The sequence below is a fragment of the Notamacropus eugenii genome, chromosome 1, assembly GCF_028372415.1.
Source record: "Notamacropus eugenii isolate mMacEug1 chromosome 1, mMacEug1.pri_v2, whole genome shotgun sequence".
Taxonomy (NCBI): Eukaryota; Metazoa; Chordata; class Mammalia; order Diprotodontia; family Macropodidae; genus Notamacropus; species Notamacropus eugenii.
The window spans coordinates 455,283,320-455,427,498 of NC_092872.1; the positions used below are offsets into that span (position 1 = coordinate 455,283,320).

General features: G+C 37.4%; 1 protein-coding gene across 3 annotated transcripts; it reads right to left on the reverse strand.

Annotated features, from left to right (window-relative positions):
• Nucleotides 1-12,993: 12,993 nt before the first annotated feature.
• DPY19L3 (dpy-19 like C-mannosyltransferase 3) lies at nt 12,994-110,510 on the reverse strand. Of its 3 annotated transcripts, none has more exons than XM_072632080.1 (19): nt 110,171-110,510; nt 100,767-100,907; nt 98,842-98,975; nt 80,702-80,792; nt 68,481-68,602; nt 67,694-67,839; nt 64,096-64,219; nt 63,399-63,533; nt 55,381-55,512; nt 51,983-52,084; nt 51,128-51,201; nt 50,793-50,951; nt 47,361-47,483; nt 46,910-47,021; nt 46,434-46,490; nt 43,225-43,307; nt 17,746-17,878; nt 15,039-15,197; nt 12,994-13,936 (listed from the first exon to the last, which is right to left on the reverse strand). In XM_072632080.1, exons 2-19 carry the CDS (start codon nt 100,867-100,869, stop codon nt 13,775-13,777), a joined length of 2,151 nt encoding a protein of 716 aa, XP_072488181.1. In that variant the 5' UTR covers nt 100,870-100,907; nt 110,171-110,510; the 3' UTR covers nt 12,994-13,774. The 3 variants fall into 3 exon arrangements, with proteins under 3 accessions (XP_072488181.1, XP_072488180.1, XP_072488182.1); XM_072632079.1 differs by having other exon boundaries at nt 98,842-98,978; XM_072632081.1 differs by lacking the exons at nt 12,994-13,936; nt 15,039-15,197 and adding an exon at nt 45,081-45,159 and having other exon boundaries at nt 17,744-17,878; nt 98,842-98,978.
• Between the last annotated feature and the right edge of the window lie 33,669 nt (nt 110,511-144,179).

The following is a 144,179-nucleotide window of genomic DNA, read 5'->3' on the forward strand; positions in this document are numbered from 1 at the left end:
TGACAGCAAATTGATTGCAATCTTTCACTTTGCCAGAAAGAGGCAACATTTTAAAAATGTTTTATTGGTGCCTTTTGGTTTTACCACTAATAATTCCCCAAGGTATCTGGTCCCTCCTCCTAACCTTCCTTTATAACAAAGAGAAAGTTAAGGAAAAATGACCAATAAAATGACCAACTGGACTGACAATGCTGCCTATATAGTGTTTTCCTACTTGTCTACCAACAAAAAGGAAATGGTTCATGATCTGTTTTCTGGAATCAGGCTTGGTCATTGCAATTGATCTGAATTCACCAGTCTGGGGGTGGCTGGCTGAGTGGACCAAGGGTTGGACTTGGAGTCAGGAAAACCTGAGTACAAATCCTGCCTCTTTCACTTCCTAGCTGTGTGATCCTGGGCAAGTCACTTAATCTCTCTTAGCCTTAGTTTCCTCAGCCATAAAATGGGTCAAATAATAGCACCCACTTCCTAGGGTTACTGTGAGGATCAATGAGATAGTACAAGTAGAGAGTTTTTTTCTACGCCTGATATACATTCTAGTTACTACAATTACTATTATTTTATTGCTGCTTTCTTTAATATTATGGTGTCACTGTTTTTGTCTTCATTTCTTCGTTTCTTCCCTTCTTTCTCAGAGGCAGTGTGACATAATGGCTAGAAGGCTAGCTTGGGAATCCTATCTCTGGTACAAAGATGCAAAGATGGGCGAAGTCCCTTATGCTTCATTCAAAGATTATCGATTCCTGGGAGTGGGTTTGGAGGCGTGAGTGGGGAGAGGAAGTCTGACGAAATCACAGATGCAGACCAAGACAGAAATCATGACACCTCCACTAACATCTTCTCTTCCAATGTGGCATGAAGGCAACATGAGGTTGGAAAGGTAGCCTTGTGTAGGCAGAGGCATCAAACTTGGCCTGAGGGTTGTATTCAATAGGCAAAACTCTTGAGAATGGCTTGAACCAGGTTAAAATATAATTGTGAAATGTTTAACAAAATAAAAAAAATACAATATAACATGGATGATTATAATTTATGATTTTCTAAGTCAAGTTACAGTGGTAAGGATCCTTTCCTATTTGAGTTTGATGCCACTGGACTTTAATGAGTGGGTAGACTGTTCTTCCTGACTGGATTTAAACCCCACATCAGACACTTTCTGGTAATGTGACCCTGGGTAAGTCACTAAACTTTTCTGGGGCTCAGTTCTCTCACCTCTGGCATGAAGAAGTTGGACTCATTGGACCCAGAAAAGTTAAGTGACTTGCCCAGAGTCATGTGATTAATATCAGTTCTAAAGCCAGAATTTCAAGACCCTGGATTCTCAAAAACCATGGCAGCAGAACATAAGCCCCAATAGCTGTTATCAAGCTGAAAAGGCTTTCTGCACAGGTCACTGATAGACGTCAATGTGCCTAATTACATCTGAAGGGCAGCAGGATGAGTCATTTTCCAAAAGGGGAACTCTCAATGACCAGGTTGTCTCAAAGAAAACCAAATCTGCCAAATCACAAAGGAATTAAGATTGGTCTTGGTGTGAAGAGTATTTCAATACCAATGAAGTCAGAGATACTGGAAGTATTCATGCCTAAGAGAACAAACTTTATTACTTATATTCAAACCGAACAGCTCGTACCACAGTTCACAAGACAAAGTAGCGGCTTTCACTTTATTCCAAATAATCAGATTGACCTGGGAAACTGGCCTTCCTTCAAGGAAAACCAATAAAATCATAACAGTTCTAGCCCCAGTCCCATTGGGTATAAAATTTCCAGGAGGTAGGGAATAAATGACTGGCATCCAAATAACATGCAGGAAACAAAGGTCTGAAATAAAACCATAGGGGGTTATAAGTGCCCTGACTTGGGCACTGGAGTCATATTTAGACCTCTTCCTGGAGAGCCTGGAAAGACATTTTTAGTAGAGTCTGGGCTATTTCCTAATTATCTGCAGCCAGTACAGGTCAAAACAATCCATCATGGCAGGAGCAATGCAAGGAGGACCATATTCCATTGCTAGCATGTAGTCTTTTTAGACACCTGGACAGATTCTCATTCCTGTTTCAACCTGGTCTTGGCTTCCAAGGTCTCTCACATGCTAAGGTCCTAATTGAGGAGCGAGGTAGAACACTGATGTAGAGAAGCAGTTCTCAAATTTTTTGGTGTCAGGACCCCTTTACACTCTTAATTATTATTGAAGACCCCCAAAATGCTTTTTGTTTGTGTGAATTATATTTATTGATTTTTTACTATACTGCTCAAGAAGCATTTTTAAGTGCCTGCTATGGGCCAGGCACCGTGCTAAGTAATGGAGATACAAAAAGAGGCAAAAGACAGTCCCTGCCTTCAAAGAGCTTACAATCTGAAGGGGGAGATGACATACAAACAAATAAATACAAAGAAAGCTACGTACAGGATAAATAGTAAATCATTAACAGATGGAAGGTGCTAGAATTAATAGGAGTTGGGGAAGCCTTCCTGTAGAAGATGGAGTTAGAAATTAAAACAGATGAGAATGATGAAGAAGAAGATAAAAGTGTTGGCTTCATGGATCTGCTGAAAGAGGACCACCAGGGATTCCTTGACTACACTTTGAGAGCTGCTGATGTAGTGATTCCTTGATCAAGGCAAATTTGAGGGTATATCAACTCTTTACCTTTGTTGGTAAAATTATTGACCAAGGGTCATATATCTTCCAAAATGGATGTGATGACATGAATCACAGGGAAAACAGATGAATTACACAATCACTTCTATAGTTTATCCCAAGTACCAAGGAACACTTCCTGACACTAAAAAAAAATTTCAAGTTCATTGTCCACCCAAGTACATATGCTGCTAGAGCATAAAAGAATCCTTTCTACTAAATGAATAAAAGCTGTCCACAAAACAGTATAAAACCATAGGATATTAGGGCTTCTAATCACAATCTTCTCTATTTATATTATACTGTTTATCCTCAATGATCCCGGAATACTTTCCTATTCATAAATAGTGACTGTGATGTGAGGTCAGGTGTTGTGAAAAATCATTAAGAGCAACGAATGCTCACTGAACATAACTTCTGTAAATAATCTTACTAGCAATAATAAGGCAGAGATAATTGTCTGCAGGTGTCATTTCCCTTGAAAAAAACACATCCACCTTTTCTTCTGATAGAAAATGCTAATAATGCCATTTAATTGATGTGCCTTAATTAGCACACTGCCATTCTAATTACTGTGCTGGCCCAGAAATCACGATTCTTTACTCTTTCCCGTCTCAGGCAGACACGTACTCAGCTGACTCGCGTTTCTTCCTGAATATAGAGGTGCATCTCAGCAGGTTTCAGTCTTAGCCCAGGATGGTACAGTCTGGTACCATTTCCTGAAACCTGCAATCACATATGATATGCTTTCTCCCCCAGTACAAATCCATATTAGATGAGGCCAAGGGAAATGGCTCTCTTGTAATCTATGGTGCTTCTATTAATCCAGATTTACATAGTTGGTAAATGCAAGACATAATAATAGCTAATATTTACAAAGCACCTACTATGTGCCAGGCATCGTGCTAAGTGTTTTATAGTTATTGTCCCATTTGATCCTTTGGGGGGGTGCAGGGGAGGAGCAATGTTAGGTGCTATTATTATCCCCATTTTACAGATGAAGAAACTGAGGTGGAGAACAATTAAGTGACTCACCTCGGGGGAGGAAGACAGTGTCCAAGGTTGAATATGAACTCAAACCTGGGCACCAGGTCCGGTGCTGTGTCTACTATGCCACCTAGCTGCCAAAAATACATCTTACAAAACCATGTGTATGAAAATTCCTGAGCTTGGTAACTCATAGGACCTGAGAACTGGAAGGAGCCTTAGTCACGTCACATCAATGCATGAATCCCTTCTTCATGAATCTTCTCTGACTGGCGGCTAGGCAACCTCTGCTTAAACACTTCCTGTGATGGAAAGTTTACTAATTCCAAAGGCAACCCAGTCTATCCTTAGACAGCTCTACAAGTCGCTACCGACATGGTAGGGTCTAGCAGGCATTTTCCTCACGATTCCCATAAGGTGGATAACAATGGAAATAACTGGCATTTACATATTGCTTTAAGTTTCACACAATGCTTTAGACACAGGATCTCATTTGATCCTCACAAGAAGGTTGTAAAGGAGGTGTTGATATGATCTCCATTGTCTCGATTCAGAAATGAAGCTAAGACTCGGAGGTCCAGGGTTCTACTACTACTAAGTGTCTAAGGCAGGATTTGAACTCAGGTCTTCCTGAGTCTAAATCCAGTGCTCTGTCTCCTACACCACGCTGCCTAAGTTGCACAAGACTGTTTTACACACAAGAAAACAAAGGGTAAGGGATAGCCCATGCTCACAAAACTAACAAGTTGAAGAGCAAGAAAGGATTTGAACCTAGGTCTTCTGATTCCAAATTCAGTGTCCTTTTCACTAACTTCATGTTGAGTCAAAATCTGCCTTACTGTAAATCACCTTAAATAGTATTTGTCTAGGGCATTGGTTTTTTTTTTTTTTCTTAAGGTAAATTTCTGATTGCTCTTTATTATGAGAGAAAAGAAAGACCCAGGCTTTATATCTATGGTGTGATTCCCTTTCCCATCAAATACCAGTTCTACATTGAACACAAATAGAAGTAGCAAAGAAATCTATTTATCCAAATCAATAGTAAAACAGAAATTAGAGAAAGTATACATGGGAGACTATCTATCAGACAAGATAGAGTGGAGGGGCTCTTCACAGCACATACCTTGCAGGGTTGCTGTGCGGATCCAATGAGATAAGATTTGTATTACCACAGTGTCTGGCACATAGCAGAGTCCATATAAATGTGTATTTTTCCCTGTCCCCACTGGGAGTGAGGTAACTCAGCTCAACCAAGAGAGTCCCAGATCTCACCCAAGAGAAAGTTCCCTCCAGTCTTTAGTATAGCAAGTTGGGGATATAGGGACATGATGGAGAACACCAGCTCCATTCCCATAGGCTTCTTTCTAGAGTCTTATTTTTCCCATTAGCAACCTGAAGTATGTTTCGGTATCACCCATCTTCTCTCTCGGAGCAGGAAACCAGAAGAACCTGAAGCAACTGCAGAATCCAAAGGGACGTGAAGGAAGTCTGCAGGGCCAAGGAGTTCTCCTCCCCACTCTGACCAACTCCACCCTGCCCCTCATGCAGTGTAGGGAACTGAGCCTCACCGCTGAGGGGAGAGCCTCATATCATTGCAGTCCTTGCAAAGATCAGCTGGGGCAAGTCCAAAATCTGCAACTATATAGTATAAAAATGAGTATCAACACCATGAGATAGCAAGGGCAACTTCCCTAGCATCCCTGGTAATCCACCTTCAGTCTTCTTGGAAGTGAAATAAAACAAATACATAGGACATGCAAATTAACAGTACATGCAATAGAAATGGTACTCTACAGAACAGAGTACCTCATCATCTGGGAGGATACTACAGGGTCACATGCCTACCTATATTCAAGATACAACACACGGACAACCCCTCCAACTCCAGATGGAGGACCCTGTGACCTAGGAGGAGATCTGCTTGTCCCATGACGAAAGTGAGGCTCCCAGGGTTAAGTGACTCATCCAAAAGAACACATGTATCCATAGTATACAGTATTCAATCAAAAGCAATAAGTATGGCTAACTCGCTACAACAATAACATTATCATCAGGTCTATTTAAAAAGTACATATTCAACAAGAAAGTATATGTAGATCCTATATAGAATTGTAAGCCGTCTTGGGGAAGGAGGGCGGTGATGGGCGGTAGGTGTGGGGGGGTAAAAATCTAAGTTTTACGGTAGTGATTGTAGAACATTAAAAAAAATAATAATAAAATAAATAAAAAAAATACAACTTACCTCTAAGCAGCAGTGTAAACACAAAACAGTTAACATGACTACAGTATGAATTTAACACAAAAGAGTCAAATAACAGCAAAATCAAAAACAAATAATTCAGACATGCACAGCAACAGATATAGGCAATTACATGCAAATCCTTTTCACATGGGCAATATCTAATATTGTCACTTAGATACATGTGTAACTGTTTCTTCAGATTTACCTATAATATCATACTTTAATCTAGGGACTCGTCTAAGAGTCCTGGTTCTCGTGTCCCTCCCTGGCTGATCTCTCAGGAACTAGGCCAAAGTGAGCAGCTGATATCAGGATCACGGCAGACTAACATATCTACACCTGGGCTGGCGGCCATGCCAAGGCTATCAGCACGTTCTTGGTCTGTGCATTGAATCTGTACCCTAGGGGTCTTGGTAGCAGTTTTAGGTAGGAAAGCAATTGCTTCCTGGCTTAGTTCCCCTGCCCTGTAATAAGACCCAGTTTCCTTCACTGGATATCTCACTTTCAATGCCCACATTTGAGTCTCAAAGTCTGCATAACTGCTGGACAATCTCTTTTACTCAGCCTTTGGTGTCCAACAGTTCTCTCCAACCACGCATTACAAAGTCCAGCAAGCTCTCCTACAGGCAATAGGTGACTGCAGTGAATAGTCCTGCAGGGCCTGCTTCATTCTTTGGGGCTATTTTGTAAACAGACAAGTTGTTTAATTTCTCAATAACTTTGTATGGATTAGCTTTCCAACAGTTGGCTAATTTGTGAGTCCCTTGAATGCCAAGGTTTCACCATACAACTTAATCTGCATGCTGCTCTCTGCCGTCATAACTAGTACGTAGTTTACCTTCACGTATTTTATATAAGTGCGTGCCTTTCCTGCCATTCATCCTAGTGATGCGTTTACACATAGTGTAAATGGAAAATAATCTCAGAGGAAAGGTGCTAACAGTGCAGGGCACAGTGGAGGGGAGCAGATTTGAGCTGAGACTTGAAACCAGGGAAGCTAGAAAAGAGGTAGAGGGGAGGAGGGAGAACCTTCCAGGCAGAGGGCCTGAGACAACCAGAGCCAGGAAGCCTGAGCTCAAATACAGCCTCACCCTGGGCCTCAGTTTCTTCAACTGTAAATAAGGAGAACAGCACCTATTTTGTAGGATTGCTGTGAGAATCCAAGGTGACATCTGGTTTAGCGCAGTGTCTGGCATGTAGTAGGAGCTATATAAACATTTACTTTTCTCCCCCAACCCAACTATATGAGGAACAGCCAAGAGACCAGTGGAGATCCCGTGTCCATGTTGGGTCATGTAAAAGAGAACTGGAAAGATGGCATGGAGTCAGGGTGTGAAAGGCTCGAAATGCCAAACAGCATTCCATATTTGATCCTAGAGGAAATAGGGAGCCATTAGAGTTTATTGAATAGTGAGGTCAGACCTACATTTTGTGAAAACCATTTTGAAGGCTGAGTGAAAAATGAAATGGGGGTCACATATGAGGCAGGAGACCAATTGGAAGCTTATTACAATAGTCTGGGAGAGAGGTGGATGAGGGCATCACTAGGATGAACAGCAGGAAAGGCATGTACATAAGAGATGTGACGGTAAAAACAAGGCTTGACAACAGATTGACTATGTGGGATTTGTGTGAATAAGGAACAGAACATGACAATCAATGTTGTAAGTCTGTGACTGTAAAGGATGGTGGTCCCCTCAACAGCGATAAGAAAGTTTGGAGGAGGGGAGGGTTTTGGGTGAAAGATGAGTTCTGTTTTGAACATATTGAGCTTATAGGACAGTCAATTTAAGATGGTGATATGGTACTAGAAAAGACAATGATAATAGTACTAGAATTTAGCAGGGATTAGGGCTGCCTATTGTAGCACTTGGAATCATTGGCACTAAGATGATAATTGAACCCATGGGAGTTAAGCAAGCTAGGACAGAATCTTGAAAGGTTTAGGTTTGCTGAATATTACCTGGATGAAAAGCTAATAGACACTGAGAAGGTACAGTTCTCAGGGTGACAAGAAAGAGAAAGAGGACAGTGTCAAAAACCTAGAGAGGAGAGTATCAAGAAGAGCGTGAGTGACTGTCAGTGGATGCAAAGGTTAAGAAAGAAAAGGACATCAGATTTGGTAATTCAGAGGTCGGTGCTAACTTTGCAGACAACAAATTCAGTGAAATGATGAGACTGGAAGCCAGATTGAAGGTTGGGGGAGAGAGGGAAAAAGGGATGGAGGGAGGGAAAGGGAGGAAGGGAGGGAGGGAGGGAGAGAGAGAGAGAGAGAGAGAGAGAGAGAGAGAGAGAGAGAGAGAGAGAGAGAGAGAGAGAAGGAGGGAGGGAGAGGGAGAGAAGGAGGGAGGGAGAGGGAGACAGGGAGAGAAGGGAAGGGAGGAAGAAGGCAGGGAGGAAGAGAGGAACCATTGTAAACTGCTTTAATAAGGAGTTTTGCCATGAAGGGGAGGAGTGATAGAAGATATAACCAGTAAGGATGATCAGATAAAATTTTTTTTAAAAGGATGGGGAAAACATGAGTGTATTTGTAGGTGGAATAAAGAAATTAGTAGATAGGGAGAGATTAGTAGAACAGCAGGAGGGATGACAGAGGTAAAATCTGCTAGAAAAGACAGGTTAGGATGGGATGAAGGATGCACAGAGAGGTCTGCCTTGGCAAACCTTCCCATGTGAGACAAGAGTGAAGGAGGAGGTAGTGTGGGAAGATGTCTGAGTGATGTGAGATGAGGAAGTGAGAAGGGGAGCTCTGCCTCTCTTTATTTGTGTGTGTGTGTGTATGTGTATGAGATGAGGCCAAGTTCTCAGCTGAAGGGGAAGTGACAGAGAAGGCTTGAGGAACCTCAAACTGCTTAGAATAGTTGTTATAGTGAGACACTGAATCAATTTAGGAAGGTGAAAAGATTGCCTTACAGAAGTGAGGTCTTGGTTGAGAATATGCAAAATACATTTGTAGTGGATCCAAACAGCACGGTTTTGTGATTTTCTCTAGTTCCATTCAGAAGCACATGAATAGAACAGAAGGAGGTAGATTGTAGGAATAATCTAAGGTTGGGATTTGGCATGGTATGGTCAGCAATAAGAAAAAAAAAGGTTTCTGATCTGATAAAGAATTTTAGAGTTCATGAACATAGAAGTAGAACCCTTGTAAGAGACAGGAAGATCAAAAGTTTGATCATCTTTTTGTGTAGCTGTTATAGAGTGGAGGAGTGGGTCATGAGAATTAAATCCACTGAGGAACTGAAAATTTAGGATATTTGAGACAGTAACAGTTTGTACATTTTAAGTCCTCAAGTATGAGAGAAGGAGTTGGGCATGAGGGTTAAAAAGCCAGTGAGCCAGGTACTGAACTCATTGGAGAAGGAAGAATGTCCTGGGGGCAGATAGATAACGTACACTAGCTTCTGGATTGGTGATCTATCTATATGGAGGGAACTTCATAGCAGAGGAGGCTGCTGAATGAGATTGGGTTTGGAAGTGGTAAAGGGGAGCAGAGTATTCAGACTCTCTCACCATACAGTCAGGGACGGAGTGGAATAATCTATGTTAAAATGTAACCCCTACTGGAAAGGGTGGCCAAGGATGCAGTATTGGCAGACATGAGCAAGCTCTCAATGAATTCCAGAAGATGGAAGGAGTAAGAAAAGAAAAAATTTAAGAAAGCAAGTTTGTTAATTATTGAGTAGATTTTCCAGAGAGCACAGGGGGAAGGATCAGTAGGTCAGCAGTAGAACATTATTGGGCTAGGAATCATAGCAAATGAGTGGGTAGTTGGAAATGGGGATTGTACATTGGTAGCTGAAATTTCAGAACCACTGGGAAGGGAGAGAGTATGAAGAAGTAGGAAGATACTAATCAATGAAGAATAAGCCAGGCAAGGTATCAGTGACTGGATTTGTCCTTTGAAGGACACAGGTGATTTAGGCCAATGGAATCAAACTCACATAGAAATGGGGACCAATAAACTGAAAATAAGATTCCCTGTGAGCCACATATTGCCTTAGCAAATCACATTAATATTATTCTATTTTACTTTTGTTAATTATTTCCCAGTTACATTTTCATCGGATTGAGCTGTACTCTACAGTGCTCCCACCACAACACAGCCAGAGGGCTGTGTGTTTACGCCTCTTATTAGACTCTTCAGGGTCCTCCCTGAGGTCCAACCTCATGGAAAGCTGTGCTTTGGGTTGATAAAGAACAGGTGCGTGGGAAGTGGAACCATGGGGACAGATGGATGAGATCCAGGGGCTGGTGCCAGTTTTAAATCCTGTGACCTCTTTTCTATCACATAGTTCTGAGTCCTGTAACTAGCTTGCTTGCCCACTTTGGATGTGTTAGTTAACGTCCTACCTGAACTGAGGCACTCAAAACTGAACAGAATACTCCTCATGTAGCCTGACAAGGGCAGAGGGACCTAGTTCTGGACAACACAGTTCAATTAATACAGTCTTAAGGTAACATGGGCTTGTTAGTTGTTGGCACAGAATTGATTATGCTACTTTTAAATTGCAAAAACTGAATTCCCTCTGGTAGAATTGAACTCCTTGAAGGCAGATACTGTCATTTTTGTCTGGATGTCACTAAACCACATAGCTACAAACTGAAGATTCAACCCAAGCTAATAGGCAGTTGTATGGCCAAGGATGGCTAGAATAAAGATGAAAATAAAAGTTAAAAAAACTGATAAATGAAATAAAGACTCTCCCTTTTCCATCCTTAGTGATCACCTCTCTCTAGCACAGGGACATAGGTAGATTCCTCAGGCCTTGGCCTTGAGGGAAATAAAAACCACTTCTTTTGCATGATTTAAAAGACCTTTATTTAATATACAATCTTCACATGGTTCAGTATAACAAATTATAAAACGGTTTTCTATAAGATCTCACCCATAGGATGTTAAATCAGAAAGCCAATTATCACAGGAAAGTTGCTCCCCTCTGACCAAAAAGCCTCTCTTTACGACCTGATAAGTACTAACCACCTAGGCCTAAAGGCTGTACTGAAAAATGCTATGGGACACATTTGTCAGAACTGATGACTTGGGTGTATCAAAATTTCACTCTCTTAATTATAAGTTTGTGACTAACCCCAAAATGGAACCTTTGTAAAATTGAGGTAAATTTTTTACCATAAATTAACTGGTTTTTGTGTCTGACACTAAGTCCCTAAGAGACTTGTTACAATTTTGCTTGCTTTAGACAAAAGGAAAATAAAAATAAAGCCTAGATTTGATGGGAATATAATTATTTTGTGTCTTTTGAATTGTTTAGAACAATATTATGATTAGCATATAATCCTGTTCATATCTAGTTTTATATGACTAGCATTCTACTCCTGGTAAAAAGACCTTACATATACTCCAATCCTTTAAAGGAAAGGATGATGAAAAATTATGGTGAACATTAATCTAAGTAAGCCCTTTTGGCCACTAACTTTGGAGTGAGAACAGTCTTTGGGTGCACTAAGACCCATTCATTTGAAGTTAATACTAGGTTTTGAGGCTCTCTCCAAGTACTAATTGCTTGTCTATTTAAGGTAAAGATTAGGAAGGCCAGAGACTCAAGACTCTGCACCAGCTCACTCCAGGGTGGTGGCCAAGCTAGGGATACAAACCTCAAGTTATGAGTTTCCTCATTCTTCCCACTAGCCTGAGCTCCCTTCCTGTACATGCCACAGTGAGATTATAAAAAGGGCTCTGACTTAAGCTCTGAAAATGTCCAGGTGAGAGTTGGGAGATCTGCCTTTTAGGAAATTAAAAAAATTCTACTGTACACGGTCACAGTGTCTTGGAAAGAATAAGAATGTGTGGGCTCTGTTTGGCACACTTTTTTTTTCTTCTGGCACTTTATATTTTCCATGAAAATATTTGATCAACATGGAATGATTTGGCAACACTGTTACTGTTACATAAACTTAATAAAAAAGCATCTTGTGCCATCTATATGACAATGAATAGCAGCGAAATATCCAGACAATTTCCCAGGGTGATAAATCTACAACCAAATTCTCAAAAGGAACAGATGAATACTTGTAGGATGCATAAGGTTTTGTTCAAATATATGAAAAGAGGGCTGATGATTTAAAAATTGAACCCCATAGTCTAACACAGTACCTTACATGTGCTTGATTTTCAATTATTGTAAGGCACTCAATGAAGAACTTACTGACCCATGCTGTCAGCTACAACAGGCATGCATCATTACTGGCTTAATTAAAGTTTTAATAATGATTAAAATGTTTTATTATTGTATTATGTTAAACTGCAGTGGACTCCAACCTCATTAAGGGATACAGGAAAGAAATGATTCAGGAGCTTTGGATGCACAATTTAATAGCCCAGCTACTGTCAAGTTTTGATTTAAATAAGTTTTGATAAAAGCTCACTATCCTTTTGTGTTCAACATGAAAGTGCAGAAAGATTCTGAATGCTGCTTAATGAGTATTTACTGAATATAAAATTATTTGAACATGTGACATATCCATCTCAATCCCTCTGGTAATGTACCTTAGAACAACTACAAGGGGAAGGCATTTAAATCATTTGGCATTGGTGCATACAGCAGTGGTGAAAGTTAATCTCATTAGCCATCTTGATTTAATTAAATATACAATATGTTTTTAGCAGCATCTTTTTTTTATATTTTCATTAGAAATTAATTGTAGCAGTAATCCATCAGAAATTTCTTGAGCAGGTATACATATTACCAGGGCTGCTTACAAGTATTTCAGTATTGGGATAGACTTAGAGGCACTTAATTACCTTTCAGAAAGGAAAAAAAAATAAAGATAGAAGGTACCTCGTTAAGGTTGGAGCTGACATACGTCACACTTGGTATGAGAATGCAGTTTGCCTAAAAATACCATAATAGTGACATAGTTAAGACAACATTTAAAAAAGTAGATAGATACTAAGCTGTAAAAATACAAAAGCTAAAACCAGAACACAGGTTACCAAAGTTAGTAAACCTGGCAATTCTAAAACAAGTACAAAATGAAACAAAAGAATAGTAATGGAAGGAAAAAGGTTAAAATAGTATAAATGTGCTTTAAAACAAAAACACCAAATAGTAATAAAACAATTTCTAATTGAATATCCTATTATGAAACAAAACAATCTTCCTACACATACTTTTCTGCCATTCTAAGAATCTAAGATACTTAATTGTTACACTCTTCTGTGCCTATCACTTTAAAATTTTGTTTTAATGAAAGATGTGTTTTACTGAAGTGCTTGCTCAAACACACATCAATGAAAAATTATCAAATAAATTCACAGAGCCATCGCAATTTTTGAATGCTAGGAGTGTGAAATTTGAAATGTCTGTAAAGTTTACAGAAAAAACAGAATAACAGTAAACTTTGTTTTTAACTGCTACACCATCATTAGTGTATATAATACTTCAACAGCATGTAATAATTAAATTGAAAGGATATTATTCACTAATTCTGTTACAAAGTCACTTGATTCAGTTCAATAAAATCCAAAATAAGCTTAAAAATATTTCCAATCCTAAGCAGACTCAGTATTTCCATCAGATTGAAAGTAGCTCAAACAACAAAGTTCCAGGTCACTGTTAGAAACATGGTTACACTCAACACAATGAACACCAGTGGAAATAGTTAGACAAAAAAAAAGACAGTTTATGTAGAATGCCTTCAAAAATATCAACACTCATGTAAACTTCTAGAGTACTGATTAACCTCACAGCATTAAACTACAAGCGAAATTCATTTACCATGAAGCCTTGTGTGTTGCTACAGAATGGGGCTACTCAAAATGGTGTGGAGAGCAGCATGAGTCTGGTGAAGGCTCAAAACTGACTCATGACACGGGAATTTCATCATGTTGGGCTTCACTAGAATGAAATTTCACCTGGATCAGAATGATCACAAGTTGTGTTACTTGTGCCTAGACAGCTTGTAAACATGGAATGTTTTGTTCTGGAACACTCTGGTGAAGTGCGCAGAGTATGAAGGCGAGTTTCTTTTGATTTCTTCACAGAAGCGAGGGTGCTTGGCAGGCTTTAAATCAGGATCATTCTCTCCTGGGCCATCCATTACCTAAAGACCAAGATGAAAACTTATGTAAACTTGGAAAATATGCATAGTTATAAATGAAAGTCAGGTGCTTTTAGGAATTATGTATGAGGCACAGCTAAATTGAAAATTTCTAATTTTAGAGCTGGAAGTCCGTTAAAGATCATCTACTTCTCCCTCACTTTACACGTGAGGAAATTGAGGCCTAGACCTAACAAAAGGACTTGCCAAAGTCACACCATCTGTGGTAGAAGCAGGAACATAACATGACCCAGATCACCTGACTCTTTGTCCAGTTCTTTCACTTGTACCACATTTTTTTTTCCAAGAAAATAAAGAAGATTCCTCCTATTCACCCCAATAAATATGTAAAGATGGTCATGAGACATGATGTGCTTATCAAAAAGAAAGCTTACCTTAAAAACAAAAGTAAAGATTGGTACAGTACTAGAATCCGTTAAGTCCAGGGCTCTTTGGGTCATGGCTCACTAAGAGCATTAATAAGGGTTATTCCAGGCCGTCTTACTTCTGAGTGAAAGTATGAGTCTTAAACCTATTTCTTCCTTCATGCCTCATTCAAGTCATCCAACAAATATTTATCTAGTGCTTCTTGTGCACAAGTCCTAAGACTCTATCTAACCTCCATGATCTACTCTCCCTCTCAGGTAATAAATAATATGAAAAAGAATGCAGGCTGAGCAATTTTTCTTGTCTCTTATGAAACTCAAATTCCCCACATGTAAAGATCCTTGTGTCTGTTCTTTCCAGGGCCTAGCAGAGCAGTAGTCTTTCTCTGGAGGTGGCCAGGGATAGTTATTTTGCTATACTACCGCTATAGACCAGAAAGTCTTTTTTTCAGATGTGTGGCACTGCTCACAAGAACTGCAAATACTTTAATAGGGCATTTCCATTTCCATTCTTAGGAAAAAAAGTCAGCATGCATATCCTAGTAACCAGTGGGTTCCTAGTGCCTTACTCATATGCATGGATAATATATGCTTTATTAATATGATGTTATAATATAAAAAATTAGTAACTAGCCATACCAGCTAAGGAACTTATTGATTAGTTATGACCCTTGCCCTCTCAGAGGATACTCTGTAAAAAGAGTGACTACTGTGCTTACATGTCCGTTAGCTATGTCAAGCAAGTCTCGGAGGCGGCAGCCTCTGTTGTGCCTTCTTTCATAGCAAATGCTGTCTTCCAAGATGACATAGTCTGTGCCAAAGGACCTCAGGAGGGAATAAACTTCCTCAGGAGATCTCTTTGCATATATCTGATAAACCTTTTGAAAAGGAAAGAAAATAGTATAAGAATATACACTCACCAAACCAGGAACAAAGTCGTGCTTATTTTAATAGGATCATGCTGAAGAAAAAGAGAAAGGGAATCCCTAGGGATATACCTGTTACAAACAACTACTTGAAAATATATGGTCAAAAGTTTCAACTAAATGCAATTCAACATTTATGAAGCACCTACTGTGTGCCAGGCACTGTGACAGATGAATGAGACACAAAAACAAATCAGTTCCTGCCTTCAAAGAGCTTACATTCTACTGTGAGAGAAACAACACATACAGAAGCAAATGCAAAACAAACAAAGTAATTTGAGGGACCAGGCACTGAGAATGGAGAGAATCAAGAAAGGCTTCTTAGAGGAGATGGCACAGAAGTGGAACCATTTTTGAAAGTAAACTAGAGATTCCAGAAGCAGAGATGAGGAGGGAAGATATTCCAAGAATGAAAGACACTGTGCAAAGCATGACATGGAAGCCGGAAGCTTGAGCCCGTAACAATGGCTTTGGAACTGACTAAACCCTCAAATCATCACTTTTAAAGGGAAATTTTAAAAGTGACCAAAATCATTCTAACTCCAATCCCTTGGTTTCACATGTCTTTTGAAGGCTTCATTTCGTTTACATAGTGCTTCAAGGTTTGCAAAGACTTGAACGCAGTGAAGACAGCCAGGCAGTCTGCACAGTAGTTTGAAAATGAGTTTAGAAGCTCACCCATCTTCTTTTCCTTTTCTCCTGTTCCTGAGGAAGAATTGACACCTCTCTCTGTGATAAGGCCAGCCCTTCTATCTGTACCATTGATTTAATACCTTCTCTCACCTACGCAGGTTAGTAAACCAATAATTCCTTCTCCTGTGCATCTCAAACTTTTTCTTATGTATTGTTTTTCCTCCTTAACTAAAACACATGCAAGTCTACTCCATCCTTATAAAATCTTCCCTTGACCCTAATATGCTGTCAAGCTATCATATCATCCTGCACTGTTACTGCAAATCTCCTAGTCTCGACATGCTCCCTCTATACATCATATATGAGCTCTTTCTATATACCATACAGCTAACTTCTCAATCTTGCAGCCTGGCTTTCAGCTCTACCACCTGGCTGAAACTGTTCCCTCTAAGGTTACCAACAGACTCATAATTCAATGGCCTTTTCTCAGCCCTTATTCTCCTTGAACACTATGCAGCCTGACACTACTGAACACCTCTGCCTCTTGGATACTCTTTCCTCCCTTGGTTTCAGTAACATTACTTTCTTTCAGTCCTTCCCTGCTTGTCTTGTATGATCACTCACTCATTCTCAGTCTCCTCTGATGGACCATTATTCATCTCCTGTACTCTCAGTTTGGTGTTCCCCAGGGCTCTGTCCTAGGTCCTTTCTTCTTTTTTTCTACATAGGATCTCTCAGAAATCTCATCAGTTCCTATATAGATCAAGTCTTAAGCTCTCTCCTGAATTCCAGTTCCATAGTCCCATCTGCATGCTAGATATTTCCTTTCAGATGTTTCATGGGCATCTCAAATAAAACATGTTCAAAACAGAGCTAATTATCTTCTCCCCTAAACTACCTTTCCTCCACACTTCCAGAGTGGAGACTCCTTCTTTCTCAAGATCCATTTACAATAAGTTATCAAGTCATTTCAGTTCTATCTCCCTCTCACATCTGTTTCTTTCTCTCTACTCACAGAACCACCACCCTAATTCAGACTCTCATCACCTCTCCTGGACTACTATAAAAGCATTCTAGCCAGCCTGCTTTCCTCTAGTCACTTCCTTTTCTAATCCAGTCTGTGCACAGCTGCCAAAATAATCTTAAAGCACAGATTTCACCATGTCACATATCCTGCTCTCAAACACGTCCAGTGGCTTCTACTTGACTATAATATAACAGATGAAATTTAAGCCTAGTATAGAAGGCCCTCCATAATCTGGCCTCCACCTATCTTTCTAGGCTTAGTTCATACTATTCCTAATCATCATTTCTTTGTTCCAGTCAAACTGGTCTAAATTGTTCCAGAACCTATACTCCATCTCTGGCCTGTGTACGTTGGCACAAGTCATTACTCAGGTCTTTAATTATCTTATCTCCTCATCTTCATGTCTTAGGATCCTAACCTTCCTTTGAAGATGCCACCTTCTCAGTGAAGTCTTCTTTGATTCCCTCCTTCCATTTCCTTCCTCTCCCCTTTTCAATATTCTTTGTTTCATTTTTATGCCACCTTTCTATGACTGTTGTATCCTTCCAATAGAATGTAAGCTCTTTGGAGGCAGACTATTTTGTTTATGTCTTTGTATCCCTAGTATAGTGCTTTGTATATAGATGGTGACTGACCAATGTTTGCTGAAATAAATTGAATACAAGAATTTTAAAGGGTGAATTCTCTGGATTACAGATTTTCTTCTAATTCTCAGTTCCTGTAAACTCCAAATCATAGACATCCTGCATGAAATTCAATTTAGCAGCAAACATAGGGGAAACTAGAACAAACTTGGTGGGCCATCCTAAAGACCAATTCAGGGCTTGAGAGGGCACTGACCTCTTTTGTCCTCTCTCTCAGTCCCTTATCTTCATAGTGTGGGTGATTGGTCAAGGTCCTCCCTGTGCACAGTTTGACTCCAGCTAACAACTGCATGCTTCCAGCAAAAACAGCCTTCCTGGGAGTGTTTGACCTGTTTGGAAACAGGGTTTCCAAATTTTGAGAAAAATCTTGTGTTATTAATTGAAAAACAAATTCTTTCACCATTCTTTTGAACTCATTCAATCATGTTAACACATCTGGAATTAGGAAGAACAAATAAGCCAAGATAAATTCACACTATAGTGATTTCTGATTTGAAGTTCAATGGTTCTCCAGAATAAACTACCAGGAAGGACCAATTATAACAAACTTATAGGAGCATGTTCTGAGCTGCAAGAGACCTTAGAGACTTTCTAGTCTCATCCTCTCAATTTACAGATGAAGAAACTGAGGCCACAGGCTAAGTGGCCTGATCACATAGATAAGAGCAGAGATGGGATCCAAATCTAGGCTTTCTGACTCCAAATTCAGAGATCATTCCAATGATAAGAAGTTATATAGCATAACAAATGGCTTTTATAACATGCAGCTCCTGGGTGTGGTATATCACCTTTAAAGCACTAACTTTTCTTTGCTATCAGGACTAATGAAACAGAATTCAGGAGAAATTCACTGATTCTTGGAATTGGGCTTAAGTGAAAGGCCATCTAGGCTAACACCGTCCAAATGGTGGAACAACAGCTGACCTCAAGAGCAGATTCCCAGGGTTTTCACTCTGTTCTAAGGACAGAATAGTCACAAACACTTTGCCTGAGTGAGTCATTTATGACAGAATCCATAAAAATCATGGAAAGAAACAACCAACCCAGCAGCAGAGATGGTGTTACCATTATCAACTCTTCAAAGAAAAGCATCCTCTCTTATTTTTCTTCCTTTCTCTCTCACTCAGTCCTAAGACACTGATTAAATGACCACTGTCCATGGGAAGTGTTTGTGATGCTCACATGTGCTTTTTAAAAAAGGTACAGTCCCTGCCCTCAAAGAGCTTACATTCTAAAAAGCAGGAAGAGGTAATGTCCCTATGTCTGATGCAAATGATTTTTACGAAAGAACCAATAAAATAGGTAAAGCATTAGTTAATTTGATTAAAAAACTACATCACTCATATTAAAAATGAAAAAGGTGAATATATCACTAACAAAGATGAAGTTAAAGCAATTATAAGAAGTAATTTTGCTCAATCATGTGCCAATAAAGTTAAAATTTAAGTGAAATGGAAAAATAGTTACAAAAATATAAATTGCTTAGATTAGCAGAAGAAGAAATAGAATATCTAAGTAGTTATATTTTTAGAAAAATAAATTGAACAGCTTCCTAAGAAAAAAGGCACCAGATGAATTTACAAGTGAATTCTATCAAACATCTAAAGATCAACTAATTCCAATATTAAATAAATTATCGAGAATAATAGACAAAGAATGGGTCCTACCAAACTCCTTTTATGAAACAATTGCCATACTGATACCTAAACCAGGAAGAGTAAAAACAGAGAAGGAAAAGGAAGACCAATTTCATAAATAAATATGGATGCAAAAATACTAAATAAAATACTAGCTAAAAGGTTAAAACAATATATTACAAAGATTATACATTATGACTGAATGGGATTTATACCACAAATGCAGGGATGGTTTAATGTAAGGAAAACTATTAACATATTTGATTATATCAATAATGAAAGATTAAAAATCATATGATTATATCAATAAATGTAGAAAAAACTTGATAAAGTACAACACACATTTCTATTAAAAAAAGCATTTGAAAGTATAGGTATAAATGGATTTTTTTCCCCTTAAACTGAGAAAAAGCATTTATCTAAAACCATCAGCAAGCATTATTTGTAATGGGGCTAAGCTAGAAGCCTTCCCAGTAAGATCAGGTATGAAACAAGGATGCCCACTGTCAGCAATATTATTAAATATTGTTTTGGAAATCCTAGCAGTAGCAATAAGACAAGAAAAAGAAACAGAAGGAATCAGAATAGGGAATGAGGTAATAACATTATCTCTTTTTGCAGACTATGATGATACTTGGAAAATCCCAAAGACAACTAAAAAGATAGCTGAAACAATAATTTTAGCAAAGTAGCAGAATAAAAAGTAAATCCACATAAATCAACAGTATTTCCATATATCAGAAATAATATCCTACAAGAAAAGATAGTAAGAGAGACTCTATTTAAAATAACTTGAGACAGCATAAAATACCTGGGTACATCTGTCAAAACAAACTCAGGAACTATATAAACAAAATTATAAAAAACTTTTCATATAAATAAAATCAGATTTAAATAATTGAAGAAATAATTGTTCATGTGCAGGTAGGGCCAATATAATAAAAATGACAATTTTACCTAACCTAATTTATGTGTTCCATGCCATCCCAATTAAATTGCTAAAAAAGTATTTTACTGAATTAGAAAAAATAATAAAATTCATTTGGAAGAACAAAAAGTCAAAAATATCAAAGGAACTAATGGAAAAAATGTAAAGGAAGGAAATTCAGCAGTACCAGATCTTAAACTATATTATAGGGCAGTAATTATCAAAACTATTTGATAATGGCTAAAAAAAAGGCAGATCAGTGGACATACATTTTATAGCACCAAATAGATTTAGTAACCTTGTATTTGGCAAGTGTAAAGACTCAAATTTTTGTGATGAGAATTCATTATTTGGTAAAAATTGGGAGGAAAACTGGAAAGCAGTCTGGCAGAAATTGGGCATAGCCTAGTATCTTCTACCCTTTACCAAGATAAGGTGAAAATGAATATGTGACCTAGATATGAAGAGAAAATACTACATGAAAATGTGAAGAACATGGAAAATGTTACCTATCAGATTTATGAATAGGCAAATAATTTATGAACAAACAAGACAAAGAGAGCAGAGTGAGGTGTAAAATGGATAATTTCAATTACATTAAGAAGTTTTGGTGCAAATAAAACAAATGTAGCCAAGATCAGAAGGAATGCAGAAAATTGGGGAAAACATTTTTATAGACAGTTTCTCAGATGAAGGTTTCATATCTTAAATATATAAAGAACTTTGTCAAAGCTTTAAGAATATGAGCCATTCCCTAATTGATGCAGTTTCCTGATGAAGAAAAAGGCTTCAAATCATTATTGATTAGTGAAATGCAAATTAAAACAATTTTGAAATATCATTTAATACCTATCAGATTAGCTAAAATGGTTGAAGGGGAAAGCAAAATGTTGGAGGGGATGGGGAAAAACTGGGACACTAATTCACTGTTAGAACTGTGACCTGATCCAAAGAGTCTGGAGAACAATCTGGAATCATGCCCAAAGAGTTATGAAACTGCCTGTCCCCTTTGGCCCACCAATACCATTGCTTGCTCTATTTATGATGACAATTAGTTTAAAAGGAAAAGAATGTATATTTTCTAAAATATTTACAGAAGCTCTTTTTGTGGTGGCAAAAAACTGGAAATTATGGGGATGCCCATCAATTGTGGAGTGGCTGAACAAGCTGTCACATATGATAGTGATGGAATACTATTATGCCATAAGAAATGATGAGCTCGTTGACTTTAGAACAATATGGGTAGACTTGCACAAAATAATGAATAGTGAAACAAGGAGAACCAAGAGAATGCGATGTGTAGTAACCAATATTATATTAAGAACAACTTTGAGGAACTAAGTCATCTTGACTATTATAAATAACTCACATTAACTGAAAAGGACCTATGAAAGAAGACACTATCTTCATCCAAAGAAAGAACTGATAAATAGGAGTACACACAGAATGATTTTATGCATACATACATATTTCTGTCAAACTGCAGTCATCTCTAGGGCAGGGTAGGGAGGGAAGGAAAAAAGGAGAAAAAAGAAAGTTACATAACTTTAAAAGGAATAGCAAATTGTAAATAATAAATCTAAAGTTTCATGTGTAATCAGAAATGCTATTTCATAAATTAAAAATAAAATTTAAAAAATGTCTATACACATGGTAAGGTGTGCTAGGGCAAAGGAGAGATCAAGACAAAGTACTTTAGGCAAATGTGAGTAGAGAACATTTTCATCTGGAAGAGAGGACTCTGTGAAAGTTTCATAGAGGAGACTGAGCCTCAATCAAGTGTTGCCAGAAAAGGACTCTCAATGGAAGATATGGAAAAGAAAAAAGGAGGAAAAAAAGGCCACAAACAAAAGCTACACTTTTCTTTTCATGAAGGACATTTCTTTACAATTATATCTGGGGGAAAACTTCTCCACACGCATCTTGGAAGATATAAGACCCATTGAAAAACGTTTTCCTTTCCTCTGTGATGCCAGAGCAGAAATAGTGTTAGAATCAAATCTACAATGAAGGCTTCTCCATCTCCATTTCTTCATCTGTAAAATGGGGATAACGATAGCAACAACTTCACAAGGTTGCTTTGAGGCAGTTAGGTGGTACAATGGATAAAGGCACCGAGCCTGGAACCAAGAAAACCTGAATTTAAATAAGGCCTCAGACACAAGCTAGGTGATTCTGGGAAAATCACTTAACCTCATTTTGTCTCATTTTCTTCATCTGTAAAATGGAAAATGCTAAAAAGATATGGCAGAGAAGAGGGGGTGATGCCAATCAACTATCCTCTATCCATAGATTCTTCTGCACCAGAAAATATATAATAAACATGGCCTTTCACCTAGGAAAAGACCTAACCTCTGCTTTTGGAAGTGGGCATCAGAAAGATTATGGCTTGTGAGTTACTGTAAAGATGCGCAGTTTTCTACATTCTTGCTGTTTCTCAAAGAAATCAGGAACAAGCAAACTTGAAATTCAATTTATGAACAAAGTGTTTTCTGATATCAGTTGCATTAGAATAAATCATAGTTTTCAAAACAAGAATTACACCAGGACTAAAAGTTCACAGAAGTTACTTAATAAATGTTTTACTGAGCTGAATTCATAAGCAGAAGCTCTGATCTTAAGATTTGGTAGATTTAGGGCCCAAATGCTCTCATTTTTAAGATAAGCTGTATCACAGCCATTTCTCACAAATACTTACTTACTAAAAAGGTAGGGAAATATATGCAGAAAAGACAGTGTGACTGATTTAGAGCTTCAAAAGACCTCAGAGGCCACTCCTTTATTTAATAGATGTGGAAACTGAGGCCCAGAAGTTAAATGACTTGCCCAAGTTCACGACAATGAATCTGGTACTCTTGCCATTAAACCACACTGCCTACATTTTCTGACTTCCTTGCTGATGAACAGGAAGCACACTGTCACACAGCACAGGAAGGAGAGAACTGCTTCCAAATAAGATTGTGTTGGTAAACTCCAAATGGTATGGGACCTCAAAGATCACATCATTTTTTTTTAATAGAACAGAATGGAAGCAGATATTCTTCACAACTGTGGCTAGGAGGACAATTCTAAACCAAAGGACAGAAGCAATCATGAAAGTCCAAAGGGACAGTTTCAAACATGAAAAATTCAGAGAAACACAGGACAATTTATGAACTAATACAGAGGTAAGTAAGCAGAAAAAGAATAATATACACAATGATAACAGCTTAAAAAACACACTAAAAAGTAGCCAGCATCCAAATAATTGTAATAACCTGCCTTGGTCCCACAGAACAGACAGTAAAACATACCTCCTCAGCAGTCAGTCAACAAGTATTTATCATGTGCCAGGTGTGGAGGAGGTAAACTATGAACTTGGAATAAACATCTCAGAAAAAAACTAACTTTAGAGGTCAAAGAAACAAAGCTACAGGGTTGGATATACAGACAGACACAGGTCCTCAGTATGTATTTTATTTGATAACAGTATGAGCCTTATTGATTTCTATCCTGAAGGAGGCCTCCACTATCTCAGAGATCTCCTGTCCCATAAGAATATTAGGATGAGATTAACTACAGATAAAACCATCTTTGGCAACTGAGACTCTAATCCCAATATTAACAATTTCTCCCCCAAATCACCTGGCACTCTGTCCCTATTACTCAACCTCCCAAATAAGAAAGGTAACTGAACAGTCTCACCTGATAGGCCCCTTTTGTCATGTGTAACATCAGCCCTAAGGATTTGTGAAGCTCTATGTGAGCTTCTAATTACCTAGTTGCTAATTACCTAGAAACTGCCCAATAGCTAATGAAGATTCAACTTTTTATCTTCTAACCTTGCCTCATTATTTATTGACAGCCAGGTGAAGGACTAACATTGGAGGAATTACTCTCTAGGAGGATCCTAAGACTTTTCATTTGTGACCAGGAAGAGCTAAGATGGTGGAGAAAAGGCAGTGACTCATCTGAACTCTCCCTCAGACCCCTCTGAACACCTTCAAATAATGCCATAAAACAATTCCTGAAGTAGCAGAACCCTCAAAAGGGGGTGGCAGTAAAATAATTTTCCAGCCAAACACAACTTAGAAGGTCGGCAGGAAAGGTCTTTCACACCTGGTGAGAGTGGAGTACAGTCCAGTGCAGGCTAAGCCAGCACAGGCTGGACCCCAGCAAACCAGGGAACAGGCCTTGGGAGCTACTAAAGAATTAGTAGCAGCAGCAGCCGTGGCGGCAGCAGCAACAGCTGATAATTCTGGAGCTCTCAGAAAGTCCGGAGGCAGAACTCTGTTGCTCTGCTCATACTCAGATCTGGGTGGCAGACCCAGGGTGAGGAGGAGCACTAATACAGCAGAGTTTGCAGCCAAAGTGGAGGGAGGACCCTCATGACAGCTCCAGGGCAGAGAAGAGTGCTCACAGAGGAGAGCACAGGTCAAGAGAGTAGTAAACATGCCTCTTCTTAGATCATACCACCTTGGAAGAACTGAAAACTTGTAAGTCCCTAGAAGTATCTCTGAAAACAACTGCACAAAACCCCTGAAGCTTGAGACAGTGTGCCCTCCACCCTGGAAGCAGAATCTTACTTCAACGAGTTAAAAGTCAAGAAATAGGCTAGAAAATGAGCAAACAACAAAACAAATTCTGACCATAGAAAGTTACTATGGTGACAAGGAAGATCAAAGCACACACTCAGAGGAGGATAACAAAGTCAAAGCCTCCAGGAAATAATTATGAGTTGGTCTCAGGTCACAGAAGAGCTCAAAAAGGATTTTGAAAATCAAGTAAGACAGGCAAGAGAAAAACTGGGAAATGAAAGTGATGTAAGAAAATCATGAAAAATGAGTCAACAGAAGCCAAGATGGCAGAGTAGAAAGATGCACATACACTAGCTCTTCCCCCACAGTCCATAAAATACCTGTAAAGAAAGACTCTCAACAAATTCTAGAGCAGCAGAAGCCACAGAAAAATGGAGTGGAGCAGATTTTCAGCCCAGGATGACCTGAAAGGCCGACAGGAAAGGTCTGTCGCTCTGGACACGGAGCGGAGCCCAGCCATGTGGCATGGCACCAGGAGGACCTGAGCAGACCTCAGGGGTGGAATCCCCAGTGGCAGTAGTGGCGGTTTGCAGAACCCTCAACCCACAGGTGCCAAAGGTCAGTGACAGGGTTTTTCAGCTGGCCAAGGAGGGAGCAGGATCTCCCTATAGCTCTGGTCTCAGGTGGCGGCAGCAGCAGAGGCCACATCAGGCAGCAGCAGCTCCCACAGCAGCCTGCATCCATTGTTGGATCGTAAAGCCCCTGGGGGAAACTGAGCAGCTGATCCATACCTCAGCCCTGTGTGTCAGTCCTGCCCTCACCTAATGCTCCTGGGGGAATTGAGCAGCTGATTTTTATGTCACGCTGAATGGCAGTCCTGCCCCTGCCTAAAGCCCCTGGGGAAATTCAGCAGCTTATCTGAATCTCAGACCCTAGTGCTGGCTTGGTGGAACTGGAGGTCAGGTGGTTGTGGAGAGGAAACTCTACTACTCACAGATTCTGTGCAGAAAAGTTTCTTGTTGCTCCCAGACCAGTGCACACATTAACTGTGCCACCTGGGAGGAAATGAGATCTTACAGATCCCCAGAGTATACCCCACTCTTGACAAAGGACCCAACTGTCAAGTAACTGGTTGGAAAAATGTCCAAAAATGGGGAAAAAAATAAGACTATAGAAGGTTACTTTCTTGGTGAACAGATATGTTCTCTCATCCTTTTGGATGAGGAAGAACAATGCTTACCATCAGGGAAAGACATAAAAGTCAAGGCTTCTGTATCCCAAACATCGAAAATAAATATTCAATGGGCTCAGGCCATGAAAGAGCTCAAAAAGGATTTTGAAAATCAAGTAAGAGAGGTGGAGGAAAAATTGGGAAGAGAAATGACAGAGATGAAAGAAAATCATGAAAAGCGAGTCAACAACTTGCTAAAGGAGACCCAAAAATATGCTGAAGAAAATAACACCTTTAAAAATAGACTAACTCAACTGGCAAAAGAGATTCAAAAAGCCAATGAGGAGAAGAATGCTTTAAAAAGCAGAATTAGCCAAATGGAAAAGGAGGTTCAAAAGCTCACTGAAGAAAATAGTTCTTTAAAAATTAGAATGAAACAGATGGAGACTAATGACTTTATGAGAAACCAATAAATCGCAAAACAAAACCAAAAGAATGAAAAAATGGAAGATAATGTGAAATATCTCATTGGAAAAACAACTGACCTGGAAAATAGATCCAGGAGAGACAACTTAAAAATTATGGTACTACCTGAAAGCCATGATCAAAAAAAGAGCCTAGACATCATATTTCATGAAATTATCAAGGACAACTGCCCTGATATTCTAGAACCAGAGGGTAAAATAAATATTGAAAGAATTCACTGATCATCTCCTGAAAGAGATCCAAAAGAAGAAACTCCTAGGAACATTAACCAGTTACCAGGTCAAGGAGAAAATATTGCAAGCAGCTTGAAAGAAACAATTTGAGTATTGTGGAAATACAATCAGGATAACACAAGATCTAGCAGCTTCTACATTAAGGGATTGAAGAGTATGGGATATGATATTTCAGAAGTCAAAGGAACTAGGACTAAAACCAAGAATCACCTACACAGCAAAATTGAGTATGATACTTCAGGGGGAAAAATGGTCTTTCAATGAAATATAAGGCTTTCAAGCTTTCTTGATGAAAAGACCAGAGCTGAAAAGAAAATGTGACTTTCAAACACAAGAATCAAGAGAAGCACTAAAAGGTAAACAGGAAAGAAAAATGATAAGAGACTTACTAAAGTTGAACTGTTTACATTCCTACACAGAAAGACAATATTTGTAACTCTTGAAACTTTTTTCAGTATCTGGGTAGTTGGTGGGATTACACACACACACACACACATACAGAGAGAGAGAGGGACAGAGAGCACAGGGTGAGTTGAAAAGGAAGGGATCATATCTAAAAAAATAACATTAAGGGGTGAGAGTGGAATATATTGGGAGGAGAAAGGGAGAAATGGAATGGGGCAAATTACCTCTCATAAAAGAGGCAAGAAAAAGACTTTTCAATGGAGGGAAAAAGGGGGGAGGTGAGAGGGAAAATGTGAAGCTTACTCTCACAACATGTCACTCAAGGAAGGAATAAAATGCACACTCATTTTGGTACAAAAACCAATCTTACAATACAGGAAAGTGGGGGAAAAGGAGATAAGCAGGGTGAGGGGGATGATGGAAGGGAGGGCAATGGGAGGAGGGAGCAATTAGAAGTCAACACTCTTGGGGAGGGAAAAGGTCAAAAGAGAATAGAAGAAATGGGGGGCAGGATAGGATGGAGTTAGTCTTATACAACATGACTATTATGGAAGTCATTTGCAAAACTACATATATATATCCTATATTGAATTGCTTGCCTTCCCAATGGGGATGGGTGGGGAGGGAGGAAGGAAGAGATGTTAGAATTCAAAGTTTTAGGAACAACTGTTGAGTATTATTCTTGCATACAACTAGTAAATAAAAAATACAGGTATGGGGTACAGAAATTTATCTTGCCCTACAGGACAAAAGAGAAGATGAGGATAAGGGAAGGAAGGGAAGATTGGTGGTAGGGGTAATTAGAATGCTCAGTGTTTTGGGATGGCGGGAAGGGAGAGATGGGGAGAAAATTTAGAACTCAAAATTTTGTAGAAATGAATGTTGAAAACTTAAATAAAAGAATTAAAAAAAAGAAAAATGAATCAATAGCTAGGCAAAGGAGAAGCCAAAAAATACTGAAGAAAATAACGCCTTAAAAAACAGACTAGGTCAAATGGAAAAGAAGTAGGAAAAGCCAATAAGGAGAAGAATGCCTTAAAAAACCAGAATTGGCCAAATGGAAAAAGAGGCACAAAAATTCAGTGAAGAAAACAACTTCTTAAAAAGTAGAACTGGCCAAATGGAAAAGGTGATTAAAAAATCCATTAAAGAAAACAGTTCCCTAAAAATTAGAATTGGACAAGTGGAAGCTAATGACTCCATGAGACATCAAGAAAGAAAGAAAAAAAATCACCAGAATGAAAACATAGAAAAAATGTGAAATATATCACTGTAAAAACAACTGACCTGGAAAACAGATCCAGGAGAAATGATTTTAAAATGACTGGGTTATCTGAAAGCCATAATAAAAAAAAAAAGCCTAGATATCATCTTTCAAGATATTATCAAGGAAAACTGCCCTGATATTCTAGAACCAGAGGGTAAAATAGAAATCGAAAGAATCCACCAATCACCTTCTGAAAGAGATCCTAAAATGAAAACTCCCAGGAATATTACAGCCAAATTCCAGAGCTCCTAGGTCAAGGAGAAAATATTGCAAGCAGTCAGAAAGAAACAACTGAAGTATTGTAGGGCCATACTCAGGATAACACAAGATTTGGCAGTTTTGATATTAAAGGATCAAAGGGCTTGGAATATGATATTCTGGAGAGCAAAGGAGTTAGGATTATAGCCAAGAATCAACTACCCAGCAAAAATAAGTATAATCCTTCAGGGGAAAAAACCAAATATTTAATGAAATAGAAGACTTTCAAGCATTCTCGATGAAAACACCAGAGCTGAATATAAAACTTGACTTTCAAATACAAGACTCAAGAGAAGCATAAAAAATTAAACAGGAAAGGGAAATTAATAAAGTTAAACTGCTTTCATTCCTACAGGGGAAGATGATACTTGTAACTCATAAGAACTTTCTCATTATTAGGGTTGTTTTAGAAGGAGTATATATAGACAGAGGGCATATATGTGAGTTGAGTACGAAGAGATAGCTAAAAAAATAAAATTAAGGGGAAAAAGAGGAATGTACTGGGAGAAAGAGAAAGGAAAAAGTAGAATGGGGTAAATAATTTCACATAGAAGAGACAAGAAAAAGCTTTTACAGTGGAGGAGAAGAAAGAGGAGATAAGGGGGAGTTAGTGAACCTTACTCTCATCAGAATTGGCTCAAAGAAGGAATAGCAAACACACTCAATTGAGTATAGAAATCTATCTTATCTTTACAGGAAAGTAGAAGGAGAAGGGGATAAGAGAAGGGGGTAGGATGATAGAAGGGAGGGCAGCACTGGGAAGGGGTTGTCAGAAGCAAAACACTTCTGAAGAAGGAAAGGGTGAAAGGAGAGAGTAGAATAAATGAGGGAGAGGGGATAAGAAGAAAAATGCTTTAATTCACTGAACTGGAGAAATGCAAATTAAAACAATTCTGGGATATTAGTGTTAGCAATAACGCTACTATGTCCTAAAGAAGATTAAAACAAAACAAAAAGGAAATGGTGCTATATGTACAAAAATATTTATAGCAGCTCTTTTCTGGTGGCAAAAAATTGGAAATCAGGGGGATGCTCATCAACTGCAGAATGGCTGAACAATTTGTGATATGTGATTATGATGGAATATTATTGTGCTATAAGAAATGATGAACAGAATTCTCTCAGAAAAACCTGCAAATATGTATATGAGCTGATACAAAGTGAAATGTACTGTGTACAAAGCAACAAAAATGTTGTAAGATGAACAGTTCTGAATGACTTAGCTATTTTCAGCAATACAATGATCAACTCTGAAGGACTTATGATGAAAATGCTATCCATCCCCAGAGAAAGAACTGATGGTGTCTGAATATAGATTGAAGCATCCCCTTTTTTTTTTTCACCATATTCATTTTTCTTGAGAGTTCTTTTTTTTTGGTCCATGTTTTCTTTTACAACATGACTAATATGGAAATGCTTTGCATGACTATGCACACATCTATAACCTATATCAAATTATTTGCCTTCTAAGTGAGGAAGGATAGGAAGGGAGAGAACTTGGAACTCAAAAGTTTTAAAAATGAATGTTAAAAATTGTTTTTACATGTAACTGGGGAAAAATAAAATACTAAATAAATTTAAAATATACTTTAAGAAAAGTCTTCTCATTTGAGGAATTCCCCAACATAGGCACTGTACTAAGTCCTTGGGATACAAAGTAAAAAAACATGATCTCTGCTCTCAATATTGGCAGCTTAGTAGATAGGTGGTGCAGTAGACAGAGCACTGGACCTGGAGTCACAAAAATTTAAGTTCAAATTCAGCCTCAGATAACTTACTAGCTGTGTGATCCTGGTCAAGTCACTTAACCTTTGTTTACCTTAGTTGCCTCATCTATAAAATGGAGATAATACTAGTCCCTGCCTATTAATGTTTAATGACTGACTGACCAATCTACCAGTTATGAAGCTACAATGAGAGAAAATTTGTAAAGCACTTTGCAACCCTTAAAGTGCTATATAAATGCTAGCTTTTATCTCAAGAAACTCACATGCTAATGGGGAGACAATCTGTAAAGAACTACATACACACAGTAGATATATGGTGTAAAGCAGGCGTTCTTAATCTAAGTTTCCACAGGCAGACTTCAAGGCCTCAATGAACTGGGATGGGAAAAAAAAATACAGCTTTTCTTCAATAGCTTCTAACTAAAACCTCTGACTAATTTCTTTGAATTGTTTAAAAATATAATTCTGATAAGGGGTCCATAAGTATTACTGGTCTGCTAAAGGGATCTATGACGTTAAAAAAAGAGATTAAGAACCCCTGGTATAAATGGAATATAATATCAGAGTAAAGGAACTAAAATAACAAGGAGGTGAGAAAGGGGACTTGGAAGGCCTGTATCTCCTGCAGAAGCTATGAGTTGAATCTTGAATCCAGGGAAGACAGGAGCAAGGAAGGGAAGTGAAGGTCAGAGCTAACTAGAGTGAATTCTGTCAAGTCTCTTAATTTTACTGGCAACAACAAGCTTCTCTTTTCGTAGAAGTGATAGATCTAGGGAGCTCTACAGAAATATCAAACCACTTGATCACATTACAAAACCATGCTGAAACCATTGCTCTGCAGTTAAAACAGAATTTGTATTTAACTTTAGTTAAATAAGCTCCCACCACCACTATAAACAAGCAGCCAGCCATGCTTAGTCAAGCACAGTACTCTAGATGCGAACGAAGCTATTATGGTCCCTGCCCTCATACAATCCTTTCAAAGGGATATTTAACTACAGACATCTATCTTCCTCTCCTCTTCTGCACTGGGAAGTGGGAGAATAGATAGGGTTATAACCTTGTCCTCCATAGAGACAAAAAAAGTCAAAGCCCATAACAGAATAGAAAAATAAACAAATTCATGAAGGATGTTGTTGTCAGTTACTTATTGTGATAATTGTTTGGGGAGGGGAGAAGTTGGGAGAAAAGTACGGCCCAGTCATGGGCATGAGCAATGGGGCTGGACCTGCTCAGTACACATGAGGAGGCTTGGGGAGATTGCTTCTGGAAGTGCCCAATAAAAAAGAATGTAAGGGCCTGGCTCTCCAATTCAAAGAATGCACCAGTGTTCTGTATTTGTTTCCCAGCAAAAGAAAAAGCTTTCTGGTCAGTTGCTGAGCTAGAACTGGAAGTACCTACAAAAGGCCATGATGGAGAAATTCACTCCTTTTCCTTTCTGTTGGTCAAGGGAAGGAAGGTACTCTCAAGCTCTCAACAGCTAGGTGAAGGGAGGCCTTTTCCCACCCCTCCCCTGCACCAGGCCAGGCCTCCTAGGAAAGCCTAGGTCTGCTTTTGTAAGCCTATTTGTGTCTCCTTTCTCTTGGTACAGGGCCTTGTGAAACTTCAAAGCATCAAAGAAGGAGAGATCCACTCAAAGTCTATGTTGGCATTTGCTAGCAGCCAGACTCCACAACAGTCTGGAGTGATTTGCTTGGCCCAGGCCAGTAGAAGATTACTAGACAGCCAAGATGATATCTTGCAGTGTGGGACAAGGCTTTACCACCTTCAAAAAGTGAAGTGGGTAGAGTGAATGCTTTGTAAGAAAGCCTTAAGCCTAAGCCTCCTTTCCTCAGAGACTAAGTTTACATGGGATTGAGTGTGAACCCACTTTGGGGATAGGGGACATTGTCTTTTTCCTCTTGCTATATCTTCTTGGTAAATATTCCTTTGTAACAGTGAACTATGTTAAGTGGTTATGAATTATTTTGAGGAGAAAGCAAATAGTCAATATTGGAACTGGAGTGCTAATAACTGGGTCAAATAATAGAAAAAATATCAGTAAAAGATTCAATAACAGTAGGTATTAGAACCGAAACATTTAACCGCAAAAGTCACCTTAAAAGGAACTGGAATTAAAGGAATCTGAAACACTAACTATAATTGTCTGCTGACTGGGGAACATATATCAGTCTGAGAACTCAAGTTGACAGCATTAGATAAAACCCCACTGCTCCGCAAGGGTGCCCACAGAGTCCTGAAAGAAAGATGGACATAGCTGACCTGCTCCCGCAAACGAGGGCTAGGAGACTAAGTCCAAAACTGCACAACATATGAGGCCTCATCTGGCGTACAGACAACTGAGCCCTCTGTAGTTTGGGGACCCCCTGGAGAGCTTCTTTACCTGGGCCTTGATTCCCTACTCCCTTTCCACTAAAGAAAAATTATCAATTTTTTTTTTTGTTGCTGTAGCCTGTAATTGTACAGTCAATTTATTCTAGTGCATTTCCTTTGAAAGTCAGACCAGTTCCTTTTAAGATGACTTTTGTAGATAAATGTTTAAGTACTGATACCTGCCATATTATTGGATCTTTTACAAATTTTGATAATGAGGCTAATTGGAGAATATGAATTTTTCACCCTCATGTCTTGCTTACAAATGTTTACATTTTTTCTTCAGCTTTTAACAGTCCTGGACTGTTTGCCTAACTGAAATTTATAAGGTTTGCTGGCTGAAAAATCCGAAGAAATCACCCCATAAGGATAATTTCTTTTCAGAGCCTCACAATTACTTGCTCAAGGCTTACCTGATCCCATTCTTCTCAAACCGAATTTGCTTGCTTTTGTTGGGTGAATCTGGAATTCCACTTGGATTGTCCTAGCACTGACAGCGATCAGCTGGAGAATTTGGTGTGCCTTGTGTAGAAAGGGGACACCTCGAGATTTTGTTTGAGCCTCTAGCTGAAGTTCCCTCTCTGAGCTCTGGAGGTCTGGGGAAAGATGGGGGTGGGGGTGGGAGGTTTGTCCTTCTCTCACACTAGGTAGCTTGTGAGTGCAAGGTTTTCTGGGTAATGGCCTGAAATGGGACCATGTCCTATTCGCATCTTCTTTCTAACTGTACACAATCTTAGGAGACTTCAAAAGGTTGGAGAGCAGAGGTCCATTGATAGGAAGCCATATCAGGAAGCAGCCCAACCTAGAGGAATGACCTATTTAACCAAAACTATCACTGGATCAAACCAGTAGCCAGATGCTCTATCTTGCAGTAAGGGAATAACTTATCCTGCAGCTATGCCACACTTGCTGGAGCCAATCGTTTGTCATTGCAAATGCTTTTAAGTTTGAGACTACACTTCCCTCCAACATTGTAGACAGGCAAGTGTGCCCCCAGTGCAAGGGGGTGCCTTTGTACTTCTATTCTTGGTTCTTGCTCTTTCTTCTTAGTGAATATTCCCCTGTAAAAACTAATTGATTGTCAGTGATATGACAGGTGAAATACAAATAGAAATAGATATTGCAGCACTAATCCTTGGAGCAATGATATAGAAGAGATACTAAATATAAACAGCAATCAATAGACACTGGGAACATACTAGAACAGGGGTTCAAACTGATAGTATCAGAGAAAATCTCACTGCCCTTCAAGGATACCCTTAGAATTCTGAGGAGGAGATGCAGCCATCTGCCTTCCAGGGACTTGACTTACCAGTGCAAAGGAGAGATGAGGTAAGGCTGATGGGGTGCTTGGGTGCATTAAAAACCACATTTCTCCCTAGCCTCAAAATACTATCTCAGGCAGTTTCTCCCTCAAGGACACAGCCTGCCCTAGCAACAACAGTTATCTCCCTTCCTGCTATCGTAGCCAGCTGCACCTACGGAACTCATTAGTTTGAACCAGCTGTGTACTGGCTGAACGGGCTGTGCATTGAGTCATAACGACATTCACTACTCACTGACCAATCATATGTATCCTAGACTTGGACATACCTATACTCCCTTACATTAATCTTGTCTAACAAGACACTGACGAGAGAAGCCTAGTTTTTCCTGGTCAGCTCTGACTGTTGGTTGACTTAGTGACGTTTCAGGCCTAAAACTACACCTCCAGGTAGCCGGCAGCCCTGACTTGGGCTATTTCTCCATGAATTTTGGGTAAAATACCAACGCAGTAGATATCAAAAGTGCATGTTCCTTTAAGAACTGAACACTCCTTAACCACTCCCTAATCCCACCCCAAAACACCTAGTTAGCATATTTGGCATTAGGGATACTATAGAATATCCTATATAAACTTTCCCTGTACCTCTTTAAGGTTGCAGGTTCCCTAAGAACTCTCGCCCCACTGAAAAGCAGAATAAATCTTTACCTTGACTTCAACAATGCTTGAGTTTATGAATTCTCCAGACGACCTGCCCCTGGTACCCTGGTCTTTGTGGGGGTCTCATACTCCCTTTCCAGCTCTCATCAAGGCCACCCACAGTCCACATATGGGCTTTATTTACCTAAGAAAGTTTATTTTGGGATGGTTTCTTCCTTGGTAACAATCATCAATAAATGAATTTTTAATGCACATATTTCTATATCCACTCCTGAATTACATATGGTTCACTAGGATGTTTGAATTTCAAGTTATACATTCCAAACCAAAAAGCCAGACTCAGCAAAGAAGTTCATGTATTCATATTCTGTACTGAGACAGAATCCCGTTATATACACAAATAATTGGCATTAAAAGTAGTACAAGCAAAATCAATAAATATTTGTTGAATGTTCACTGTGTACAAAGCACTACATTAAGTTGACAAGGACACAAAAGTAAGGCATTTTCTATATCCTCAATTTATAATCTAACTGGAAGATGAGAATTTCCAAATAAAGTCAAATAATTAAAAGCAAGATATAACATCACATGATGAATTGACAGATGAGTAGTACAGATTCACAAGTATAGGGAGGTAAAGGGTATTACTACACAGGAATTCAGAATTTAAAACTGGAAGAAGCCTTTGAGCATGGGTCTTTCATTTGGAGTCTGTGAACTGAGATGGGAAAAAAAAATCTGTCCTAACCTGTCTGAAATTTAGCATTTCCTTCCATTATAAAAACAGGTAACAAAGCATTTTTCTGAATAGGAGTCCATAGGCTTCACTAGACTGCCAAAGAGACACAAAAAAGTTACGACATCCTGCTTTAGAGATTATTTAGTCCAACAGCAAGGGAACAAAAACCCAACAAGGGTCTTACAGTCATTGGTACTACATTGTGGGAGGCAGTTCATTAGAATCAGAAATCTGGAAGAGGAAGGTATCCCATCTAGTCCATCTCCCTCATTTTAAAGAGGAACAAAGTAGACTCCAGGGAGATGGCTTGGTCAAGGTCATGCACAGAGCAAGTGTCAGCGGTGGGATTTGAACACTGGTCCTCTGACTCCTGAACCAGGAATTACCAGGCCAATAATTCGCATCCTTAAGAATAGAATATCTAACTTTACAATGTCTTCCCTTTCTAATGTTTTCTACCTGCTATGGCAGATGATCTAATGTCTTATACAAGAAGTACAGTCTATATTTATTTTAGGGTCCACAAAGCAAATGTGAGATTTGGATCAGACCTTCTGAACCCAAATCTAGTGTTCTTTTCATATGCCATACTACTTATTTTGTCCTGCTGTGAACATTAGCCCTAACTGGAAAGTCTGCATCATATATAACTTGTTTCTAGTGCATCAATGCTACAAACATTGTAACCACAGCTATATATACAAATGTGAGTTATTATGCTATATTCATTTTTATTAAGTATCCTGACAACAAAATTCTGGCAAAACCCAAGAACTATAACTTCCTCAAGGTTAATTATTAATACTGTTGCTTTATAAACCACTAAGCTCTGACGACTGTGGAGATTGTGTGTCTTTCTTGGTTTATAAAACAGTTGTATTGGAAATCTTAGAACTCTGCTCCTCTCCCTGTTCCCTCTCCACTCTATTGTCAAGACCTGTAGCTTTCACCTTTTGCATCACCTCTCCACACACACCCTCTCCTCTCCTCTGACACAGCCACCAGACTGGTACAGGCCCTTATCACCTCATGCCTGGCCTATTACAATAGTTGACTGATTGCCACAAATCTCTCTCCAGTCCAGTATGTCCTCCCTTCAACTATCAAGGTGATCTTCCTATAAAGCACAAATACGAACACGTCACTCCCCTTCTCCCTACCCTGTGCCTCAACTCCAGGTTCAAGTGCTGGCACGTAGTAGGCTCTTAAATGGTTATTGACTGACTGATATTCTTTAAGCATTTCAGTTTATCCTTACTGAAAACAAATCCAAAGCCATAGAATTTTCTGTGATAAAATTATCAAACAAACGAATAAATGCTTCCTAGAGCTTAACTTTAAATTAGCTGTATGACAGGTAAAGCTCTGTCTGTGCATTCTTCTTACACAAATACTTCCACCTGATACAGTCTCTTAACGGCTGTGGTCTGTATCTAAAACAGCTAATGTGCTCCAAACCACTGAATGACACTTCTCTATTCTAGAAAAACGAAGCAATTTTTACAAATGTCTGAACAAATGATGTATAAAATGAAAGGATAATTTGTTTTTATAGCTTTCTGCCAAGCTCCATAGCAGGCTGCCCAACCTGCAAACAATTTATTCTGTAAGAAATGTCACTAAATAATGACAAGGACTCACAGGTCAAACTGATTTACATTATATAATTTAAATGTCATTCCAAACAGACCTGATGGCATTTTGAACAAATAATCTCATTTATTTTTGAAGCTCTAAGCCTCAACAAGTTAATTACTGTTGAACTAATGGGTAAACTGAGCATTATAAAATAATGTATGAACATTTGCTTTATCTACACCTCAAGAATTTATAGAAGTATGCAAATACTACAGAATGATTCATTAAAAATAAGAGGTTTAAAGGCATTTAAAGTCTCAACTTCACCTGCTTCATATTTAAAACATGTGGTAATTCATTCTGCTCTGGTTAAACTGCTTAAGAAAACTTGGTGAATTTGTTTTTAAACCCAGTGAAAAATAGTTGCATCGGTGAGTTTCATTAAAGAAAAGGAAGTGCTGGTAAATAAATTCCACCACAGCCCTGTTGTTAAAAGATCCAACTTTCTAAGTCCATTTTTCTTAAGTGCAGAGTATCAGAAGAAATTTTCAGAAGAGAAAATGGATTCACAAAGTAGGAAAAGAAATGATGTGATATTAACAAGGGGTATAAACTAGTGAGTTCTATGGCAGATGTCCTTAATAAAAGAAAACTTAATTTTATTTACACATAAAAAGAAAACTCTTAAAAAACCAAATAAACAAGTACACCTTGTACTCTAGCTGAGATTGATATCCAGAAGGAAATCATAGGTTCTGGTCAGTCTCAGCATAGAAAAGGTCCTATGAATAGATGAAAAAGCATTTATTAAGACCTTACTATGTGCTAAGTGCTGTGGTAAATAATGCAGATACAAACACAAAAGTAAAACTCGTCTCTCCCCTCAAGGGGCTTTGAAGTCTTCTCCTTCTTGGTGACCTCACCAGCTCCAACAGGCTTAATGATCATCTCTGTGCTTCCTCCTAGATCTATATATCTGGTCTCTTTCCTAAGCGTCAATCCCACTTCACCAGTTCCTCCTGTAGGTTTCAAACTGGATGTCCTAGAGATATCTCAAACTCAGTATGGCCAAAACAAAACATTTGTTAGTTTTTCCTCTTAGCTGGCCCCCCTTCCTGACATCTCCACTTCACTTCACAGTTGCCAAAGTTATTTTCCTTAAATTCAGATATGGATATGTCACTTCTCGACTCACACTCCAGATTCCTTATCTGCCTTGAGGATAAAATATATACTTCATTGTTTAGCTTTTAATGCCCTTTGCAACCTAGTCCTGACTTCTTTTTAGCCTCAATGGCTACTACTCTCCTTCCTGCACTTTGTTACCCAGTTAAACTGGTCTTCTCACTGCTTGTCCCACGATACTCCATCCCTCCTCTTTGTGTCTTTGCACCGGCTGCCTCTTCTACCTGGGAACCTCTCCTCTCCCACCTTTGCCTCTCAAGTCTCTCTTCCTTCAAGATGGAGCTCAAGCAGCACTGTCCACAGGAAACTGCATCCCCTCAACTGCTAGTGTTCCCCTCTCGAACAGCCACTTGGCATTTATTTATCTTTATTCTCATTACACTTGTTCTTTACATACTCACATGTATTTGTTATCTCCCTGGTTAGACTATAAGTTCTTTGATAGTGGGGATGGTTTCACTCTTTGTACTTGTGTCTTCAGTGGCTACCACAGGATCTGGCACATCGTGGGCACTAAATACTTGTTGATTAATGCATTTATTCATTCAGTAAGCTTCGCAAGCATAATCATTAAGGACTAGAAAATTTCAGACAGGGAAGAATTTTGCATATAAAGCTTTTGGAATGTCTCACACTGTCAATGTACTTTGCAAAGTCTCTTTTATGGAAATGGGAGCCAGTTACAAAGTATTGGCTCTTAAAAGTCTCATAGGAACTCCACCTCTGTCCTCTTCTCTGACCCAAATTTCTGACCTAAGGAAGAGATTAGTTTCCTTTTCACCACCTTAATGATGAGCTCAATGAAAAGAAGGAGTTGACACATATGACTTAACAGTTTGAAAATGTTAATTTACTTCTGATTCTAAGGGGTAAGAAACTCTCCTTTTCATTGGGGGGAAACATGGTCAAGGAGAGAAAATTTAAAAATCACTGGACTCCCTGAAAAAAAATGATCCCCTAAAAAAGACTTGATACTATATTGCAAGAAATCATAAGGAAAATTGCCCATATCTATTAGAACTAGAAGGTAAAGAACAGGCAGAAAAACAATTCACTTATCACCTCCTAAAAGGAATCTTGAAAAGAAGTGTCAGGAGTGACATAGCCAAATTCTGAGCTCAGACGTCAAGGAAAAAATACTGCAGATATCCAGAAAGAAGTGGTTCAAGGAACCACAGTCAGAATCATTGAGATTTGTCCTTTGTTCTTGAAGAGGACCATGGCATCAGGAACATGATGCCATGACTGGCAAGTGAATTGGATTTAACTGAGGAAGGGCTGTAAAAAGTCACCCAGCCTCACTTTCTCCTTCAGTTATCTGGGTCCAGTGGCCAGATACAGATCAGGACAACTGGAGATGGCTCAGGGTGCAGTGGGAGACCTTGGTCTTTTTAAGTTAAGGTCTGAATTCTTACTTCGAGTGAGGCAAAGTGTATTCTGTGATTAGGGCTGTTTAAGGAGTGAGTCAAGGGATGGCCCCTTTAATCCGAAAAAAAAAAAATCAAATTGGGAGGGGTTTCTGGACAAAAGAGAAACAATTACTATTTACATTCATTAGGAGTCACTGAGGACCAAAAAATATCTATTAAGTAATGTTTGGGCAGAGACTTATTGTTGGGTAATCAATGAGAGCCAGAGTAAACTGGGTTTAAGGTATGGTCTTTAAGATGGAAAGAAATCTAGCCAGTAAACCCCAAGATAGCAAGGTACGTTTCAGCCACCAAAATTTGCCTTCCTTTGGGCAGAAGACCCTCAGGTAAGAGCACGATACCTCACCCTCCCACCATGTGAAGAATGCAAAGAAAGGGAGGGGAGAGGAGAATCTGAGTTGCCCAATTGGAAGTAGCTATTTGAGTCCCCCATGGGGCAGCTCAGATAACTCATAGGTTGTGATCACTATGGCACTATGCCATGATTTGCAAGTGAATTGGATTTGAGTGAGGGAAAGCTGTGCAAAAAGTCCCTTCAGGATCACAGAAGACCTAGAAGCCTCCATTCTAAATAGGAGGAAATACTGGCATATTCTTCAATATTTCAAAAGGCAAAAGAGACAGGCTTATAAGCAAGAATAACTTAGTCTATAAAACTGAGTGTCATCTTATATGAAAAAAAATGGACCTTTAACAGGAGAGGAAACCTCATTCCTTTCCCGGTCACACTTTTAAGTCTCCAAGGCCCAGCTCTTTATCAGGACACCTCACTCCAGCATAGGAATCTGCACATTGGTCCTACCCTCTGCCCTTGTGGTCACTCCCACCCAAACTCTCCTTCCTCTGCTCACATCTCATTTTTTCCCAGGCTGTACTCTCAATTTTACCTCCCATGCCTTCCCCTTACTTTTAATCTTTTTAATGTGTTGTCTTCCCCCATTAAGAAATCAGCTCCTTGATTTCTTTTACTTGTATATGTATTCCTGGTGCTTAGTAAGGGCTTAATATATGCTTACTGATTAACTGACTTACTTTCAAGAATTTCTGAGTACAAGACTAGAGCTGAGTAAGAACTTTGAAATACAAGCATACTTGTCCATAGAAACCTTAGAAGGCTAATAATCTACTACGAGAAGAAAAAATAAATGCCCCTCCAGAACCTTAAGGTCTTCAAAGGGTTCTGAGGGAGCTAAATAATAAAATCAGAGGTCCAGGGGGAGGGAGGAGTGATTTCTGGTTCTGAAACTTTTAAGAGAAGAGAAAGGGAGTCAGTTAATAAATGTTAAGTGCCTACTGTGTGCCACTAATTAGATCATATTTACTTAGTTGTGTATGTGCTAATCCCCCTAATATACTGTAAGTTTGGAGTGGGGGGCAGAAACTCTTTCATTTCTATATCTGTATCCCCCAGTTCCTACAATGCCTTAATAACTGATTAATGAAACAGAATTTAAACAATACTCACAGAAAGTTTCAATGTCAACTGAACAATAATTTATTGAAATCTTCTTGTGCATAGGGGACACTGGTAGATGCTGAGACAGATAAAAATGCATGGTGCCCAATCGCAGAATTTACAATCAATCAATCAACTCTCTAGTACAAGGATGCACATATGCACAAAAATTATAATGAAAAACTGAACAAAAAAAGTAAAAGAGATACAAAGTGCTATGAAGATTCATGTTCATTTTTGACTGAAGAAATTTCAAGAAATTCTTAGACCCATAACATTTTCTCTAGAACTTCCCATACTTGATATTATAGAAATCATGTTGCTAAAGAAAGAAAGTATACACACTGGTAGTGCTGCAGGTCATTTTTTCAGTTTTGAAAGTAAAAGAAATCTTGCTATGGGCAAATTTTAAAAAAGAAAAGTAAAGCTCAAATCCAATTTGATCTGGATGCTGGACTAGTGCTAATTTGCTGATTTAAGCAAACACTGTATGTTTAAATAGACCCTGTTTTGGTTTCATTCATCATCACTTACGCTTATTTTACAAACATGCCTGGCAGCTATTTTTCTTCAGATTGTAATTTAGACTAGGAGAATTTTAAAAGAAAATTGTCAAAGGAATAGCATCCCCACGGGGATAGTCATATTTGTATTTTGCCAGACTCATCCAAAAAACTCTCAAGGGCATTGTCTAGTAATGGTAACTTTAACAGAAGAGGAACCCAAGTCACAAATACCAATGCTGCTGAAGTATAAACCTGAGTGAGAAACGGATTAGATAGTGCCTCTTTATGCCCAGATCATTCTTGCCATTTTTCACAGACAGATTATATTTTGAAAATCTCTGAATCTTTTCCAGTGGGGAAAGTATGAAAACAAAGGCTGCTGCAAGCAAGTACTTCTAGGCTGAGATTGCCTGAGACAATCTGGGGCCCTGCCAGGATAAATTTTTAATGACTAAATAATTAATTCTTGAAAATGGGAGTTTTTAATGCAAATTTTGACAGCCTTTAAGTCTTCAGACCTACCAGGTGGTGGTGGTTGTACAGCATTAATCTTTAACAGCATAATTTTAAGAACAGAAAATACCCATCCCACCTTCAGATGCATGTGTCATAAATTTCCAGCTGCCTATAGTTAATGCAAAAGTAATTAGCTTTTCTTTATATGAATAATATTCTTTCCCTATACACAATAAATACTGCAGGAAAAATTTACTCTGTAATTGTCTGCCATGATTTAAAATGAAATAAATAAATAAATAAAGACAAAGAACAGTTTAGCATTCTCAGCACTAGGAACACGTGAAAAATTATTCTCATTGCATTCAGTCAGATCCAGTCCAACATTGGGACCAAAGCCACATGTATATTTTATATATAAATCTATATAAAACTCCATCTATTGCACTCAAGAGACCTAAGCTATCAAACATTTACCATCTCTTACTACACAAGTGGGGCTAAATGGTGCTGGTTAGTAAACATCAGTCATGAGAAAGTGTCAATATGGCTACTAAAATCCTAAGTGATGGAGACAACATGGCCAATGCTTTCAGAATATGTCACATAAGATTTGCAATACCTATTTACTTGTGAATAATTACACTGCTGCTTTTAGGTTATAAAGTAGGGAAATGTAGTATTATGGGGCATAAGAATGCTGTTCTGGGTAGAAAGTTTATTTTTGCTGGTAGGAGGCATATTTTATCAGCATAGCTTTGAAACACATGAACTTCATTTAGATGTGGAATACGGAATCCAGTAATAAACTGGAAGAAAAAATAAAAACAATATAATGCTATAGGATAACACTCCAACTTTCAAGATAAAGGCCCCTTATTCTTATTTTTTCCCACAAGGTTAAGGTTGAATGTTATGAACAAATCAACTGAAATCTGGCTCAAAATAGCTGACCATTAAATTCTACATGCAAAATCAAAATTAGGTTGTTTGTAAGCCAAGGACATATTCATGTGTCTGTATTGTTAGAAAATTAGAATGGTAGTAAGAACTGAGGAAAATAATGGTCATGATATGTCTGATAGAGATGTTTAAAATGTAAAGAGGCTGCATGATGCAGCAGGTCTAATAGCAAATGGGAAGAGAAATGGATTAGCACCAGTCCCATAGTCTCAGCTCTGCCACTTACACGGCATTGACCCACTGCTTCTCTATAAAATGAGCATCTTCCCACATGAACTTATTTTGGGAGAGAATAATGAAAGAATTAATTTTTAAATGTAAAGATTTAAACAAAAACAATATAGCTGAACATTTCCTCACAGGTGAAAACAAAGACATTCGAGTGAGCATGAAAAGCGTTGTACTGAAGTGAAAAACTTAGAAAACTTCTCACTTAATCCAGTTCATCAGCTCGACTGTGTCTGGGTCGTAGAACTCTCTCAACTCTGACAGCTCCGCCATCATTCCTGGCCAGAACTAAAATGAAAAACAAGCCATAACTTCCACAGCTATCATCAATATTAAGTGCACACTATGCTTTTCAGGAAGCTCAGTTATTATCAGCAGTGAATGTATACATATGCATATAATACATATATATGCACACACATATAATACATGCATACACATACATATATATTTGTATATATGTATATATGCGTTGGTTACTTTAGCCAAACTTTTTTTCAGACTTCTGAGTAGCAGATTAAAAAAAAGTTTTTAGGTTTTTTTGGGGGGGGAAGGGTAGAGAATGTCTAACTATAGCCAGTATCAAAGCTCTCACTATACGTATAATTTTTGCATATGATGCATTATGTACAACAATTTAAATAGTATTAATATACTCTGGCATCTTAGAAAACAATGACTTTTATTATATCATCACTAAAACTGACTGTACAAGATTCTAAAAACAATTAGGAAAAAAATAGTACAACCAAATACTACTAGGCAATCAGCCCTAACTCGAAACATTAGATTTCAATTCTTCAATCAATTCTAGATTATTCAAGGCCTGAAACAGCCAATTAATTGATTATCCATACTTTTTGCCTTGTATGCCACAAAAATATTTCTTGGTGTATTATTATTGGTTATTTATCCATCATCAAGTGAGGGAAAGGGGAAACCAAAGGGGATGAAATTCAAGTCAGTTGCTAGCATCTCTGGTTATTGGTTTCTTGAGAAAGCAAGTTAAAACTTCTGCCTACAATGAAGCCTTCGTATTATTTATGGATTTCAATGATTTATGGCCCCAATTTTTATGGCATTTATTTTTTCTTGGAAGCCCCCAAATTTGAACAACTCACTGTCTTCATTTTTTTCAAAAGTTTTCAGCTTTTGTTTTTACATTAGTCATTTTCTGATATGCCCTCCTGCCACTGAAGCTTCCTTTGTGACAGGAGAAAAACAGGTAAGCAAATCCAACTGACAGAGTCCATTTTAGATAGTGTATTTCACATTCTGTATCCAGAGTCTCCCCTCTTTGAGAGGAGAGAGATAACACCAAAAACACAGAATGTCAATTAAGAACCTGAGACTGTTACAACCCAAAGCACATGAGAGATCTCCAACTGTCTGCTTTTCCCTGCCCCTCACCAATGCATATCTTCCATGCACTAAATAAACATGTTTCCATCTGTATAAAAATGTAAATTAGTTCTTGACCCACTGCCTTTTAGAACAGGTAATGCTCACTTTTTCTGATATGGCAGGTCACGCATTGGAGATTCAAGGCTTGCTGCACTGTTCTCTCTTTTATTTTTTCACTGTGATTTGTTTAGTAACTTTAAACTTAAAATAAAGTTTGGACTTGTCTGTAAAAAACAAACATAGGATGTACTATGATTGGGTATATCATCTTTGCACAAGAGCCATGCTATTCTATCACTCCAATTTTGGTATGTGTGCTGCTAGAAGCAAGAACCAGACTGAATTTTTCTACATCTTAAAAATCCCCTGCCACTTGCCACTAAGATCCAATAATTTAATGTGTGTGTAAGAATCTGATATTACCATATTGGTTTGAATACAGGCTATTCTCTTAATACAGGACCTTTAAAAAAGACATAATAGTGAGGCATCATAGCAAATTAAAAAGAACCTAGAAAAGTGAAGACATTTAGAGTGGCAAATATAAGGTACTAGGTTTTTTGAGGTTAAGGAGGTAGGTTGCTCTACCTTGTTCTATCCCTCCCATCAGTTTCAAATTGGGAAATCCCACCTACTCCTGAGATCTACCACACTTACCCTCTTTGCCTCCCTCACATTTCTGCTCTGTGACAGTTCTACTTTTCTCCTTGTCTTTGTAGCTGTTAGTAGGATCTATCTATAAATGGGAAGCGTAGCATGGATGAGCAGTGGAACAGTGTACAAACTCTACAGGAAAGAGGTTTTCAGTGATGCTTACCTCCCCCCCCCCCCAACTCCCTGATTCCCCCTCTCCCATTTCTAAGACTTTGGTAGCCCTGAGGACATAGGAGAGGGAAAGAGAGCTAAGAGCTTCACCGTGAGATCCCTATCTCTAATAGTAGGGAAGCAACAAGTCACTAGTAGCGTGCAATAGGAGAAATCTGCTTTTTTTCTTTTGTAGCACTAGGAGTAGGGATGGCTGGCAGAGAAGCTATTGTTACTGCAGAAGCCAGGAAAATTTAAGCTGTGCCTATGATAGTAACAGCAGGATTATGGGCCGCATTCAAGTTTCATACAAACAAGACTTTGGGAGAAGTACGTAGCCTATACTAAGACCAATGAAGTACAATTAATAATTAGCCATTTCAAGTTTTATTGAGGAAAGTGACCTCTTCCTGACCCCCTCCTCTTCCTTAAGAAAACTGAAGGACATTACAGAAAAAACTAATCAAGTCATGGAACACTCCATCTAGATGAAACAACTTTAAAGGCCTAAAACTAATGAAAAGAGAAAATCAGTTTGGAAAGATGTGAAGTAATCACAATCTAAACTAAACTAAGTCAAAGGTTATTAACTACTAGAGGAGACAAACAATTTGTGTAGTTTAGAAATCTCCTGGATCAGGTCATTCAATAACTTAAAACTCACTATTATGTTAGTGGAATGATGAAGTAGCTGGCCAGACTGAAGACCTACTTTTTCTGATATAACATTCAAGGAATTGAAGTAGAATCAATGTTGCTCTAAGAATTAAATCACTAGACTTTGAGAATTTTTATCATTTCTTACTATTAGTAAGCTAAAGAAAAATACTCTTAAACTATATAAGTAGAGCTTTTGAAGAAAATAACAATTTTTTGCTAAATTCAAACAAAAAAAAGCGTGAGCACAACTTTATATCCTAAGACTCTGCTTTAGGTAAATTCAACACTGAATATTTGAAAACCCAACTATAAATATCTAATTTCTTGTAATTTCTGCTCTATATTGAGCTACTAAATGTTATTTTGGAAGTGAAAAACCAGTTTTGATGTTTTCTGCAAATTACAGCCAAGACTTAAATACTTCTTTTGACTATTGACTAGTCTGACTCTATGGAAAATAAACAAAAAATAGAGTTAAGTCAAATTCCAAGTTATAGGTTATAGCTAAATGGGCTAATGTCAGCAAAAAAAGAAAACTAGACTTACCTTATAGCAAAGATAGATGAGTATTAATACTGGTATTGAATATCTTATCATTTTCATCTACATGAAAAAAACATTAATTAGTTTACAAGCATTTTTAGCAATTTTTCTTTCAGATGCTAACTTATAGGCATTTATCTTTCATAAAATGGAAAAACAACACAATCCATTATTGACAATCAGGAGAACTAATGACATCTATGGGTCCAATACAAAGTGTTAGTCAAGGTATTTGTAGCTTCTATCATATTGCCACCTAGTGAATTAATAAGGAAGAACAAATCAAAGCTCTAGTTGTAGACATATACCACCCAAATCCTTATTAAAAGTTTTCCTTATTATAAAATTCTGAGTGGCTTGCTTTTTAATTTTCATATTTAAATAGCTTAATATTTGATAGCCTTTGAAAAACATGATTTTTAAAAATATGGAGTAAATAGATAAGATACATAACAATGAAATAAAAGCATAAGACTGACCCTCTTTGGTGTGTAGAGATGGACCAGTTTTAAAAGTAACTCCCATATGTCACTGCTGCATAAGCCAAATGATGCAAACACACACATATGTGATGTCCAAAGATACTTCATTCTGAAATGGCAGAAACATACATACTTTGTCAGGTACTCACTGAATTTAAATAATTTCTGAAAATTAGGTATTTTTATAAAATATGAACCTGGCAGTTTTCTTACTCTCTTAAATAATTGTCAAAAGGTAAACTGTAGAAACAATGAGATACTTTTCTGGCATAAGCTTTGTGAATTACTATAAAAGTCATAAACGGGTCCTTCCTTTCAAGATAAATTTGTCTATATCCTATATATCTATATCATGAGTAGTGTTATTATTAACTGGGTGAGGATCAGTTTCTAAATATGTAGCTAAAATTACATTGAAAAGTAGAAAAAAATAAAGGCACACAAATACCTCATGGTACTAAAAGCCAAACATCCAAACAAAATAGAGTGCATCAAGTTGTAGGCTGTTCCAGGTTTCAGCAAAATTGTGCATGTTCCCTTATTATGCATAGACTGTACATTAGTGGAATCACTGAATAAAATAACACACAGAGACACAATCAGCACTAGAGAACTGATTTTAGTTTAGTAAAATATCATCCATATATTTAGAAATGTATTAAATTCCCTGGACCCAAATTCATCAGGCAGAACTAATAAATTTAAGAGTTTGTGCTTAATCCGATAAAAGACTTCTTACACTATAAAAATATTAACAGCCAGTGTGGTGGCAAATACACACTTGATTTCCGTTTTAGATCTTAATTTTAACATGTATATTTTGCAAATGTGTAGAGTCTGTAGGAAATTCTGGAAGCAAAAGTGCTTTTAAAAATCATCAGAGATGATCATGTCAAATGTTTTGGGAATTTTCACTTAAAAAAAGAAACATTTTTAAATTTGGAGAGTAATTTATGTCCTTTAAGGAATAAATAGAATAACAGTAAGGGAAGGGAGATTTTTAAAAATTACAATATAAGGCATTACTTTATGATGAAAATGGGCATACCTTTAAAACTCAAGTTTCTCTAATGCAGTATAAGATTCTTGTGAATATATCATCTCTACAGAGCTAATTATTATGCCAATACAGATATTAAAATAATATTTTTCCCTATAAATCTTTTCAGCTCCTTTTAGCAAGAGAATTAAAAACTCTTTCAAGGTAGTTTTCAACATTCTAAAATGATTTTCTTTTCCTTGAAATACTGTAAATAAAACTTTGACTTCAAAGTTGATATGTGAAGATTATTTCTGACAGGTAGAAAGTATTGCCTTTCTTTTTCTTGAAAGTAGCACTGGTACAGTGGGAAGAACCATAGCGTGAGTGTGAGAAGAGTTGGGTTCAAATCCTAGACTCTGTGGGCAAGTCACTAAACCTCTGTGAACCTCTCTTTCCTCATTTGCAAAAGGAGGGGGTTGAACTAGATGGCCTCCACCATCGTTTCAAGCCCTGAATCTACAATCCTTTAATTCTACTTTCTTAAGTCTTCACTTACTCTACAAGTCTTCAGATGGTAGTTTTTATAGTTCCATAAGAATAATGTATGATTGAGGAATGGCTAAAAAATTGTGATACACGAATGTTATGGAATAAGACTGTGATATGAGAAATGATGTGTGTAATGAATCCAGGGAAGCATAGAAGAGCTGTATGAACTGATGCAGAGTGAAGTGAGCACAGCCAAGAAAACAATATACACACACATTGTCTACAATGATGTAAATGGAAAGAACAACGACTACACACCAAAAAATCAAAAATAAATGCAACAAAATTACAAAGATAAAGCAGAACTAGAATAAAGAGATATGAGAAGACACTCCCAACCTATCCCTTCATGGACATGGGAGGTCCACAGGGGATACTGCACATGTTTTCAGACTTTTTCAATGTATAGATCAGTTGTGCTGACTTTTTGGTTCTCTGAGAGGTGGGAGAAGAGAAATACTTAGGATAACCATGGTGATATAAAAAGCAGAAAACATAAATAAGAACTTTTAAGAAAGAATAAAAAGCATGATGTGCTTTCCAGTTGTCTCTGGGACTACAAATATTTTGCAAAAGTGACACGGTGAAATTTATAGGCTAAAAAAAGCACCAAAAGTTAATGACACAATTTGTGAGCTCTTGGTTAGAAGTACTTTAAGACAGCTTATAAAGCACTTTTCATTTCACATTCTTGCTGGTAGATGGAAATGTTTTAAAATGACATCAATGCTCATACAACTAATCAGTTTCCAAAATGTTAGAAATCCCATAATATGTAGGGCATGATATGTACTTTTATCTAATAACTCTGAGCCTGCTCTCTATGCTATATTTAAGTGACTAGAAATAAAATGTCAATTTTTCAGCCTAGTATTTAAAGGCCCTCTATGCAATGGCTCCAACCTATCCTTCCAGCCTACTTCTCCCTTTCATATACTCTGTTTTGATTACAGTGGCCCACGAACACAGAGCTTTCCAAATGCAGCACTTCTCGTGTCAGTGCTTGGACTCCTTTCTCACTTCCATCTCTTTGAATGCTTAATTTCCTTCAAACTCAGGTGCCATGAACCACCTACTGTAATTTTTTCCTTACACTCCTAGTTATTAGTGTTTTCTCATTTATCAGATTATCCTATATTTACATACAGGTTGCATTCTCACAGAGAGTAACAAGCTCCTTGAGTGCAGGGATTGTGGTGGTCTTTTCTCTATATTCTCAATGCCTTGTATATAGTAGCTTAATAAATATATGCTGAATTTCTGAATTCAGTTAAGCAGTGATTAGCACATTGGTAGCATCTGAGGTATACCAAATAATACTGTACCACAAAGCACAAAACAATTTGGTCTACTCTCAGTAAGCTAACTCAAACGTTGCATTAAATAATTAAATACAAAAAAAGAACACTACCGAGAGACTAAAATTGTTTATGGTTAGAGAAATACTTTGTCAGTTCAACCTTATTTCGTTCTTAATAATCATTAACTGCTACTATAAAACAACTAGTCTTTGGTTATTTTAATACCCTTTACTCAACACAGCACTCCAGTGACTATGAGTCACAGTTCACTAGTACTTAATTGACACAGTTAACTATATTTAAAAAAGTATCTTCTTTGGAACATAATTATGTTTTCACCAACTATTATAGTTTTGTTTGCTAACAATTAATTCTCTTTCATCTCCTGATGGACTATAAAAAGCAAAACAAATTTTATTAAACAGTCCATTCCATCCTATTCAAATCAATAATTACTTAGTAAGTACCAGAAATTGTGCTAGGTACTGAGGATACAAAAATAAATACAAGATAGATCTTGCTATCAATGAAGTTTGAAATCCAAAAGGAAAGAAAGGCATAAACAGAATAATTACAAAGTGCAAAGAAGAGGTCCAGGTAATATGCCAAAAAACTGAGAGCTCTACTTTTTTCTTTGGACAGCTTGGTGAACACTCTAAGAAAAGTCTGGCAATAACTACTTAATCTTTTCCTAGATATTAAAAACTGTTATCTTTTTCAGGTTCAAGAGTCTTTTAAAATAAAGCACTGGAAAAAAATGAATGATAACCAATTTTTGATTTGCTATGGATAACTTGCAGTTGATTTTAAAGAGAAGGTAGAAAGGCAATGGACACTGATAATGTACAAAATAAGAAATCCCAAATCAACGTTACTTTATAGCTAAGACAGAAGATTGTCTCCCTCACTCCCTGGAGTTAAATACTTAGTCCACATATACATTCTATATTTGATTTTTTTGTTTTCATATCAGCTAAGTCTCAAGAATAAACAAAAATGAAAATATATTTTAAGAAGAAAAATGTGATATTTCTAAAGCAGATGGTACCTGAGGTTCCGAAGACCAACAACAACTGCCACTATCACCATGATGGAAAGAACAAACATGTACACATAGAAGAGTAGCGTCTGTGACAGTCTTTCAAGTGTATTAAAGGGTAAAAGACCGAAAGCTTCTTCACATAGATACAGATTGGCATCAAAATCCCTAAAGAACAAATAGAAAGCAGACTATTAAATTCAATACAGTATAAATAATTTTAACATATGTTTCTTCAAGCCATGAGGTAGCATCCAATAATAGCAGGCATTTATTCTGACTTAATGTTTATCTTTAACGATTTAATATATTTTTTTAAAAAGGGAATATAATTTTAATCCTACCTTGTTGCTCCAAACCCAAATTTTGCCTTCAGAAATTTAAATATGTGTTCATCTGACTTTAGATTAAGAAATTGCTATGGGAAAAAACAAAAAAATTGTTATTAGTACTTTGGGCATAATTTCTTGATATTTATCCACAGGAAGAATGAATAATAAATGTTCTTAACATATCAGAATTCAAAAATAAGCTGAAGCTTTATGCTTTAGTTGAAAGAGGCATCTGAATGCTGATGAGTTCTTACATACAAGAATGTCCAAAAGCCAATAATGTGATCTGAAATTGAAATCTTTCAGTAAGCACTACCAATATTACACCAATTCAGGGCCTAGGATTCGCTTGTTCGTACTATAACTGTAAAGGCATACAAGCAAAGATAACTCAAGCCACGCCATCTAACTTCGAAGGAACTGAGTATTTGTACATCACTACAGAATAGCATGAACAAACTGTATCTTGAATTGGGAACAACTCCATCTGAAAGGCAGGGGACTCTGTCTTTGTAGATGAAAAAGACTTCTACAAGACAGTTCTAAATTTTATTGTACTTAACTACTTGTTGGGAGTCTTCAACCTGTGCCTGGAAATCCCAATCCCTCAAAAGTTGACAATGTGAGATCAAAGAAAGGAAATCAAATACAGCAGGAGAGAAGTCAGCAATTAACTACAGGAAAATAATCTGTCACTTCGGAAATTCTAGAAATGGAACCATAATATCATAGACTTGTGTTTAAAGTACACTAACAACATCTAACATTGATCTCATCTAACAAATCACTTTGTATCACTTTTGAGGTGTTCTCAAAAGAATCTTTCTTGAAGTGCTTGTGAAAGTAAAAGTGATTGTACCAACTTACCTTAATAAAGCTATTGAGAAAAATGGTCAAGCATAGCACCAGGGCCAAGTGGAACAAAAGTTTCAAGAGCCTACTAAGGAAGCTTCCAGTTTTCAGATTTTTCTAGAAATTAAAAGGATTGAACTTTAATTATTTTATAGACACTTAAAATAATACTACTTGTCTCCAGAAAGATTTATTGGTGAACTCACTCAAGCTCCCTCAGCCTCTTCTCCCCTCTGGAGGCGCCAAACTCCTCTCAGAGCTTTCCTTTATAGGGGGCAAAAAGTGGAACTCTCAGATCACTCCACTTTGCATCTGCTGCCATACCTGTTTTCAACTCCACACAACAAGATACTCCTATGCCAGGTACGCCCTGATATTCCTTCTCCATTTCCCATCCCTCTCCTCACTGTCATCCTGCCTCATTTTGTGTACTGTCTCCCCTTGAGATTGTAAGCTCTTTGAAGGCAGAGACTATCTTTTTTTCTAATTCCTGTATCCCTAGTGCTTAACACAGTATCTGTCATGTCACATTATTAAATAAACATTTAACAAATGTTTATTGGATTGGTTTATTTAATGCATAGGTAAAATATGAGTCAAAAAATTATCTCAATCAAGCCATGCTGTTAGAATATCTTTAAATGTCTACTTAGAAAATGCCTCATTTTTACACCTTTTCTCCAGCTTTCAATTTTTAACAGCACTGGCCAGTTGCTACAACATGAGTATAAAACCTATCTATAATAAGCTATGGAAACCATGCCCTTTTAGTACTAAGAAGAGCTGCTTTTGTGTCCCTGAGTAAGCTTATAAAATAATTGATACTATACATTATCATACATATCACAACTCTTAAAGTTTAAGGAATATCAAATATGAATAAGGCCGATTACTGCTATTTAATAATTAGCCAAAGTAACATAGGATTATTTTCTTAGAATCTGAATAATATTTTATCAATAGTAGGTGATATAATCCAGAAAGGATTTTTTTTTCCTTCTAAAAACAGAAAATGAATCTCTATTTCGGTAGTATATAACAAAGGCAAAAGACTTTGCTTCAGCATACAGAAAAACAAGGATCTACCCAATTAAGTCAAAACTTAAGAACATAAGGTGTTAGTCAATGATTCCTATTCTTAATTTTTGAGAACAAAAGGATTATTTGCTCATACTGAGGAGTCTGAAATTCTTTTTTTTTATATCTCCAACTGCCCAAATTAATTTGAATTCGCTAAAAAATAAATATGAAAAACAAAAATTATAGTTACATTCTGGAGGCAGAGGAATGGAGAAAGGTAAGTATTATAAAATCAAATGAAAGAGTTATACAATTCCAAAAAGGCTCTACATTTCTATTTTCCATTAAGGAGTAAAGTTCTAAAAGTCAATCAATGATCTATTTATCTTGTAGAGACTAATGGAAATATTTTTTAAAGTTCTGTTCTCACCTTTAAATCAGTTGTTTTTAACTATGTTCAATGAAATTAAGTTTCAATGAAACATCTCTAGGACTTCCTTAAAGAAAATGCGGTCCTGATCCTACTCTAAGACTGAAGTTAAGAGTCTCTTGGTCATTGGTGGAGGAGAAAGAACAGAGAGAAGTTTCTTGAAACCAATGTCTGAACAGCCTACTTCAAAGAAATGTAAACAGTAGTTTTTAATTATTAGTACACCAAATGTTTTGTCATGGGAATTTAATCATAAACATCTCTCCCATGTTCTGTGCAAAAATGGTGTAGGACAAAAGGATGAATTTGTGGAGAAAAAAGGTTTTGTGTATGTAGTTATTTGCACCCAAGGGAGAGAGACAAGCAGCAGCAAGTGCCAGGGAAGTCAGAGGACCTCCACTCCTCACCACCTTGACCACTGCCTCCCCCTAGAGGCTGCAGATAGCCCAGGACCCTAACCACAAAAAGCAGGGAACAACAGGCCCCTAACAATGAGACTTTTTTCCTATCAACCCCTTGAAGCCATCACTGAGGGAGAAATCACTGTGGAGAAGGGACCCACCCCCTCACCAGGCAATCAGTTCCACATTTATGAAGTATCTATGAAGTACCAGACACTGGATATAAAGACATGTGAAAGATCATCTGCTCTAAAGAAGCTCAGTCTAATGGGAAAGATAACATGCCACCAACCATGTACAAACCAGATATATACAAAATACATTAGAGATATCAAGGGAAGGCACTAGGATTAAGGGGATTAAAAAGGTTTTCCTGAACAAAATGGGATTTTTGCTGAAACATGAAGAAAACCAGGAGGCAGAGACTTCTGCATATGGGGGACAGCCAGAGAAAATGCTTAAAGTAGGTAGATGGACAGTGTCTGGCACAAGACACAACAAGGAATCCAATGTCACTGGATCACAGAGTATGTGGGGAATATAGGAGTATATTCTGGAAGACTGGAAATACAGCAAGGGTTTGGTTATGCAGGATTTTATAGGCAAAACAGAAGATTTTCTATTTGATTCTGGAGGCTCTAGGGAGCCACTGGAGTTGATGGGAGTAACATGATCAAATAGGAACTTTAGGAAGTTCAATTTGGCAGCCGAATGGAGGATGGATGGGAGTGGGGAGAGACTTGAAGCACACAGATTCACCACCAGGTTATTATAATTGTCCAGATTTGAGGTGATGGGGATCAGAGTGAAGGGGAAGTATGCAACAAATGTTAGGAAGGTAAAATTGGCAAGACCTGACAAATGATAAGATAAGGGAAGTGAGAGAAAATGGGTAGTCAAAGATGACACCTAAGCTGTGAGCCTGAGTGACTGGGAGTACTGTGGTGGCCTTAACAATAATAGGAAAGTTTGGAAAGGTGGCAATGGGGGGTATGGAAGGGAGAATTGAGTTCAGTTTTTAACATGCTGAGTTAAAGATGTCTATAGCACAGATAGTTTGAAATATCCAATAGTTGGTTGGAGAAACAAGACTGGAGGTCACAAGGGGTTAGGACTAGATAAGTATATCTCAGAATGAGCAGTATAGGGATAACTGAATCCATAGGAGCTGATGAAATCACCTAGAAAAATAGTACATAGAGGAAGGAGAAGCATGCCCAGGACAGAGCCCTGTGGGATACCAGTGATTAATGGTAATGTCCTAGATGAAGATCCTTGGCAACATCAGAGACAGAAAATCAACATATGATTTTATCAATGGAAGTGACATTAAAAAAGATTAACATCTGCTTAGCCACTGTGCACCTGGCCATCTGACTTGCAGCTGAAACTTTCCCTAAGTATTACATCCCCCATTCAAATGAGAGCTCCCTGAAAGCAGACTTACTTTGCTATTTATATTACCAGCATTTGGTAGGCTGCTTTGCACATAGTAAACAATAAATGGAATTTTTTATTCATTCAAAACATGTATTTACAATAAAAGCAAAAAAGATGCATACCTGAAATTTTCTCGCTATTAACACTGAAAGGTTAAAACTTATAAGCAAAGATCCAAGGATCATGGAATTAAAGAACTGAAGGACACAGACCAAGAGTAAACTTGTCACCTGTATAACATACAGCCATGTAACCTGCCAAGTCAAAAAAAGGTAATGATCAGTTAGATAAACATTCTATTAAAAGCTCACCACATGAAGGGATTATAAAATCATGTAGAAAGCATTTAAAAATAGTCTAAACAAATTTAATTTTTCAGCAACGAATAACCTATTACGGAAGCTCAAGGGTTAAAAATAATCATCTATCCCAATGCTTTATTTGAATCAGAAATCCTCAGCATAATATCCTTGGTCAACTAAGCCTTTCTCTGATTAAAGACTTTTGGTAATGAGGAATTCACTAGTTCATAAGACAAACTATTTCATTTTTGCATAGTTATATTTGATTGGAATTTCTTCCTTATATTAAACCTGAAATCTGCTTTCATGTAACTTTTACCTAATTAATTCTTGTTCTGCCCTCTGGAATTACAAATCTAATATCTCTTCCTCATGACTGCTCTTCAGGTATATGAAGGTATGTCCTCCCTAAGTCTTTTCTTTTCCAAGATAAAACATTCCCATTTCTTTCACTTCATCTGAAACAAGAGACTTTATCATTTACAGCAGCTGGAGGCTTAAGTTTCATCTATTGTGGGCTATATACTGACTTCATCTAAAAGACCATATTCATCTGCATTTCACCAGAATGGAAACATGCCTACCAAAGAAATTTTTAAGTGAGGTTTGCAATAGTACTAAAAGGTATATAGCATTGAATTTTATCCCAAATCCATCTAAGGTGAATACAATTTCTCTTTATAATAATGGATTTTGCACATTCCCATCACAGTACTGCCTTTTCTTTTTAAAGACTCCAAATGACTGAATATTACTTTTAACTACGAATCTAAGGTTTTTTAAAAAATTCATACCAGTCTTTATTAATACAAATGAGTATTGTCTGCCAAAGTAGACTCTTGGAAGATTATTCAAACGATGTTGCTTTTGTTTAAGCTGTTTTTGGAAATTTCCTTTTCAGAAATACTTTTAGAGGCAGTCTATCAGTCACATGAGAAAACCGGTTTCATTACTGTATAATGAGAGACATCAATCTCTCAGTACCATGGCAACACATTTTCCCTTCCTTTCCCCCCTTTCTCCTTGTTTCACATGGTTCAACTATGCTCCCTCCTTTCCACTTTTTTTGGAGACAACAATCTGAGGAACTAAAGGTAGAAGCTATAGACTCAGACAAACTGGGAGCTGGGGACAGCACAGAAGCCAATTATCACAAACATTATTGATGTTTGGTGTAAACTGATCACATTGGAGCTGGGCATTATTCAACTTACTTAAAATACTTGAATTTAAGCCTTGTCTATATAAGTAATCTTACTTTTTCAGATGTGGTGTTCAGAAAACTTGGATTTTTAGGTTTTGTAGGCACAGGATAGTTTTGTCTTGGACAAAAAGTTTAGGAAAAAGTAAAACATTCACAGCACTACTCTTTATAATCATATTGGTTTTAAATCTAGGATTCTTTATTCTACACAAATAACAAAGAATATTTTTCAAATATTGATCTGATTAGAGAGCGAGGGCCACATTCCTGAAAGCAGTCAAAAGTTCATTGATGGTTGTGACAGAAATGACTAACTGTAACCTCCCCACTACTGCTTTTATCTATACCTGTTCTTATACTAATTTAATGTCTCTGTAACCTTAAGTAATCATTCAGAAAATATTCAGGTATTCTTAGTTAGGAATTAGAAGGCTTTAATGAGACAATCTTAGAGGAAAATATAACAAAGTTTCAATTTTACCTTTACAAATATTTAACGTTTTTATTTCAGCAACATGGTGATGGCCACTCTTCTACAGTAAACTTAAAATGTCTCCAGGATAAAACTTGCTTGTCTCTCTAACAGCAATCTGGCCCAGTCTGTTCCTCCCCCTTCTCTCCCTACTTCCTTCTTCATCACATGTATGCTGTGCCTGCCTGAAGGTGGCTTTTATATTAGGCTTCCAGGTTGTCAAGACAACATTCATACATTCCTAAGATAAGCCAAATAGTTATCGTGCCTTGACAATTTATCTGACAGATGTGGTATTGTGACAGGCAGTTGGAAAAATCATTGGCTCTGATGCTTTTTTTCTAGTGTCCACTTGCTTATTCCTTACTAGAGAATCTTCAAAAAATAATGTAAACATACCATGCATTGTTTGCAAAAATATAATTAGAGGTAGACTCAAAAGTGGCATTTTTAAGAAAAATGTATGGAGAAGTTAGCAATGAATTTGATCACAAATAACTAAACAGCAATCAAATAGCTTTCTTCCTAGAGATAATCTGGGTTACAGTTGTTAATCAAATTAAAGAAAGTTATATGATGTATAATTTTAATATTTATAAGCATAAGTTAATATATGAATAAAATGTTTATAGAATATAGACCAAGTAACTTAGTACTGTTTTTTAAACATAATAATCTAACATGGAAAAAACTATGCCATGTACAAATAAAAGTCTTGTTTTTAACTGAAAAAATGGGAAAGCATTATAACCTATCAAACCCTGACCCACCTTTCAGAAGCTAGCTCAAATCCCATCAATTATCACGAAAGCTTCCTTTTATATGTATGTGTATTTCCAGTTACTCGTTAAAATAATTTGTAGCATACATTTTTAAAAATTTTGAGTGCCAAATTCTGTTCCTTCCTCCATACCTCTTTTCCCCCAAGACAGCTGGCAATTAGATACAGACTATATGTGGGTAATCATGCAAAACATATTTCATATTAGCCATGTTGTAAAAGAAAAAACAGATCAAAAACACAAGAAAAATAAAGTTTAAAAAGTATGCTTCTGTCTGCATTCAGCCTCCATCAGTTTTTTCTCTGAATGTGTATTTTCATCATAAGTCCTTCAGAACCAAGATCACTGTATGGCTGAGACTAGTTAAGTCATTCACAATTGATCATCATACAATACTGCTGTTACTGCATAGAATGTTTTTTCTACTTCTGCTCACTTCCTTTGCATCAGTTCACATAAATCTTTACAGATTTTTCTGAAACCTCCCTGATCATCATTTCTTATAGCACAACAGCATTCCATCACAATCATTTATCACAACTTACTCAGCCATCCTCTATCTGATGGGCATCCCCTCAATTTCCAATTCTTTGCCACCAATAAAAGAGCTCCTAAAAATATTTTTGGACATACAGGTCCTTTTCATTTGATCTCTTTGGGATAGATACCTAGTATTGGTATTGCTGAGTCAAAGGGCATGCACACATTTGTAGACCTTCGGCATATTTCCAAATTGCTCTCCAGAATGGTTGAGTCAGTTCACAATTTCACCAATAGTGCTTTACTGTCCCACTTTTACCATATCCCCTCCAATATTTGTCATTTCCCTTTTCTGTCATATCAGTCAATTTGATAGTTGTAAGGTGGTGCGTGCCTCAGAATTGTTTTAATTTGCATTTCTCTAATCGATAGTGATTTATAGCATTTTTTTCATATCACTATAGATAACTGATTTCTTCTTCTGAAAAATGCCTGTTCATATCCTCTGACCCTTTGTCAATTGGGGAATGACTCCATATTCTTGTAGATTTGACTCTGTTCTTCATATATTTGAGAAACGAGGTTTTTATCAGAGAAATTTGCTGTAATTTTCTTTTCCACTTTCCTTCTAATCTTGGCTGCATTGCATTTGCTTGTGCAAAACCTTTTTAATTAGATGTAATCAAAATTACCAATTTACTTCCTGTAATGCTATCTATCTGTTGTTTAGTCAAAATTTTTCCCTTGTGCATTGATTTGACAGGTAAGATATTCCACACTCCCTTAATCTGCTTGTGCTATCACCTTTAATGTCTAACTCATATACCCATTTTGACTCTATCTTGGCATATGGTAAGACATTAATCTATACCCTGTTTCTGCCAAAGTGCTCTCCAGCTTTCCTAGCAATTTTTGTCAAGTAAGGAGTTCTTGTTCCAAAAACTTGGATCTTTGAGTTTATCAAAGACTAGATTATTATGGTCACTTACTACTGTGTATAGTATACCTAATTTATTCCACTGATTCACCAGTCTATTTCTTAGCCTATTCCAGATTATTTTGATTACTACTTTGTAATACAGTTTGAGATCTGATACTACTAGGCAATCTTCATTCACATTTTAAAAACTGACTTCCTTTGTTATTCTTGGTCTTTTGTTCTTCCAGATGAATTCTGTTACTATTTTTTCTAGCTTTATGAATTTTTTTGGTCGTTTGATTCATATGGCACTAAATAAGTAAATTAATTTAGGTAGAATAATCATTTTTATTATATTGCTTAGCCTATTCATAAGCAATTATGTCTCCAATTGTTTAGACCTGACTTTATCTGTGTGAAGTGTTTTGTCATCGTGTTCATATAACTCCTGGAATTGTCTTGGCAAGTCAGTTCCCAAGTATTTTATACTGCCTACAGTTGTTGTAAATGAAATTTCTCTTTATATTTCTTCCTGCTGGATTTTGTTAGTAATATATAGAAATGCTGATGATTTATATTTTATTTAAAACCTACAACTCAGTTGAAGTTGTTAACTATTTCAACTAGATTTTTAATTGATTATCTAGGAATCTCTAAGTCTATCATCATATCATCTGCAAAGAATTATAGTTTTGTTTCTTCATTGCCTATTCTAATTCTTCTAATTTCTCCAACTGCTACAGCTAGCATTTCTATAGTGGTAATAATGGGCATGCTTGCTTCACCCCTGATCTCTTGGGAAGGCTTCTGGCTTATCTCCATTATAGACAATATTTGCTGATGGCTTTAGATAAATACTACTTAGCATTTTATAGAAAGCTCCCTTTATTCCTAAGCTTTCCAGTGTTTTTAAAAGGAATGAATGTTGTATTTTGTCACATCTTTTCTGCATCTATTGAGATAATTGTGATTTTTGTTGGTTTTATTACTGATATGTCAATTATGATGATAGTTTTCCTAATGTTAAACCAGCCCTGCATTCCTGGTATAAATCCCACCTGGTCAAAGTGTATGATCTTTGTGATATATTGCTATAATTCTTGTTAATATTTTACTTAAAATTTCTTGCATTAATATTCATTAGCGAAATTGGTCTAGGTTTTTTTTTTTTTTTTTACTTTTCCTGGTTTAGGTATCAGCATCATATTTGTGTCATAAAAGGATTTTGGTAGTAAATTTACTATATATTTTACAGGTTTTTCTGAAGTCCTCCTGATCATCATTTCTTATAACACAATAGTATTCCATTGCATTCATAAACCACAATTTGTTCAGCCATTCCTCAGTTGATGGGCATTCCTTTGATTTCTAGTTCTTGACCACCACAAAAAGAACTGCTATAAGTATTTTTGTACATTTGGGCCCTTTTCCCATTTTTATGATCTCTTTGGGGTACAGCCCTGTAAGTGATATTGCTGGGCCAAAGGGTATGCACATTTTTATAGCCCTTTGGTCATACAAACTTTTTTTCAAGGAGACAGTCTGGGTTAAATGACTTGCCCAGGCCTACTAAGTATCTGAGGCTGTGAACTCAGGTCCTCCAAGGCTGGTGCTTTATCACAGTGCTATATATCTGCCCCTCAAACATTTCAAAACCATTAATTCTATTATTATATAACTTATTTAGGAAAATAGGCAAAGAAGTCCTACCCAAATCCTCCTTTTCCATTAGGCCAAATTTTTTTTTTTTTATGATGTTATTTTCTTCAGTATTTTTTTGTGCCTCCTTTATCAAGCTCTTGACTCTTTTCATGATTTTCTTGCATCACTTTCATTTCTTTTTTCAATTTTTCCTCCACCTCTCTTATTTGATTTGTCAAATATTTTTTGAGACATTCTAGGAATTCTTTTTGGGCCTTTGATCAATTCACATTTTTCTTTGAAGCTTAGCATGTAGAAGTTTTGACTTCACTGTCTTCTTCCGTGTTTGTGTCTTGATCTTCCCTGTGACCACAGTAACTTTTTATGGTCAGGTTCTTCTTTTGCTGTTTGCTCATTTTTCCTGCCTATTTCTTGACTTACAACTTTATGTTAGAGTTGGATATTGCTCCCAGGTAAAGGAGTCACTCTCCAAAGTTTCAGGACTTTTCTGCTATTTCCTGAGCTTTCTATGGGGGGAGGGCAGAATTGTAGGTTTTTGGTTCTTCCAAAGTTGTATGATCTCAGGAGAGTGTGGTCACTGCTCCCCTGCCTGTAAGTGATCAAAAGCACTCTTCTCCACCCTGGAACTTTGACCAGGACACCTGCTGCCACCAACATTAGTTAGCTAGTACTCCTCTTAGCTCTGGGACTGCAACCCAGACCTGTGTATGGGCAATGCAACAGTCACATACTCAAGGCCTGCAAAGGGTCCCCTGTAATCTCCTTCTGACCAGTTGTCCCACCCCTGTACTATATAGGTTGAGAGCTCCCAAAGTTGCTGCTGCTGCTGCTGAACTGCCTTCAAGGCCTGCCGCTGGTGCCCCAGTGCATGCAGTCCATGTTGGATTCTAAGTGCAACCACCCTACTGAAACAGACCTTTCTTGCCAACCTCCTAAATTGTTCTGGGCTTCAAAATTGTTTCACATCAAACTTTTGCTGGTTCAGTCACTCCAGATTTTGATTTGAGGAGTTATTTTAAAGTTGTTTAGATATGAATTGGGGAAGATTCAGGTTAGCCCTTCTCTTCACTTTGTCATCATGGCTCTTTCTCTCATGAAACCTTTCTTTCTTCTGAATACTTGACAACACTTTCTGTATTTTCCCTTGGTTATTAATTATCTTTTAATATTTTCATTTTGTCCCCCCAATCACTTGTTAAGGTCCTTGAGGGCAGGTATTATATCTTATATTTACACTACTCTATATCTCAAACTTTGTGCATGGTATGCACTAAACATATTTTGGTAATTTTATTTTTTCTGAAACAGTAATCTAATTTGATGTGAACTTTCACATGTTACATGAAATTATGTCTACATTTAATTTTTAATCAAAGTGTGTTGAATGCCTATTCATTAAAATTAAATTGTTTAGACATATATTCGCCTGTCAGTGCTAAAAGTAATGCTTAAGTATAAAATTTCTTAACTTCTTTCTATTATGAAATTATGAATTAAAAACCATTTGCATTCATTGATTTCACTTATGAGAATTTCAGCTGCAAAAAGACTATATTATTCATCTTTGTATCCCTAACAGTACCTAGCAGATCTTGTACAATGTGAGACTTCAGTAAACACTGGCTAAATTGAAGTTAAAATTAATAAGCTAATAATCTGAGTAGTTATTCAGTATATCATAAGTCACATTTATAAAGCACTTTGAGAGTAACAAAACACTTTCCCCATAACAATCTTATGAAGTAGGTAGTATGAAGTATTATTATCCTCATTTAAGAAATGACAGAATAAATGTGAAAGGGTTATAACCTGCCCAAGGTCACTGAGGGCAGGGCTGGGATTCAAGTATTCTTTTCAATCTATCATCTCACAGTCTAGGAATAAGATCCTATAGCAACAACATTGGTTGGGAGACAGATTAAAGGCTTTGTGTGACCTTAGGCAACTCTATTTTTTTTAATACACTAAAATTTATAAAACAAAGTACAAAGTATTGTTAATATGGTGCTCTTCTACTTTTAAATCTGGTTTATCCTCAGAAAGGATTAATATTGACCTAAATATATTTGTACAAGAACAATTATATGTTCTAACTCAAAATATGCAGAATGAAAATAAAACAAGTCAAATTAGATTCTGTGAAATATCACTTGTATCCTATGAATAGTTCAAGGTAGTCAACCTTATTCACAAAAATGATATTTGACTATGATTTAAATTATAATCAGTAAACACTGAAGTAGCCAGTCTAATTCTTAGATACTGAATATTGAATAAATAACACCTTCAATGAACATCTAATAAGAAAAATACACTTACCTTTGTTGTAGGAAGCATGTTCAGACAGTCCAGTATGAATAAAACTAATGCTTGCATCAACATCATAAACTGATTAAATTGCCACGTTAGACTAAAGAGAAAAGTAGATATGAATACTGCAAGAAGAGTCAGTCTCTGAAAAAAGAAAATTTTAAATAGTATTTACATGTCTCCAGTGACCAAAGCTTTTATATATAGGTTTTCTCAGGAAACAGTCAATGTCTCTTCAAACTAAATAAAAGAAATTTTATTCAAATTTTAATATAAATGAATAAATTTAAATAAACATCATTCAAAATTTACTGGATAGCTATAAACTATTACTCTGAAAACTTCTGCTCTAAATTTCCTAATGTGACATTCTACATTGAAACACTCTCACACAGTATGTCTGAAGTCTGAAGAGCAATGAATGGATCAAACTTTTGAGAGTTTTACACAGAACTTGTGGATTTATTATCACTGTTCAAGAATAGATTATGTATACTATGTTTCTAAAAATACACAGAAAAACATTTTATTTCCACTAGAAGAAAAGAGTTCAAATGAGGAAGATGCAGGCTAACTCAAGTTAAATAAGAAATACTGGAATAAGAACAATTTGTTTGCATTAGGGTCCTCTGTTAATTTGTCCACTATTCTGACACTGCTTAAACAAAATCAAATAACCTTTAAAAAAAGGATACTAAGAACTTACCTCACAAAGAGGCTGTAAATGTGGTCTAAGCAAATATGTAATTGCTGCTATCTGAACTGCGAAGAATGGCAGTGCCCAGTTCTCTCTCAAGGGAATGGTGAACTCTACTCTTGTGGTATCTATTCTGCACAAAACAGAAATTTTCAGAAATAACAGTAAAAAAAGTCTCCTTTTCTTAAAAGATTTTGCTAAATTAAGAAATTACATTGCAGGTACCCTCTTATTCAATTGGTTCCACGCTTTACTTTGTCTTATCTTATGTTTACTTACTGTAGGAAATGTACTTAAATGGATTATGAATTGATTACTTTGGATACTCTCTCCCCTGATGCAAATTATAACCTAGTCACATCTCTTATCTTGACTGAGTTTGGTGCTATAAATACTCCAATGAGGGTCTACCAATGTGTACAAGGCCTTCTCTAGCCTAGGGGTTCTTAATCTGGGGTTCCCAATCCCTGGATAGATTTCAGTTGGCCAATGAACTTGGAGGGGAAAAAAATACTTTATTTTCACTAACCCTTGGTTTTCTTTTTAATCCTAAGTATTTTGTGCATTTAAAAAATGAAGTCCAAAGGCCTATGAAACTAAGTTGTTCATCTAAAAAATTAAAGTTGTATGTCTAAGACACACAAAAAATTAAAAACCCTTTCTCAAGGCCATTAACATTTTTGTGGGGACAAGTGAGGTATGTGACTTATCTATCTGTTATTCCTTGCATTCATTACACAACTGATTTATCTTATTTTTTGGTCATGTTTCCTGTGTCTTATATGCCATTTCTTGCATATAAGTCATCAATAGTAACATACTCCAGCCTATTTGTGCTCATCATGAATGCATTTCTCTACTTAGGGTCATTCACAATTTTCATTCTTTGGAGACCATGGTAGTCCATGACTTTTAGCCATGTGGCATCACCAGAATAAAACTATTTTTGAAAAGATGGGTCTGTTTCCCCACTGACACCTGGCAGACTTTAAGCCTGACTGAATGCAAGTGGATAATCTAATCCTGCCTGGAACTGACATGAAGTTGGGGAGATATTGTATCCCTGCAATGTCCTTACTATTGGTGGCAATTCCCTACAGTCAAAAGGTTTGTAAGCTTAATACCAGATCTATTCAATTATAGATTATGGGTAGGGGAACATCCGAGGTTATCTAAAATTAAGCTATTAGGCATAGGACTTTAGACCAACAACAATAAGTTAGGGTCCTTTAATTCTTAGTAATACTGTGGAGACAATTAGGTCAAGAGCTTGTGAAGTTAGCAACATAAATGTTATTTGTGTCTCAGTTGGTTAATGTTTAAAAAAAAAATTTCTTTTGTGGTCCATATTGTAAATGCTTTAAAAAGATGCATCACCTGACCAAAAGTTGGAATTGCTTTATCTGTTATAAACTGTGTTAAAAATAAACAAACAAACAAACAAACAAACAAACAAATAAATAAAGATGGATCTGTGTATCATGGAGCAGTTTGAGATTACTGAAAGCACCACGTAATTCCTTACAAATATACAACTAATTGTATATTTAATTCTGTGCCCAGCTCATTGTTTATTTGTAGTGCCTGTCCAAGATATATGTATGGAGAATTTTACACAACAGACTGTCCATCAAACTCATACTTCAATCCATACAATAAGAATTCTTTATCCACTTAAGTTTTCCTTGTGTACGTTGTTAGGGCAATCTCTTTCAAGTGACTTGACTGAGGAGACCTTAGAGCATTCTGAGATGATGTTAACCACACAATATCAACAGCAATCAGGAGTATCTGGAGGATCTGACTATCTATACGGAATCCGTATTCCATGTGGATTCCTTTACAACAGTGCTTACCTTTGGTAAGCAATCATCATCCTCTTTTATCTCTGGCTTGATACTGAAAATCAGAAGATCCCTGAACAGGTTGTCTCTGAAGTTGCATCTATCAAGAAATCTCTCATGAGTTATCATTAGTAAAATTTCAAAAATTACTCTTCACAGCAACTGTATAAGCCATTAAATAATTTTGTTCACTTAATATTATCTCTGCTATAGCTAGAGTTCTTATTATAATAGTATTACTCCATTCATATTAAATTATGTTGCTTTAGATCTAGCAGTATATTTCAATTCACTTGAAAAATAGCTAAATATATAGAATTTTGAAAATAGATACTATTTTGTAAGACTATAATTTTCAAAGTTTAATCTCCCTAACATATGTTGCCTCTATGTAGTGAATTATACTTTTAAAATTATTTCAATTCAATTGAACAAAAAATGTTCATTAAGAGCACTGTATACTATCTTGTTTAAGCCTCAAAAGAACCCCATAAGGTAGGAAAGACTGGTACTACTATACTCATTTCACAGATGAACAAACTAAAGCATAGAAAAGGTAGATGGCTTGCCTAAGATTACGTAGGAAGTTAATCACAAATCTGAGATTAAAATTTGCCACCTCTTAATCCTAATCAATTAGCAATCATTTCTTTAGTACCTACTATGTAGCATGCATCATGCTTGGGATATAAAGATAAAAATTAGATAACTCCCACCTTTCAGGAGCTTGGGAGAAGCAAGTATATGTAAGTATATACAAAATAAAAGTATTTGGGGGACAAGGTACTTGCATCTAGGGCCTCAGGAAAGGCTTCATGTTGAAAGAAATGCTTGAGCTGAGTTTTGAAGAAAAGGGATTCTAAAAGGTGGGGACAAGAAGGGAGTGAATTTCAGGAATGGAGCACAGCCTGTTCAAAATCAGACATGGGAAATGGATATTGTTGGTAAGTAATAATTCTTGCTAGAATGATACTTTGACTTGGCCACAGAACATGGGAGGGGGAATAATTTATAATAAGGATGGAAAAAGGGTGTTGGGGCAAGGCTGTAAAGGGCCAAAGGATTTTCTGTTTGATCCTAGAAGCGGGGAACTACTGAAGTTAATTGAGTATGGAAGTGACATCAGACCTTCCTAGCTAGGAGATTTCCTAGAATCACTTAACAGATTTAGCAAAAGAGTATATTCCTAGAATCACTTTTCTAGCTATATGGAGGACTGATGGGAGAGAAGAGTGACAAAATAGGGAGACTAACTAGGAAGCTACTACAGTAATCCAGGCAGGAAGTGATGAAAACTTGAAATAAAGTGAAGGCCAACTTGTATCCAAATTGGATTTTTTTTCCATTTTAGTAAATCAGAAAATAAATATTCTGAAGAGAGAATAAAACTCTGATCCAAAAAACAGAGAATAAGTCATTATTTGTCAGACAGAAAATAACAAACTCTTTATAAATAATAACAGCTGACAATTATGTAGCACTTCAAGATTTATGGAGGGATTTGTAGGTTTAAAACTCACACTAATCCTCAGGTGGAAACTACAGGTTCCTACAGGAAACCACCTTCATTTCAGAAAACAGGAAACTAAGATTCAAAACTTGGTCACAGAGTTATTAAGTCCTAGAGGTAGGATCTGAATCCAAGTCTTCCTTACTCCAAGTCTAACACTCTGTCTACCATATTATGCTGTTAAATATAATCTTTATTCTTACCATCCAAGAAAGGAAATATGTATTTATAGAGAAATATCAATCCAACTCACCTATTTATAACATACCAGAAAGCTGCTAACAACCCTGACAACCATGTTCCACTAAGAAGCCAGCTGGTTACATAAAGAGCTGTGACATACATTGCTTGGAGTCCAAATAAAGTGTAGATATAAAAATAAACAGGTTCTAAATATGTCTGTAAGATAGAAATATAGTATCAGATGTTTTTTAAATTCCTCTTATCAGAATAAATTTATAAAAAATAGTAAATAAGAAATTTTTAGGTCAGGAGTCCAACACTAACTCCAAGGAGTTCTGAGCCCTCTTTTCTCCTCTGCTAGCAATAATTCCTCCTGCCAGGAAGGTGCAGAGAACAGCCCAACAAGGTCCTCTGCATGATTCTGTAATCCAAATAATTCTGTCTGAATTTAGCCCCATTTTTCCTCATTTTCCTTAACAGCAGCTGGTCACTGTCGTTTCAAAAAAATTTGTCTCTGCTCTTTATGAGCTGAGGTTCCTGAGTTCTGACACTGACGTAAATGGGAGTTGTTTTCCCTTAGAGGTAAATAAGAGATTATACTCTTTTAAAGTGAATATTCTGTAAACTATACATTTATATTATTGCATGCTTCATATCTGTATATATGTGTAAGTATGAAAAATGCATTATAACATATTAATAAAAAACAAAGAACATAATGCAAGTGAAAAAATTTGTATTTTAGATATCTAAGGCAGATCTGAAGAACCAAAATAGAAGCTGCAATTCAAAACAGTAAACTGTCACTTTCGTTAGATGATATTAATTAAATGACACAAAAGAAACCCAAAGTGTACCTGTATAGGTAGAACTCTATATAAAATGCTGAGAAAAACCTCCTGGTAAATATTCATTCGTTCAAGGATGTTAATTGTCCTCATTGACTCAGTTTTATTATCATATATCAATCCATGGACACCTATAGTTAGTATTTAAAAATTAGAAAAAAAATTAACATTTTCAATTGTTTCAATTTTCAATTCTTTAAAATAGCATAGATTAAATGACATGATTTTTCAGAATTATGTTGACTACAAAGCTCTTTCTTATCAAATCATTTACTTTCTCCAACACAAAACACATTTCTCAAAATTTTAAAGTAGAAACAAAGTGGTATAACAAAAAGAACAGTAGATTATGAATAAGATCTGGGTTCCAGTCACTGTTCTGTTTGGTAGACATGTAACCTGGTAATGTTAATTAATGTCACTTAATCTAAGTCTTTAGTTTTCTCATCTATGAAAAAAATCATAAAGGCCACCTGCCTCATAGGTTGTTACGAAGATAAAATGAGATAATCCTTGTGAAAGTGCTTTGAAAATTGTCGAGTTCTATGCAGATATAAAGAATTTATTAGGATGATATTTTAGCACTGAAGCCTCTGAAAAGACAGAACAGGTTCATGCAACTACAACTGGAGGGATTTATACAATGGCATGGTAAATAGGATTAGAAGGTTACACAATGAAGACTCCTTCTTTTCCATGCAAGTATAATATAATTAATGTGAAAAAGAACAGGTGTATAGGACTTACTAATATACCTGAAGTTTACAGGGCTAACCTTTGCCATACATAGTGGCTTTTACTTCAACAGAGATTCAGTCCTTCACTACCGCTTCATCTTTTGTAATCCTTATCCATGTAATTTCTCCCAAAAGGACTTCTTTGTTTCCCACTGCCATTTAACAACCCTCCCTCAACTAAGCTCTCCTCCTTTAAGGTTCAACACCTGATCCAGATCCTTGTAACTGTTATTCTATAGATCCCCCAGGACATTCTTCTTCCTTCCTCAATGAGTTCAGTGTTAGGCTCAGAGTATTTCTCTCCTACCCAGTTCCTGCCCTCATAATAAACTAAGGAATTTCAGGGATAATGATATTCCCACAAATAACCCTGTCCCAGTTTCCAGTTTCTCAATCTATTCCATTCCTATGACCTACTGATCTACTACAACTCAGCCAAACTCAGAGATAAGTACATACCTTGCTTTCACCCACAAATATTTCACTTCCATATTCAAGAACTCAGAAATTCCTTTATCTAATCATATATTATCATTCCCTCTTTCTCTATGTCTTATTGACCTCCAAACTTCTACTTCATTTCATCATGACCTTCACTCATGTCAATTCTAGTTTTTTCCCATGTCACCAACTCTGTACTGGCTATACTCTCCTATTCAATCCTGATCCCTTGAAGAACCAGCCCTACACTATTCTACATCCCAATCACGCTTTGCCATACCGTAACATTTAATTACCTATATTCAAATACTGCTGAACAGAACTGGGAAAAAAAATCACTAATTTATATTGACTGAGCATATAAATTTTATATATGTCATTTGATCTTAACTGGGCCCTCATTTCAGTAAGACAAATATTCTTTTCCTCCATAATCCATCAGTTATACCCCCTTCCACAGTGACTGTTCTAAACCTTCTCATCTCTCCTCAAGTCTCTCTTCTTCCTCCCCTTTCAAAGACCTCATCCTAAGCTTCATAAAAAAAATTAGACCATTTGCCTAGAGCTTCCCCTTCTCTCCTTCTGCTCATCTCTCATCACTCAGACATCTTCCTTTACTTCAGTCTAAAATTAAAAAGGTGTCCTTTCTTGCCAAGGCAAACCCCTCTATACATGCTCCATATTTCATTCCTTCCTAACTTTTTTTTTAAATGTTTATTTATTTTTAGTTTTCAACATTCATTTCCACAAAATTTTGAGTTCCAAATTTTCTCCCCATCTCTCCTCACCCCACCCCATAACACCTTGCATTCTGATTACCCCTTCCTTCAATCTGCCCTCCTTTCTATCATACCCCTCCCTTGCCTTATCCCCATCTCCTTTATTTTCTTGTAGGGCAAGATAGATTTCTATACCCCATTACCTGTATTTCCTATTTCCCAGTTGCATGTAAAAACAATTCTCAACATTCATTCCTAAAACTTTGAGTTCCAACTTCTCTCCTTCCCTCCCTCCCCACCCATCACCACTGAGAAGGCAAGCAATTCAATATAGGCTATATTATGTGTAATTTTGCAAAAGATTTCCCTAACAGTAATGTTGTATAAGACTATATTTCCCTCCATGCTATCCAGCCCCCTACTTATTCTATTCTCTCTTTAGACCTTGTCTCCCCCCCTGAAGTGTTTACTTCTAATTACTCCCTCTTCCCATTTGCCCTCCCTTTATCATCCCCCACCTCACTTATTCCCTTCTCCCTTACTTGCCTGTAGTGTAAGATACATTTTCATACCAAATTGAGTGAGCATGATATTCCCTCCTTAAGCCAAATGTGATGAGAGTAAGTTTCACTTTTCCCCTCTCACCTCCTCCCTTTACTCTTCCATTGAAAAAGTTTTTTCTTGCCTCTTTTATTTTTTTTTATTTTTTTCAAAGAACTACCAGTCAATCATCTTTATTCATTAAGAGTTAGGGACAGAACAACCTTAGTGCAAGAAAGTAGGACATTTTGCTTAACAAAGAGATAATCTGGAGAGGGCAATAATAAAAATGGACCAAAGTTATGAAGTCTCATGATTATGACAGCATAGTGGAAAGACCACTATATCTGAAGCCAGAAAGTTCAGTCCTAACACAGGTTCTTGCCTCCTTTATGAGAGATAATTTGCCCCATTCCATTTCTCCCTTTTTCCTTCCAATATATTCTTCTCTCACCCCTATATTTTGTTTTTAGATATCATCCCTTCTTATTCAACTCACGCTGTGTGTGTGTGTGTGTGTGTGTGTGTGTGTGTGTGTGCATGTAATCCCTCCAACTGCCCAAATACTGAGAAAAGTCTCAAGAGCTACAAATGTTATCTTTCCATGTAGGAATGTAAACAGTTCAACTTTAGTAAGTCCTTTATGACTTCTTTGTCCTCTTTACCTTTTCATGCTCCTCTTGATTCTTGTGTTTGAAAGTCAAATTATCTATTCAGTTCTGGTCTTTTCATCAAGAGTGCCTGAAACTCTTCTATATCATTGAATGACCATTTTTTACCCTGAAGTATCATACTTGGTTTTGCTGGGTAGGTGAGTCTTGGTTTTAATCCTAGTTTCTTTGACTTCTGGAATATCACATTCTATACCCTTTGATCCCTTAATGTAGAAGATGCTAGATCTTGTGTTATCTTGACTGTATTTCCACATTACTCACATTGTTTCTTTCAAGCTGCTTACAATATTTTCTCCTTGTCCTGGGAACTCTGGAATTTGGCTACAATATTCCTAGGAGTTTCTCTTTTCAGATCTCTTTCAGGAAGTGATTGGTGAATTCTTTCCATTTTTATTTTGTCCCCTGGTTCTAGAATATCTGGGCAGTTTTCCTTGATAATTTCATGAAAAATGATGTCTAGACTCTTTTTTTGATCATGGCTTTCAGATAGTCTCATAATTTTAAAATTATCTCACCTGGATCTATTTTCCATGTCAGTTGTTTTTCCAATGAGATATTTTACATTATCTTCTTTTTTTTTATTATTTTGGTTTTGTTTTCTAATTTCTTGGTTTCTCATAAAGTCATTAGCTCTATTCTAATCTAATATTTTTTTCAGTGAGCTTCTGAGCCTCTTTTTCCATTTGGCTAATCCTGCTTTTTAAAGCATACTTCTCCTCATTGGTTTTTTGGACCTCTTTTGCCAACTGAGTTAGCCTATTTTTAAAGGTGCTATTTTCTTCAACATTTTTTTTGGGTCTCCTTTAGTAAGCTATTGATTTGCTTTTCATGATTTTCTTGCATCTCTCTCATTTCTCTTCCCAATTTCTCCTCCACCTCTTACTTGATTTTCAAAATTCTTTTTGAGCTCTTCCATGGTCTGAGACTACTACATATTTATTTTGGAAGTTTTGGATGCAGAAGTCTTGACTTTCAGGTCTTCCTCTGATGGTATGCATTGTTCTTCCTCATCTGAAAGGATGGAAGAAAATACCTGTCCACCAAGAAAGTAGTCTCATGTTTTTCCCCTTTTTTGGGCATTTTCCCAGCCAGTTAAGTGATTTTTAAGTCCTTTGTCAAAAGGAGGGTATACTCTGGGGACCTGTAAGTTCTCAGTTCCTCCAAGGTGGCACAATTAAGGGAGAGGAGTTTACTCCTCTCTTGGCCTTGCTCTGGTCTGTGAGCAACCATAAGCACTCTGTTCTGCCCATCTGCCAGCAGGTTCCCTCTCCAGAGCCACCCCCAGCTCCGCTGCCAGCACTCTTCCACAACCCAGGAGAGCCACTCAGGGCTCAGATCCAGATCAGCCACTCAATTTCCCCAGAGGCTTTAAGCTGAGAGCTCCAAAAATGGATGCTGCTGCTGCAGTGGCTGCTGCTGGCAGGTCCAGACCGTTCCCTTGTCACTCAGGTGAAAGAGCTTTCTCACTGCCCTTTGTCTTTGGCATTTGTGGGTTGAGCAATCTGGGAACTGCTGATGTTGGTGGCACCCTGGAACCTGTTCCGGTGCTGTCCCTGCCATGCTGTGGGCAAAGCCAGGCTGCGCTCTGCTCCATCCCCAGTGTGAGAGACCTTTCCTGTCGGCCTTCTAGGCTATCTTGGGCTGGAAAGCTCTTTCACTCTGTCATTTTGTGGCTTCTGCTGCTCTAGAATTTGTTTGGAATAATTTTTTACAGGTATTTTATGGCCTATGGTGGGGGGGGGGGGGGCTTCCACAGGTCTGTCTTTCTACTCCGGGCAGCTAGGTGGTGCAGTGGATAGAACACCAGTGCAGGGGTTAGGAGGACCTGGGTTCAAATCTCACCTCAGACACTTGACACTCACTAGCTGTGTGACTTTGGGCAAGTCACTTAACCCCAACTGCCTCATCCTGGGTCATCTCCAGTCATCCTGATGAATATCTGGTCACTGGATTTAGATAGCTCTGAAGGAGAAGTGAGCCTGGTGACCGGCACAGCCCTCCCTCAGCAAGTCATGTCATCATTTCTCTGATGGCATAGTCTTCTTCAGCTACAAAGGACGAACACACTTTCTACTCCACCGTCTTGGCTCCGCACCTCCTTCTTAACTTTTCCAAAAAATTGTCCCTACTATCATCCTCATTCTATCATCTCCATCTATTAACTCCTTCTATGTTGTCTGAAAACATGCTCATGTCTCCCTCATCCTAAAAATTTATCTCTATATTCTTCTATCCACATTAGCTATTGTCTCATCTCTCTCCTTTCTTCAATTAAATTCCTTGAAAGTCATCTACTTGGTGCCTCAATTTCCTATACTCAGTTTTTGCAATCTAGCTCTCAACTTCATCTTTTATGAACCTAGTTTTTCACATGCTCTTCCCCCAACCTCCTACTAGAATGCATGCTCCTTGAGGGCAGGTACTATTATCTGCCTTTGCTTGTAGATCCAGAGCTTTTCAAGTGTTCTAACACACAGTAAGTACTTAATACCTGTTACGTGACTTTTGTTAATTGTAAGATGTTCCACAAGGGTTTCATTTCCTTCCATTACTGAACCTTAACCCCCAGGGGATTAGCCCTAGCCTGAAATGTGAGCAAATTGAGGCTCAGGACGCACAACGTTCCATGATTTGCAGTGATACAGAATCATCAGTATGTTATATTAAAGAGAAGGAATATAGTATCAGTAAGTAGCCTGGAATCACTGTGCAATTTCCTAACTGCAATGCATCTCCCACTTCTCTCCCTATTCGTTTGAAGGTTCAGGTCATAACCCGTTTTGAGGGCCCGCCAAAGACATATACATTGACTAATGAATGAATTCTTCCATTTGGTCTCCACACAGCACAACATCCATAACAACTGCAAATATCTCTGATAAGCATTCATTTCCCTGTTTCATGTTTCACTTAATACTGGTTCCAGGGATAAGTGAAATGGTCCCTGATCTCAAGGAACTTACGTACTACCATGGAAATCACAGCTGCCCATTACATTTATTCCAATGGGGATGAAACAGAACCCTCTCTTTGGCATTTAAAGTCCTTCACAATTCGACTCTAACGTATCTTCCTAGGTTTTCTATAAATTACTTCTTCTCCTATACTCTATAGTTCAGCCAAGCTAGCCTCCTTAATGTTCCTTACATGTAACATTCTATCTATCCCTCTGCACATAACTGGAATAACTTTTTCCTAATCTCATGGCTCTTAAAATCTTTAGTTTCACAGATGACACTTTTCCTAATCATACCATCTTCTCCACTTCAGTCTAGTGCCCTCCCAAATTCTCATACACACACACACACACACACACACACACACACACACACACACACACACACAACCCCATTGGTAGAACTTAAGCTCCTTAACATCAGTAACTATTTCCTTTTTTATCTTTATATTCTACTGCACCCACTCAGGCACATAGTAGTGTTTAACAAAAGTTTGCTGATTGACTGATATGATTTGACCCATTTGAGTCCCATTCCTGCATTTCTATAAGCACATTTTACTCTGTTATTTTTCACTGTTTTATGAAATGGCACTGTTCACACACCCTGCCATTGTAACCTCTGTAATGCTGTACAACCTAGTCGTACTCTAAATGACAGTCATCTTTTACCACTATATCTTTCTATTTGGCAAGTGCTTACTGGCTGAGAGTTTCTGGGGTTTTTTTGGCCTCCTCATAAAAGCAGCTGCTAGATGCCCATTAAACTTCTCTAAGAAAGTGTATGGGGGGAGGGGTAATCAGGATCAATGTCTTTATACATTTCCCATTTACCAGTCAATAATGACTAGAATGGCATATATGGAATCAAGAAGCCACAGTTCTCAGACACAGTAGACTTATTCTCATGCAAAAACTATTTACTATCCCAGAGCCTCTTTTCCTAATCTGTCAACAGGAAAAGCATTTCCACAGTCTAACTCCCAAGATTGTGGTGAGGAAAATGCTTCTGCAAACCTCAAAGCATCATATAAATGTGAGTAGTTATTTTTTATTCTTTGCTCTAATTTGTTGATTTAACCAAGCAATCTTCAGACTATGTACAACTTATTCTGCAATATCTCCCGCATCAGCAACTTGTTGCTTCTTATCAACTTAAGAGAATTCATTTCTTTTCTTCTTTCTCCCTTCCCTCCTCCCTTCTTTCTTTCCAGTATTTGGTGTTTGTTATATCCAATGCCTTCTCACTGGCTGAAGAAAGCATTCCTTACATAAAGTAGAAAGGTTCCTGAGAAGTCTAAAAGTCTTTGGCCTTTTTATTTCTTAATCCTAACCTGCATTTTCCATCATTGCTTTCATCTTATCCACCTTTCTGTGAAGCTGTCAAATGTTGAGTAATATTAACCTGATTTGGAGGATTTTTTCAAGTTCTTCATCTACTTTTGCTGCTGTTCAGTGATATCTGACTTTTTGTGATCACATTCGGGGTTTTCTTGGCAAAGAGACTGGAGTGATTTGCTATTTTCTTCTCCAGCTCATTTTACAGATGAGGAAACTGAGGCAAAGAGGATGATGTGACTCGCCCAAGGACATGAAGATGAGTCTCACCAAGGCAATATTCACAGCACTGGGGGTGACTATGAATGCCGGCGTAGTTCTTAACCACAAAGTATAACAGACTCTCCATATAGAAGGCAGAAGAAAAACATTTATTTAGACACCAGAAAGCCAAATCCCAGAACCAGACTCTCCATATAGAAGGCAGAAGAAAAACATTTATTTAGACACCAGAAAGCCAAATCCCAGAACCAGAAAGCAAAATCTATCACAGCAACCAAGAAGTCAACACAAGTTATCACTGCAGGGGGCAAAAGTTATTCTCAAGCCTCCCTGACCCTTGCTGGGACCTTCCTACAAACACTCAGGAGCCTAAGCTCTGCCAGCCTGTGTCCTTCCCTGCTCAGACTAGCCTGATTAACCTTCTCTCAGTTCTGTTCCACCCTCCCTGTTCCACCCATTCAGTAAGTTCCTCCCACCACAAGTGATTTAGGCTCCATGTCCTCTAAACAGGTCACATGGGCCTATTAATGAATGGGAAAGATTTTCCTATTTACATTACCATTACAGTCTTCCTGACTCCAGGTCTGGCATTCTATCCACTGCACCTATCACAAATGTTGGTGCATAGGTTGTGATTATCTTCATGCTGATTTATGTTTGTTTGTTTTTAATGTTTCAGCTTATCAAGAGCCTTACAAAGCTGAATGGCCAAGAATTCAGGAAAGGATATTTTTTGTTGTTTCTCTGGGAAAAGGATAAGTAGGAGTCATCATTCCACTTAACTACTATTCAAGTTAATAGCATTTATTAAGTACCTACTATGTGCCCAGTACTATGCTAAGTGTTTCTTTAACTCAACAAATATTTATTAATCAATCACCCAAGAGACATCCATTAAAGTGCTATATTATTATTATACTATATATGTATTAATATTAATGTATACTATAGATGTATGTATTAATATATACTATGTGTATATATGTGTATGTATTAATATCTACTATATATTATAATTATACTATATTCTTATATGCCGATCCCTCTGTGAGATGCAAAATGGAGATAGTCTCTGGTCTCAAAGAAGCTTTATGTTTTCCTTTGAGATAAAAAAAAAATTCCCAGATGAATAAATGTAGGGTAGATATATGCATATATCTATATATTCATCCTCTCTGTTACATAGATATCTATATTACATAAGTCATATATTTATACATGTATACATGTAAACATATATGTATGTACACTTGAGTATATATATGTGTGTATGCATGTTTATGTACACACACACACACACACACACACACACACACACACACAGTGACCTGAGTGGGGAACACTAACACCTGGAAGAATCAGTGAAGACCTTTTACAGGAGGTGACACGAGTTGAGCACTGAAAGAAGTGACAGGTTTCATGAGGTAGTGATGAATAGTGAGAACCTTTTGGGCATTGGAAACAGCCTATACAAAGGCAAAGTGGTGGGAAATAGAATCTTGTACATGAAGAACAACAGGTAGGACAGTTTGTGGGGGGCAGAATGTACAAGAGAGGGAGTAATATATAACCAGCCTATAAAGACAGGCTGGAGTCAGACTGTGAGGAGTAACTAGCTGATGCAGTAGAGTCTGGACTTGGAGCCAAGAAAGCCTGAGTTCAAATCCTCTGTTTAAAAAAAATCTTACTTAGCTGTGTGATGCTAGGCAAGTCCTTTAACCTCAATCTCAGTTTTCTCATCTGTAAAATGGAGATAACAGAACCTAACTTACAGAGTCATTATAAGACTCAAATGAAATATGTAAAGCACTTTGCAAACTTCAAAGCACTATATATAAATTCTAACAATTACCAGTCTTAAGGGCTTTTAATCCCAAATGATCAAAGAGATAATACTTAGCATAGTACTTGGTACATAGTAGATATCATACAAATGCTTATTCCCTTCCCTTCCCAAATGAGAAGTATAAACAAGGGAAATGGGGAATTATTGAGAAGATATGACATGTCAGATCAATAAAAATAAGTTCTCACTTTATTTAAAAGGGCCATTATGCAGACCTCTATGTAAAGGAACTTTTATATAATGTGAATTTGCCTATGGACAGGGAAGAGAAGGAAGGAAGGGAGGGTAGAAGGGGGCCACGCACGCATGGAAGGAGGGGATTGGTACATGGTTTAAGAATATGTGGGGCTGGGGACAGGGAAGCAAGAGCAGAAGGAGGAACATGGGGGGCAGGGCCAGCTCTGTGGGGGCCTGGCCAGAACTGAGGAAGAACACGTGAGGGACAGACAGACACAGAGGGGACAGCAGAGGCTGGGGATAGATACATGGTACTTAAGCACAGACAGAGGGGAGACAGTCATGTGGGTGGAGTGGGGCACAGGTATCTTCTCTTGGCACTGCATGTCTCAAGCCTAGCCCCTGATCTGGAGGCAGCAGTGGCAGCTGTCTGTTCTGCTTTCATTGAAGGGATTTTTATTTTGGGTTTTTTTTGGGAGGGGGGTATTGAGGGGGATAGGGGGTAGGAGGCTGTGGAGTGCAAAGCTGCGGGGCAGGATCTAAGAGGGAGAGCAAAGTACTGCACAAGGTGTTTGGGGGGGAATGTGAATTTCTTTCAGAATTATTGGCATAGTCATATTTGTATAATATCAATTTACGTAAAGTAAAAACTCTGTACTTTAGAAATATGAATTTGGCAGCTGTGTGGAGGCTGAATTGGTAAGGAGGGAGTAGATGAAGGCAGATCAATTAAGAGGTTATTGCAATAGCCCTGGTGAGTGGTGATGAGGGTTTAGATTACAATAACTAAAGCATAAGTGGGAAGGGGATAGATGAGAGATGTTGAGGTGGTGGAATTGGCAACATTTAGCCCTGACTAGATATGGTAGGATGAATGAGAATGAAGAGTGAAGGATGACTTGGACAGGTTGCAAACTTGGGTTATTAGAAGAATGATGTCACCCTCAGCAGAACTAGGGAAGTTAAGAGAAGGGTCAGGTTTAGAGGAAAAGATAATGGGTTCTATTTTGGACATGTTGAATTTAATATACCTACAGGACACATTCAGGGAGAGCTATTCAATAGACAGCTGGAGATGTAAGAGCTGAGCTCAAGACACAAACAAGACCAGATACATAAATGTGGGAGTCATCCGAGCAGTAAACATGGTTGAATCCATAGGAGATGATAAGATCACCAAGATGATGAGATCACTCATCTAATCCGGTTGCAATGTGGTCCCCCGCTGTGTTAATTCCTCATGAATGATGATGATGCTTCTAATGGATTACATGAGTTTGACCAACCAATCGGTAACATTTGTTAAATCTATTGGAATTTTAAGTGTCTTCATCTTACTGGATGTTTTCCATTTTTGATGCCACTGACTATTCCTTCCTCTTAGATATTCTCTTCCTTGGGTTTTCTGTGGTACAATTGCTCTCTCCTAGCTCTCTTCCTACATTTCTGACTGCTCCCTTTCAATCTCCTCAATGGGATCATTATCCAAATCCTCTCTTCCCGATACATGGGTTTAGTTCTGGGCCCTGATCTCTTCTTTCTCCACAAGCTCATCATCTCAAACTAAGTATGTTGAAAATGTTACTCATCATCTTTTTCCAAAAGCCACCTCTGTTCCTAACTTCCCTATTACCTTCAAGGGCACCAACATTCTTCTAGTCATTTAGGATTTCAATCTCAAAGTTAGCCTACATCCTTTCTGACTCTCACTTCCCATATCCAACTGCCAAGTTTTATCAACTCGACCTCCACAACTTCTTTCATATTCCCATCCAACTTCCACCTGTATTCACACTCTGACTACCTTAGTCAAGCCCTTATTATCTTTCACCTAGATCATTACAACAGCAACCCATGGCTGTATATTCAGTGCTGTGTAAATCAAAGGCATTTAATAAATGCTTTTTAATTTAACCCTTCATTCAAAATCCAGTAAATTCAAAAACAATAGTTGTGTGAGTGTGTGTGTGTGTGTGTGTGTGTGTGTGTGTGTGTGTATGTGAGGGAGGTGAATGCAAATGTCTAACAAAATATTTTAAAAGCAGTGTTCAAGTGGTAACAAAAACTTCTTCCAAGGCCAAGGCTTTCTTTCCTACTGAGTTACTGAAAGATGAGCATGGAAAAGCTATATATATTTGGAGTGGTGTTGTGTTTTGTTTTTGAGAGGTTTTGGGCGGTGGAAGGACGTCGAGCCCTGTGATTTCATCAGTGTAGGGAAATTTCAGGTGAGAAAATTCTTTCTATCAATACAGATCAGCCACTGTTCAAAAATTTACTGTCTTAAATAGTTACCCAAGGTGCTGAAAGGTAAGGTAACTACCCAGCATCACACAATCAGAACATCTCAGAGACTGGACTTAAAGCCAGCCCTTCTTGTTGTCCTGACCCAAAGCTGACTCTCCAACCAGTACATCATTCTGTCTCCCTATGGTGTCTAAAATGACTTCCATCTATTTCTCATATAATAGCCATAATTTCATTTTTAAAAATACAATTTTGATTAAAATATTATCTTTAAATGAGTTAGACTTGAAAGAACCCCAAAGACCAAGAGGCAAAACTTTCTATTAATTTAATTACCTTTTGAGATAGTTGGAGCCTGTAGCATTTGTTTGTAATAAGAGTAATATAATCCACATTCTGTTCTGAATGATATTTCTCGCTCCACTTCCTGAAAAAAAAAGTTAGACCTATTATTTCTTTGCGACTTTATTGCGTTTCAGGGACTACTGTCATAGTAGCAACGAAGGGGGAAAAAAACCTCTGAAAACTGAATCCCAGAAGATCAGTCACCTAGTTTATACTTAAGTTTCCAATGAATAAGAAAAAGTTTCTACCCAGAGAGAAATCAAATTTAAAAAAACATTCCCACATAATATTACTCATGACACCTACAAACAGCCTACAAAGAGACTTTTTAAGCAAGTAATATTGGCCTCATGCTAACAACACAAATGGGTAATTTTCTTTTCACTCTAAAAATATAAGGTATTGTCACTGAAGGAAGGACTTTTACATACGACTCTTACTTTGACAAGTGTCATCTTAGTGGAAAAATATTAATGGAAGAAAATGAATAAAAAGAATGTTAAACTATATTTAAATAACATTCTATCCCAGAAGACATGAAAATTTAAAATATCTTGATATAGTCAGATTTGGTTACATAACCCTGTACAATACTGAATTTAACTGATTAAAAACAATATAAAAGTGTCAGAGCTGGTAGTGGGTTTGTAGAAGAGTGGTATACCCAAAAGAATACTGGATTTGAAATCAAAGAAACCAAGTTTAAATCTGGATGACCTTGGAAAAATCACACTCTCTCTCTGGGACTCAGTTTCCTCATTATGTAAAAAAGGGGAATGGTCTAGTTTAATGAAGCATCCTTTGCAGCTTGAAACTCTATGATTTTATAAAGTCCTTGGGAGATAAGTTCACATGAGATGTTGCCTTCTCTACTGAGAGCTAAACAACAGCATAGCAACCTAAGTATGAAAAAAGTACCAACCACCCTCAAAACTAGTTCCATTACCACAGCTTTCTTCATAAAAAGGATAATACAGAAAGCATTAAAGACACAATTTTTCCAGCAGAGGGAGTGGCCATTCTGGTTAGAAAAGTGTTGTTTCTAACAGTGATCAAAGACTGAGCTCTTATTTTTGGTCATATTGATCTATTTATTCCTACTCTGTAAAGAAACTGTTTCATTACCTTAGCACAAGCCTGTACAACTGGCCTGCAGGCCACTTGCAGTGTGCCAAAGGATTATGGGTGGGCCCCGAAAATTGTAGAGGGAAAACATCTTTCGTAAGTAAAGGAAATCCTTTGGCATATGGCGAGCGGCCAGGAGGCCACAGGTTGTGCAGGCCTGCCCTAGCATAATATAAACCTAAAACAGCATTCAAATCTATATGCCCCAAACTTTACACATTAATTACATAAGCTATGAAGTAAAATAAACAAACCAATAGGAAGGAAAAAATAATGCTGATTTTCTGGTTTCTAGATACTTTATGGCATTTTATAGGTTCATTTGGATTTTTGAGCTGAAACATTCAAGATCATCTACTCCAGAATCCATACTTCACACAATCTAAAGGACAAGCATCAGGCTTGCTCATTGCCTGGGGGGAGGGGGAAGGAGAAAGTCTTCTTAACAAAGAAAATGAGTCTTAGGGGCAGAGCTGATAGGGTTAGGGTTAGAGGCTGTATATGAAAAGGTGCCTCACTCTTTCAAAACCTAAAATTAGTCATTATATCATCCATGTGGTCAAATTTAATTTCAAATGTATTTTCTAAAAAACCACAATCCATAAAAAACTGAAAAATCAACTTCAAGATAAATATAATGTGCATATCTATATAATGTAAAGTTTTAAAAAATGCTTTCCCTACCATAAACTGATGAGGTAAGTAGTTTCCATATTAATATACTTAATTTATAAATGAGAATAATAAGGTTTGAAAAGTAAAGTAACTTGCTCATGGTTAAATAACTGATTTAAAATATCATGAGGTCTTTAAATCTGAATCCAGAGCTCTTTCAACTACACCATACTGCCTTTCAAGGAGGGAAAGAAAAGAAAGAAAGAAAAGATGTGACTCATTGTGACACGACCCTTTTTAATACCCCCTCAAAATATAAAAACAGAGGGGGACCTAATTAGCAAAAATGCATTCCAACATGATTAATTTGTAATCTTGGCACCAGCTGTATAGAACCAAATGCTATACTTTATTAGACAGACACTTGCAAGTTTTACATCTGCTTCATGCTAGGAGAACATCTGCTTTATTCATTCAAATGTTTTTCCAGTTTTACAGCAATTTATACTTTGCCTGGTATTCCACGCCAACAAAAACCTGTACCAACAGAGGTTACTATTGGAAGACTGAAAAATGAACAGCTACTACACATTTTAATTTGCATTTTTTCCACAGGGAATGTAATGTTTTTGAGAGAATGAAAATCCTTCTTCTGAAGACAATAGCAGAAAGGAATAGGACAATCAAAAAGTATAAGGAAGAAATTCAAGAGATAAAAAAAGACAATTTAACAGGTGGTTTGTGTAACAATGCAACAACAAAACTAAAACGGAAAAACAACAGGACTAAAGGAGACTTTAGTATTAATAATCTAGTTTCCCTACTAACATTGGAGTAGACAACGAATAGAAATACAAGTCTTTTTAGAAGGGCTACTTCTGTTTGCTGAGATTAGTCTTAAAATTACAAACCTCACATCACGGCTTTCTGCTTCAACAGGGAATTCCATGAAAGTAAAGTTCCCTGAAAGCCCGAGGAAGGTACAAAGAGCAATGGCTTGGGAGTCAGAAGACCTATGTTCAGATCCCACTGCTGACACTCCATGTGTCACTGCCAAGGCACTAAGTGCCCTGGGTAAGTTTCACTTTCTTCATGTGTAGGATGAGAGGGTTAGATTTCACGGATTCTGAAGTCCCTACCAGCACCATCCTTTTTGCAATTCTCTCTTTGCTCCTCTTATTTCTTCTTTTCCCTCCATTTCTTAAAATCCACTTTAGAATCATATTAGCAAATAACCTCAGTCATACATATAGCAATTCCATTTACACAGCTATTGAGAAAAGTTCTTAGAAGGAAATGTCACCAGCCAACATTTAATGCACACACGTGGTTTTTTGGCTGGTTAAATTAATGATCATCTGTTAGAATGGCATAATTTCTGTTCTAAAGTTGACTAGACCTTTGGCATAGAACATAAGGTAACAAGACAAAGATTTTAAAAGAAATATGACAACACTTTTGAAAAATTATTTTTGAACAGGGAAGGACTGAAGTAACCAGAAGTCCTATTACTGTAGTTTCTATCATCAAATTATTCTTACTCAATCATATTTATTAATAAACTATCTGCTTGCTTTTTCATTTTCAGGACTGCCCAATGGGAGAAAAAAATGAATAATCTATAAATCTGAATAAATAAGGAAATTAGGGATGAAAATGCCAGCATGGAAGATCTATGAATGGGGAATATATGCTATTTTAACCACGCCAGATACATAGCCATATTACTATCCATAAGAGCCTATATCTAGCTGAGAATGCATTTACTCTAAACCATCAAATTCATATATTTCTTGAATACCTAATAAATGTGAGGCATTGTATATGGTACTAATTTTACAAAGCGTCATTAAACAGTTCCTTCCTTGGGGTATACCCAATCCAATTTTGAGGAAAGAATATTTATAAAGTAACATGGCGAAAGTAACAATTGCCATAAAAACTTGGAAAAAATTGAAGTTAGTCACAACACATGACTATAACTAGATACACAAGTAGCACTGTTATCTAAATAATCATTTGAGTTGTATACATATTGAAATAGGAAATAATAAATCATCCTTGAAAATTTAGTTATCTCTAAATTTCCTAGTTGATAAATTAGAACTAAAAGAACTGACTATACATCCCACCTAAAAAAACAGATTAAAGGGTCAGAGTCAAGATGATGGAGTAACAGCATGGACTTTCTAGAGGGCTCCTGCCAAGCCCAGCCAAATACCTGTAAAGAATGACTCTAAACAAATTCTGGGGCTGCAGAAACTACAGATGACCGAATGAAGTAAATCTCTAGCCAAGACAGCCTGGAAAGTCACCGGGAAGTGTCTATCATGCCATGCTGGGAGCACAGTGCAGTCTAGTATGGGTGAGTGCACAGAGACCTGAACAGGCCTTGGGGAGACTGAATCTCTCACACCTGTGGCAATTTCCAGACTTCAGGACCCCCAAATGCCAAGGACAAATTGGGAGGTCAATGGAAAAAGCTTGTGGGACCAGTGTGGGAAAGTGAAGTGGCCTGGCCTCAGCCCCAGGGCAGCAGAGGGGTGAGGGGAAAGAGGAACCCACAGCAGCCACAGCAGCAGAGACAGTCACTGTTTCTGGAGCTCTTGGGGAGATCGGGTGGCTGACAGTACATCCCCCACCCCCACTGGAAGCAGAGATCGACCTTGACAAAGACCTCAAAAGTCAAGTAAATGTCTGGGGAAATGAGCAAAAACTGAAAAAAGAATGAGACCATAGAATCTTACTTTGGTGACAAAGAAGACCAAAGCATGCAAACAGAAGAAAAAAAGTCAAAGCTCCTCTATATGAATCCTTCAAGAAAAATATTAATTGGTTTCAGGCCATGGAAGAACTCAAAAAGGATTTTGAAAATCAAATAAGAGAAGTAGAGCAAAAATTGGGAAGAGAAATGAGAGTGATGCAAGAAAATTATAAAAAATGAGTCAACTGCTTGCTAAAGGAGACCCCAAAAAAATGCTGAAGAAAACACTGTAAAAAATAGACTAACCCAAATAGCAAAAGAGATCCAAAAAGTCAATGAGGAGAAGAATGTTTTAAAAAGGAAAATTGGCCAGATGGAAAAGGAGAATCCAAAAGCTCACTGAAGAAAATAATTCCTTAAAGATTAGAATGGAGCAGATGGAAGCTAATGACTTTATGACAAATCAAGCAATTATAAAACAAAACCAAAGGAATGAAAACTAGCAGACAATGTGAAATATCTCATTGGAAAAACAAGTGACCTTGAAAATAGATCCAGGTGAGATAATTTAAGAATTAAGGGACTACCTGAAAGTCATGATCAAAAAAAGAGTCTAGACATCATCTTTCATGAAATTATCAAGGAAAACTGCCCTGATATTCTAGAATGAGACAGCAAAACAAATATTGAAAGCATCCACCGATCACCTCCTGAAAGAGATCTGAAAAGAAAAACTCTTAGGAATATTGTAGCCAAATTCCAGAGTTCCCAGAGGAGAAAATATTGCAAGCAGCCAGAAAGAAACAATTTGAATATTGTGGAAACACAATCAGGATAACACAAGATCTAGCAGCTTCTACATTAAGGGATGAAAGGGCTTGGAATATGATATTCCAGAAATCAAAGGGGCCAGGATGAAAACCAAGAATTGCCTACCCAGCAAAACTGAATATAATACTTCAGGGGAAAAAATGCTCATTCACTGAAATAGAGGACTTCAGAGTATTCTTGATGAAAAGATCAGAGCTGAATGGAAAATCTGACTTGCAAACACAAGAAGCATGAAAAGGTAAACAGGAAAGAGCAATCATAAGGGACTTACTAAAGCTGAACTGCTTACATTCCTACATGGAAAGATAATACTTGTAACTCTTGAGATTTTTCTCAGTATTTGGGAAGTTGGAGGGAGTATATACATATAGAAAGAGGGCACAGGGTGAGTTGAACAGGAAGGGATGATATCTAAAAAAATTAAAATTAAGGGGTGAGAGAGGAATATATCGGGAGAAAGGGAGAAATGGAATGGGACAAATTATCTCTCATAAAAGGGGCAAGAAAAGCTTTTTCAATGGAGGGGAAAAGGGGGGAGGTGGGAAGGAAAAAGTGAAGCTTATTCTCCTCACATTTGGCTTAAGGAAGGAATAACATGCACACTCAATTTGGTATGAAAATCTATCTTACACTATAGGAGAGTTGGGGACAAGGAGTTAAGTGGGGTGTGGGGGGGATGATAGAAGGGAAGGCAAATGGGAGGAGGAGGTAATTAGAAATAAACACTTTTGGAGAGGGACAAGGTCAAAAGACAGAATAGTATAAATGGGGGGCAGGATAGGATGGAGGAAAATACAGTCTTTCACAACATGACTTTTATGGAAGTCTTTTGCATAACTACACATGTATAACCTATATTGAATTGCTTGCCTTCTCAGTGGGGATGGGTGGGGAGGCAAAAGGGAGAGAAGCTGGAACTCAAAGTTTTAAAAACAAATGTTAAAAATTGTTTTTACATGCAACTGGGAAATAAGAAATATAGATAATGGGGTATAGAAATCTATCTTGCTCTAGAAGAAAAGAGAGGAGATGGGGACAAGGCAAGGGAGGGGTGTGATAGAAGGGAGGGCAGATTGGGGGAAGGGAAAATCAGAATGCACAGTGTGTTGGGGTGGGGGGAGGGAAGAGATGGGGAAAAAATTTGGAACTCAAAATCTTGTGGAAATGAATGTTGAAAACTAAAAAGAAATAAATTACAAAAAAGAAAATAGATTAAATAGATATATGAAATATGGTATGCAGCTTTTACGGTATCCAGCTTTTAACTACTCTATTTTTTTCACTCTTCCTACATCTCCATTTCATTTTTTCTTAAAAGTTACTATAAATTTTTACATTTTTTCAATTGGGGAGAAATACTGGCTCTTGGAGTTACATATTACTACATTACCTAAACTCTCTATGTATAATATACCAACAATTTGTTTCCTTTTATGTTTCTTTCTGATATTTTTAAAATATATATATGCATATATATACATATCACATTTTAATTAATTTCTCTACTTCCAAAATATACCTCGTTGATATGATAAGCCAGTTACACAATTTTTCATTAACAATTTAAAATCAATATTTTCTTCATCTTTCATATTATTTTTCTTCAATCATAATTTTTCAAGTACCACTGTCTAGAAATGAATATTTCTAAATATTTCAGATGCATTAACCAACCTGTTAGCTAGCTGTCTCTTTTCTGCACAAATTTTTTACCATTTAGATAATTACAGCTTAACCAAAGTGAACAAAAAATATTTCAGGCAAGAAACTACTCAAGTAACTTTGGGAAAAATAAACTACCTATCAGAATCAAAAAATGTAAAAAAGAAAAGCACAGAATTTGCACTTCTTATAATACTACCAAAATTCTGAGAAATATAGAAATGGGTGAAAATTGTACGAGTTATTTACATATTTATGGTTATTAAATTAATTGCATTATATTTCCAATATAGTTCTCACTTAAAGAAAAAAAGACAGAATATTGATGACAGCACTTTTATAGCAACAAAGAACTAAAGAAAAAGTGGAGCTATTAACTGAGTAAGAGCTAAACAAAATGTGGTACAAGAATGTGATTGATAATTTGTGCTACAAGAAACCTAAGGTGACTTATACGAACTGATTCAGTTTAAAGTGATCAGAACAAGCAGAACAATTTATAGTAGGATAGTAGTAATGTAAAAGAAAACTCTGAAAGACTCAGATAGTCTATTGATGCAATGACTAATCACAACTCCAGAGGCCTTAATGATTGAAGTGTACTCCTCTTTCCTGGCAGAGGGGAATGGATGAAAGAGCAACAGGACAACAGAGGCAATGAGTGCTTTTGTTTGGATGATATCTATCTATCTATTACAAGAGAGGACTTTAATCTGGCAGGGAGAAGGGGAGAAAGAATTTTGGGAGTAGTGGGTAAGTTGTGATAATTATACAAAAAATAAGAAAGAAAAGCACATCAGTAAAACATTTAAAAATACACAGAAGAGAGCAGACAAGTTCAGAAGGGACACTGATAAGTAGAGTAGTATGGGTAGTAGCAAGTCAAATTTAATACTTACTTTAAAAACAAGCCATTCACAGTAGAAATTTGTAATTTCATATAAAATTCTTTTTCTGCTCATTGTATATGGAAATGTTTTTGCGTATCAATGTTTAAGTTTATAATTTTTAAAAGAAATTTTAAAAAATGTCATAACATTGCCTATCCTTCTTTGCAGGGTTGGAGAACCCTGGGCATAGAGCTAAGTATATAATGTTAGACTTGGTTGACGTGTTGGTTAGTTTTGTTGGACTCTTTTTTCCCCTCTTTTTTTACTATCTGTTATTAAGACGGCTTTTGGGGAGAAGGAGAATAGATATTTTGGCAAATTTAGGTAATATAAAAACAAAAGATAGCAAAAAAAATTTTAAAAGAACTAAATTCAGTTTCCACAACAATAAAAGAAGCCCACAGGAAGACTAGCAACAAGCAGAAAACTGGAGGAGCCCTTTCATCAGGGAAACTCAAGTAGGAAGAGGTTGCTTCCAAAAGAAGAATCACAGAGGGTAAGTTTTGCTTCAGAAATAGAATTACTTCAGGCTGTTACAGAGCAAGGAAACCAGTTTTTTTCAAACTCCACAAAAAAGACCAAAAGCATTTTAGGACCTTTTATTTCTTTGTACATGATATAAAAATAATTTGAAAAGAATCATCAATGGGACCTTGTTTATAGCAGAGAACATGCTGTTAGAGATTGTTTCTTATGAGGCCAAAATAAAGTTGACAAAAGTTTTTTGTTTTTTTTTAAAAATGACATAAAGCTCTGGGATTACACTTAAATCCATAAAGAGAAAAAAAAAATCCATGAGAAAAGTTCTGAAACTCCACCTATTTCTCCCCACATTGTACATTAGACATAGACTTTTCTTATTTAAAAGTAAAAGTAAAGTCTTGAGTTTTTTTGTGGAGAGCAAAAAAAGAAAATCAAAGGGATGGAGAGGCCACTGAGAAAGACAATGATAATCATCAGAGATGAAAGCAGAGCTGTTCATTTCTTATTTTGTTTCTGTTTTCTTTGTCTGGAAGGACCTTTGGACTATGAAGGACAGTATGTGAATGACCAACTTATGAGGATTTAACGTTCAAGATAAGTAAGGAGACAGAAAGCCTGTATGTGGCTGATCTTGTTAAATTTAAGCCTCAATAACCTACATATTACTGAATAGGAACTTGTATAGCCTCCATTATTTTCTTTTAAATATCTTTAATAGTAATATATTTCTATTCTTTGAAGGTGTATTTAAGATTTTGAAACAGCCAAAAGTCATCTAGAGGCAAGTCTAGTACAGAAGATGGACAAAAAAGGTGGTTAACACCATTCCAGAGTATAAAATAGAGTATACATTTTTTAAGGCAATCAGACTATGTGATCACAAAGTGGTTTCAAAGAGTTTCCAAATAAAAAGTACCAAAAAAAAGTATTTTGAGCAATTGAAGCATCCTTGGCATAAGGATGTACTTCTCCCAAAGTGTCTACTTTGAAAGGATCATTTGGGTTGAATAAACTCTGATAAGTTTAGTAAAACCCCAGTTTCAATGACTCATAGTACTCTTGAACAAGGCACTGGAATCTAAATGGGAAAACAGAATGTCTTTGTCCACTAAAGTAGTTTTCTTTTTAATATAAATCAAGAAGCAGATAAATGAGTTACAAGGTCAATATACCTAAAAACCAAATAGCTCAAAGCTGAAGAATAAAAGACATCTACTCAAATATAGTAACTGCTGTTTGAAGGCAAGCATTTCCCCTTTATTATTGCCTTTGGACAACTTAGAATTAGAAAACAAGTAGAAAAATTGAGTTTAAATATTGTAATACAGTAAATATAATACAACTATTTAAGTACCTCATGTGTACACAGTATTATGCTAATTGCTACAGGAATTACAAAAGTTATATAAGATATAGATACAAAGTTTGTATATGATATGGTTCCTTAACTAAAAAAGCTTATAGACCATTTGTAGGTAAGAAAACCAAACATAAATAATTTCAATATACAACATTAAATTTTAAAAATACATCAGAGTTACAAAACAAAGTGCTATGTGAGATCCAAAGGGGTAGATCATTATAACTGAGTGAATCGGAGAAGTTTTCATAGAGAAGGCAGATAGTATTTGAGTTTGTTTTGATGAATAGGTAGGAATTCAACTTGTCCAGGCACAGGTGAAACCTAGACAAATGCATGGGGGTATGAAATTCCTGAGCATGTTCAGGGGACAGAGCTATCCAATTTGGCAGGACTGTGAAATATATATAGGGGAGCAATATGAGATAATTCTAGAAAGGTGGAAGAGGTCCAGAAAGTAGAGGGTCTTGGATACCAAACATGAGTTTGAACTTCACTGAAGATTTGAGAAGTGTGTCATGACTACATCTATGCATAAGAAATAAATCTTAGTAACTTATAAAAATTGGTTTGGAGAGGGAAAGGAAGTGAAGGTGAGAAAAACTGTTAGGACTCTAATAGTGCATGTGAATAGTAAGGAGGCCTTGTACTAAGATGGTGACAGTGTGAACTGAGATAAAGGGCTAGATTGGAAAGATGCTTTGGAGAATGACTTGAGAGGATCTAGTAACTGATAATATAAAAGATGTAAAGGAGAAGTATTCTGGGTTGAGTTTGACTCAGGCCAGTCCCTACAAGGGGTATAAGTTCAACTTTGGAATAAGGTCAGACACTCATCATTCATTCAATGGTTAACAAAAGGCGACAGCCACAGTAGGAGAGAGATAGTCAGCAAGGATCAGCATCAGAGAACCCTTTGAGTTGATTCGGCTGAATGCAGCTCTCATCACAACCTACCACCTAAGCTTTTGAGAACCCTTAGTTTCCTGGTGACTGCTCTATACCTAGGTATTCTGAGCTCTGGACTAACCTATTCTCAGGGAATGTCTCAAGGCCTTTCAAGAAAGAACTAAGCTAACCTACATGGAAGCAAATGTTAAGATTTTACACCAATAAGAGGAAAGAGTCAGACAACCTCAAGGTTTCAAATGTATGAAACTTGATGAATGGGGAAGAGCCAAGATGGCAGAGTAGAAGGACGAACCTACTCTAGCTCTCCTCCCATAGCCCATAACATACCTGTAAAAAATGACTCTAAACAAATTCTAGAGCAGCATAAGCCACAAAATGACAGAGTGAAAGAGATTTCCAGCCCAAGATAGCCTGGAAGGCTGACAGGAAAGGTCTACCACACTGGGCTCGGAGCAGAGCACAGCCCAGCCTTGGCCTCACGGCACTGTATGGACAGGAATGGAGTAGGCTTCAGGGATCAGAATCAAGGGTAGCAGCTGTGGTTCCCACGTTGCTCAACCCACAAATGCCAAAGACAGCTTCAAAAGTCAGTAAGAAAGCTTTTTCACCTGGGTGAGAGGGGGGCATGGGTCCAATCCAAGCCCAGGCCCTGCAGGCAACATTTACTTTTGGAGCCCTCTACCTAAAGATCCTCCAGGAATTGAGTGGCTGATCTGGATGTCAGCCCTGAGTGGCGGTCCTGGGGTAAGGATAAGTGCTCATATGGTGGAGCTGGTGGTGGCTGTGAAGAGGGATACTCACAGATCCTGGGCAGAAAAGAGTGCTTGTGGCTGCTCACAGACAAGAGTGCAGGCCAATCGAGGAATAAACTCCTCTCCCTTGATTGTGCCATCTTGGAGGAACTGAGAACTTACAGGTCCCTAAAGTATGCCCTCCACTTGACAAAGGACTCAAAAGTCAAGTAACTGGCTGGGAAAATACCCAAAAAAGGGAAAAAAATTAGACTATATAGAAGGATGCTTTCATGGTAAAAAGGCTTTTTCTTCCATCCTTTCAGATGAGGAAGAACAAAGGATAACATCAGAAGAAGACCTAAAAGTCAAGATTTCTGCATCCAAAACCTCCAAAATAAATATGCAGTGGTCTCAGGCTGCGGAAGGACTCAAAAAGGATTTTGAAAATCAAGTAAGAGAGGTGGAGGAAAAATTGGGAAGAGAAATAAGACTGATTCAAGAAAATCATGAAAAGCAAGTCAACAGCTTGCTAAAGGAGATCCAAAAATATGCTGAAGAAAATAACACCTTTAAAAATAGACTAATCCAAATGGCAAAAGAGGTCCAAAAGCCAATGAGGAGAAGAATGCTTTAAAAAGCAGAACTGGCTAAATAGAAAAGGACTTTCAAAAGCTCATTGAAGAAAACAGTTCTTTAAAAATTAGAATGGAGCAGATAGAAGCTAATGACTTCATGAGAAACCAAGCAATTATAAAACAAACCAAAAGAATAAAAAAATAGAAGACAATGTGAAATATCTCACTGGAAAAACAACTGACCTGGAAAATAGATCCAAGAGAGATAATTTAAAAATTATTGGTCTACCTGAAAATCATGATCAAAAAAAGAGCCTAGACATCACCTTCCAAGAAATTATCAAGGAAAACTGCCCTGATATTCTAGAACCAGAGGGCAAAACAGAAATGGAAAGAATTCACTGATCACCTCCTGAGAGAGATCCCAAAAGGAAAACTCCTAAGAATATTGTAACCAAATTCCAGAGTTTCCAGGTCAAGGAGAAAATATTAAAAGTAGCCAGAAAGAAACAATTCAAGTATTGTGGAAATACAATCCAGATAACACAGGATTTAGCAGCTTCTACACTAAGGGATCGAAGGGCTTGGAATACGATATTCCAGAGGTTAAAGGAGATAGGATTAAAACCAAGAATCACTTCACCAGCAAAACTGAGTATAAAACTTCAGGGGAAACTTGATGAATGATAGTTGCCACAGATAGCAACAGCCAAGTCATAAGAAGTAACAGGTTTAGTGATTACGTTGCTAAACACCAACTCTAGATTATTCCCACTCTCTCCTTCACTCCTTCTCACATGCTGCTGAATAGAGAAACCATGCTTCCTATGTATCCTATAAATTTATGTTATCTAATCTCAACTGGACCCTCATTGCAGCAAGTCAATCCATTTACTGCTTCCAAACTGCTTCTCTATTCCATTCTCCAAAGACTATTCCAAACCCTCTCTTCTCACCTCAAACCTCCCCTTTCTCCCACTTTTTCAGGTGGAGGATCTCATCCTGGACTTGAATAAAAAGATGCTATTTGACATGAACTCCAATATTTACCTTCTCAACATTTCAGGACTATTTGATAACCATCTCCCATTTTCTCCTTTCTTGAGTCTCTGATAATGAGGTGGCTCCCCTCTTCACCAAGGATAATCTCTTTACACGTGTTGTGGATCTTCTCATAAAGACTACCCCCTCAATCACTACCTAACTCCCCACTCCTTCTCCCTTACCTTTTCCTTTCCCATTTTGATTATTTCCCCACTGCATATAAACATGTCCACCTCTCCCATATCTGTTAATGGACTCTAAGAAGCAGAAGCCCTCTTCATTTTCCCTACATATATGTGTTATTTCCCCTAATTAAAATGTGAGATTCTTCAAAATTGGAACCAGACTGATTTTCTATTTGTATCTCTAGAGCTTGGTATAAAAATATATATATTTAACAAATTCTTTTCCATTCCATTCTTTAAAAACCCTCACTAAACTTTAAGATGTCCTCAAGCTACCATCAAAAACCTCTCTTCCATTTCACTGCCAAATTCCTAGAAAAAGTTGTCTACAAATAGTGATTCCATTTTCTCTCCTTAAACTCATTTGTTACCACTTTGCATTCTGGCTTCCAACTTCATCAGGCAACTCAAAGAAAGTGCTTATCCTCGAAGTGACCACTAATCTCTGATGGTATTTGCCAAAATACCATCCGCTAAACTGGATGTTATTTTCTCAACTCTCATTACTTTTAACCTGACACACCTTACGCTACTGACCACCCTTTCTCTTTCTACATACTCTTTCTTCTCTGTGTTGGATGTTTTTGTTTTGTTTTGTTGTGACACTATTCTCCCAGTTATTTTGATACATATTCTTCTCAGTCTCCTTTGCTGGCTTATCATCTATTTCATGATCCCTAATTGTGGGTATTTCCCAAGGCTCTTTCTGTGGCCCTCTTATCTCTCTACATCCTCACACTTGGTAACCTCATCAGTCTGTTCATAAGTATAATGCTCATCTTCTGCAAATGACTCACAGATCTGTATATCCAGTTTTTATTTCTTTCCTGAGTTTCAGTCCCAAATCACCAACTGCCTATTGGATATTCCAACCATTAGTGCATTCTTCCTTCAAAGCTATTTTGTATTTATTTTGTACATATTCTACATATATTGATATATTTATGTATATCTTTCAATGGAACCTTAAAGGAAGGTACTGTTGCATTTTTGTTTTTGTACTCCAAGTGCCTACTACATAGAAGAAATATAATAAATACTTGATTAACTCAATTCTGGATATGGGAATTTAGGATGACAGCAGGACAAAAAGTCAAGATAGTCATATGTGTAGAAGTTGTAGTAGAAGCCATGTCAGCGAATAAGATTATTAAGGAGTAGGGTGTAAGGAAGGAGGAAGACAAGAAACAAGGAACCACCATATTAAAAAGATGGGAAGAGGATAAGGAGCCATTAGGGACAGAGAAGGAATAGCAAAAGGTAGAAGAATGAAGAGTGTCTAGTGTCACTGAAGCTAAGGGAGAGTTGAGATTCTAGTAGGAAGAGCAATCACTGTCAAAATAGGCAAAGAGGTCAAAGAAGATAAGAAATGGTCAAAACAAAACAAAACAAAACGCATCTGGCAAGTGGGAGATCACCTTAAGAAGAGTTATCAAGGAAACAGAAGCAAAAATAAAAGCAGCTAAGAAGACAGTAGAAAGTGTTAAATTGTAGGAATCAGGTATAGATTTCTTTTTTCAAGTTTAGCAATAAAAAAAGGAAAAAGATGAGACAGTGGCTGGAAAGGTTAAAGGTGTCAAATCAAAGGGTTTTGTAGGCTTGAGGCTACCTGAAAAGATTTATAGGTACATAAGAAGGAGTCAGTGGCAAAGGAAAGGTTGAATATCAGATTAAGGATCAAAGATACAATTTGAAGGACTGGCTTTAGTGAGTCAAGAGGATATATCTTCATTAATTGGTGAAGAAGAGGACGGAAAGGGTGCTGATGTTGAGAGGCTTTCAGGAAAGTTAGAGAGGAGCTAAGGGAGTTCACATGTGGATAGCTTCAATATTCTCAAGAAAATCCCCATTGTAAGTATGGGGAGTGTGGTATAGTTGGTGGCAGAGGAAAAGAAGAAAAGCTTTGGAGTTCTCACTATGTAGAAAAAGATAAGGAATTAATAAAAATAGCTAAGAAGCAAAAATGGTCAAGTATACCATGAACGTGCAGTTATAAAATCACCTTGATTTTATGACCTTAAGCAAGCCTAGAAGAGGAGAAGAAATTGGATTGTTGAAGTTACCCAATGATGAGTACTTAAAGGTCAGAAATGGCACAAAGTCAAAACAATATGAACGCAGTTTTCAAAAAAATTGCAAACTATTAACAACCGTATGAAAAAAGCTTCAAATCAACAATAAGAAAAATGCATATCAAAGCAACCTTGACATTTTATGCATCCAGCAAATTGGAAAATAAGACAAAAGATGAGAAGAGTCAATGTTGGAACTGTTGTGGAAAGACAGGCACAAACTAATGCGTTCCTGATAGAACTAGGAATTGGACAAATCATCCTGGAAAGCAATTTGGAATTATGCAACTAAAGTAACTAAAATGTCTACCTTTGATTCAGAGATTCCACAGGAGGGCACACACTTCAAGGAGGTAACTGATAAAGAGAAAGCCTTCCCATATATCAAAATATGCATAGCATATTTTGTGTGGTAGCAAAGAACTAGAAACAAAGTAAATGCCAGTCAATTGGGGAATGGTTGAACAAGCTGTTTAATATATGACTGTAATTAAACGATAAATGTGATAAATATAGAGAAGCATAGAAAGACATAAATGAACTGATGCAAAAGAAGTAAGCAGAGCTCAGAGAACAACATACACACTGACTACAACAATGTAATTGGAAAGAATCACGGCAAAACAATAAAAAAAAGAAAGTTGCAAAATTACAAAGAATAAGCAGAGCTTCAAAGAAGAAATGTGAGAAAATGCCTCCTGTAACTCCTTTGCAAAAGAGGGTCAATAAGTGTAAAATATTATATATAGTCAAATTTTTTCAACACATTGACTGGGTTTGCTGATTTTAAAAAAACTATTATGAGATGGGTATCCAGAAGGACAAAGGAAGGAATATAGAGGGAAATTTAAGCAATGTAAAAACAAAGATATCAATAAAATGTATTTCAAAAAAGAAATGGCAAGAAGTAGGGGGCAAGAGATTTTAGGATTGTAGCTAGTAAAATGTTAAAGTTGTAAACAGGGCAGTGCTAAACATGGAGGCAAGCAAAGTTTGAGTTGAGGAGATGGATCAGAATATGGATGCGTCAAGGGAGAATTGGCCATGATGATAGTAAAGAGTGTGTTTTTCATGAATTAGGGAGCAAAGGATAGGAGATTGTAGAAGGAGAGTGAAATTTCAACAGATCTGACCTGGGAGGATGCGGTAAAATTTAAAAGAATTATGAAAAGTATTGTGGAGCCATATTGGAATACGGTAGAAGTAAGGCAGAAAAAGTGGATGTTGAACTTGAGGTAGTATAGGAATTTGTGGTCAATTCTCCAATAACATGGGCAGGGAAGACCATGATGCCAGGAACTAAAGTCACAGAAAAAATTAAAACAATGATCTAAAGATGCACCAGTCATGGGAGAGGGTAGTTTGAGCAAAAAAGACCACAAAAAAAGTAAAACCCTCTGAGGAAAATAATATGAACAGGAAGTGGGAGGAATGGAGGTCTCAAGAGATATGGTATCTTCTCAGGGGAAAATAATGTTTCTGGTAAAAATGAAAACAGTTGACTGAAAAGATTAAGAATACAGAGGAATTTATTGACATAAACACAGGTTTTCTAAAGGACATGGTAGAATGGGCAAGGCAAGGGGCAAACTGGTTTGGAGAGGAATAGAGGGGATTAGAATAAGGATGGGGGTTTTGGAGGAGATAGTATGGGTAAGCTATTTACACTTGAAGAGGGAAGACTTGAATTCAATCTGAAAGCCAGCACAATGAAAGGTAAGTTTGTTATAGCAAGATCTCTTAGATTTGAAATCAGAAATGGGTTTAAATTCTAGCTCTGTCACTTACCACCTGTTGTTCAGTCATTTCCAGTTGTGTCTGACTCTTTGTCAACCCATTTTTGGAGTTTTCTTGACAAAGATACTGGAGGGGATGGTCTTTTCCTTTTCCAGCTCATTTTACAGATAAGGAAACTGATGCAAAACCAGGGACACACAGCTAGTAAGTGTCTAAGGTCTGATTTGGATTCAGAAAGAGTGTTCTATCCACCGTGCTATCGAGCTGCCTCTCATAACCTTGGACAATTCATTCAGGCTCTCTTGGTCTCAGTTTTCTCATCTGTAATATGATAGGATTGGACTAGATGGTCTCCAAAGTCCCTTTTTGCTCCAAATCTACAAACAATGATCCATAAGAACTGTAATGACAGAGGATTTGCAGTAAATCCATCCCCAGACTTAGAGACAATTTAGAATCTTTGTATTTTGGAGCATCCATCTCCAGAGGATAATGTGGTTCCTTCCAAGTTTGCTTTGGCACTTCAATGGAGTGACTAGCAGTTCTCTATACTCTAGACCTCCAGAATGTGAGTGACAGGACAAAGAGCTGCTAAATAAGGCCCAGGACACTGAGTCCCAAGTTTCTATTCTCTGACAGGCATGGAGGAACAAAAACCTGCTGAACAGATTTTAGATTCCTTTATATGCATCTCCTTAACTGAAGAGAAAAAAGTGCTTAGATCTCAGTGCCTTCCTTATTTACCATTACCAGGACCCAACTGATCCAATGGTTTCACTTCTTAGCTGGAATCATAGCAGATAGATAATTTCAATGAAAGGCATACAAGCCAAATACCAAGATTTTCAGGGCCCCACCTAAAGAAACTTTGATAGCTAACATATCAATTAGGAACCATATATAGCAAACTATGTATATCTGTGGAATTGAAGGCTTTTCTGATAAAATCAAACTCTGGCACTAAAAAGACAAATTAGAAGTAGAAATTCCTTTAGCATCTACTCTTTAGAAATCTTTACCAATCATCTTGATGCACTGAGTGCTTAGCAATGGGCTCATTATGTCATATATCCTTAAACTGAGGTTTCAATATCATGGATTTAATAAAAATAGATGCTTTGCAAGAAGCATGCTGTAGACATTCAGAATTTTTCTTATACTTTTCTGAGAAAATAACTGTTCAATTAATTGGAATCTCTTACCTTAATGTTAGAAAACCATAAATCATTTTCATGTAAAGTAGCAAGGTAGACAGAAGTAAGAAATCCAATGCAAAGGCCAATAGTTCCACCAATCGTTAATGATAGGATTTTCCATAATCCTCTCCCACTGTAAACTTCTTTTACAAAGAAAAAAAGTCAGTCAAATTTTTTCACTACCAATCACAGTGGTATATGTCAAGTTTCTGAAGTCTCTTCTTAACAATTTGATTGAGGCTTATGTTACATTTTAAAAAATTATAAATAATGCTATGGCTACACAGAATAAGTAACCTATTACTCAATGAAGAACATAAAGGCTACAATAAGTTAACAGGTATATATTCATTATTTATGTGAATGCATTAGAATCAAAGAACTTTAGAATTGGAAGATGCCAGGCATCTAATTCAATCTCTACATGAAAGTAATCTCTACTATAAGTGTACCAAGTGGTTGGTCAGCTTCCGCATGATGATTGCCAAGGATTGGGGCCCTGGGCCCTACCACTTCTGGAGGTACTTCATTCCACTTTTGGAAACTTTAATTGTTAAGGAAGTTTTCCCCAACATCAAGACTACGTGGGCTGCTTTACAACTTGTACCCATTATTCCTAATTCGATAAAAGCAATCCCTCCTCTGTGATGTTCCTTAAAAAAATCTGGAAGATTTCATTCTAGTAAATGATGGAAGAACAGTCAATTACATTATTTGGCAAAAACTTTTGTGTATATACAAGTCTCTTCAGAATATAAGATTGGTAGATATTGTAAATAATACAATCATGCAGAACATTAGAATACCTGCCAATCTTGGTAAAAACATGGTAGTTAAACATGAATCTGATTTTAAAGTAATGCTTTAAAATTTTTTCATACTATTTATTATACTGAATATAGGGTAAATTTTAGATTTGTTGTTGTTCAGTCATATACAACTCTCCATGGCCCCGCCTGTTGTTTTCTTGGCAAAGATAATGGAATGGTTTGCTATGTCCTTCTCCAGCTCATCTTATAAATGAGGAAACTGAGGCAAACAGGGTGAGGCATCTTGCCCATGGTCACATAGGATGTAAGTGTGTGAGATCAGATTAGAATTCAGGAAGATGAGTCTTCCTAACTCCAGGCCTGGCACTGCACCACCTAGCTGACTGAACTTTAGATTACAAAGTCTTTTATCTTTTAAATATCCAATTATATCTTTTTCTCCAAACAAAATGGCAATTCACATTTTTGTTAAATGTCTACACTGGGAATGAACACTGATCAAACGCACTTTGATAATGATCCATATTTCAAACTGTAAATTAGCCCCTTGTGACAGCAGACTAGGAGGATTAGAGATAGCAGGAGCCACAGGTTAAAAATGATTGCACAAAAATAAGTGAAAAATTTTATTTGTTCAGTCTGAGACACAGCAGTTAAGGCTAAGGAATCATGAACCCTCAATTTCCATTCACTGAACATTTAATGCCTAACCTTGGGGAACTTCTCTGTACTTCAGTTACCTCAGTTACATAAACTGCATATAGCACTGAATTTTCTCTTAGTATCTAGATTTAATGTTCAACACAAATACTGTTAAATACCAAACACTAGAGAAGTCAATGAAAGCAATATTTTAAAAGGTTTTAAATGAACCAAATGTGTCTTCAAATACAATTCAAATTTTACTTAGATTTTAATGTCACAATTCAATTAATACAGTGGTTTATTTACCCAACCATTTGTATGGATAAATGGAATATCACATTGTATAAATTGTCTACTGATAAATAACTTTCTGTCTTTTGAGTCTTTTGTAAGAAAAACCCCAGACAATGCAATACTAACTAACTCTTTAAAAAAACTGTACGCTTAGGGTAAAATTAAAGGCTTACATTTTAATACACAGTAACACCAAATGCTGCATTTGCTGAAATTACCTACCAGTTAACAATTGTCTTTCTAGTTCTTCCTCCTCCTCCTGTGACTGGTTATCCTCATAAACTTCTGCAACTTTTATTTCTTTCCTTTGCCTGATAGTTGTCATGATGTAAGACTTTCATGCATTTTTCTTCAAACCAATCCCTACACAAATAACACAGTAATAAATGATTCAGACAAACAACTTTGAAAGACTTAAGAACTCTGATCAATGCAATGACCAACCATGATTGCAAAGAACCAATGATAATGATATATGCTGCCAACCTACTGCCAGAGAGGTGATGGACTCAAGATTCAAAAAGATACAGACATTTCTAGACATGGCCAATGTAGGAATTTGTTTTACTTTACTATGCTTTGCTTTATTTTCAAGTGGGGGGATGAGTAGAAGGGAGACAAAAGAAATGCTTGCTAAATGAAAAAATTAAAATGTATCAGAAACAAATTTTCTCCTAAATTAAGTCAGAATAGATAGCCACTTAACACTGAAAGTGTCTTGGCATTACAACACGTCAAAGCTTTCATCAGTCTGTCGTAGTGACATTTTCCCTCCAAAATGCTCTCAAATTTCTTCCACTGAAGTTGTGAGGGGAAGAAATAGGAAGGAAAAAAGTTGGTGGTGCACTAGAGGAGAAATTTAATTCCTTCACAATTTTTCCCAAGGCCAATCCTAGTCAAAAGTCACCAAATCCCAAGAACTGAAAAGGATCTCACAAGTCATCTAGTCCAATCCATACTTTGGTAAGAATTCTTTCTAAATATACCAGGCAAACTGTCATCTAGCCCTTGCCCACTGCTTAGAGATTTCCCATTCAACTTTGGTACAGCTCTCGTTGTTAGGAAGTTTTTCATTACTGCAAGCTTGTTATTTGTGTTTACAACTTCTACCTAGAGCTATCAAATCCCCAACTGCTGTCCCCTGTCTCCAGCTAAATATTTCTAGTTCTTTCAGTTGATTCTCACAGGACCTCTGAAGGTCCTAGATGTCTTCTTCTGAACATTTTAGGTCAGCAGTTTCCTTCCTAAAATACAGAGACTAGAACTGAACCCAAACTCAAGATCTGCCCAGATGCCTTCCTCTCTCGGTTTATTTTACATTTATACTGTATATATCTTGCATTGCATGGACCTCTTATTTAAAAGCTATCTTCCTCATTAGAACATAAGGTCCTTAAGGGCAGAAGGGCTTTTCTTTGTATATCTACTGTTTAGCACCCTGTCTGGTAAGCACTTAACAAATGCTTGTTGACTATCATTTCCCTGATCCTAGACACTATGCCTCTTCATTACACATTAGCTTTATTGACTTATTTTATATTGACTCACATTGAGTTCACTCAGCTGTCCAGATCGTTGTAAAAATTGCTATCTAGCCACACCTTGCTCATTTTAAACTTATAAAGTTGATTTATGGACCCAATCTAAGGCACAACATTTCTCCCTTGATTCAATCCACTATTCTAACCTTTCACGATCTTTTTGAATCCTATGTCATTCAACGTGAAAGCTATCCCTCCCAGCTTTGTGAATGCTTCAAAATTTAATAAGCATCACCTCTTTATCTAAGTCATTAATAAAAAAAATTACCTTCACTGAGCACTCCCTCTCCTAAGACAACTTCAACCCACTGTAACTTTTTGAGTCTAGCCATCGAATCAGCTTGTTTCACCTGAGTATATTTGTTATTACTCAGCTGTTTTTCAATCACGTCCTATTCTTTATGACTCCAACTGGGATTTTCTTGGCAAAGATACTAGAGTGATTTGCATTTTCTTCCCCAGCTCATTTTACAGATGAGAAAATGGAGGCAAACAGGGTTAAGTGACTTGCCCAGGGTCACATAACTAATGAGTGCCTGAGGTCAGATTTGAAATCAGGAAGAATCTTCCTGACTGGAGGCCCAGTACTCCATTACAGCTGCCCTGTGTATTTTCCATCTTTCTACCTTGTCCACAAAATCAGGAAACTTCATCAAATGCTTTACTAAACTGTAAGTAAGCCACATCTACAGGATATACCCCAGATCTACCAGTCTAGTAACTATGTCAAAAAAAAAAAATAGTCTAGTAGGACCTGTTCTTGAAGCCATGTTGGTTCTTGGGATCTTTGCTTCCCTTTTCTAAATATTCACTAACTATCCTTTTTATTCCTTTAATAACACATTAGAATTTTTCCAGGAGACAAAGACAAGCTTATTGGCTTATAGTTTTCTAAGTGTATTCCCTTGCCTTCTTTGAAAATCAAATGCCCTTGTCCACTTCTGTAGTCTTTCTCTTATTCTACATGATGTTTCAAAAATTATGAATAGTGATTCAACAATCACATTTTTTAGTTCTTTCAATACCTGAGGATGTAGTTCATCTGAAATTAGTGACCTGAATTTATTAAAAGCTAGGTGCTTTCTTTTACTATTTCCCTATTTATCTTGACTATCAATTCCCTATTGAACACATTTGTTCTGGAACCGTCTGGTCTAGAAATTATTCTTCTTAGCAGAAAAAACAGAAGTAAGCGTTTAATTTAGACCTGCACAACTTCGCAGTAGGTAGGGGCCAAGATTAAAATAGGCTAAACTTCTTCTGGCTGCAAATAGGTTTTTAGCAGCTCACTTTCCAAGTAAAGGTATAGTTAGTGATTAAACAATTTTGCAAATAAACCATGTTTTTAAAAAGGGAAATTTCAATTAATATCAATCAATTACACTTATTACTTAATATCATGAAATCACATTAATGTTAAAAAATTACTTTGCTAAGCGGTACAAGTTTTAATACATTTTTCTGGATTTTTTACTGTTTACATTTAGTAACAAATGAAACCAGTGAAAAGATATGACTTTCCTCTCAGACTAGAAACAGACTGACAATGGTTGGTTGCCACAGATCATATGATAAACATCAGTCCGCAGTGGCAATCCACCCACCAAGTTACATGATGGGCACAATAGTGACTAATGGAAAGTGGGTTAAGTGGGGCACAGTCAAAGTACTTGTGCTTTACTTTCTTTTACATCCTTCACATTTTTCCCAAAGCCACGATTGATGGGTGGGCCATATGTTGTGTATGCCAAGTTTAACTCCTAATTTAATTCTCCATTGTTGGTTATCAACATCCTACTTACCTTGAGCTACAGTACTAGCTCTTCCTTGACCCTTCCTCTTTTCCCCAAGAAAGCTTACAAAAATTCCAAAAAATCTTTTTTTTAACTTAGCTCTCCTCACTGGTCTCAATTCATTCTGAGATTTAGCACTCCTAACAATAATCTTCTAGGACTGTGCTGTGCTGTGGTATGGTACTTAACTTCTATTACTTGTCCTTGCTTTCATATTCTGTAGATTTATTTTAAAATTCTAAGATGGTTGATAAATTCCCTGTGCATTTATATTTGTCTCTTTGGACAACTTCACTTTTTCCTATTCGATGGAATTGTTCTTCTTTGTGTCTCTGGAATTTCATTCTGGAAAGTTTCTCATCCCTCCTGGGCTGACTTCCTATGTAGATTGTTAGTAGTTGGGATCCTACCTATTCTTTCTCTGAACCCTTTGAAACTTCTCCCAAAATATAATAATGCATGTCAGATTATCCACAGCTTTTATCTTCTACTATTTCATAAATTCCACAATGGAATGAATAGTCACTTCCCTTCAAGGTTCCCATCATTTCCACACCAGCAAGCAGTTCCTCATGGTTGGTAAGTTTCAGGTCCAGAACACAATTTCCCCTTGTTGGCTCTTTCACTTTTTGGAGGATGAAATTACCATTAAGGCAAATAAATAAATGATTAATTATTTTCAGCAGAGAGATTCAGCAGAAATCCAGATAACTGAATTCCTCTATCATTACTTTATAAGACTTCAGTCTCTTTTCCAAGCTCCACATCTATTTACACTTTCTGTTTAGGTTGTCTATGGAACACTCTAACGACAACATCATTTCTTTTTCTGATTTCATCCAAATGTTGTCCACTGTGCCACTCCTCATCTTATTTCTTAATTTCCTCACATCAATATATCTTAATATGCAATCATACTTTTGCCACTACTCTTTTTGACCCTTTAGTAAATTAAAATTTGAAAGAAAAAATGGCTTTGAGCCTTCTAAAGTGCTAGTTGTTCTAAGTTAAATCCATGATAACTTGAATGACATTATTACATATTAAGAGACATAAGAACTGCTTATCTTTGTCACTGAGCATTAGTGATGTGTAAAACAATGCTTAAATTCAATTAGTTTCCAAAACATTAAAATGAAAGCTAATAGTATTCTAATCTTGAAAACTTTATATTGCCCGCTATTATTATTGATAGAAAATTCTCATTATTTCTCTTTGCTGTATACATGGAGTTAGGCAGATCTCCTCACTATAAAACAAGTATGCACTGCTGAATACTGCTTCTATACCTAAATACATATTGTCTTGCTGACCCATAACGTCCACCCCTCTCCCAATGCAGATTTTCCCCATCCTTCAAGGCTCAGGTCTTTTATGAAATCTTCTTTGATACAAAAAGCTAGAAGTTATTTCTATCCCACCTTCCTCCTAAGTCCCTCCTATGTACTTATTATACTTCTGATGCATATTTTAATAATTTGCATACCTGTCATTTCTGCAACCTAACTGCAAGTTCCTTGTGGGAAGGGACTGTTTTACTCATCTCTGTATTCTGCTCTATGCCCCAATGGCTAGCATAGTATCATGTTCATAGCCAGTACTAATATTTGCTGAATTGAAATAGTGGAAAGTGCTAGACTTGGAAATCAGGAAGACTTAGATTCCAAACCCACTTCTGATGCTCACTAGCTGGGTGACTTTGGGAATGTGATTTAACCTCACCCTCAATTTCCTCATCTGTAAAGTGGGAATTCTAATACCTACACCTACTTCACAAAACTACTGAGATGCTCAAATGAAATAAAGTAATTTGAAACTTTAAAATGCTTTATGTCAATTATTATATGAATATTTACTGAGTATCCAGTGTCCTTGAAAGGTACTTGGGTATTTAAAAGTTTCTTCCCAACTAGACTATATACATTTCTTGAGGGCAATTTTTTTTATTACACTTATATTTCTTGTAGCACTCAGCATAGTGTTTATCACATAGAAAATATTTGACAAAATATATTTTGATTGCTATTGCAGAACTGTAACATTTTATCTGATACTGATATTTCACAGAATTTTGGATTTGGAAGGGACTTCAGAGGCCATCTGAAGTTAAAAAAATTTTTCCTTCTATAACATACTTTGAAAATTATCATGCAGTTCTTTTCCTGATGACATCCACTATGGAAGAATCTGTTACACTTCACAAAATGGCCTATTCTACTTTTGAATAACTTTAATTGTTAGGAAGGTTTTTTTTGTTTGTTTAGTTTTTTACTTCATTAAGCTGAAACCTGCCTCTTGGTAATTTTCACCCAATTCACCTAGATCTGCCTTTTGGACCAAACACAACTATTTATTCCCTATTCCCTGTGAGAGCCCTTTGAATATCTGAAAGTAGCTATTATGTCCCCACTAAGTATTCTCTTCTCCAAGCTAAATATTCCAGATTCTTTCACCTACTGTTCATATGACCTGATCTTCAAGTCCTTCACCACCATCCTGGTTCCCTTCTAGATACAATCTGGCTTATCAATGTCTTTCCTAAAATGTGGCATCCAGAATGGAACACACCATTCGAGATGTGGGCAGACTACAGTACAGCAGGACTATCACCTCCCTAATCCTGGACACTTGGCTTTTCTTAATACAGTCTAAGCTTTCTTAGCTGTCCTATCACACTGCTGACTCATACTGAATTTTCAATCCACAAAAAATTCCAGATATTTTTCAAATAGTTCTCTAGCCTTCCTTTCTCACACCGCACTTATTAACATTATGTTTAGAATTCAAGGATATGATTTTAAATTTATCTCTTTTAAATATGATTGTGTTCTATTAGAAAACTGTACTAAAAGATTACAGGTCCTGAAAGGTGTCCTACACATCCACTGTTCTTTACCTTTACCATCTCACCATCTAAGTTCTATTCTCATGGCTCTATAGAAATTGCTCTGGAAGTCACTACTGATCTCCTTACTGCTAAATCCAAATATTGTTTCTTTAGTTCCCATTCTCCTTACCCTTAGTCACCTCTTCCCCACCTGAGCCTCCTTTTATTCCCTAGAATTCTCTCCTAAATCCTCCCTCTTTAGTGACTTTTCATTACTCCTTTCATGGAGTAATGGCATAACACAGTCACTATGGAACTCTAATCCTGCTCCAGACTCCTAAATGTGGGTATGAGGGACTCTAGCCTCATCATTTTTCCCTTGTTTGTATTCACTTGGGCTTACCTACTGGAAAGAGTTTCAGTGAGGACCTCTATGCACAAGCAGACTGGATGACTTGTTGACCTCAACACTTTATATATTCAGCAGGTTCAAATTTGAATTCATTATCTTCCTCCCAAAACTGGCCTCTTCTCCTAACTTCCCTAATTTTGTCCACGGCCATTCCATTTCTTCAAATTATCAAGGCATGAAGCTTCAGATTTATCAGTGACTCTTAACTTTCCTCTCAGCTTCCATTTCCTCATTTGTAAAACAAGGGGGTTAGACTAGATGGCCTACCTCTAAGGCTTCTTCTAATTCTAAATACATGACCCTAATCAGTTGTCAAGCCCTGCTGATTCTACTGCCAGGGAAAACCCTCGTCTTTCCTCTTCTATACTTCTGGTTGAGGGCCTCATTACCTCCCACCTAGACTACCCAATAGACTTGTAATTGGTCTCCTCTACAATCCATCCATTCACAGTACTGCTGCTAGAGTAACCTTCCTAAAGCAAAATCTGACCATATCATTCCCCTGTTCAAATACATTCAGGGGTTCACCTTTCCTTGCCAATAAAACACAACTACTAAGACTGACTTTCAAGCACTCTGTATTCTGGTTACAATCTACATTTCCAATGTTATTGCAGATACCTACTCTTCACATACTCTGCTTCATCCATGAACTGACTACCTGCCATTCCCTAATCTTATCTGGCATCTACACCATTCTGTCCCCCATGCCACCTCCCCATCTTTAACTGTTGAAATCCTTCCCTTCTTTCAAGTCTCAGTTCAGGCAGTGCCTTCTCTGTTTTCTCTCATTGCCCCAGATGTAACTCACCCCTCCTTTCTCAATTCACTGATATCACATGGTTTGGATCTCTCCTTTATATACTTACACCATAACTTGTATTAGAATTATGTGCCTTTGCCTTACTTTATCCCATTAGATTATGCTCTCTTTGGGGTCAGAGGCTAGATCTCATGTTTCAATTTTGTACATGCAGCACCAAGTAATATTCATGGGAGGCACTTAATAACAAAAATTACTATTATCATGTATATATGTAAAGTACATTAATCTGAATTAAAGCATGATCAAAGTATGGTCACCACCATAGCGGTCCTGTTCTCTGTGAATTCAAATCATCAGGTGCACTGACTGGAAAAGCAGAGTAGATCCTAAATTCTCTAAGATCGTTACCTTGAAATATCCTGTTCCACTGCACTAAATAGCTACTTAATGCTTTAGAAAACTGGAATAATGAGCTGAATTTTATCCATAATTTAATAAGAGTAATAGGCCAAAATGGTGAACTCATCCCACAAACTTAGTGAACTCATCCTACAAAGGTAAGGAATTGACTCTGTATCAATGTACTTATCACTAGGATCAAATATTACACACGTTAATCTTGCAAGTAAGTAACCAGTCTTACATGGAAATTACCATTCCAATGGGATACATATTCTAGGAAAAGGACAGAATTTTAAATAAATAAACATTAACAATAAATTAAGGAACAGAATAATATAATCATCAGATAAACTCAATATAAGACAAAGGACAGCAATAATTCTTGAGGATTTTTAAAACCTATCCACTTGAATGAAACAACATATTACCAAGTTGGTTTTTTCCCCCATTTGCTTCATTGGATTAAACACTCAGTGCACCCACATACCCTGTGTCCCAAAAGTCTTGGTGCAGATGTCAGTTTTAATGCTTGCTGAAAACTGCACTAAGACTTTTGGGACACCCTGTACACAAACTCCCTTCTTATATACATACAATTAGACATCAGGTTACACACAAGCGTGTACAAAATCTTCATTAATGTAGCATTTAAAATCACAAACATCAAATCCAAGCAATCCTACCGCTATTCCCCCACCCCCCCAACCACCACCTTGTAGAATATTAAATTTTATTCAGTAAAATAAATGGGTGCTGCAGGGCGCTGGGTTTTTTTTTAAACTTGGTACCATAAAATTCCACTATGCAAAAAAGACACTTTATATACTTTAAATGTTTATTTCCTAGTCGATACCATAAATATCTACAATGCCGGAATGTGAGAGTTGGATCTGAAGACACCTACTACTCTGGAGCAACCATCTCCTCCCCCTCCCCCATACAATACACATACACTATGGGAGACACTTACTACTGTGAAGCAACAAGCTGAAGCCCTATCCCGACAACACCTCGCCTCCAAAACACACACTCTAAGAGGCCAGTCACAGTCTGGGGCAACCATCCCAAATCCTTGCAACACTCCCCGCCCTCCAGCATCCCCACTACCGTTCCAACGCACTCTAGGAGACACCTGCTAGTCTGGGGCAACAATCCCAGGGCCAAATCCTGACCACCACCGCCCCCCCCCCCCCCCCCCCCCGCGCGCGACATACAGAGACACAGACACACACACACACACACACACGGAGACACAGACACACACACAGACACAGACACACGGAGACACAGACACACACACACAGACACAGACACACACACAGACACACACAGACACACACACAGACATACGGAGACACAGACACACACACACAGACACAGACACACACACAGACACAGACACACACAGACACAGACACACACACAGACACAGACACACACACAGGCACAGACACACACAGACACAGACACACACACAGGCACAGACACACACAGACACAGACACACACAGACACAGACACACACAGGCACACACAGGCAGACACACACACACACACACAGACACACACACACACTCTCTCTCACTATGGGGCAACAGGCTCAACCACAAATCCTGACCACCACCACCCCCGCCATGAAATCCCCGGTAAAAATTCTACCCGTAAAAGCTAGTTTCGTATTTTCAGTGGTCACCCCACGTCCGCACCACAAGGGGGGAGCCCGAGGGCCCCTGGGGGCGCGCGGCGTGGCTGCAGGAACAAACACAACACACAGACACCAGCCGTGCGTGGCTTCCTGACCCTCCCCGCCCTTCCCCCAAAGCGCACAACACAACACAACACAACACAACACAACACAACACGTCCCTGCCCGGCACGCAGATCACCTCTCGGCCGTCGGCGCCAAGCGGCGGTCCTGGGCAGCGGGGCAGTTGGCGATGGGTCTTCTCGGACTTCGGCCGGTGCCTGCTCCGGGCTCGGCGGTGCCAGGGGGCGGGCAAGGAACGCACACACACGCACACACACACACACGCACGCACACGCTCGGCCGCACACACCCGGCGAGGAGCCGGCCAAGACAGGAGGGTACTCACACTTCCACACTCCCCCTCACACACCCTCCTCACGCCCCTCGCACCCCGCACCCCACTACGCCTCCGGTTCCCTCCGCCACGGCAGATGGCTCCGAGTCACACAGAAGGGAAGGGGCGGAGGACCGAGAAGGAGGAACCGGAGGAGGAAGGGGAGGGGGAAGGGGAGGATGAGGCAGCGGCGGAGCTCTGTGCAACACGGTGGAGAACGGGGGGGGGGCTGAGGGGTGGGAGACGGAGAGAGGGGGGCGAGGGGAGCCGAGGGGGAAGGGGGCGGCGACGAAGGGAGAGGCGACCAATCACCGGAGAGGGCGGGAGGGGGCGGTGCCTCTGTAGCCGCTGTGGCGCACACGATAGGACTGCGGGGCCGCCACTCGTCACACGGAGCCCCGCCCCCCGCTCGCGCAGCCCCGGTCGCTGGCCGCGCAGCTTGGGGCCTGGGAAGAAGCCGCTGTCCCTTTTCCTCCCCAGTCCTGGGACAGTTCTGCTTTGCTGAGATCCTGCCCCCTCCCGCGAGTCAGGGCCCCGGATGGGGGTGCCGGCCGCAGCGAAGGGGAGCGGGAGCCGGGGTGTCGGGAGGGAGGCCGCAGGTGGGAAGCTGGCTTGACCCCGCTGCGGACTTGAGGGGGGTGGGGGCCCCCCAGGAGCGGGGACCTACCCGCCACCCCTTCTGGTGCGGAACAGAACCGGCCCAAGTTTCCAAGGCGCTTCCAGGCTCTGCTCACGTGCCGCCTCTTGTCCGAGGCCTCTCCTGATCCCCGCCGGGTGCTGGTGCTTCCCCCCCGCCCCCCAAAATGTTTTGTATATACTTGGTGTAGACCTACTTAGATGCCTGTGGTTGTTTTCTCTCCGAATTGGATGTAAATGGGGGGGGGAGGGGAGGACGGAGAAGAGAAGGGAGCTTCGTTGTGTTGTCGTGGCATTCTGTCATGCACACAGCAGGAGCTTAATAAGTGCCTGTCTGTATAGTTGTTGTCCTGAATGGCTTGTCCTGGGTCAGAAAATCAAAAATTCCATTTATTAAACCCTAACACAGCCGAGAACGGGCACTGGATTTTAAGTAGAGGCTTTCTTTGCCCAGTTCTCCTGAACTGGACGTTCCTAGAGGCTTTTGTAGCAGCATATTCTCTAATGTCAGTGGGAAGGTAGGGGTCCTGGGGTCTCTGTCTCCTTCCATCCATCCTTAACACAACTGCCAAAATATCCAGCCCAGGAACAGTGCTGACAGGCTCACTACAGTGTCACTCTCCTGCTCTAGAACCAGCAGAGTCCCGTTCACTATGGCCTAGCAGCCAAAAGACAAATGCTTCAGCCTGGTGTTCCAGGCTTTATACAATCTGATCCCAAACTACCTTTCTAGCCTTATTTCAGATTACTCTCTTTACTTGTAGGCCTTCCAGTCATACTGTACTTAGCACGCTTCTCAAAATCAACATGGATTCAGGGCCTGGGTCCAAATCCTCTCTTACCTGTGACTAGTCCTGTGACCTTAGACAAGTCATGACCTTAGGCCTGCTCCTTGGCATGGAAACTGCAGTTTTCTCCTCTGTAAAAAGAGGGATTTGAACTGCTTGGCCGCTGAGGTTCCTTTCAGCTCAGAAGCTACCATCCTATAAACGGTCCTCTCCTCACTTGTCATGGTTCAGGCTCTCCTCTATAACTGGAATACACAATTTCATAACACCTAAGTGTCTGTGAATTAGAGGATGTTCTGTCTCTGTCACTTATTACCTGTGTGACCTTGGGAAAGGTCATTTCTCCTTGTGATGCTTCAGTTTCCTGGGCTATACAATGAAGGAATTCATTTAACAATGATACATGACCCTTTCCAGCTCTAAAATCCTATAACCCTGGGACATTCTCATCATTAAAGTCCAGTTCAAATACCTTGTCCTGCATCATATTTATGTAAAGGTAAAATTTACAGTCTGAGCATAGAAACTGTTGTACACTTTTTCCATCCTTGATTCTTCATGACTAGCTATTGAATCTAATGGATTGGTTGGTATTGTCTCTGTAGGTCAGAATTCTGTCTAATTTATCTCTGTAGCCCCTCTTCCCCAAGCACAATGCCTTTTATATAATAGGGGCTCAATAATTTTTTTTGTATGAGTGAAAGAGCATTCTTCGGGAGTCAGAGCATACTTAGAATTTGTTCCAACAAATGTAAAATAAAAATAGGCCTCTGATGTGAATTGGGAAAAATAAAGTGCGATAAATCATAACTGGAAACTTAGGAGCACTTGTTCCTCAACTTTTTATTTCTCAAATTGAAAATATACAAACTGATGTCATTTTCATTTTCAGTAATGTGAATTTAAAATGCTTATCTGAAGTAAAAAATTTTAAAGGGCTATATTAAGAGGAAATAAATATTTAACCAGGGGTCAAAATTTTTCATACTAAAAGAAGAAACAAGGCCAAATCTGAAAAAAATACAACAAAATTTCTGAAGAACCTTCATACCTTGAGAAAACTGAATGGAGTATATTCAGATTGCTTTGAATAGTTAAGGTTCATAAATAGTCCTTTGTACCTAAGTCTTGTGTAGATTTCTCCTTCAAAAAATATCAATTCAAGTGTCCTGTGTGGAGTAGGGATAGTTTCCATCTTCTGAAAGCAAAGGTAAAGGTAGAAAAGCTATTAAAAATCAGATGTAACTCCAAAATATACAGAAATTTTGAGTACAAAAAATCCATGATAAACACCAAAGACAGCATTTTATCATAGTACTTAAAAATACTGATGTCTATTATAAATAAAAATTATAAATTATATTATATATAAATAATATATTATAAAAATTATAAATAAAAATAATGATGTCTATTATAACTCAAGTTTTCAAGAAAAGGTTAAATTCAGAAAAAAGAGAAAACGAAGTGCATAATATATCTGAGAAATCTTTTCACTTAAAATAGCTTAATTCAGAGTAATAAATGCTGGTTGACTGACTACTTGTTGACTGACTTCACAATCAGGTTCCAGTTTCTTTTTCCAGGCTCACTGCACATCATTTTCTTTCATGAATTCTATATTTCAATCCAACTAGGCCACTTGCTGCTTCCACTACACCTTCCATCATCTTGCCTTTCCTCCCAGAGTTCCCTGCCTGAAGTACATACACCTTTTAGAACCCATAATTTCCTTTAAAGGTCAACTAAACACAGCCTTCTATTGGAAGTTTATCTTTACCACTCCTCAATTTGAGCACACTCCCCAACCCCCAATTACTCTGTATACATTTTGTACATGTTTTTTTCATCCCAGTGGAATATAAACTTTTTGAGGATAGGGACTTTTGTTTTTATTGTTGTTTCTCCAGGACCTAGTACAGTACTTGGGCGCACAATGATAATAATTATTTGTGGAATGAAGGAATGAACATAGATGAATCATATGATATGGGATTGGAATATCGAGAAAATATGTCTAAGAGAAGAGCTGAGAGTCTTAAAGAAAGGTCTTACTAGTGTTTAGTCTGATTCTTATTACATCCTTTCCTCAATGCTTAAACAACCCTCCTTGATGCATTTCATTTCCTTAATCCAATTGTGACATGAAAATTTTGTGGCATATTAGCATAGGAGCACAATTACCCGAGAGTGATTAAATATTTTGTTTCCTAGGATGGCTTAGTGATCCCAGACCCTTGATTATTTAACCCACCCAGCTGTCATCCCATCTCTCTTCTCCCCCTAATTACCAAACTTCAAGAAAATATCCTCCAATGCCTCTAGTTTTTTAAACCCCAATATGTTCTCCATGCATGCTATCTTAATGTTTCTACCAGCAAATATGATGCCGCCTTTTACCCACTGTTATCTTCCTTTGCCTCTAGTATGCTGTAATGGATGGAATGCAGGATTTAGAGTCACTGAGATCTGGATACAAATCCTACCTCTGACACTTTATGGTTGTGTGACCATGGCTAAATTCCTTAACTTCTCTGAGTTTCAGTTTCCTAATCTACAAAATAGGGGTAATATCTATAGTCCCTACTCCCCTGCATTGTTAATAAGACTCAGAGTAAATAAAGTGTGTCAAGTGCTTTGCAAGTTTTAAATCGCTAAATAAATGTCAGTTAATATTATCTCCTGTGACGCAGATTTCAACCCAATCCTACCTCTTATCTCTGTGGACCCTTGAGTCCACGTCTTGTGAGCCCTGAGTCAATCCAGTATTTAGACATGCCTTTCTGTCTCTGTCTTTGCCTGTGCATCAGTCAGGGATCCACCCACCTTTGACCAGCTCCCTCTCAAGTGCTCTGGGAGCCATCCCCTATCAGACCAACCTCCCACTGCCACTCCCTTCCTCCTGACCAGACACCTCCAGACCATACCTTTTGTGAGTCAGGCCTTTTATGCTTTGAAAGACACAGTATCACCACGTGCATGAGCTTGGATCTCAAGAGAGAAACTGTTAGTCAAATCACACCTTTCCACAACCACTGAAATTTCTGTCCGGATGCATTCTTCAGCAGATATTGTATCCCCATCACCTCATTCTTCCTCATCCCAGTGATTCTGAAATCCTGGTCGCCTATACTCTCATCTCTCTGAGCCCCACCTCACAAAAGTTGCACTGCTGATCTGCCTGCTTTTTCCACTCTATTTTTTGGTTGCCTGCCCTGTAATTAACAAACTTGTTTTCAAAGGTTGCCCAGTGGGTAGAGCACTAGACCTAGATTCTGGAAAACCTGAGGTATAATCTGCCCTTGGGCACTTATTAGCTATGTGGCCCTGGACAAATCATTTACCATTCATTAGCCTCAATTTCCTCATCTGTAAAAGGAAGGTGAGGATAATAATGGCCTTTACTACCCAGGGTTCTTATGAGGATAAAATGAGATAATATCTGTAAAACACTATTTTATTATTAATTGAACATTTTTCTTTCTTGCTTCTTCAGTCTTCTGGTACTTAATGAGACCTGCCTTTGTCCTAATGACATTGCATCCCTACTACCTTTTCCCTATTGGCTGCACTTTCACTTATACACCACCAACTCACTGGTTGGAATGGGGGAAACAGATTATTCCTTGTTCCCTATTGCCTCTTCTAGACTCTGCCTCTACCACCATCACTCATCAATCTCTCCTACTCTGAGGTTCACTAATTCAATTTTATCACCCAATCCAAATCTTGGTGACTGTTATCTATTATCCCCCAGGACGTTCTTCTTGACTTCTCAAGGACTTTCTGTGGCTATCCCACATACCTAGAATACCTCTTCACTTCTGTCTCCTGGCTTCCCTGACTTCCTTAACTCAAATCCTATCTTCTTGAGGCTTCTCCATGCCTAGAGCTTTTCCTCTGAGATAAAAATCTTCCATTTTTATCATATATATCTTGATTTTACATTTTATCTGTGTATTATCTCATCTGTTGGAATGTATACTCCTTTAGGACAGGAACCACAACATTTTTGTGTGTGTGTGTGTGTGTGTAACTCCGTTTCCACCTAGACCTGGGGATATTTTTCTAACAGTCCTGTGAATCCCTGTGCTGTTTATTCAGAGGGAGAAATGACTTCTGCTTCCCAGAGAATTCCTGACTGGAAAGATTGTGTGCTTCTGTTGGGGGTGTGCACCAAAGAGGGAATCTGAGACAACTGTGGGTCAAGAAAAACAAACATAGATTTTTAAATGACAGACTAGAACTCTCCCTGGAGCCAAACACACAGGGAATCCAGTCTCTACTATGTACTTGGTTTCTAGCATCTGCAACCCCTGAGTCTGCTAAGAATGGGCTTCTCATAGTCATATGAAAAAATACTCTAAATCACAATTGATTAGAGAAATGAAAATGAAAACAACTCTGAGCTACCACCACATACTTATCAGACTGGCTAATATGACAAAAAAAAGGAAATGACAAATGATGGAGGGGATGTGGGAAAATTAGGATACTAAAGCACTATTGGTGGAGTTGTGAACTGACCAACCATTCTGGAGAGCAATTTGGAACTATGCCCAAAAGTCTATGAAACTATATGTACTTTGACCTAGTAATACCACTACTAGGTCTGTATCCCAAAGAGATTAAAAAAAGAAAAAAAGGAAAAGGACCTATATGTATAGAAATATTTATAGCACCTTTTTTAGTGGTGGCAAAGAATTGGAAATTGAGGGAATGTCCATCAATTGGGGAATGAATGAACAAGTTGTTGTATATGATTGTGATGGAATACTATTGTGCTATAAGAAATGATGAGCAAGATGCTTCTCAGAAAAACCTGGAAAAACTTACATGAGCTGGTACAAAACGAAATCAACAAAACCAAGAGAGTATTGTACACTGTATGATGATCTATTATGAGTAACTTAGCTATTCTCAGCAATACAGTGATTCAAGATAATTCTGAAGGACTTACAATGAAAGGTGCTGTCCATTTCTAGATAAAGGACTGGTGGAACCTGAATGCAGATTGGAGATACTTTTACTTTACTTTATTTTTCTTGGGGTTTTTTGTCTGTGTTTTCTTTCACAGCATGACTTACATGAAAATGTGTTTTGCATAATTATGTATGCATAATCTACATCAAAATACTTGTCTTCTTGATGGGGGGGAAAGAAAGGGAGAAAATTTGGAACTCAAAATTTAAAAAAAATGTTAAAATTGGTTTTACGTATAATTGACAAAAAAAGTAAATTTTTTAAAAATAAAAAATGAATGCTAAAAAAACTGATTGGAGTATCTTTACTGGAATAGCTTTATTGCTTTTGAACAATCAAAAAATTAAAAGAATGGGCTTCTCTAGCTGAGATCCTTTTATCTCTTCTTGGGAGAACTTTTTTTTGGGAGGGAGGTTTTTTTTTTACTAGCTTTTCCAGATGGTCTTTTGTCTAATTAGCATTTGGTGGTAGTGAGCTAGTATTAAATGTCTACCTAACTCTTGAGTGATTAGGGAAAGTCTTTTATGAGTAACCCCTTAGAATCTTATCCCAAGTCAGACAATAAACATTTATTAAGCTCTTGCTATGTGCCAGGCACTGTGCTACATGCTGGACTATGTTTAGCTGTTGTCTAATGTAAATACAATTGGCATATGTATAAAAACATGGATAGATATTAGATCTGGAATCTGCCCAAGGGAGACTTTGATATCTACCTTTATGAAGGGCAAGAGGAAGGCTATGCCAATACTGTCCATAGTCTAGCAGGGAAGGATCATGAAGGTTGTATTTAGGCCCACCATATCTGGTTTGTCCCCCTATCTATAAGAAGGGTATTGGTTTAGAATTATATCTCTCTAACTATCACACATCAAATATGGCAATTGGGGTAAGCTGTTAAGGGCTTAATAAATATTTGTAGACTCACTTGGCTTTACCATAAATCTTCCATAAAGTATTTATCCAGCAAACTGGGTAAATCTCTAAATTCCTCTAGATCATATAATGTTGTATTGGCTCATGTAGCTCTTGTGGGATTGTCCACTGGTCTTTTTTATTCACTATACCTCCTTTTCTAAGCACACATCTCTCTGATGATATCCTTTATGCCATGTTTTCAGAATTGCTTTTTAAGCAATATGTTGCAGCCTGTTCTCACTTAGCATAACATCTCTCCATTGCCTGTTGAGTGACTTGTAACTTTAATTCTGCAGAAACTGTGTTATTTCATGGTTCATGACTGTACAGAAACACCAGAAGAATATTGATATTTGGAGGCTAGGCCCTTGTTTCAGAGAAGCTTGGGGATCAATAAAAGCATGTCATAATATACCAAAGACTTGATCTCCTATTCAATTCTTTATCGAGTTCATTGTCTATCCAACTGCATACCATAGACTAAACAATTGTCTTTATCCATTTGCCTTCTTAAACCATTTATACAGTTAGGATGAACTCTCTTGACTAATTGTAGGTTTCATTTATAGATTTTGCAATGTTCCTGGGCTTGGTGGCATCAGCACAATGTTATCTGTAACAGGAACATCTGGAAGACCTTACCATCTATAGAGAATCCTTTTCTTCCTTTGGACTTTATGCTGTATACCCTCTATAACACTGGCAAATGCTCTGTTTTATGTAGCACATCAGGAACTGTGTGATACTACAATCCAAATATAGTGGCTCTATTTTCTTTGATGAAGAAAACAGTTTCTTCTAGAAATTTTGACAGATCTTTTCACTTTTCCAGTTATTTCTTGTTCTCCTTCCAGCTTCAACATGAAAATCTTTAATGTTATCCTTTGTTTCTACTTCTTTCCCTCCCTTTCATTTACTAGCCATTCTCATGTCTTTGCCTCTTTTTACCTCTACCTTTTTATCCTATTTCCAAAGATAAGATGTCTTTATTGTATTTTTGAATGTATACATGAATGACTCATAAGACATTGAATTAAAGTGGGTCATAAACATAATATGATATCATGAGCCAAATGTGCTAATTCATAGATCTTGGTACATTTATATAGTTCAAGACCCTATATCTACTAGCCATTTGTTCAGAAAGTCTCTGGTTAGCCCTCTTAATCTGGTTCCCTTTAACTAATTTGTTTTTATTCCTTGCAAAACTGGCACATATGCAACAGGCGTTGGGCAAATCTGGAAGAAGCAAATTTGCCCAGTTAACAGATGTTAATGGGTATTGCCTGGCTCAGGATTTTTAGATTTATCTGTGGGAAGAGAAGTAGGAATTTCAGCCAGAAATGTCAGCATTACTAACTACATTTAATTCAGACATTTATTGTGGCTATTATTACTAATCCAGTGCTGAACAGTATTAGCGTTTATTAATACTTACAAAATGATTTTGCTAAAATATTCCTGTTTCTACTAATAAGTAGTGATGAGATAGCACAAAGGATTAATTATGACACAGGGAGCTCTTTACAATGGTTTCATGGTTTTGAATAGGGTTCAAGCCTGAAAGCTATTATCACTGCAACTACCTAGATAGCTGTTGGGTGACTTCTGTAAATTGAATTAGTAATCCTAGCACAGTCGAAGGGATAAGCAATCCAACTTTCAGAGCCTTTCAGTATTCGTTGGTGACCTTTTTGAATTCACAAAACAGATCAGGCAATATAAGTGGATATACCTTTTTCTACTTATGGAAGTGGGGGGGGGGACTTTTTCATTCATGTAAGGGTTGAAATAGTGACTGGCATCTTCATTCAACAAACTATTACACAGAATGCTTCTGCAGTTGTCTCCTCATATAGAAGAGGCTTTTTGCTTTTGTGTAATAGAAGAACCTTCAAGAGAAAATAGAACATGTGTAGTCAGTTGTTAACTGATTCCAGGTGATCAATAAAAGCCTATTTGATTGACTGCAATTGTGGAAATGGAACTAGGGGCACTTTCTCAAAAAATCTTAGCCTCAACCATTGACTTCCACATTTTTCTCTTCTCTTGACTACTTTGTTGACAGCATGTAGTTAGAGATAATGCTGAAAGGGGAGAGGCCTTGGGTCTCACCATTTATTCTTTTCTGTTTTGGATAGAGATTACTCTGGAGGCTCAGGAACTCATGAGAACAAGTCTACAGATATTACAACATCCAAGTTTTATAGCTGGCCCAGCAGTTACTCTGAGTAGTAAGAACCTACAAGACTTAGTCCAGCAATATCTGATGTGATAACTGGCATCTATCTGTCTGTCTGTCATGCTGCATCTAAATATGAATTTGGTGGGACCAATGCTAGGTAGAAATTGTTTCAAGTCTGAGCCATTTTCCCCAGCAACCACGATGGTATAGTGGAAAGTATGCTCCTCAAGTATGGGAGGAAATATTTATACTGTTGTTACTGCATATCTTTGAGGTAAACATGTCTTTGTAAAAGCTAAATGATAAGTGCTTGAATGAACAGGAGTATTAGTCACTAGCATTTAAGAGTTGGAGAGGGAGGAACAGAACCCATGGATAATCAAAGTGATGGTATTAGAAAAGAGACACTGCAAGATCCTCAGGGTACCCTTCAAAACCTGATGAAGCAGCTTGGCTTTGGGACTATAAGTAGCAGCCTGAGAATGGATAACTAAAACACATGTATGAAGTAGGCAAGCTTAAATCTGATTTGGCACTGCCTTTTATGTTTTGTTTTGTTTTTCTTGAGTGTAGGTACCTAAGCAGTGATCCTAAAAAGAACATTTCCATCTTTGAAAGTAACTTTGTGGATTCAAGAGTACCAGAGATGCTAGATCACTCAGCTAGATCTGATGGGCATGGAATGTTCTGCAACTCCAGTGCTTCTTGGAGAATTTGAACCCTGATTTAAGGAAGAGTCCAACCTCTGGCCTGGTTTGCCCAAAGGCATGAACCAAGAGGGAACTGGTTGTACCAGGTAGAACCAAGGTGAAATGTGAAATGCCAATTCAGTCCTACTAACAGATATTTAAGTGTTAGCCTTTTAGGAGAGTATAATAGTTATGTCATTGCTTCTTGTTTAAGTTTTTCTTTCAGTGTGTATTGTGTTTAGAATTTCTTTTATGTGTAGATGAAATAAATACCTGATTTACAATGTATTTTGAGTCCATTTCTTCTCTGCTTTTGAGGAGACTTTTAGGTAAGAGGTAAACCAAAGATAATCTTCCCCAGGGCTCTGGGGTTTGTTGTCTGTCCTTCCTTCTTGAAGAGGACCAATGACATCAGATGGGTAATGTCTTGACTTGAAAGTGAATTGGATTTAAGTGAGAAAGGACTGTGCAAAGTCATCAGTCTCACTCTCTCCTCCACAGTCATCTGAGTCCAGTGGCAAGACATAGGTCAGGATGACTGGAGACAGTTCAAAATGCAGTATAAGAGATCTTGGCCTTTTTAAGCTCAGGTCTTTTACAAGTCTCAGTTTGTCTGAGGCAACACCCATGCAGTGATTTAAGGCTAAGTAAGAAATGAGGCAGAAGATGACCTAGTTTGCCTCAGCAAAAAAAAAGAAATCAGAAGATGGTGGAGTAGAAAGACACACATACGCAGGGTCTCCCCACACAGCCCATAAAGTACCTGTAGAGAGGGACTCTCAACAAATTCTGGAGCAGCAGAAGTGGAGAACAACAGACTGGAGGAGATTTCCAGCACAGGATGACCTGAAAGACCCACAGAAAATGTCTGTTGCACTGGATGCGGAGCAGAGCGCAGAGCCCATCCCAGCCTTGGCCACGCAGCCTGGCTTGCGAACAGCCCTTGGGTGCGAAATCTCCAGTTGTGGAATCCCCAGTCCCAGTAACAGCGGTTCCCAGATCCCTCAACCCACAGGTGCCAAAGGTCAGTGACAGGGTATTTTCAGCTGGCCAGGAAGGGAGAAGGGCTTTCCCATAGCTCTGGCAGCAGGCAGCGGCCACGGAGGCTGCACAGCAGCCCCTACAACCACTCCATTGTTGGAGCTTAAAAATCCCTGGGAGCACTGAAGAGCTGAGTCTTACTTTAGCCCTGTGTGGAGGCCCTGAGGGGAGCTGGTCTTTGTCTCACACTGAATGGCAGCCCTGCCCATCCAGCTTATCTGAAAATCAGCCCCCAGTGCTGACTTGGCAGAACTGGAGGCCAGGTGGCTGTGGAGAGGTAACTGCTAAGATTCTGGTCACAAAAATCCCTCTCCACGTCCAGACCAGTACATGCTTGATCGTGCCACCTTGGAGGAACTAAGATCTCACAGATTCCCAGAGTATATCCTACTCTTGACAAAGGACCCTAAAGTCAAGTAACTGGTTGGGGAAAATGCCCAGAAAAGGGAAAAAAAATAAGATTATAGAAGGTTACTTTCTTCCTTACTTTCATTCCTTTTGGATGAGGAAGAACAATGTTTACCATCAGGGAAAGACATAAAAGTCAAGGCTTCTATATCCCAAACATCCAAAATAAATATTCAGTGCACTCAGGCCATGGAAGAGCTCAAAAAGGATTTTGAAAATCAAGTTAGAGAAGTGGAGGAAAAATTGGGAAGAGAAATGACAGAGATGCAAGAAAAGCATGAAAAGAGGGTCAACACCTTGCTAAAGGAAACCCAAAAAAATGCTGAAGAAAATAACACCTTGAAAAATAGGCTAACTCAATTGGCAAAAGAGGTTCAAAAAGCCAATGAGGAGAAGAATGCTTTAAAAAGCAGAATTAGCCAAATGGAAAAGGAGGTTCAAAAGCTCACTGAAGAAAATAGTTCTTTCAAAATTAGAATGGAACAGATGGAGGCTAATGACTTTATGAGAAACCAAGAAATCACAAAACAAAACCAAAAGAATGAAAAAATGGAAGAGAATGTGAAATATCTCATTGGAAAAACAACTGACCTGGAAAATAGATCCAGGAGAGACAATTTAAAAATTATGGGACTACCTGAAAGCCTTGATCAAAAAAAGAGCCTAGACATCATCTTTCAAGAAATTATCATGGAAAACTGCCCTGATATTCTAGAACCAGGGGGCAAAATAAATATTCAAGGAATCCACAGAATACCACCTGAAAGAGATCCAAAAAGAGAAACTCCTAGGAACATTGTGGCCAAATTCCAGAGTTCCCAGGTCAAGGAGAAAATATTGCAAGCAGCTAGAAAGAAACAATTCAAGTATTGTGGAAATACAATCAGGATAACACAAGATCTAGCGGCTCCTACATTAAGGGATCGGAGGGCATGGAATAGGATATTCCAGAAGTCAAAGGAACTAGGACTAAAACCAAGAATAACCTACCCAGCAAAACTGAGTATAATACTTCAGGGGAAAAATTGGTCCTTCAATGAAATAGAGGACTTTCAAGCATTCTTGATGAAAAGACCAGAGCTGAAAAGAAAATTTGACTTTCAAACACAAGAATCAAGAGAAGCATGAAAAGGTAAACAGGAAAGAGAAGTCATAAGAGACTTACTAAAGTTGAGCTGTTTACATTCTTACATGGAAAGACAATATTTGTAACTCTTGAAACTTTTTTCAGTATCTGGGTAGTTGGTGGGATTACACACACACACACACACACACACACACACACACACATACACATAGAGGGAGAGACAGAGAGCACAAGGTGAATTGAATAGGATGGGATCATTTCTTAAAATAATGAAATTAAGAAGTGAGAGAGAAATATATTGGGAGGAGAAAGGGAGAAATGGAATGGGGCAAATTATCTCTCATAAAAGAGAAAAGCAAAAGACTTATTAGTGGAGGGATACAGGGGAGAGGTGAGAGAAAAAACATGAAGCTTACTCTCATCACATTTAACTACAGGAAGAAATAAAATGCACACTCATTTTGGTGTGAAAACCCATCTTACAATACAGGATAGTGGGGGAGAAGGGGAGAAGCAGGGTTGGGGGGATAATGGAAGGGAGGGCAGTGGGAGGAGGGAGCAATTTGGGGGAGGGATAGGGTCAAAAGAGAGAACAGAAGTAATGGGGGACAGGATAGGATGGAGGAAAATATAATTTGTTCTTACACAACACTACTATTATGGAAGTCATTTGCAAAACTACACAGATTTGGCTTATATTGAATTGCTTGCCTTCCAAAGGGAAGGGGTGGGGAGGGAGGGAGGAAGAGAAGTTGGAGCTCAAAGTTTTAGGAACAGCTGTTGAATACTGTTCTTGCCACTAGGAAATAAGAAATACAGGTAAAGAGGTATAGGATGGAGACAAGGGCAGAGAGGGATGATAGAAGAGAGGGCAGATTGGTGATAGGGGCAATTAGAACACTCAGTGTTTTGGAGTGGGGGGAGGGGACAAAAAGGGAGAAAATTTGGAACCCAAAATTTTGTGAAAATGAATGTTAAAAGTTAAATAAATAAATAAAGGAAAAGAAAAGAATATATATAAAAAAAAAAGGAATAAGAAATACAGGTAATGGGGTATAGAAATTTATCTTGCCCTTCAGGACAAAAGAGAAGATGGGGATAAGGGAAGGGAGGGATGTTAGAAGGGAGGACAGATTGGTGATAGAGGAGGGGAGAAATGGGGAGAAAATCGGGAACCCAAAATTTTGTGGAAATGAATGTTAAAAACTTAAATAAATAAATTTAAATAAAAAAATGAAAAAAAAAAAAGGAATCAATCTGGCAAGGGAAGACCCTCAGGGTTTCTGGCTGGAATAGAAACAATTGTTATTTACACTTACTCTGAGCCATCAAAATCCAAACAATGACCAAATGAGGCTTGGGCTGGACATATTATTGACCAATCAATGAGACCCAAAGTAATTTGAGTTTAAGGCAGAGTTAAGTAGCTCCATTTGGATTTTGATACCCAAAGGTATCAAAGCCTGGTTTTCCAGAGCTCTATTTCAAGAAATCACAACCGAAACTACATGGGACAAAAGAACTGATTGTTTCAGTTTTTCAAAAACAAAAACATAATAGAATAAATAAGTAGGAAAGAAAAAATCTAGCCACCAAATCCCAAGATACCCTGTGAAGTATAAGCGATCAAAATTTATTTTCCTTTGGACAGAGCACCCACATAGAATATAATCCAAAGATAATCTTCCCCAGGGCTCAGGGAACATAAAAGATGTAAAGAGCCAGAAGTTCAAGAAAGAATCTAACCCCTCTCATAAATTGTTCAGATCTAGCACAATTTCTACATAGCATTGATTTTATGAAATTCACATCTGGATGTAGTATGACTACTACTAAGCTACCCCAGGACTGACACTATCCCAGACCTGTGAGGACAGGTCCAGACCTGAGAGAGATGGACAACGCAAGCACTCCATATCCCATGGTCCAAGCATTGGTTCAATTCTTTATTGTTAGATACATACATACATACATACATACATACATACATACATACATACATACATACATATTGTTTCTCCTATTAGAATATAAGCTCCCTGAGGGCAAGCACTGTTTCCTTTATCATTGTAGCCCTAGCACTTGGCACAGTGCCTCAGAATTAGTAGGAGTTAAATGCTTGTTGATCTAGTGATAGATTGATTTACATGTGGTGATGAGGGAAGAATGTATTTCAGGCATGGCAAAATGTCAGTTGAATTATGTCACTTGTCTCTGCTTATTGTGAGAGTTTTGAAAAAGAGAGAGAGAGAGAGAGAGAGAGAGAGAGAGAGAGAGAGAGAGAGAGAGAGACTTCAGGCTAGTAATAATGCTTAGCAATAAATAAATGAAAGATTTAAAATTCTGTTATTTTTTTTTCTCTTGAATAGATAGAAAGACAGTAAATAAAAGAGTTGCAGCTGTCAAATTGTTTATCTTTGCTACAGTTTTGGACTTTAACATTTTTCCCCTATCAAAGGAAGCTATATTTTTTAACTATCAGTAAAAATGTATTGGAATCTAGAAAAATTCAAGTAATTTTTAATAATATAAAATCAATAATATAGCGAATATTTATTCAAAAGGGTATCCAATCACTTCCCCTCTCTGGACCTCATTTATACATTGAAGAAGTTTGTACAGATGATCTTGAAGGCCTTTTGAAGCTCTCATGGTGTTGCATGTCTTTTAGAATCATGACCCAGGTGACAGAACAGAACTGTAACATAGAAAATGGTGTTCTGAAGTGTAGCTTACTATATGAGCTTTGGCAAGTCAATTGAGAGGCCATTGTCTGATAGAGGATTAGACTCTGGACTTGGAGTCAGAAGACTTAGATCTGAATTAGAACAGTCACTCCCTACTGGTAGAATGAGTCACTTCTTTTAGGGCCTCAGTTTCTTCATTTGTAAAATGAGTATTGAACTAGATGGACCAGTCTTGTGCTGAGCTTGAAGGGAGGAGACAGGAACTTCAAGAGGGGGAGAGAAGGGAGAGAATTCCGGTATGGTGGACAGCATGGAAAAGGGATAGAAGCAGGAGAAACTATCAATGTAGACAGAGAGAGGAAGGGACTTCAGAGTTCATTTAGTGCAATACCTTAACTCTGCAGATGAGAAAAGCTTCAATGAGAATGGTATGCTGTCTCCAGGGCAGAACAAGTAGGTCAGTTTGACTTGAATGTGGGGTGCATGGGATATAGATAGATAGGTAATAGAACATTTATTATGCACCTATTTTTGTGCCAGGCCCTGTGTTGAGCACTGAGAATACAAATACAAGAAGAAGAAAAAAGATTACATCTACCCTCAAGGAACTTATATTTTATATTCTAAAGAGGAAAAGCAACACATCAGAAGGAGCTGGAGGAAGGTAGGGATACCCATACAGAGGCAAGATGGAAAAATCCAGAGTCAGGAGCAGAGCCAAGTGACTGATAGACAATTAAAAATGTCTGTTATTCAGGTGGCAGTCATGGTACTTAGTATTGCCGCTTATTTATTTACATTCATCTTTCCTCTCCAAAGAAATTATTAGACCAGTCACTTTCTCTCTCTTGTGTTTCAGTTTACTCATGTGGTAAATGAGGAGAATGATGATTCCTTAGATTCCCTCCAGCTCTATATCTATGATGCTATGATCCTATGCACCCTGATTACCGTATGTGTATCATTCCCTATAGCAATTAGTATGAAACCTAAAAAAAAAAAAAAAGGTTAATAATTGACAGTTGGGTGGCACAACTCTGGGCCTGGAGTCAGGAAGATCTGAATTCAAAACTGGCCTCAGACACTTGCTTACTAACTGTGTGATCCTGAACAACTTATGTTTGCCTCACTTTCCTCAACTATAAAATGGAGACAATAATAGCACCTACCTCACAGAGTTGTTTTGAAGATCGAATGAGATAATATTTGTAAAGTGCTTAACACAGTGCCTGGCACATAGTAGGTGATATATAAATGCTTTTTCCTTTCTCTTCCTCTCCCCCTACTTGTTTTAACTTCCCTATACTTCAGTTATATTTGTTGGGGGACTTAAAGCAAAGGAAAAGAAGAAATTTATGACCAGTGAAAAACCTACTTATTGGACTGACCAATCAATCAATTCTGTTCCTCAAATAGATCTCAAACTCCTGTTAAGCTTGAGAAAGATTTAGTATAATGGGAAGAATACTAGATTTGTCATCAAAAGATCCTTGAATTTGAATCCTGCCTCTGACACTTATTAGCCATGTGACAATAGGAAAAGCTAAACCTTAATTCTCATTTGCAAAATGAGAATATCCCTAAAGTAGCCATCTTACATGATTATGGTAATCAAATGAGATAATGCATGTAAAGCAGTTTGCAAACATTAAGGGTTTTATATCTGTCAGCTTTATCATTTTATGGGACAGCTAGATGGTACACTGGATGGAGTGTTAGGCCTGGAATAAGGAAGATTCCCCTTCCTGTGTTCAAATGTGGCATCAGACACTCATTGTGTGACTTTGGGCAAGTCACTTAACACTGTGTGCCTCAGTTTCCTCATCTGTAAAATGAGCTGGAGAAGGAAATGGCCAACCACTCCAGTATCTTTGCCAAGAAAACCCCTAAAGAAGTTCTGAAGAGTCAGACAAGACTAAAAAATGACTGAATAACCACATACCATCACATAAATGGGTTAAAATAATCACCTTTACAAATATAAGCTAGGAGAGGTATGACTAGGCAGTAATTTGTCTGAAAAAGATTTGGAAATTTTAGTGGATTACAAACTTAATTTGAATAAAAAGTGTGATTGAAAAAAATTTAATGCCATTTTAGGTTGTATTCAGACAGATGTAGTATCTAGGAATAGAAAGTGAAACTTCTGCTGTACTCTGCCCTGGTTAGATTAAATCTGGAGTACTATATTTGTTTCTGGGTCTCATTTTCTTTAAATGCAATTGATAAGCTGAAGAGTATTTGGAGGAGGAAACTAGAATGATGAAGGGCCTAGAAATCAAGCCACATGAAGATCAGTGGAAGGAGCTGCAGATGTTTTGTCTCAAGAAGAAAAGACTTTGGGGGAAAATAACTGTTTACAAATATTCGAATGGCCGTCAGGAAGAAGAGAGATTATACTTGTTCTACTTGGTCCCAGAGGGAAGAGTTATAAAGAGGATTAATGTAAGGAAAACAATTAGAGATAACCCCAAATGGAAAGAGTTGCTTTAAGAAATAGTGGATTCCTACTTACTAAATTCAAATGGCTGATCATTTATCAAATATAGTAGAGAAGAGATTCTTGTGTGTGACCTCTAATATACCTCCTGACTCTGAAATTTTGTGATTCTGTGATCATATTTAGTGCTCTGGGAACTACACATATGGACAATTAAATAATGTAAGAATCACAATAATTCGGTATCTAAATTTCTTTCCTCTAACATATATCACTTTTTCTATTGACAAATATAGAGTTTACAGATAGTCTAGATTGAAAGAGACCACCAAAGCATTACAAAAGAGACAGCCACAGGATCATAAAATTAGATTTATAGCTAGAAGGGACCTTAGAGGTCATCTAGCTCATTCTAATCATCTATAGAGGAGCCATCTATTGAGGCTTATGAGGTCTAGTCTCCATTTCTAATTGATGGAAAAGGGGAAGTGGAATCAAGATGGAGGAGTTGCAGGAAGAAACCAGAGCCCAAATAACCCAATACAGTTTTTGCACAAATATCTAGAAAAAGTATCAGGCTGAGTTTTGAAAAAAAAAAATAGAATAGTTAAAAAAGGGGTTCTACCAAATTCCTTTCATGACACAAATATGGTGTTGATACCTAAACCAGGAAAAAAAAAACAGAGAAGGAAAACTACAAACCAATTTCCCTAATGAAATAAAATACTAGCGAAGAGATTGCAGCAATATATCACAACGATCATACACTATGACCAGGTGAGATTTATAATAGAAATTCAGGCCTGCTTCAGTATTAGGAAAATTGTCAATATTACTGACCATATTAATAATGAAAACAACAAAAATCATATGATTATTTCAATAGATGCAGAAAAAGTTTTTTTTGACAAAAACACAGCATTTGTTTCTGTTGAAAAAACCACATTAGAAAGCATAGGAAAAAATGGAGCTTTCCTTAAAATGATAAGTAGTATCTATCTAAAACCATCAACCAGCATCATCTGTAATGGGAATAAACCAGAAGCCTTCCCAATAAGATCAAAGGTGAAGCAAGGTTGCCCCACTATCATCACTAATATTAATATTGTACTATAAATATTAGCTATGGTAATTAGAAAAGAAAAAGAAATTGAAGTAATTCAAAAGGCAATGAGGAAACAAACTATCACTCTTTACAGATGATATGATTGTATACTTAGAGAAACCTAGAAAATCAACTAAAAAACTAATTGCAACAATTAACAACTTCAACAAAATTGCCCACATATATCATCAGCATTTCTATTACCAATAAAATCCAACAGGACAAGATAGAAAAATTCCATTTAAAATAACTGTAGAAAATATAAAATACTTAGGAGTCTATCTGCCAAGACAAACCCAGGGACTCTATAAACAAAATTACAAAATACTCTTTACACTAATAAAGTCAGATTTAAACAATTGGAAAAATATTAATTGCTCATGAATAGGTTGAGCCAACATCATAAAAATGATGGTTCTACCTAAATTAATACACTTATTCAGTGCCTTACCAAATTACCAAAAATTATTTCATAGAACCAGGAAAAAAATCATAACAAAATTCATCTGGAAGAACAAAAGATCAAGAATATCGAAGGAATCAATTAACAAAATGAAAGAAAGTAGCTTAGCCATATCAGATCTCAAATTGTATTACAAAGCAGTAATCACCAAAAGAATTTATTTCTGGCTGTGAAAAGAGGCAGATAAGTGGTATAGGTTAGGTACACCATACACAATGGTAAATGACCATAGTAATCTAGTGTTTGATAAACCTGAAGATTCAAGTTTTGGGGATAAGAACTCACAAAAAACTTCTGGGAAAACTGGAAAGCAATGGGCAGAAACTAAGTATAGACTAAAACCTCACACCAGATACCAAGATAAGGTCAAAATGAGTACATGATTTAGACATAAAGAGTGATATTATAAGCAAATTACCTGTCAGATCTGTCCCTAAGAAAATAATTTATGACCAATTAAGACACAGCGAGCATTACAGAAAGTAGAATGGGTAATTTTGATTACATTAAATGAACACTTTTTTTTCACAACAAAACCAATGCAGTCAAGATTAGAAGTAAAGCAGAAAAATGGGGAAAATTTTTTCTATGTCAAATTTCTCTAATGAAGGCCTCATTTCTCAAATACGTAGAGAACTGAGTCAAATTTATAAGAATACAAGTCATTTCTCAATTAGTAAATGGTCAAAGTATATGAACAGGCAGTTTTCAGATGAAGAAATCAAAGCTTTTATAGTCCTATGAGAAAATGTCTACATCACTTTTGACTAGAGAAATGTACATTAAAACAATTCTGAGGTACCACCTCACACCTATCAGATTGACTGCTATGACAGAAAAAGAAAATGACAAATGTTGGAAGGGATGTGGGAAAATTGAGACAGTAAAGCACTGTTGTTGGAATTGTGAATTGATCCAACCTTGCTGAGAGCAATTTGGATCCATTTCCTAAAGTCTATAAAACTGTGCATATGCTTTGACCCAGTATTACTGTTACCACTGGTCTGTATTCCAAAGAGATTTTTTAAAAAAGCAAAAGGACCTATATGGCCAAAAATATTTATAGGAGCTCTTTTAGTGGTGGTAAAGAATTGGAAAGTGAGGGGATGCCCATCAATGAGAGAATGGCTGAACAAATTGTTGTATATAACTGTGATGGAATATTATTATGTTATAATAAATGATGAGTAGTACGTTTTTAAAAAAAAAACAACCTGGAGAGACTTATATGAACTGATGCAAGGTAAAATGAGCAGAATCAGGAAAACATTGTACACAAAAACAGTAATATTGTATGATGATCAACTATAAATGACTTAGCTATTCTCAGCAATACAATGGTCTAAGACAATTCCTAAGGATTCATTATGGAAAATGCTATCCATCTCCAGAGCTCCAGAGAGCTATACATCTCCAGATGTAGATCAAAGTATACTTTTTTTACTTTTAAGTTTTCCTCATTTTTTTGTATTTTCTGTTTTCTTTTACAACATGACTAACATGGAAATATGCTTTGCATGACTGCACATATATAGTCTATATTAAATTGTTTGTTTTATCAAAGAGGGCAGAGAGAGAGAATTTGGAAGTCAAATTTTTAAAAAATGAACATATTTTTACATTAATGGAAAAAAATAAAATATAAAAAAAGAAATCTAAGAAAACAAATCACAATAATTTTCCAGCCAAGTTTGATAGAGGAAGACAGATTTCTATGGACAATGAGGACAAGATCTTCCAGGAGCATGCTGTAGGTAATATTCGAGGACACAGGGAGTGAAAGAAGACTAAAGTTGTGCATCAGAGCAGGAAGAAATCTCTTGGTATCTTCAAATTAGTAAATGAATACCATCTGGCAGCTTTGTCACTTACTACATAGTTTCAGGTTACAGATCCAGGGTGAACTGTGGAGGGAACCTGCTCCTAGAGATGAAAGAGAGGAATGGTTGTGGGCCTTAGACTGTACAAGTTCAGAAGCAACAGCAGTTGTATGGCTCCAGGAGGAGAGCATGGACTTGATTCAAGCCTCCAGGAATTCTGAGGCCTGCAATGGAATAATGAGGGCAGAAATACTACCATGGGTAGGGAACCTGTGGCCTCAAGGCCACATATGTCCTAATAGTTCATTGGATATGACCTTTTGACTGAGTCCAAGTTTTATAGAGCAAATCTTTTTATGAAGGGGATTTGTTCTGTGAAGTTTGGATTCAGTCAAAGGACCACACTTGAGGACCTAGAGGGCCACATGTGACCTCAAAACCACAGGTTCCCCAGCCCTGTGACCTTGACTAAAGGAGAGCCTGCAGTTCTATCTCTCTGAAGCTGCAGAGATTTCCAGCTGGTTGATGGTGGATAAGTCCAGCAGTAGTCTATTGAAATTCCAACTAGGGAAAAACACATAGGCATGTTACTCAGACCTATATACAGGTCAGGAACTTGCAGAGTTTAGATTAGAAGAGAAGTAAGTAGACTTTGACATGGATCACACTACTTTGGAAGCATTGAAAGCCTGCAGCCTGAGCTGTTCCTAAGGTACTGGAATAACACAATACTCAATGCTACACAAAAGCAACAGAAGGAACTAAAAAGACAAAATCTCAGCTCAGACATTCCTTGTAGAAATGTGCAGGGCTTGACCTTAACAAAGTCCAAATTCAGGAAATAGACTGGAAGAATGAACCAATAAAAAAAAAAGGAATCTCTACATAAAGAGCTTTTGGGGTGATATGAAAGTTCAAGACACAAACTCATAAGAGAATAACTCTGAAGTGTTTACAAGTGAAACCTCAAAGAAATACATGCCTTAACACAAGTCTAGCCAGAATTCATAGAATAAATGAAGCAAGAGTTGTTTTTAGAGACCTAAAAGGGATTTTTAAAAAACCAAATGAGAGAGGTAGAGGAAAAAATAGGGGGAAAAAGTGAGAGTTATGGAAGAAAGACATGGAAACAGAATGGAAAGGTTAGAACAAGAAGTACACAATCTTTACCTCCCCAAAAATGAAAATTGATCAGATAGAAGCATGAACATGAACATGAAACAGCAAGATATATTAAAACAATGTCAAGTCAAAAGACTGAAAAAATAGAAGAAAAGGTAAGGTATCTCAAAGCAAAAACAACTGACCTGGAAGATGGATCAGGAAGAGATAATTTAAGGATCATTGAGTGACCTACCAGCCAGGTGGTATAGTGAGTAGAATGTTGAATTAAAATCTGACCACAGAGACTAATTAGCTATGTGACCCTGGGCAAGTCACTTAAACTCTGTCTGAGTTTCCTCCTTTGCAAAATGAGAATAATAATAGCATTTCCCTCTCAGAATTGTTGTGAGGATAAAATGAGATAAGAATTGTACTATTGATTGTCCTATATTTCTTTGCCCTTGGTAGCCAAATTCTTTAAAAAGACAATTTACAAGAGATTTCTCCTCCCACCTGTTTCTTAACTTTACCATCTGGCTTTTGATTTTTATCATTTCACCAAAACTGTTCTCTCCAAAGTTACTAATTATCTCTTAGTTACCAAATCCAGGGGTCTTTTCTCAATTCTCATTCTCCTTGACTTCTCTGAAGCCTTTGATGCTGTTGATCCTGAACTGCTCCTTGATACTCTCTTCTCTGTAGATTTTCAAGATGTCACTCTCCCCTGGTTCTCCTCCTACCTATCTGAACACTCCACCTCTGTCTCCCTTACTGGATTCTCTTCCAAATCGTACCCCCTAACCACAGGTATCACTCAGGGATCAGTCCTGGGCCCTCTTCTCTGTTCCCTCTATACTACTTCACTTGGTGATCTCATCAGCATCCATGAATTTAATTGCCATCTCTATGCTGATGATTCTCAAATCTACCTATCCCACCCCAAACTCACTTTGAACCTCCAATCTTGCATCTCTATCTACTTTTCAGACATCTCTAACTGGATGTTCAATAGATATCTTGAAATCAATATGTCCAAAACTGAACTCATTGTCTCTTCCCCTAAGCCCTTCTTTCCTCCCTCCTCCCTTCCTTATTACTGTAGAGCATAACACCATCCTCCCAGTCCCCTCAGGCTCACTTTGTCTCACACCTTCCATATCCAAGCTGTTGCCAAGGTCTGTTAACTTTGCAACTTCTCTTCAACATGACTCCCTTCTTTCCTCTGACACTGCTAGCACTCTGGTGCAAGCCCTCATCATCTCATGCCTGGAGTATTATAATCACCTGTTGGTGGTTCTGTCTGCCTCAAGTTTCTCCCCATTCCAATCCATCCTCCATTCAGCCACTAATGTGATTTTCCTAAAGCTCCAGATATTTTCCTAATACCTCCAGAAGCAAATATAAAATCTTTTGTTTAGCATTCAAAGTGTTACATGACCTAGCCCTCTCCTACCTTTCCAGTCTTTTTACCCTTCAACACATACTCTGATCCAATGACATTGGACTCCTGGCTGTACCACAAACAAGATATTCCATCCATTGGCTCTGTACATTTTCTCTGGCTATTCATAATACTTGAAATGCTTTCCCTCCTCCACTCTGACTACTGACCTCCCTAACTTCCTTTAATTTCCAACTGAAGTCACATCTCTTATGGAAATCTTCCACAACCCCTCTTAATTCTAATGCTTTTCCTCTGTTAATTATTTCCTCTTTATCTTGTATATAACTTGTTTTATATTTATTTGTTTTTACATTGTCTTTCCCATTAGGCTGTAAGCTCTTTAAGGGCAGGAATTGTCTTTTGTCACTTTCTGTATCCCCAGGGCTCAGCACAGTGCCTGGCACATGGTAGACATTTAATAAATGTTTATTGATAGATTGGAACATGGTAAGCCCTACATAAATACTAGTTATTATTTTTACCCAAAAGCATAACCAAAAAGAGCCTACATATTATATTTCTTTTTTAATAACTATTTTATTTTTTACAATTACATATAAAGATAGTTATCAACATTCATTTTTTATTAAATTTTGAGTTCCAATTTTGTCTCCCTCTCCTTCCCCAAGGCAGCAAGCAATCTGATATAGGTTATACATATGCGGTCACCTACCTATTATATTTCAAGAAACCATAAAAGAAAATTTCCCAGATCTCTTTGAACCAGAAGGCAAAGTAGAAATAGAAAGAATCCACTAACCATCTTCTGAAAGAAACTACAAAATGAAAAATCTAGGAATTTTGTAGCCAAAATTTGGAGCTTCCAAGTCAAAGGAAAACACTACAAGCCTAGAAAGACAGAATTCCAGTATGGAGGGATCAGAATTAGAATCAAATATAATTTAGCAACTACCACTATCAAGTGGAAATGGAGAAATCTAAGCAAAAGATCAAGGCCTACAACCAAGAATAACTTACTCAGCAAGAAAGAGTATAATGCTACAGGTGGAAAAATGGATCTATCATGGCATGTGGGAATTGTAAGCATTCCTGATGAAAAGATTAGAGCTACATAGAAACTGTAAAATAAAAGCATAAAAAAGGTAAACATGAGAAAGCAATCATAAAACACAAAACAAGGACAAACTGCTCACATTCTAATTTGGAGAGATGATATATACATATATCGCCTCAGAACTCTATCATCAGCAGGGGCCATAGGAATTTTAATTAGACAGAGGATCTGACAGTTGATGTGTTATGTTTTGATGATTTTAAGAGAAGGATGGTAAGAAAGGGGACTGGGAATATACTGGCAGATGAGAGAGAAAGAGAGAGGAAAGACTGAGAAAATTATCTTACGTAATTGAGATGCACAAGTAGAAATCTATATAATAAAGAAGAGGGAGTAGGAAGAAGTGAGAGACAATCATTTTCATCTAAACAGATCAAAGGAGTGAAGAATACATATATACATGCACACACACACACACAGAGTTGGGTATAGAAATACATTTCATCTAATAAGGAAATAGGAGGGAAAGGGTAGATTAAAGGGGGAATTACTCAGAAGCAAAATAAACTCTTAAAGAGGGGACAGGAAACAAAAAGAAGGGAACACAGAAAAGAATAAGATAGCCAGAAATACACAATTAACCATTATAACTGTGAATATGAATGGGATGATCTCACCCATAAAACAAAAGAAGATAGCAGCATGGATTAGAAACCAGAATCTAACAATATGTTATTTAAAAGAAACACACTTGAACCAGAAAGATGCAAATAGAAGTCAAATAAAGGGTGGGAGCAGAATCCATTATGCTTTCAGCTGAAGTGAAAAAGGCAGGGGTAGTTAGCAATCATGACTTTAGACAAAAGAAAAGCAAAAATAGAACTAATTAAAAGAGATCAACAGGGAAACTGAATTTTTATGAAAGGTACCATAGATAATAAATTAATATCAATTCTAAACATATAAGTACCAAATGGCATAGCATTTAAATTCTAAAAGGAAAAGTTAAATGAGTTATAGGAAGAAATAGATAATAAAACTGTAGTAATGAAAGGTTTCAAATCTACTCCTCTGAGAATTAAATAAATCTAAACAAAAAATAATAAAAAGACCTGAATAGAGTTTTAGAAAAGTTAGATATGATGGAGCTGTGGAGAACACTGCATGAGAATAGAAAGGAATATACTTATTTCTGTGTTGTATGGGCCACCTTCACAAAATTTAACCTAGCATTTGGGCAAAAAAACCTCATTATCAAATTCAGAATAAAGCAAATATTAAATATATCTTTTATTGACCACAATACAATCAAAATTATATTCAACAAAGGTACTCTGAAACAAATGTTAAAAATCAATTGGAGACTAAATAACACTATCCTAAAGAATGAATGGGCCAAAGAATTAGACATAGAAACAGTTAATATTTCATTAAAGACAATTATAATAATATGGGAGGCAGTGTATCAAAAATTTTGGGAGGCAGCCAAAACAGAACTTGGGGGGAGGATTTTATATTTCTAAAAAGACATTCATCAATGAAAAAGAAAAAAGGCAGATCAACAAATTGGGCATTTAGCTAAAAATTTTAAAATCCAATAAATTAAAGCCCTCCAATTAAATACCAAAAAAGAAATTCTAAAAATCAAAGGAGAGATTAATAAAATTGAAAGTAAAATTTTTAAAAAAGTTATTGAACTATAGACCAATATCCCTAATAAACACTAATGTCAAAATTCTAATTTTTGACCACCACCTCCCACAGTCTTCCCTTCCTTCTTTCAGAACCTCCTTCCTTTTACTCCCCTTTACCCTTACTGCTTCTTCCCTCCCTTTAAGCCTCTGCTTCCTTTTCTTTCCCCCTTCCTCTCCTACTGCCTATAGAGCTAGTTAGATTTATACACCTAATTAAGTTTGTTGTTCCCTCCTTGAACCAAATCAGATGAGAGTACCTCTCAAACAATGCTCATTTCCCTCCTCTCTTTCCCTCTACTATAATATTATTTTGTGCTTCTTCCTGTGATGTAATTTACCATTTTCTGCCTCCTCCTTTTCACTTCTCCTGTTATAATCCTTTTGCATCCTTAAATCACATTTTTATCAAGTCATTTACTTTATACCTGCTCCCTCTATCTCTATGTATGTACCTTTTATATTTCATAATAAATATACAATTCTCAAGATTAACAAGTATCATCTTCCCTTATGAGGATGTAAACAGTTTGCCCATATTGAGTAACAAGTTTTTTTTCCCCCGGTTTACCTTTTTATGCCTCACTTGAGACCTGTGTTTGAAATCAAATTTTCTATTGAGTTCTGGCCTTTTCATCAAGAAGGCCTGGAAATTCCTTATTTCACTGAACGTCCATTTCCTTGCCTGAAATATTATGCTCAACTTTGCTGGGTAATTGATCCTTGGTTGTAGTCCCAGCTCCTTTGCCTTACAGAATATCATATTCCAACTCCTTCAATCTTTTAATGTAGAACTTGCAAGGTCCTGTGTGATCCTGACTATAGCTCCTTGATATTTGAATGGTTTCTTTCTGACTGCCTGTAGTATTTTTCTCCTTCACTTGATAGTTCTGGAATTTGGCAACAGTACTCCTTAGTGTTTTTAGTTTGAGATCCCTTTTGGGAGGTGAATGGTAGTTTCTTTCTATGACTATTTTGCCCTCTGGATCTAGGACTTCTGGGCAGTTTTCCTTGATGATTTCTTGGAAGATATTGTCCAGGCTCTTTTTTACATCATGGCTTTCTGGTAGGCCAATAATTCTTAGATTTTCTTTCCTGGATCTATTTTCCAGATCAATTGTTTTTCCAATTAGATATTTTACATTTTCTTCTATCTTTTCTTCTTTAGATTTTGTTTGACTGATTCTTGATGTCTCATAGAGTCATTAGCTTCTAATTGCCCAATTCTAATTTTTATCAAATTGTTTTCTTCAGTTACTTTTGCATCTCATTTTCCATCTGTCAAACTATTCCTTTTTAGGAATTATTTTCTCCAGTTAGTTTTTGTACTTCCTTTCCCATTTGTCCAGTTTTCCCAGTTAGATTTTGTGATTCTTCTTCCATTTGTCCAATTTTCCTTTTAAAGGAGCTGTTCTCTTCAGTGAATTCTTTTTTCATACCTTTAAAATCATTAGACAGTTTTCCTTCTATTTCTGTAATTTGGCTTTTAAAATTCTGCTTTGCTTCTTACTCATGATGATGGGGCTTTGTATGTTGTGGCCTCTGGTTCTTTCAGATAGAAGCTAAAGAGCCTGGTGATGAGCTGCCTCGTGTGGGAAAGCAGAGGCCAGGTGGAAGTCTTTTTGTGTTTTTTCCCTGGATTTGCCCTGGAGCTAGCTTGTTAAGTGTGGGGTAGGGGTGGTCTCCTCAGTTGAGCTATAGCAAAGGCAAGCTCAGCAGTTGGTGATCCTCACTGCCCTAATGTCTTCTCGTTTCCCCTGGAGTTCTGAGGCATGCCTGGGGTCCTGGTATTTGTCGTTGCGAGGCTCCACTCCCCTGGGGCTAGGGATCTCCTCCCAGTTCTCTGAGGTGGGGCTGTCTAGGACAGCTCTGGTCTTGCACTGTTCTGCTTCCACCACAGCAAGATGAATCCTCCTTAGTGATTTTCCTAGCCTCACATGCTACAAGACTGTTTGCCCCTTCTGCTGATCCCACTGATCCAGGATTTTTCTGGGGAAATATTTTATGGTTCTTTCAAGGTCAATAAGGGGAGAGGGAGAGAGCATTTACCGATCACTCCACCATTTTGGCTCCCGGAAGTTCAAGTAGGTGATTTACAGACATTTAATCTGCGGGCTAATAGTCTCAGGAGAAGCTGCTACAGACATCTGGGGCTCTATCACTCTCACTCGCTTGGTTCTGCTGAACTCCCATCCTGGGCTGTTATGCCTGAGATTCCACCAATGCCAAAATTCTAAATAAAATATTAGCAAGGAGAATATAGCAACATATAACAGAGGTTATACATTGTGAAGAGATTGGATTTCTACTGGGAAAGCAGAGCTGGTTAAATATTAGGAAAACTATATACATAATTGGCTATATTTATAACAAAAGCAACAAATTCAAGTAACAAATCAACAAATTCTGAAAAAAGTTTTTGGTAAGATGCAATACTCATTCCTGTAAAAAAAACCAAACCACAAAACACAAAAAAGCATAGGAATAAATGGGATTTTCCTTAAAATTGTAAGTAGTATCTATCAAAAACCAAGAGCTAGCACTATCTGCAATGATGATAAACTAGGAGTCTTCTATTACGACTTCTTCTATTCTTCTATTAAGATGAGGGGGTAAAGCAAAGATGTCTGTTATTACTACTACTATTCAGCACAGTGCTAGAAATGCTAACAACAGCAATAAGACAAGAAAATGAAATTGAAGGGAAAAGCACAGGCAAAGGGGAAATAAAAGATCACTTTTTGCAGATGATATGGTGGCTCACTTAGAAAGCACAGGTCAACTAAAATTTTAACTGAAAAAAATTAGCAACTTCAGCAAAGTTGCAGGTTATGAAGTAAACCCACATTTACCATCAATAATTCTGTAGACTACCAATAAAACACAGCAAGAAGATGTAGAAAGAAAAATTCCATGTAAAATGACTACAATTAACTATATAACCACAAAGAAAGATAGATTTAGATATTACTCATAGATAGGCTGAGCCAATATAATAAAAATTACTTTACTGGCCTAAATTAAGTTCTTTATTCATAGACATATTAATTGAACTACCAAAAGATTACCTTAGAGAATTAGAAAAAAATAATAAAATTAATCTGGAGAAAAAAAAGTGAACAATATCAAGGTAATAATTGAAAAAAAAAATCAGGAAGAAAAGGATCCTAGAAATGCCAGATTTCAAACTACATGACAAAGCCATGAGCATGAAAACAATTTAGTATTGAATAAGAAATAGAATGATTGAACAGTGGAACAAATTATTTACACACTAAAGAGAAACAAAAGAGTACAATAGCCTAGGATTTGATAAACCCAAAGATCCCAAGTACTGGGTCAAGGATTTACTATTTGACAGAAACTGTTGAAAAACTGGAAAATAATCTAGCAGAAATTAAGTATAGACCAGTAACTCACACTGTATACCAAAAGATTCAATTGGGTACCTGGCTTAGACATGATGGTTAATATCAAAAACAAGAAAGAAAGGTATGGAAGAAATGATCTGCTAGGTCTATGAATGGAGGAAGAGATAATGACAAAACAAGGGATAGGGAGATTTACAGGAGGTAAAATAGACATTTTTGATGACATAAAATTTCAAAGTTTTTGAATAAACAAAACCCATTTAGCTAAAATTAGAAAAGAAGCAGTGTGCATGCAGGAAGAATCTTTGCAGAAAGTTTCTCTGATAAAGTTTTGACTTCTGGGATATTTAAGTACAATATCATATGATAAACATTTATAAAGCACCTACTATGTGTCAGGCACTGTGCTAAGTTCTAGGGACACACATAAGAAAAAGAAAGATAGTCCCTATCCTCAAAGAGATGACAATCTAATCAAGGAAGACAATATTCAAAAAGAAGTTGATAATAGGTGGGAGAATGCCAGAAGGTACTGGACAATGGGTCATGATGAGAATAATTGTGAATCAAGCAGATTAGCTTGTGGCAAATTAGAAGATCTTTGGGACATCAAGCCCTTTATAAAGGGAGACCGTGGGAGGAGATTTTGCTTCACCCTCCAGCCCTACAATCATAGCTGATGCATCTCCATGATGATGAATTTATCCTGGGCAGCCCAAGATGAACATGATGATGGAGTTGAAGCTGAGCAGAGCAACTAGTAGCAAATGAAGAGAGGGCTAGGATTTTCAGTCTTCTATAAAGGGAGGCTATAGGAGAAGTTAACTGATTCAAATTTATAAGAACAAGAGAGATTCCTCAGTTGATACATCGTTAAAGGGTATGAATAAACAGTTTTCAGAGAAACAAATCCAGGCTCATAACTGCTATATTAAAAATGATCTGAGTCACTAATAATTAAAGAAATTAAAGTTATAATAACCTTAAGGTACTACCTCATACCCATTAGATTGGGTGGACAAAACAGGAAAATGACAAATATTAGAAGGACTGTAGGAAGATGTATACATGAACTATTGATGTGATATGATCCAATCATTCTGGAAAGCAATTTGGAAATGGTCCACAAAGCAATTAAACTGTATATACCTTTTGACCCAGCAATATCACTAACAAATCTATACCCCAAAAAGATCAAAGAAAGAGGAAAAGGACCCATATGTACAAAAATATTTAGAGCAACACAGCCCTCTTTATGGGGCAAAGAACTAGAGAACAAGCAGGTGCCCATTAACTGGGGAATGGCTGAACAAGTTATGGTATGTGAATGAAATGGAATGCTGTAAGAAAAAGAAGACGATGGTCTCAGAGAGGCCCGAGATTTGTATGAACAAATGCAGAGTGAAGTGAAGAGAAACAGTATAACAAATTATACTATAACATCAATGTAGTAAAAACTCTGAAAGGCTTGAGAACTCTAATAACACAATAATCCACCACATTTCTAGAGGACTCATGCTGAAAGATGCTCCTGATAAAGAGTTGAGGGACTCAAAGTTAAGAATGAAAAATAATTATTTTTTATGGCCAATGATCATTTTGTGATTAATTATGTTTTAACTAGTTTTTGTTGTTATTGTTGTTGTTTGCTTTATTAATGGGGAGGCAGGAGGGAGAAAATGAAGACCTAAGAAAAAAATTGAATTAAAAAAAAAGTATTTCTATTTAATGGAAGGATTTGGTGATTTTTTTCCCCCACTGGAAATGAAATTCCTTGAATGAGGATTCTCTACCTCAGAGTTCTCCTTCTCAAGGGTATTTAGAGATGCAATTAGCGAATGTTTGTTAAGTGTTTGAGAAAATCAGCTGAAAGGTGCTATGTAAATGCAAATTATTTGTGTAGGCACTGACTTAGTGTGTTCATGAATTTTGAAAAACAAATGCAAATACTCTTGGCATTAAGACATATAAGTGATAAGTGTAGGATTAGTTCCTAAAGACTATACAATTCAGATCTTACATTCCATGGCTATTTTTGTGATTTTTTTTCATAATGAGCAAAATCTAGCCAGTTGTCTTATAGTTATAAAATCATTTGTTGATTTTACTTGGGCTATTTCTGTTAGAGGAAAGAAGATTTTAAAATATTAATGCAAGCAGTGATTTAATTTTCATGTTTCTACTTCTTCCACTTTCCACACACAGGTAAGGTCTAGAACAGGGTTTTGACAATCTTGCTCAACAATCTGAAGAGAAGGAGGCAAGACCACAATACTGGCATGAAAAGCACATTTTAGTGAGATGTTATGACTGTGTGTGAGATTAACTTAGTCGAAATGGTATCTGTGTTGATGACAGGGAACCATAATGTTGAAGTGTGGGGTGCTTGAGAACCCAAAATACCAACACCCTAGGTTTGGCCTGAATGAATTCAACCCAAGCCTTCTTTCAACCAAAGTAAAACAAAGTTTGTAAAAGATTCACCATATTGGGTTGACTCTTAAGAAGCCTCAGCATTTGTGATGTTTGTATTGACAAGCAGGCCACTTTGAATCTGAGCACCTTCATGGAGGTGAGATAGAACTAATATACAGAAAGACTGTGGGAGGGATTTGGGAGTGGTCTAGTAGTGTGGGGTGATCAGAGGAGGGGTTTAGGGAGGGTCTTGAGAAGGAGTCCAAGGAGGATCTCAAAGGGAATGGGGTGACTGATCAAGAGTGGGAAACAGCTGGAGGCAATCAGGAGATAACAGACAATGGAGGGCTGGGTTGGGAAGTAGATGAGGTAATCCAGAAGTAACGGATAATGGAGGGCCAGGCTAGGTTAAGGGTAACAGCATTGGGTATGAAAAGCCAGATTAAATGGGAAGGTTAAAGGAGAGTTCAAGGAGGTTTCCAGAGTCTGTACCCCATCACCTGTGTAACTTGACTGTTTCTCTTCATCTATTCTGCTTTGGGCCTGTATGTTCCATCCTGGTTCCTGCAAAATTTTGAGATTTATTACAGTAACAAAGCATTAGTGAAATTTTACTGTTGTAAAAGTTAAGAACTAATTTTTCTGTGATGGCTCATTGACTTTTTTATTTATTTCCTACCAAGATACATTTTAGAAAATTAAGAGGATATCATTAAGGTATTAAACTTTGTAAAGTCAGTCCCAATAGCAGGTTACGTTCTTGGAAATGGTGATGTCAGTCAATTAAATTCAATCAGTTCTGCTATAACTGGGCATATGTATTCCCCAAAAGCACTGATATGCAAAATTGAGCAATAAAAATCACAGGGCTTATGGGAAAAATAAGGTGACACAAAGCTCAATGACACATTACAAAAATAGCTACCTAATAAAAATTGTAGCAGTTTTATATGTTAAATGGTTAAGAAATACATAAATACTGCAACAGATAGTGGCAGTCTTGAGCAGTCCATGGCCTTGGGTGTTGTTTGATCTGCAACTTGATTCCCATAGTCTAGGCTGGAAAGTCTAAAGAAGTTAGGCAAATGAAAATATGAAGCTTTGGGATGCAGAAGAGGGGACCAGCCTTCCTTCACCTACAACTCCACTGCTCCAGAAGATATACAAATATTATTGCAATTTACCTTGCCAAAGACCTGAAGTTTTCTTAAGGAATTGGGCATCAGAAAATTGCAACTTCCGAGTTCTTGCGAAGTGGTACAGTTTTCTGTATTCTTGCTGTTTCTCAAGAAAGAAATTGGCAGAGGTAAATTAAAAATGTGAATTATGTTCAAAATGTCCTCTAATATAATCAATTAAGTTGGGCCAAATTTTAATTTTATACTTATTAGAGCATAACTGATGATTTCAGTTCAATTTAGTACATATTGTGTAAGAAGTGCAAAAATAGAGAACCAACTGATGTTTCCCTTAGAAACAATATTATCATAGAGAAGCTAAACTCTTCTCTAAGGGTCACATCTC

Bases quoted from the DNA above. Each gene is read 5' to 3' on its own strand.
- DPY19L3 (XM_072632079.1), bottom strand. From the start codon at position 100,869: ATGACAACTATCAGGCAAAGGAAAGAAATAAAAGTTGCAGAAGTTTAT. The intron at 46,491-46,909 runs GTCAGTCTTATG...TTTTTCATGTAG, and splicing joins ATCTCTACACACCAAAGAGG to ATGAAAATGATAAGATATTC. The intron at 43,308-46,433 runs GTAAGTCTAGTT...TTTTCATTTTAG, and splicing joins TCATCTATCTTTGCTATAAG to TTCTGGCCAGGAATGATGGC.